The sequence below is a fragment of the Dendropsophus ebraccatus genome, chromosome 13 (assembly GCF_027789765.1).
Source record: "Dendropsophus ebraccatus isolate aDenEbr1 chromosome 13, aDenEbr1.pat, whole genome shotgun sequence".
Classification (NCBI taxonomy): Eukaryota; Metazoa; Chordata; class Amphibia; order Anura; family Hylidae; genus Dendropsophus; species Dendropsophus ebraccatus.
Window position 1 is genome coordinate 3150741 of NC_091466.1, and position 144179 is coordinate 3294919.

The 144179-nt window shown below is 51.6% G+C and overlaps 4 protein-coding genes across 6 annotated transcripts in view; 1 reads left to right on the forward strand and 3 right to left on the reverse strand.

Annotated features, from left to right (window-relative positions):
* Positions 1 to 3121: 3121 nt before the first annotated feature.
* On the reverse strand, positions 3122 to 51604 carry THBS3 (thrombospondin 3). 3 transcript variants are annotated; one of them, XM_069949716.1, is made up of 23 exons: positions 51554 to 51604; positions 31792 to 31998; positions 30153 to 30409; positions 28982 to 29084; positions 28872 to 28898; positions 26278 to 26360; positions 21855 to 21906; positions 19954 to 20102; positions 19739 to 19879; positions 18523 to 18600; positions 18300 to 18452; positions 17367 to 17477; positions 16764 to 16871; positions 16527 to 16686; positions 15337 to 15455; positions 14066 to 14118; positions 13763 to 13956; positions 12992 to 13170; positions 12834 to 12882; positions 12558 to 12754; positions 12217 to 12389; positions 4348 to 4487; positions 3122 to 3497 (listed from the first exon to the last, which is right to left on the reverse strand). In XM_069949716.1, the coding sequence occupies exons 2-23, from the start codon at positions 31985 to 31987 to the stop codon at positions 3439 to 3441; spliced, it is 2781 nt and encodes a 926-aa protein (XP_069805817.1). In that variant the 5' UTR covers positions 31988 to 31998; positions 51554 to 51604; the 3' UTR covers positions 3122 to 3438. The 3 variants fall into 3 exon arrangements, with proteins under 3 accessions (XP_069805817.1, XP_069805816.1, XP_069805819.1); XM_069949715.1 differs by lacking the exon at positions 51554 to 51604 and adding an exon at positions 36277 to 36412; XM_069949718.1 differs by lacking the exons at positions 3122 to 3497; positions 51554 to 51604 and adding an exon at positions 36277 to 36412 and having other exon boundaries at positions 4380 to 4487; positions 12231 to 12389.
* Positions 51605 to 51702: 98 nt separating this feature from the next.
* On the forward strand, positions 51703 to 62012 carry MTX1 (metaxin 1). Its single transcript, XM_069949727.1, has 8 exons — positions 51703 to 51860; positions 56490 to 56559; positions 56638 to 56717; positions 56805 to 56897; positions 56976 to 57158; positions 61201 to 61277; positions 61367 to 61521; positions 61600 to 62012. The coding sequence occupies exons 1-8, from the start codon at positions 51780 to 51782 to the stop codon at positions 61821 to 61823; spliced, it is 963 nt and encodes a 320-aa protein (XP_069805828.1). The 5' UTR covers positions 51703 to 51779; the 3' UTR covers positions 61824 to 62012.
* Positions 62013 to 87969: 25957 nt separating this feature from the next.
* On the reverse strand, positions 87970 to 103225 carry GBA1 (glucosylceramidase beta 1). The gene is made up of 10 exons (XM_069949724.1): positions 103122 to 103225; positions 102843 to 103037; positions 99861 to 100007; positions 99651 to 99784; positions 99413 to 99585; positions 98297 to 98534; positions 89701 to 89925; positions 89430 to 89593; positions 89225 to 89341; positions 87970 to 89116 (listed from the first exon to the last, which is right to left on the reverse strand). The coding sequence occupies exons 1-10, from the start codon at positions 103219 to 103221 to the stop codon at positions 89011 to 89013; spliced, it is 1599 nt and encodes a 532-aa protein (XP_069805825.1). The 5' UTR covers positions 103222 to 103225; the 3' UTR covers positions 87970 to 89010.
* Positions 103226 to 116472: 13247 nt separating this feature from the next.
* ZBTB7B (zinc finger and BTB domain containing 7B) overlaps positions 116473 to 144179 on the reverse strand; it is a 57414-nt gene continuing 29707 nt past the window's right edge. The window contains exons 2-4 of the mRNA XM_069949729.1: positions 142958 to 143017; positions 130653 to 131680; positions 116473 to 119530 (exon numbers count right to left, since the gene is read on the reverse strand). Of these exons, the coding sequence (XP_069805830.1) occupies positions 119131 to 119530; positions 130653 to 131674 (1422 nt within the window). The 5' untranslated portion in view covers positions 131675 to 131680; positions 142958 to 143017 and the 3' untranslated portion in view covers positions 116473 to 119130. The remainder of the gene's footprint in view (positions 119531 to 130652; positions 131681 to 142957; positions 143018 to 144179) is intronic.

A 144179-nucleotide genomic window follows, 5' to 3' on the forward strand; every position in this document is an offset into this window, starting at 1 on the left:
CGGACCCCATAGCCCTGTGATGTCCCCTGCGGTATGGGCGGACCCCATAGCCCTGTGATGTCCCCTGCGGTATGGGCGGACCCCATAGCCCTGTGATGTCCCCTGCGGTATGGGCGGACCCCATAGCCCTGTGATGTCCCCTGCGGTATGGGCGGACCCCATAGCCCTGTGATGTCCCCTGCGGTATGGGCGGACCCCATAGCCCTGTGATGTCCCCTGCGGTATGCGCGGACCCCATAGCCCTGTGATGTCCCCTGCGGTATGGGCGGACCCCATAGCCCTGTGATTGCAGTATGGGCAGATCCCATAGCCCTGTGATGTCCCCTGCGGTATGGGCGGACCCCATAGCTGTGATGGCCCCTGTAGTATGGGCGGACCCCATAGCCCTGTGATGTCCCCTGCGGTATGGGCGGACATGTGTGGTGTGAGGTGCGGCTTTCATGGACCAGACCAGGGGTGGATTAACTTTACCATAGGCCCCGGGCTGTTCACCAGTTCTGGGCCCCCACACCCCACTGTAACTATGGCAGCACTAGCCTGGTGTTGATAGTACAGGATAGATAATGTCATGATGCCTTCATTTGTTCTAAATCGTGTTAAAAAAGCAGCAGTTTTTTGCAAATCATGGCACAACTGTATCCAGGAGACAATACACCACTGAAAGTATGTTTGTTTGGGTGGCCATGGGGCCCCTGGAGCTCAGGGCCCCGGCCTGCCGCCCGAAACTGACCCATTATAATCTGCTATTATAATCCACATGATGCCAGGACTCCAGCAGTACACTGCCCCTGCCATCTTGTCTTCTTCCCATAGTATATCCTGGTGCCATCTCCCCAGGTAAGTGACGCATCCAGTCCCCCACATGATGGTGACCGGGACCTATATACATATACTGATATCCCTGTGTACCTATCCCAGGCCATCCTCTCTCTCTCTATACATACATCCATACTATATATATATATATATATATATATATACATAGACATATATATATACACACACACACACACACACAGCTCTCCCTGTGTACCCACACCAGGCCATGGACTCAGGCTATCCTCCAGTTGCTCACATAGACCAGCAGAATTTTTGCTTTTTTGTGTTTATTTTTCCAGAGAATATGAATGATAACGCAATCTCCCCAACCCCCCCCCCCCCTTCATGGTTAGTGGTCAGGTGACACCAGGTACGCCATGGTTAGTGGTCGGGTGACGCCAGGTACGCCCTGGTTAGTGGTCGGGTGACACCAGGTACGCCATGGTTAGTGGTCGGGTGACGCCAGGTACGCCCTGGTTAGTGGTCGGGTGATGCCAGCTAAGCCCTGGTTAGTGGTCGGGTGACGCCAGCTACACCATGGTTAGTGGTCGGGTGACACCAGCTACGCCATGGTTAGTGGTCAGGTGACACTAGGTACGCCATGGTTAGTGGTCGGGTGATGCCAGCTACGCCCTGGTTAGTGGTCGGGTGATGCCAGCTACGCCCTGGTTAGTGGTCGGGTGACGCCAGGTATGCCCTGGTTAGTGGTCGGGTGATGCCAGCTACGCCCTGGTTAGTGGTCGGGTGATGCCAGCTACGCCCTGGTTAGTGGTCGGGTGACGCCAGGTATGCCCTGGTTAGTGGTCGGGTGATGACAGCTACGCCCTGGTTAGTGGTCGGGTGACACCAGCTACTCCCTGGTTAGTGGTCGGGTGACGCCAGGTACGCCATGGTTAGTGGTCGAGTGACGCCAGGTACGCCCTGGTTAGTGGTCGGCCATTTATTGGCACTGTTTTCTCTTTTTACATCATAATGACAACCAAACCATCCCAATGTCCCTGATCAGTAGTTGTAGTTCCCATCCCCCAGTTCCCGTGTATTTCCCCTGTAACATCAGTAACAGCCTGAAATCTTTTGTGGTAGTTGTGGATGAGGCTCTTTATGTTCCCATTCTTCTTGGTTCCTGTATATTCCTGGCCTGTCCTGCATGAGCTGGGCTGAGATCTCCCCAGAGTGGCTCAATGTCTCTGCCCTCTTTGGGCCGCCCCCCCCCCCTCCCCCCCCCCCCGTCCCTGCCCTCTTTGGCCGCCCCCCCCGTCTCTGCCCTCTTTGGCCGCCGCCCCTCCGTCTCTACCCTCTTTGGCCGCCGCCCCCCGTCTCTGCCCTCTTTGGCCGCCGCCCCTCCGTCTCTACCCTCTTTGGCCGCCGCCCCCCGTCTCTGCCCTCTTTGGCCGCCGCCCCTCCGTCTCTACCCTCTTTGGCCGCCGCCCCCCGTCTCTGCCCTCTTTGGCCGCCGCCCCCCCCCCCCGTCTCTGCCCTCTTTGGCCACCGCCCCTCCGTCTCTACCCTCTTTGGCCGCCCCCCCCCCCCGTCTCTGCCCTCTTTGGCCACCGCCCCTCCGTCTCTACCCTCTTTGGCCGCCCCCCCCCCTCCCGTCTCTACCCTCTTTGGCCGCCGCCCCCCGTCTCTGCCCTCTTTGGCCGCCGCCCCCCCCCCGTCTCTGCCCTCTTTGGCCACCGCCCCTCCGTCTCTACCCTCTTTGCCCCCCCCCCCCCTCCGTCTCTACCCTCTTTGGCCGCCCCCCCCCCCTCCCGTCTCTGCCCTCTTTGGCCGCCGCCCCTCCGTGTCTACCCTCTTTGGCCGCCCGCCCCCCGTCTCTGCCCTCTGTGGCTGCCGCCCCTCCGTCTCTGTGCCTACAACAGAACAAAGTGATGGTTCTGGAGTGGCCATCTCAGTCTCCTGACCTCAGTATCATTGAGCCACTCTGGGGAAATCTCAGCTCATGCAGGACAGACCAGGAATATACAGGAACCAAGAAAAATAGGCGGCTTTATCATCTGAGAACATACAGAGCCTCATCCACAACTACCACAAAAGACTTCAAACTGTCATTATGATGTAAAAAGAGAAGACACAGTAGTGTGACAATAAATAGTGTTACCCGACCACTAATCATGAGGGGGAGAAAGATTGTGTTATCAGTCACATTCACTGAAATATATATATATACATATATATATACATATATATATATATATATTATATATATATATATACACACACACACACACATACACACTCATATTACCGGGCAGCGGCAGCAGGATGGACCTCCAAACACCACACACAAAACCAACACAAAAAAAAAAAAACTCAAAAACTTTATGAGCTGTTGGCTGCGGAGTTGGATGGCGGGAGGTGGCGCCACCTGCAGGCAGGTTCTAGTCTTATGTCCATAGAACGTCTCCCTCCAGCAGGACCGGTCGTTGTGGCACCCGCACTAGCAGCGTGGAGACCACCAGCAATATTGGTCTTCCCATAAAGATGTATAATGAGGTGGTCTCCCCCAAATGGGGGATGGAGGCACCACTTGTCTCCATACATAGAGGGTCCTGAGCCCCCGGGCATTGTCACCACAGACTGTGGCACAGCAGTGGGCTGGAAGAACGGGCGCCAGGGTTATTCCCGCCCCTCCAGGAGAATCCGTCTGTACGGCTCAAAGTCCTCGGGAATGGTGTCTGCCAGGAGAGAAAAGTGCCAGTCCAGTGATTCCACAGCGATCAAAGCATGCCCACACCTATTCCCCAACCAAGGCATGCCCACACCCCTGTCCCCAACCAAGGCGTGCCCACACCCCTGTTCCAACAGCAACCAAGAAATGCCCTTAATACCATCCACACCCAAGGCATGCCCACACCCCTCTCACCAACGAAGGCATGCCCACACCTGTCCCCAACCAAGGCATGCCTGCACCCTTCCCCAACCAAGGCATGCCCACACCCCTCTCACCAACGAAGGCATGTCCACACCAGTCCCCAACCAAATCATGCTCGCACCTGTCCCCAACCAAGGCATGTCCCCAACCAAGGCATGCCCGCACCCGTCCCCAACCAAGGCATGCCGGCACCAGTCCCCAACCAAATCATGCTCGCACCTGTCCCCAACCAAGGCATGTCCCCAACCAAGGCATGCCCGCACCCGTCCCCAACCAAGGCATGCTCGCACCCGTCCCCAACCAAGGCATGCCCGCACCCGTCCCCAACCAAGGCATGCCCGCACCCGTCCCCAACCAAGGCATGCCCGCACCCGTCCCCAACCAAGGCATGCCCGCACCCGTCCCCAACCAAGGCATGCCCACACCCCTGTCCCAAACCAAGGCATGCCCACCCCCTGTCCCAAACCAAGGCATGCCCGCACCCCTCTCCCCAACCAAGGCATGCCCACACCCCTGTCCCAAACCAAGGCATGCCCACACCCCTCTCCCAAACCAAGGCACCCAACACTTACCACTCTCTTACCCCATCTTTACACCCTCATCTGTCACTTGATCAGCTATACCCCCGACTCCCCCCACAGGCTCACACTCACCATTACACCTGTATTGCAGGTTGGACCAGATGATATTTTCTTGAGAGAAGCAGAAGGCTCCGAGTCGTCCTCCGCGCATGGTAGAGTCTATGACCACTCCGGAGTCCGCCACCAGGTCCACCCCCTCATATAGCTTCACCCTACAGGGAGAGGGAGGTATGAGGCACCAGGCAGATCTATTCACACTGACCGCAGCTGTATACCTCTATATATCTCATCTGTATATTATACATCTCCTGTATAGCTGTATATTATACATCAGCTGTATATTATACATCTCGTGTACAGCTGTATATTATACATCTCGTGTACAGCTGTATATTATACATCTCCTGTATAGCTGTATATTATACATCTCCTGTATATTCTATATCTCCTGTATAGCTGTATATTCTATATCTTCTGAATATTCTATATCTCCTGTATAGCTGTATATTCTATATCTCCTGTATAGCTGTATATTATATATCTTCTGAATATTCTATATCTCCTGTATATTCTATATCTCCTGTATAGCTGTATATTATATATATTCTGAATATTCTATATCTCCTGTATATTCTATATCTCCTGTATAGCTGTATATTCTATATCTTCTGTATAGCTGTATATTATATAATATACAGCTATACAGGAGATATAGAATATACAGAAGATATAGAATATACAGGAGATATATAATATACAGCTGTACTGGAGATATAGAATATACAGCTATACAGGAGATATATAATATACACGAGATATACACTCACCGGCCACTTTATTAGGTACACCTGTCCAACTGCACGTTACCACTTAATTTCTAATCAGCCAATCACATGGCGGCAACTCAGTGCATTTAGGCATGTAGACATGGTCAAGACAATCTCCTGCAGTTCAAACCGAGCATCAGTATGGGGAAGAAAGGTGATTTGAGGCCTTTGAACGTGGCATGGTTGTTGGTACCAGAAGGGCTGGTCTGAGTATTTCAGAAACTGCTGATCTACTGGGATTTTCGCGCACAACCATCTCTAGGGTTTACAGAGAATGGTCCGAAAAAGAAAAAACATCCAGTGAGCGGCCGTTCTGTGGGCGGAAATGCCTTGTTGATGCCAGAGGCCAGAGGAGAATGGGCAGACTGGTTCCAGCTGATAGAAAGGCAACAGTGACTCAAATAGCCAACCGTTACAACCAAGGTAGGAGAAGAGCATCTCTGAGCGCACAGTACGGCCAACTCTGAGGCAGATGGGCTACAGCAGCAGAAGACCACACCGGGGGCCACTCCGCTCAGCTAAGAACAGGAAACTGAGGCTACAATTTGCACAAGCTCATCGAAATTGGACAGTAGAAGATTGGAAAAACGTTGCCTGGTCTGATGAGTCTCGATTTGTGCTGCGACATTCGGATGGTAGGGTCAGAATTTGGCGTCAACAACATGAAAGCATGGATCCATCCTGCCTTGTATCAGCGGTTCAGGCTGGTGGTGGTGGTGTCATGGTGTGGGGAATATTTTCTTGGCACTCTTTGGGCCCCTTGGTACCAATTGAGCATCGTTGCAACGCCACAGCCTACCTGAGTATTGTTGCTGACCATGTCCATCCCTTTATGACCACAATGGACCCAACATCTGATGGCGACTTTCAGCAGGATAATGCGCCATGTCATAAAGCTAGAATCGTCTCAGACTGGTTTCTTGAACATGACAATGAGGTCACTGTACTCCAATGGCCTCCACAGTCACCAGATCTCAATCCAATAGAGCATCTTTGGGATGTGGTGGAACGGGAGATTGGCATCATGGATGTGCAGCCGACAAATCTGCGGCAACTGTGTGATGTCATCATGTCACTATGGACCAAAATCTCTGAGGAAGCTTCCAGCATCTTGTTGTATCTATGCCAGGAAGAATTGGGGCAGTTCTGAAGGCAAAAGGGGGTCCAACCCGTTACTAGCATGGTGTACCTAATAAAGTGGCCGCTGAGTGTATAATATACAGCTATACAGGAGATATACAATATACAGCTATACAGGAGATATACAATATACAGCTATACAGGAGATATAGATCTCCTGTATAGCTGTCTATTCTATACGTCTCCTGTATAGCTGTCTATTCTATACGTCTCCTGTATAGCTGTCTATTCTATACGTCTCCTGTATAGCTGTCTATTCTATACGTCTCCTGTATAGCTGTCTATTCTATACGTCTCCTGTATAGCTGTCTATTCTATACGTCTCCTGTATAGCTGTCTATTCTATACGTCTCCTGTATAGCTGTCTATTCTATACGTCTCCTGTACAGCTGTCTATTCTATACGTCTCCTGTACAGCTGTCTATTCTATACGTCTCCTGTACAGCTGTATATTATATATGTCTCCTGTATATTCTATATGTCTCCTGTATATTCTATATGTCTCCTGTATATTACGTGACCTCTCCCATGTGATCTGTCCTACGTGACCTCTCCCATGTGATCTGTCCTACGTGACCTCTGCCGTGTGATCTGTCCTACGTGACCTCTCCCGTGTGATCTGTCCTACGTGACCTCTCCCGTGTGATCTGTCCTACGTGACCTCTCCCGTGTGATCTGTCCTACGTGACCTCTCCCGTGTAATCTGTCCTACGTGACCTCTCCCGTGTAATCTGTCCTACGTGACCTCTCCCGTGTAATCTGTCCTACGTGACCTCTCCCGTGTGATCTGTCCTACGTGACCTCTCCCGTGTGATCTGTCCTACGTGACCTCTCCCATGTGATCTGTCCTACGTGACCTCTCCCGTGTGATCTGTCCTACGTGACCTCTCCCGTGTGATCTGTCCTACGTGACCTCTCCCGTGTGATCTGTCCTACGTGACCTCTGCCGTGTGATCTGTCCTACATGACCTCTGCCGTGTGATCTGTCCTACGTGACCTCTCCCATGTGATCTGTCCTACGTGACCTCTCCCGTGTGATCTGTCCTACGTGACCTCTCCTATGTGATCTGTCCTACGTGACCTCTCCCGTGTGATCTGTCCTACGTGACCTCTCCCGTGTGATCTGTCCTACATGACCTCTGCCGTGTGATCTGTCCTACGTGACCTCTCCCATGTCACGGTAGTGCCGTCTCACAGGCGATGACCTCATAGCTGGCAGGGAGGAGGCGGAGGGGCACGGGGTCACCATCCCGTTCCCAGGGGCGGCCATTGTTGTGCAGTTTTCCATATAAATGGCGGGCGGCCCAGCATTCCTGACAGGGATTGTGTTGCCGCTGTGATGGCCACAATGAGCTGGCGGCTGCTGACATCATCGTTTTAATACACAGGAGGAGGGGGAGTCTGCCCATCGGTGGTCGGAGCCCCTCTCATCCCGGGGCGGGGAGATTAACACTACAATGGCTGAAGAGTGTAAGCTCCATGTGTACAGGGGGGGGGAGACGTCTCCACCTGCAGGGACCCCCACAGTGCTGATGGAGCCACCCCGACATCCCCACAGTGCTGAGAGAGCCCCCCCGACACCCCCACAGTGCTGAGAGAGCCCCCCCGACATCCCCACAGTGCTGAGAGAGCCCCCCCGACATCCCCACAGTGCTGAGAGAGCCCCCCCGACACCCCCACAGTGCTGACGGAGCCACCCCGACATCCCCACAGTGCTGAGAGAGCCCCCCGACACCCCCACAGTGCTGAGAGAGCCCCCCCGACACCCCCACAGTGCTGACAGAGCCCCCCCGACACCCCCACAGTGCTGACAGAGCCCCCCCGACACCCCCACAGTGCTGACGGAGCCACCCCGACATCCCCACAGTGCTGAGAGAGCCCCCCGACACCCCCACAGTGCTGAGAGAGCCCCCCCGACACCCCCACAGTGCTGACAGAGCCCCCCCGACACCCCCACAGTGCTGACAGAGCCCCCCCGACACCCCCACAGTGCTGACAGAGCCCCCCGACACCCCCACAGTGCTGACAGAGCCCCCCCGACACCCCCACAGTGCTGACAGAGCCCCCCCCACACACACACACAGTGCTGAGAGAGCCCCCCCGACACCCCCACAGTGCTGACAGAGCCCCCCCCACACACACACACACACAGTGCTGAGAGAGCCCCCCCGACACCCCCACAGTGCTGACAGAGCCCCCCCGACACCCCCACAGTGCTGACAGAGCCCCCCCGACACCCCCACACTGCTGACAGAGCCCCCCCCACACACACACACAGTGCTGAGAGAGCCCCCCCGACACCCCCACAGTGCTGACAGAGCCCCCCCACACACACACAGTGCTGACAGAGCCCCCCCACACACACACAGTGCTGAGAGAGCCCCCCCGACACCCCCACAGTGCTGACAGAGCCCCCCCACACACACACACAGTGCTGAGAGAGCCCCCCCGACACCCCCACAGTGCTGACAGAGCCCCCCCCCCGACACCCCCACAGTGCTGACAGAGCCCCCCCCCACACACACACACAGTGCTGAGAGAGCCCCCCCCGACACCCCCACAGTGCTGACAGAGCCCCCCCACACACACACACTGCTGACAGAGCCCCCACACACCCCCACAGTGCTGACAGAGCCCCCCACACACACACACAGTGCTGACAGAGCCCCCCCCACACACACACACAGTGCTGAGAGCCCCCCCGACATCCCCACAGTGCTGACAGAGCCCCCACACACACAGTGCTGACAGAGCCCCCACACACACACACTGCTGAGAGAGCCCCCACACACACACACTGCTGACAGAGCCCCCCCACACACACAGTGCTGACAGAGCCCCCACACACACACACTGCTGACAGAGCCCCCCCACACACACACAGTGCTGACAGAGCCCCCACACACACACACTGCTGAGAGAGCCCCCACACACACACAGTGCTGACAGAGCCCCCACACACACAGTGCTGACAGAGCCCCCACACACACACACTGCTGAGAGAGCCCCCACACACACACAGTGCTGACAGAGCCCCCCCACACACACAGTGCTGAGAGCCCCCACACACACACAGTGCTGACAGAGCCCCCCCACACACACAGTGCTGACAGAGCCCCCACACACACACACTGCTGAGAGAGCCCACACACACACACAGTGCTGAGAGAGCCCCCCCGACACCCCCACAGTGCTGACAGAGCCCCCCCACACACACACACTGCTGACAGAGCCCCCCACACACACACAGTGCTGACAGAGCCCCCACACACCCCCACAGTGCTGACAGAGCCCCCCACACACACACAGTGCTGACAGAGCCCCCCCCACACACACACACACAGTGCTGAGAGCCCCCCCGACATCCCCACAGTGCTGACAGAGCCCCCACACACACAGTGCTGACAGAGCCCCCACACACACACACTGCTGAGAGAGCCCCCACACACACAGTGCTGACAGAGCCCCCCCACACACACAGTGCTGACAGAGCCCCCACACACACACACTGCTGACAGAGCCCCCCCACACACACACAGTGCTGACAGAGCCCCCACACACACACACTGCTGACAGAGCCCCCCCACACACACACAGTGCTGACAGAGCCCCCACACACACACACTGCTGAGAGAGCCCCCACACACACACAGTGCTGACAGAGCCCCCACACACACACACTGCTGAGAGAGCCCCCACACACACACAGTGCTGACAGAGCCCCCCCACACACACAGTGCTGACAGAGCCCCCCCCCACACACACACACTGCTGACAGAGCCCCCCCCCACACACACACACTGCTGACAGAGCCCCCCCACACACACACACACACTGCTGACAGAGCCCCCCCGACATCCCCACAGTGCTGAGAGCCCCCCCACACACACACACAGTGCTGACAGAGCCCCCCCACACACACACACACAGTGCTGACAGAGCCCCCCCACACACACACTGCTGACAGAGCCCCCCCCCCCCCCCACACACACACAGTGCTGACAGAGCCCCCCCCCCGCACCCCCACAGTGCTGACAGAGCCCCCCTCCCACAGTGCTGATGGAGCCCCCCCCAGTGCTGTCGGACCCCCAACACCCCCACAGTGCTGACAGAGCCCCCCCCACAGTGCTGACAGACCCCCCCCCGGACACCCACACAGTGCTGATGGACCCCCCCCCCCCAACACCCCCACAGTGCTGACAGAGCCCCCCCACAGTGCCGACAGAGCCCCCCCCCACTGCTGATGGACCCCCCCGACACCCCCACAGTGCTGAGTAAGCAAACCCTCTCCCCGACACCCCCACAGTGCTGATGAAGCCCCCCCGACACCCGCACAGTGCTGTGTGAGCAACCCCTCCCCTCAACACCCCCACAGTGCTGACGAAGCCCCCCCTGACACCCCCACAGTGCTGAGAGAGCCCCCAACACCCCCACAGTGCTGAGTGAGCAAACCCCCCCTCCCCCGACACCCCAAAGTGCCGACGGACCCCCTCCCCTCAACACCCCCACACAGTGCTGACGCCTACCTGACCTGATGTAGCCCACCTGGGGCCGGTGTATAGCCTGACCTGATGTAGCCCACCTGGGGCCGGTGTATAGCCTGACCTGATGTAGCCCACCTGGGGCCGGTGTATAGCCTGACCTGATGTAGCCCACCTGGGGCCGGTGTACAGCCTGACCTGATGTAGCCCACCTGGGGCCGGTGTACAGCCTGACCTGATGTAGCCCACCTGGGGCCGGTGTATAGCCTGACCTGATGTAGCCCACCTGGGGCCGGTGTATAGCCTGACCTGATGTAGCCCACCTGGGGCCGGTGTACAGCCTGACCTGATGTAGCCCCCCTGGGGCCGGTGTACAGCCTGACCTGATGTAGCCCACCTGGGGCCGGTGTACAGCCTGACCTGATGTAGCCCCCCTGGGGCCGGTGTACAGCCTGACCTGATGTAGCCCACCTGGGGCCGGTGTATAGCCTGACCTGATGTAGCCCACCTGGGGCCGGTGTATAGCCTGACCTGATGTAGCCCACCTGGGGCCGGTGTATAGCCTGACCTGATGTAGCCCCCCCTGGGGCCGGTGTATAGCCTGACCTGATGTAGCCCACCTGGGGCCGGTGTATAGCCTGACCTGATGTAGCCCACCTGGGGCCGGTGTATAGCCTGACCTGATGTAGCCCACCTGGGGCCGGTGTATAGCCTGACCTGATGTAGCCCACCTGGGGCCGGTGTATAGCCTGACCTGATGTAGCCCACCTGGGGCCGGTGTATAGCCTGACCTGATGTAGCCCACCTGGGGCCGGTGTATAGCCTGACCTGATGTAGCCCACCTGGGGCCGGTGTATAGCCTGACCTGATGTAGCCCCCCTGGGGCCGGTGTACAGCCTGACCTGATGTAGCCCACCTGGGGCCGGTGTACAGCCTGACCTGATGTAGCCCACCTGGGGCCGGTGTATAGCCTGACCTGATGTAGCCCCCCTGGGGCCGGTGTATAGCCTGACCTGATGTAGCCCACCTGGGCCGGTGTATAGCCTGACCTGATGTAGCCCACCTGGGGCCGGTGTATAGCCTGACCTGATGTAGCCCACCTGGGGCCGGTGTATAGCCTGACCTGATGTAGCCCACCTGGGGCCGGTGTATAGCCTGACCTGATGTAGCCCCCCTGGGGCCGGTGTATAGCCTGACCTGATGTAGCCCACCTGGGGCCGGTGTATAGCCTGACCTGATGTAGCCCCCCTGGGGCCGGTGTATAGCCTGACCTGATGTAGCCCACCTGGGGCCGGTGTATAGCCTGACCTGATGTAGCCCCCCTGGGGCCGGTGTATAGCCTGACCTGATGTAGCCCACCTGGGGCCGGTGTATAGCCTGACCTGATGTAGCCCACCTGGGGCCGGTGTACAGCCTGACCTGATGTAGCCCACCTGGGGCCGGTGTATAGCCTGACCTGATGTAGCCCACCTGGGGCCGGTGTATAGCCTGACCTGATGTAGCCCACCTGGGGCCGGTGCATGAGCTGCCAGCGGTACGAGGTCTTATCCTTCCAGCCGACGTTGCGGGGGTCCTTCCACAGGAGGCGCACCTGGTCTGGCGTGTTCCCCGTGTGCCACAGGGCGTTGCGCATGTATTCCCCGGGTCCGGTCTTTGACTTTACGGCCTGGAGAGGGAGAAGCCAAGAACCAAACCCAGAAAATAAGTAATAAAGTCCCAACCAAAGCCGGCCAGCACGAGTATGGAGCCCACCCCCACTGCCTCGAGCTGTGTGTGGCCCGGGGGGCTATGTCCATGTAGGTGGGGTATGTAGGGACATGAGATACCCCCTCACCTTCAGCTGCAGGCCTGGCTCCGCCACAGCTCGGAACGGTGTCGCCTGCCAGTACGTCTGCTCCGTCTGCTTCCACATGACAACATAGAAACTGGCGCTGTCCTGGTAGCTGAAGATGAAGCCGGCATAGTCGTCATCCGTCACCGTGTTCACATGGAACGTCCCCTCAAAATCCACACCATTGAAGGCCGTGTAGCCTGCAGAAAGCCCCGGAGTAAGGTGGGCGGGATCAGTGCTGTGACTATGGGGGGTGGGTGTATGGCATGTGCCCCTTACCTACTGCCAGGCCCGGATCACTGTTCATGGTCTGCACCACCTCCATGCCCTGCCGCAAAGACACAACAACTCAGCACAGTATTGGCAATGGGGGTCCTGGGATCAGTTCTGGGCCCCCTGGGGGCAGGATGGATGGGGGTAAGGAGGCGGCACATTACCTGGTTGAGCACCACCCAGTTGGGGTCTATTTGGGCGTCTCCCTCTGGGTCCAGGATGACAGTCTGATAGGCCCTGAAGTCGGTGAGGGTCACCTCTGCGCTCTCCGGGCAGACATCATAGGAGTCGGCAACAGAGTCATTATCAAAGTCCACCTCACATACATCTCCGATGCCGTCCCCTGCAGGGACACAGCCATGGTTACCGCCACACCGGGCACACCACCCGCCCTCCTAGCACCGCCCACGCAGGGACACAGCCATGGTTACCGCCACACCGGGCACACCACCCGCCCTCCTAGCACCGCCCACGCAGGGACACAGCCATGGTTACCGCCACACCGGGCACACCACCCGCCCTCCTAGCACCGCCCACGCAGGGACACAGCCATGGTTACCGCCACACCGGGCACACCACCCGCCCTCCTAGCACCGCCCACGCAGGGACACAGCCATGGTTACCGCCACACCGGGCACACCACCCGCCCTCCTAGCACCGCCCACGCAGGGACACAGCCATGGTTACCGCCACACCGGGCACACCACCCGCCCTCCTAGCACCGCCCACGCAGGGACACAGCCATGGTTACCGCCACACCGGGCACACCACCCGCCCTCCTAGCACCGCCCACGCAGGGACACAGCCATGGTTACCGCCACACCGGGCACACCACCCGCCCTCCTAGCACCGCCCACGCAGGGACACAGCCATGGTTACCGCCACACCGGGCACACCACCCGCTCTCCTAGCACCGCCCACGCAGGGACACTCACCGTCCGTGTCCTTCTGGTTGGGGTTATGGATGAGACGGCAGTTGTCCGGTCCTGGGGGAACATAGTCAGGGACCCCATCATTGTCGTCATCCTGGTCGCACTCATCTCCCACTCCATCATTGTCAGAGTCCAGCTGGGAACTGTTGGGGATATCTGGACAATTATCCTTGGTGTCCTGGTGCCCATCTCCATCTCTGAAAAACCAGGAGATCAGACGGTGAAGACAGGAACCAATGTGGTGGCGTTCTATGCTGGGGAGGCAGGAGCGTGGACCCATGCCCACCTGTACAATATGGCACTCACCTGTCCTGGTTGGTGTCACACATGTCGCCCACCAGGTCACTGTCCGCATCCGACTACAGAGAGAAGAGAATCATGGTTACAGGGCTTAGATACACAAGTACATTGTGTACCACATACAACTACAGAGGAGGATACACGGTATATCACATCCCTAAATACACAGGAGGATACACAGTATATCACATCCCAATATACAGAGGAGGATACACAGTATATAACATCCCTATATACACAGGAGGATACACGGTATATCACATAGATAGATAATCTATCTATCTATGTGATATACCGTGTATCCTCCTGTGTATATAGGGATGTTATATACTGTGTATCCTCCTCTGTATATTCGGATGTGATATACTGTGTATCCTCCTGTGTATATAGGGATGTGATATACTGTGTATTCTCCTCTGTATATTGGGATGGGATATACAGTGTATCCTCCTCTGTATATTGGGATGTGATATACCATGTATCCTCCTCTGTATATTGGGATGTGATATACAGTGTATCCTCCTGTGTATATAGGGATGTGTTATACTGTGTATCTGCCTGTGTATATAGGGATGTGTTATACTGTGTATCCTCCTCTGTATATTCGGATGTGATATACTGTGTATCCTCCTCTGTATATTGGGATGGGATATACCGTGTATCCTCCTGTGTATATAGGGATGTGATATACAGTGTATCCTTCTCTGTATATTGGGATGTGATATACCGTGTATCCTCCTGTGTGTGTGTGTATGTGTGTATATATAATATATATATATTATACACACACACACACACACACACACACACATGAGGATACACTGTATATCACATCCCAATATACAGAGGAGGATACACAGTATATAACATCCCTATATACACAGGAGGATACAGGGTATATCCCATCCCAATATACACAGGAGGATATACGTTATATCACATCACAATATACAGAGGACTATACACGGTATATCACATACCTATATACACAGGAGGATACACAGTATATCACATCCATTTATACACAGGAGGATACACAGTATATCACATCCCTATATACAGAAAATAATACACTGTTTATCACATCCCTATATACACAGGAGGATACATGGTATATCACATCCAGCTATATAGGAGGAGGATACACTGTATATCACATTCAGCTATATACACAGGAGGATACACGGTATATCACATTCAGCTATATAGAGGAGGATACACAGTATATCACATAGATATATATACACAAACACACTTATACAGGAGAGCTGTATCACCTGGGTAGGGTTGCTGGTCTCTGGGCAGCTGTCACAGGCGTCACCTACACCATCCAGGTCTCTATCTGTCTGCAGAGGGTTTGGTACTTTGGCGCAATTATCCAGCATATTTGGGATGCCTGTGCGGAGGGATATATACATATGTGTGATATACAGCTCTGTGGATGTCTGTATATATTTCTATATATATTTCACAGTATAAGGAACGGCAGATTCTTCACCTTACTGGCAGGGATCACCTGGGGTCATGGCTCCCTGCACCCTGTATTTACTGACTGCAACCACCTCCCCCGTCAGTAAACTGTGAGATCAGAGGCTGGTGTGAAATATGTGAGAGGAGCAAACATCCCAGGGGCCACCAGCCGGGGGTATACGGGGCCCTATAACATGACCACCAGCCGGGGGGATACGGGGCCCTATAACATAAGCACCAGCCGGGGGATACAGGGCCCTATAACATGACCACCAGCCAGGGGGATACGGGGCCCTATAACATGACCACCAGCCAGGGGGATACGGGGCCCTATAACATGACCACAAGCCGAGGGGATACGGGGCCCTATGACATGACCACCAGCCGGGGGATACAGGGCCCCTATAACATGACCACCAGCCGGGGGATACAGGGCCCCTATAACATGACCACAAGCCGGGGGGATACGGGGCCCTATAACATGACCACAAGCCGGGGGGATACGGGGCCCTATATCCCCCATGACCACCAGCCGGGGGGATACGGGGCCCTATAACATGACCACCAGCCGGGGGATACAGGGCCCTATAACATGACCACAAGCCGAGGGGATACGGGGCCCTATAACATGACCACCAGCCAGGGGGATACGGGGCCCTATAACATGACCACCAGCCAGGGGGATACGGGGCCCTATAACATGACCACTAGCCAGGGGGATACGGGGCCCTATAACATGACCACAAGCCGAGGGGATACGGGGCCCTATAACATGACCACCAGCCGGGGGATACAGGGCCCTATGACATGACCACCAGCCGGGGGATACAGGGCCCCTATGACATGACCACCAGCCGGGGGATACAGGGCCCCTATGACATGACCACCAGCCGGGGGATACAGGGCCCCTATGACATGACCACCAGCCGGGGGATACAGGGCCCCTATGACATGACTGCTATATCTCTGCATCCCCTTCCTGGTCACATGACCTCACCGTCCCCATCAATGTCATTGTCGCACGCATCCCCCTCTCCATTGGCGTCGGTGTCTTTCTGGTCGTTGTTGGGGACGTTGGGGCAGTTGTCGCAGGCGTCGCCGTAGGAGTCGGTGTCAGAGTTCTGCTGATCCTTGTTGGGGACGAGTCTACAGTTATCCTGAAAGACGAGAGCGGGACTGTGGGTGACGCTCCCCACCCGGGGTCCTCAGAGGATGAGGGGCTCCACCACGTTACCTCAACGTTCTTGATGCCATCGCCATCAGCATCTTCATCACACTGGTCCCCGATCCCGTCATTATCCGCGTCCTCCTGACCAGAGTTGGGGGTCAGTCTGCAGTTATCCTACCAAGAGACAACAGAGAAAGAGGCCCTAAAGATCAGGGGGCCAGAGGAACAGAGAGTGCACAGAGAAGGGCCCCCCGGGGAACAGAGTGCACAGAGAAGGGCCCCCCGGGGAACAGAGAGTGCACAGACAAGGGGCCCCCGGGGAACTGAGAGTGCACAGACAAGGGGCCCCCGGGGAACTGAGAGTCAACAGAGAAGGAGCCTCCGAGGAACAGTGTCCGCAGAGAAGGGGCCCCTGGGGAACAGAGAGTCCACAGAGAACGGGCCCCGGGGGAACAGAGTGTCCACAGAGAAGGGGCACCAGGGAACAGAGAGTGCACAGAGAAGGGGCCTTCGTGGGAAAACAGAGAGTCCACAGAGAAACGCCCCCCCGTAAAACAGAGAGTCCACAGAGAAGGGGCCCTGGGGGAACAGAGAGTCCACAGAGAACGTGCCACGGGGAACAGAGAGTGCACAGAGACGGGGACCCTGGCAGGGGAGTTGAGAGGTCACCTGGCGGCAGTGCTTGTTGTTATCGATACATGGCATGGGCTCATCAGGGTATCCATCGATGTCGGTGTCTCTGCCACACGTGTATCCATTTCCTGCCCAGCCAACGTTACACTACAGAGAGAGAGTAAAGGAAGCATCAGACACGACCAGCTGAACACAGAGAGGGGGCAGACACTACCAGCTGAACACAGAGAGGGGGCAGACACTACCAGCTGAACACAGAGAGGGGGCAGACACTACCAGCTGAACACAGAGAGGGGGCAGACACTACCAGCTGAACACAGAGAGGGGGCAGACACTACCAGCTGAACACAGAGAGGGGGCAGACACTACCAGCTGAACACAGAGAGGGGGCAGACACTACCAGCTGAACACAGAGAGGGGGCAGACACTACCAGCTGAACACAGAGAGGGGGCAGACACTACCAGCTGAACACAGAGAGGGGGCAGACACTACCAGCTGAACACAGAGAGGGGGCAGACACTACCAGGGGGACACACAGAGGGGGCAGACACTACCAGCTGAACACAGAGAGGGGGCAGACACTACCAGCTGAACACAGAGAGGGGCAGACACTACCAGCTGGACACAGAGAGGGGGCAGACATGACCAGCGGGACACAGAGAGGGGGCAGACATGACCAGCGGGACACAGAGAGGGGGCAGACATGACCAGCTGAACACAGAGAGGGGCAGACACTACCAGCTGAACACAGAGAGGGGCAGACACTACCAGCTGAACACAGAGAGGGGGCAGACACTACCAGCTGAACACAGAGAGGGGGTAGACACTACCAGCTGAACACAGAGAGGGGGCAGACACTACAAGCTGAACACAGAGAGGGGGCAGACACTACCAGCTGAACACAGAGAGGGGGCAGACACTACCAGCTGAACACAGAGAGGGGGCAGACACGAGCAGGGGCCACTCACCGCACACGTGACATCACCGTTCCTCTCAAACACGCAGTGCGCGTTCACATGGCACGGGTTGAAGGAGGGGCCAGCACAGGATTTCTTTGGCGCACATCCCTGAGACTGGTTCCCAACAAATCCGGGCTTACAGGGGCCACACTTATAGGAGCCCTGGAAGAGCAGAAGGGGGTGAGTACAATGAGATAGATGGGGGAGGGGTGACGGACATGTGACCACTCACCACCGTATTCGTACAGATTGAGTTCGCCGCGCAGCCGCCATTATTCCCATCATTGCATTCATCAATATCTGTGCAAACCTGGAAAGTATGAGGAACAGATCACACAACCTCCAGGACCCTAAGGGCCCCGACACCCCAAACCACCAGGGTCCCGCCCTGGCACCCCAAACCACCAGGGTCCCGCTCTCCCCACACCCCACCAGGGTCCCCCTCTCCCCATACCCCACCAGGGTCCCCCTCTCCCCACACCCCACCAGGGTCCCCCTCTCCCCACACCCCACCAGGGTCCCGCCCTCCCCACACACCACCAGGGTCCCCCTCTCCCCACACCCCACCAGGGTCCCCCTCTCCCCACACACCACCAGGGTCCCCCTCTCCCCACACACCACCAGGGTCCCCCTCTCCCCACACCCCACCAGGGTCCCCCTCTCCCCACACCCCACCAGGGTCCCCCTCTCCCCACACCCCACCAGGGTCCCCCTCTCCCCACACCCCACCAGGGTCCCCCTCTCCCCACACACCACCAGGGTCCCCCTCTCCCCACACACCACAAGGGTCCCCCTCTCCCCACACACCACCAGGGTCCCGCTCTCCCCACACACCACCAGGGTCCCCCTCTCCCCACACACCACCCGGGTCCCGCTCTCCCCACACCCCACCAGGGTCCCCCTCTCCCCACACACCACCAGGGTCCCACTCTCCCCACACATCACCAGGGTCCCGCTCTCCCCACACATCACCAGGGTCCCGCGCTCCCCACACACCACCAGGGTCCCGCTCTCCCCACACACCACCAGGGTCCCCCTCTCCCCACCCCCCCCCCCAGGGTCCCGCTCTCCCCACACACCACCAGGGTCCCCCTCTCCCCACACACCACAAGGGTCCCCCTCTCCCCACACACCACCAGGGTCCCGCTCTCCCCACACACCACCAGGGTCCCCCTCTCCCCACACACCACCAGGGTCCCGCTCTCCCCACACCCCACCAGGGTCCCCCTCTCCCCACACACCACCAGGGTCCCACTCTCCCCACACATCACCAGGGTCCCGCTCTCCCCACACATCACCAGGGTCCCGCGCTCCCCACACACCACCAGGGTCCCCCTCTCCCCACACACCACCAGGGTCCCCCTCTCCCCACCCCCCCCCCCAGGGTCCCGCTCTCCCCACACACCACCAGGGTCCCCCTCCCCACACTGATGGTTGCCTTGGCTCACCTGTTTGCTGGCCTTGGCATAGTCTACTCCCACTCCAGACACAGCGTTGCCCCTGTACCCGCGAGGACAGGACTCACAGCGGAAACCAGGAGACGTGTTGATGCATTTAGAGCCAGAGAAACAAGGGTTGGCATGAGAGCACTGCAAGCAAAGGTGACGGGTCAGGGATGTACCGGCCCCTGTCACCCCACAGCCCCCCGCCCTCCGCTTCATACCTCATCAATGTCTGTGCAGTGAGTGCCATTACCCTGAGATCCTGGGGGGCAGGGGCCACAGCGATAACCGGGGTATTCATACGTCTCCATACAGTCCACACCCTGGAAACATGGGTTGGGATTACAGCGAGAGCGGTGCTCATGGAACCCTATGGAAAGAGACAGACGAGGGGAGTCATCAAATACTGAACCCCAATAACAGCAGTGATCCCCCCCTGAGAGGACCAGAGCAACATCCATAGTCTGTCCTTCTATGGTAGGAAAGATGAATGTGGCCGTGCTGCTGTAGGTATGTGGCCGTGCTGCTGTAGGTATGTGGAGGTGCTGTATGCGGCCGTGCTGCTGTAGGTATGCGGCCGTGCTGCTGTAGGTATGCGGCCGTGCTGCTGTAGGTATGCGGCCGTGCTGCTGTAGGTATGCGGCCGTGCTGCTGTAGGTATGCGGCCGTGCTGCTGTAGGTATGTGGAGGTGCTGTAGGTATGTGGCCGTACTGCTGTAGGTATGGGGCCGTGCTGCTGTAGGTATGAGGCCGTGCTGCTGTAGGTATGCGGCCATGCTGCTGTAGGTATGAGGCCATGCTGCTGTAGGTATGTGGAGGTGCTGCTGTAAGTATGTGGCCGTGCTGCTGTAGGTATGTGGCCGTGCTGCTGTAGGTATGTGGAGGTGCTGCTGTAGGTATGTGGCTGTGCTGCTGTAGGTATGTGGCTGTGCTGCTGTAGGTATGTGGAGGTGCTGTAAGTATGTGGCCGTGCTGCTGTAGGTATGTGGCCGTGCTGCTGTAGGTATGTGGCCGTGCTGCTGTAGGTATGTGGCCGTGCTGCTGTAGGTATGTGGCCGTGCTGCTGTAGGTATGTGGCCGTGCTGCTGTAGGTATGTGGCCGTGCTGCTGTAGGTATGTGGCCGTGCTGCTGTAGGTATGAGGCCGTGCTGCTGTAGGTATGAGGCCGTGCTGCTGTAGGTATGAGGCCGTGCTGCTGTAGGTATGAGGCCGTGCTGCTGTAGGTATGTGGCCGTGCTGCTGTAGGTATGTGGCCGTGCTGCTGTAAGTATGTGGCCGTGCTGCTGTAGGTATGTGGAGGGGCTGTAGGTATGTGGAGGTGCTGCTGTAGGTATGTGGCTGTGCTGCTGTAGGTATGTGGCTGTGCTGCTGTAGGTATGTGGAGGTGCTGTAAGTATGTGGCCGTGCTGCTGTAGGTATGTGGCCGTGCTGCTGTAGGTATGTGGCCGTGCTGCTGTAGGTATGTGGCCGTGCTGCTGTAGGTATGAGGCCGTGCTGCTGTAGGTATGAGGCCGTGCTGCTGTAGGTATGAGGCCGTGCTGCTGTAGGTATGAGGCCGTGCTGCTGTAGGTATGAGGCCGTGCTGCTGTAGGTATGAGGCCGTGCTGCTGTAGGTATGTGGCCGTGCTGCTGTAGGTATGAGGCCGTGCTGCTGTAGGTATGAGGCCGTGCTGCTGTAGGTATGAGGCCGTGCTGCTGTAGGTATGAGGCCGTGCTGCTGTAGGTATGAGGCCGTGCTGCTGTAGGTATGTGGCCGTGCTGCTGTAGGTATGTGGCCGTGCTGCTGTAGGTATGTGGAGGTGCTGCTGTAGGTATGTGGAGGTGCTGCTGTAGGTATGTGGAGGTGCTGCTGTAGGTATGTGGCCGTGCTGCTGTAGGTATGTGGAGGTGCTGCTGTAGGTATGTGGCCGTGCTGCTGTAGGTATGTGGAGGTGCTGTATGCGGCCGTGCTGCTGTAGGTATGCGGCCGTGCTGCTGTAGGTATGCGGCCGTGCTGCTGTAGGTATGCGGCCGTGCTGCTGTAGGTATGCGGCCGTGCTGCTGTAGGTATGCGGCCGTGCTGCTGTAGGTATGTGGCCGTGATGCTGAAGGTATGTGGCCGTGCTAGGGTAGGATCACTTACCACACACTTGACATTCCATGATTGTGTTCCGGATCAGAGACATCTCCTTCACCTGCCACAAACAGAGACAGTAATTACTCACAGCGGTCCTCACTCCTACCAGATTCCTCCCCAGCGGGGGTCCTCTCTCCTCCCCAGCGGGGCTACTCACCCCTCCCAGACTCCTCCCCAGCAGGGGTCCTCTCTCCTCCTTAGCGGGGGTCCTCACTCCTCCCCAGCGGGGGTCCTCACTCCTCCCAAGCGGGGGTCCTCACTCCTCCCAAGCGGGGGTCCTCACTCCTCCCAAGCGGGGGTCCTCACTCCTCCCAAACTCCTCCCCAGCGGAGGTCCTCATCCCTTTCTAGACTCCTCCCCAGCGGGGGTCCTCACCCCTCCCAGACTCCTCCCCAGCGGGGGTCCTCACCCCTCCCAGACTCCTCCCCTAGCAGGGGGTCCTCACCCCTCCCAGACTCCTCCCCAGCGGGGGTCCTCACCCCTCCCAGACTCCTCCCCTAGCAGGGGGTCCTCACCCCTCCCAGACTCCTCCCCTAGCAGGGGGTCCTCACGCCCCTCAGACTCCTCCCCAGCAGGGGTCCTCACCCCTCCCATACTCCTCACCCCTCCCAGACTCCTCCCCTAGCAGGGGTCCTCACCCCTCCCAGACTCCTCCCCTAGGGGGGGGGGTGCTCACGCCCCTCAGACTCCTCACGCCCCTCAGACTCCTCCCCAGCAGGGGTCCTCACCCCACCCAGACTCCTCCCAGCGGGGGTCCTCACTCCTCCCCAGCGGGGGTCCTCACTCCTCCCCAGCAGGAGTCCTCACTCCTCCCTCCTCCACAGCAAGGGTCCTCACACCTCCCAGGCTCCTCCCCAGCAAGGGTCCTCACACCTCCCAGGCTCCTCCCCAGCGGGGGTCCTCACCCCTCCCAGGCTCCTCCCCAGCGGGGGTCCTCACCCCTCCCAGGCTCCTCCCCAGCAAGGGTCCTCACACCTCCCAGGCTCCTCCCCAGCAAGGGTCCTCACACCTCCCAGGCTCCTCCCCAGCCAGGGTCCTCACCTCTCCCAAACTCCTCCACAGCAAGGGTCCTCACCCCTCCCAAACTCCTCACGACTCCTAGACTCCGCCCCCCCCCTCGAGTAGTGGAACTCATGCCTCCCAGACTCCTCCCCAGCAGGGCTCCTAACTCCTCCCCAGCGGGGATCCTCACACCTCCCAGACTCCTCCCCAGCGGGGGTCCTCACCCCTCCCAGACTCCTCCCCAGCAGGGGGTCCTCACACCTCCCAGACTCCTCCCCAGCAGGGGGTCCTCACACCTCCCAGACTCCTCCCCAGCAGGGGGTCCTCACACCTCCCAGACTCCTCCCCAGCAGGGGGTCCTCACACCTCCCAGACTCCTCCCCAGCAGGGGGTCCTCACACCTCCCAGACTCCTCCCCAGCAGGGGGTCCTCACACCTCCCAGACTCCTCCCCAGCAGGGGGTCCTCACACCTCCCAGACTCCTCCCCAGCAGGGGGTCCTCACACCTCCCAGACTCCTCCCCAGCAGGGGGTCCTCACACCTCCCAGACTCCTCCCCAGCAGGGGGTCCTCACACCTCCCAGACTCCTCCCCAGCAGGGGGTCCTCACACCTCCCAGACTCCTCCCCAGCAGGGGGTCCTCACACCTCCCAGACTCCTCCCCAGCAGGGGGTCCTCACACCTCCCAGACTCCTCCCCAGCAGGGGTCCTCACACCTCCCAGACTCCTCCCCAGCAGGGGGTCCTCACACCTCCCAGACTCCTCCCCAGCAGGGGGTCCTCACACCTCCCAGACTCCTCCCCAGCAGGGGGTCCTCACACCTCCCAGACTCCTCCCCAGCAGGGGTCCTCACACCTCCCAGACTCCTCCCCAGCAGGGGGTCCTCACACCTCCCAGACTCCTCCCCAGCAGGGGGTCCTCACACCTCCCAGACTCCTCCCCAGCAGGGGGTCCTCACACCTCCCAGACTCCTCCCCAGCAGGGGGTCCTCACACCTCCCAGACTCCTCCCCAGCAGGGGGTCCTCACACCTCCCAGACTCCTCCCCAGCAGGGGGTCCTCACACCTCCCAGACTCCTCCCCAGCAGGGGGTCCTCACACCTCCCAGACTCCTCCCCAGCAGGGGGTCCTCACACCTCCCAGACTCCTCCCCAGCAGGGGGTCCTCACACCTCCCAGACTCCTCCCCAGCAGGGGGTCCTCACACCTCCCAGACTCCTCCCCAGCAGGGGGTCCTCACACCTCCCAGACTCCTCCCCAGCAGGGGGTCCTCACACCTCCCAGACTCCTCCCCAGCAGGGGGTCCTCACACCTCCCAGACTCCTCCCCAGCAGGGGGTCCTCACACCTCCCAGACTCCTCCCCAGCAGGGGGTCCTCACACCTCCCAGACTCCTCCCCAGCAGGGGGTCCTCACACCTCCCAGACTCCTCCCCAGCAGGGGGTCCTCACACCTCCCAGACTCCTCCCCAGCAGGGGGTCCTCACACCTCCCAGACTCCTCCCCAGCAGGGGGTCCTCACACCTCCCAGACTCCTCCCCAGCAGGGGGTCCTCACACCTCCCAGACTCCTCCCCAGCAGGGGGTCCTCACACCTCCCAGACTCCTCCCCAGCAGGGGGTCCTCACACCTCCCAGACTCCTCCCCAGCAGGGGGTCCTCACACCTCCCAGACTCCTCCCCAGCAGGGGGTCCTCACACCTCCCAGACTCCTCCCCAGCAGGGGGTCCTCACACCTCCCAGACTCCTCCCCAGCAGGGGGTCCTCACACCTCCCAGACTCCTCCCCAGCAGGGGGTCCTCACACCTCCCAGACTCCTCCCCAGCAGGGGGTCCTCACACCTCCCAGACTCCTCCCCAGCAGGGGGTCCTCACACCTCCCAGACTCCTCCCCAGCAGGGGGTCCTCACACCTCCCAGACTCCTCCCCAGCAGGGGGTCCTCACACCTCCCAGACTCCTCCCCAGCAGGGGGTCCTCACACCTCCCAGACTCCTCCCCAGCAGGGGGTCCTCACACCTCCCAGACTCCTCCCCAGCAGGGGGTCCTCACACCTCCCAGACTCCTCCCCAGCAGGGGGTCCTCACACCTCCCAGACTCCTCCCCAGCAGGGGGTCCTCACACCTCCCAGACTCCTCCCCAGCAGGGGGTCCTCACACCTCCCAGACTCCTCCCCAGCAGGGGGTCCTCACACCTCCCAGACTCCTCCCCAGCAGGGGGTCCTCACACCTCCCAGACTCCTCCCCAGCAGGGGTCCTCACACCTCCCAGACTCCTCCCCAGCAGGGGGTCCTCACACCTCCCAGACTCCTCCCCAGCAGGGGGTCCTCACACCTCCCAGACTCCTCCCCAGCAGGGGGTCCTCACACCTCCCAGACTCCTCCCCAGCAGGGGGTCCTCACACCTCCCAGACTCCTCCCCAGCAGGGGGTCCTCACACCTCCCAGACTCCTCCCCAGCAGGGGGTCCTCACACCTCCCAGACTCCTCCCCAGCAGGGGGTCCTCACACCTCCCAGACTCCTCCCCAGCAGGGGGTCCTCACACCTCCCAGACTCCTCCCAGCAGGGGGTCCTCACACCTCCCAGACTCCTCCCCAGCAGGGGGTCCTCACACCTCCCAGACTCCTCCCCAGCAGGGGGTCCTCACACCTCCCAGACTCCTCCCCAGCAGGGGGTCCTCACACCTCCCAGACTCCTCCCCAGCAGGGGGTCCTCACACCTCCCAGACTCCTCCCCAGCAGGGGGTCCTCACACCTCCCAGACTCCTCCCCAGCAGGGGGTCCTCACACCTCCCAGACTCCTCCCCAGCAGGGGGTCCTCACACCTCCCAGACTCCTCCCCAGCAGGGGGTCCTCACACCTCCCAGACTCCTCCCCAGCAGGGGGTCCTCACACCTCCCAGACTCCTCCCCAGCAGGGGGTCCTCACACCTCCCAGACTCCTCCCCAGCAGGGGGTCCTCACACCTCCCAGACTCCTCCCCAGCAGGGGGTCCTCACACCTCCCAGACTCCTCCCCAGCAGGGGGTCCTCACACCTCCCAGACTCCTCCCCAGCAGGGGGTCCTCACACCTCCCAGACTCCTCCCCAGCAGGGGGTCCTCACACCTCCCAGACTCCTCCCCAGCAGGGGGTCCTCACACCTCCCAGACTCCTCCCCAGCAGGGGGTCCTCACACCTCCCAGACTCCTCCCCAGCAGGGGGTCCTCACACCTCCCAGACTCCTCCCCAGCAGGGGCTCCTCAACCCTCCTAGAATCCTCCCAAGCGGGGGTCCTCACCCCTCCCAGACTCTTCCCCAGCGGGGATACTTACTCCTCCCCAGCGGGGTCCTCACCCCTCCCAGACTCCTTCGCAGCCGGGGTCCTCCCTGACCTGCTCTGAGGTGTGACAGTGGTCTGGAGGCTCCACCCTGGACCCCGCCATACAATGCCGCTCCCTCACCTGCTCCCGGATATCTTCTCTGAGCTCCGCCAGGACCTTATTGAACAGCGTCATCTGTGTGATCAGAGCCTTGGTGTGCTCCCCTGAGAATAGACCATTATACCAGGACTATTATAGCAGTATAATACACAGGAGGACTATTATACCAGTATAATATACATGGGGACTATGATATCAGTATAATATACATGGGGACTACTATACCACTATAATACACAGGAGGACTATTATAGCAGTATAATACACAGGAGGACTAATATACCAGTATAATACACAGGAGGACTAATATACCAGTATAATACACAGGAGGACTATTATACCAGTATAATAGCAGTATAATACACGGGACTATTATAAGAGTATAATACACAGCAGGACTATTATACCAGTATAATACACAGGAGGACTATTATACCAGTATAATACACAGGAGGACTAATATACCAGTATAATACACAGGAGGACTATTATACCAGTATAATACACAGGAGGACTATTATACCAGTATAATACACAGGAGGACTATTATACCAGTATAATACACAGGAGGACTATTATACCAGTATAATACACATGGGGACTATGATATCAGTATAATATACATGGGGACTATTATACCAGTATAATACACATGGGGACTATGATATCAGTATAATACCAGTATAATACACATGGGGATTATGATATCAGTATAATATCAGTATAATATACATGGGGACTATTATACCAGTATAATACACAGGAGGACTATTATAGCAGTATAACACACATGGGGAGTATTATACCAGTATATTTCACAGGGGCACTATTATACCAGTATATTTCACAGGGGCACTATTATACCAGTATAATACACATGGGCACTATTATACCAGTATAATTTACAGCAGGACTCATACAGCAGTATAATACGCAGGACGACTATTATATCAGTATAATACACAGGGGGACTATTATACCAGTATACTATCAGTATAATATACATGGGGACTATTATACCAGTATAATACACAGGAGGACTATTATAGCAGTATAATACACAGGAGGACTGTTATACCAGTATAATACACAGGAGGACTGTTATACCAGTATAATACACAGGAGGACTGTTATACCAGTATAATACACAGGAGGACTATTATAGCAGTATAATACACATGGGCACTATTATACCAGTATAATACACATGGGCACTATTATACCAGTATAATTTACAGCAGGACTCATACAGCAGTATAATACGCAGGACGACTATTATATCAGTATAATACACAGGGGGACTATTATACCAGTATACTATCAGTATAATATACATGGGGACTATTATACCAGTATAATACACAGGAGGACTATTATAGCAGTATAATACACAGGAGGACTGTTATACCAGTATAATACACAGGAGGACTGTTATACCAGTATAATACACAGGAGGACTATGATATCAGTATAATACACAGGAGGACTATTATACCAGTATACTATCAGTATAATATACATGGGGACTATTATACCAGTATAATACACAGGAGGACTATTATAGCAGTATAATACACAGGAGGACTATTATAGCAGTATAATACACATGGGCACTATTATACCAGTATAATACACATGGGCACTATTATACCAGTATAATTTACAGCAGGACTATTACAGCAGTATAATACGCAGGACGACTATTATATCAGTATAATATACATGGGGACTATTATACCAGTATAATACACAGGAGGACTATTATAGCAGTATAATACACAGGAGGACTATTATAGCAGTATAATACACAGGAGGACTAATATACCAGTATAATACACAGGAGGACTATTATACCAGTATAATACACAGGAGGACTATTATAGCAGTATAATACACAGGAGGACTAATATACCAGTATAATACACAGGAGGACTATTATACCAGTATAATACACAGGAGGACTATTATAGCAGTATAATACACAGGAGGACTATTATAGCAGTATAATACACAGGAGGACTATTATACCAGTATAATACACAGGAGGACTATTATAGCAGTATAATACACAGGGGGACTATTATACCAGTATAATATCAGTATAATATACATGGGGACTATTATACCAGTATAATACACAGGAGGACTATTATAGCAGTATAACACACATGGGGACTATTATACCAGTATAATACACAGGAGGACTAATATACCAGTATAATACACAGGATGACTATTATACCAGTATAATATACATGGGGACTATGATATCAGTATAATATACATGGGGACTACTATACCACTATAATACACAGGAGGACTATTATAGCAGTATAATACACATGGGCACTATTATACCAGTATAATACACATGGGCACTATTATACCAGTATAATACACATGGGCACTATTATACCAGTATAATACACATGGGCACTATTATACCAGTATAATACACATGGGCACTATTATACCAGTATAATACACATGGGCACTATTATACCAGTATAATTTACAGCAGGACTCATACAGCAGTATAATACGCAGGACGACTATTATATCAGTATAATATACATGGGGACTATTATACAAGTATAATTTACTGCAGGACTCACCCAGGATGGAGTTGACAACGCCGTTCACTGTGAGGACGGGAGACAGAGAGATGAGTGAGGGGCATCATACGTAACCAGACCCCTCAGTCCCGCACCCACCCCCCACCTACCTGTATTGTGGATGGACTCATCATCCTGGAAGGGACACTCACTGAGGGCCCCCACTCTGCTCAAAGAGCCCCCCAGAACCAACTTCATGGACTCCACAGAGCCCTAAACCAGAAGGAAAAGAAGAAATCTGAGGTGAATGAATGGCCCCTCCTTACCCAGGGTGTACCCCCAACTGATAACAGACAATGGTGGGCACCCGGGAGGTCACACATACTACACTCTATTGTATATTGTGCACACCAGTGGCAGCCCCATATACACAGGAGTGTCATATATACAGGTGTGGCAGCCCCATATATACAGACGTGGCAGCCCTACATACACAGGAGTGGCAGCCCCACATACACAGGCGTGGCAGCCCCATATACACAGGCATTGCAGCCGCATATATACAGAAGTGGCAGCACTATATACCCAGGAGTGGCAGTCCCATATACACAGGAGTGTCATATATACAGGTGTGGCAGCCCCACATACAGAGGAGAGGCAGCCTAATATTCACAAGTGTGCACAGGACTGGCAGCCCCATATATATGTATACAGACGTGGCAGCCCTACATACACAGGCGTGGCAGCCCCATATACACAGGCGTGGCAGCCTCATATACCCAGGAGAGGCACCCCATATACACAGTCGTAGCAGCCCCATATACACAGGCGTGGCACCCTCATATACACAGGTGTAGCACCCCATATACACAGGCGTGGCACCCCATATACACAGGAGAGGCACCCTCATATACACAGGAGAGGCACCCCATATACACAGGCGTGCAGCCGCATATACACAGACGTGGCAACCCATATACATAGGCGTGGCACCCCCTATACACAGGCGTGGCACCCTCATATACACAGGCGTGGCACCCTCATATACACAGGCGTGGCAGCCCCATATACCCAGGAGAGGCACCCCATATACACAGGTGTGGCACCCTCACATACACAGGCGTGGCACCCCATATACACAGGCGTGGCAGCCCCATATACACAGGTGTGGCACCCCCATATACACAGGTGTGGCACCCCCATATACACAGGTGTGGCACCCTCATATACACAGGCGTGGCAGCCCCATATACACAGGCGTGGCACCCTCATATACACAGACATGGCAGCCCCACATGGATGGGGAGCAAAGTGATGCTTAAGGCCGCCCCTCCCCCGTACCTGCATCCTCTGGTAAGCCTTGTGGCCGGAGCGGATTTCCCCAGACTCCACCTCAAACTGCGGGATGATCATCATTTCCGGAAGGCCCAGGCTGGTGTCCACCTGCTTACAGTCCACGTAGAGCTCTAGGGTCAGCGTGTCCCCCCGCAGGCCGCTCAGCCGCAGGATCACCGTGTGGGGGTTCCCATCCGACAGGTTGGCGTTCTGTAGGCTCACCGAGTGCAGCTTCGAGTCCTCCCGCATGTAGCGCACCAGCACTGCAAGAAGATGGCCGACATGAGTGATCTCCACCCCTGCTCAGCAGGATACCAGAGGTTCTAGGGGATCTCCTGCCCCGCTCAGAAGGATACCAGAGGTTCTAGGGGATCTCCTGCCCCGCTCAGAAGGATACCAGAGGTTCTAGGTGTGATCTCCTCCCCCGCTCAGCAGGATACCAGAGGTTCTAGGTGTGATCTCCTGCCCCGCTCAGAAGGATACCAGAGGTTCTAGGTGTGATCTCCTCCCCCGCTCAGCAGGATACCAGAGGTTCTAGGTGTGATCTCCTCCCCCGCTCAGCAGGATACCAGAGGTTCTAGGGGATCTCCTGCCCCGCTCAGCAGGATACCAGAGGTTCTAGGTGTGATCTCCTCCCCCGCTCAGAAGGATACCAGAGGTTCTAGGTGTGATCTCCTCCCCCGCTCAGAAGGATACCAGAGGTTCTAGGTGTGATCTCCTCCCCCGCTCAGCAGGATACCAGAGGTTCTAGGTGTGATCTCCTCCCCCGCTCAGCAGGATACCAGAGGTTCTAGGTGTGATCTCCTCCCCCGCTTAGCAGGATACCAGAGGTTCTAGGTGTGATCTCCTCCCCCGCTCAGCAGGATACCAGAGGTTCTAGGTGTGATCTCCTGCCCCGCTCAGAAGGATACCAGGTTCTAGGTGTGATCTCCTCCCCCGCTCAGCAGGAAACCAGAGGTTCTAGGTGTGATCTCCTCCCCCGCTCAGAAGGATACCAGAGGTTCTAGGTGTGATCTCCTCCCCCGCTCAGAAGGATACCAGAGGTTCTAGGTGTGATCTCCTCCCCCGCTCAGCAGGATACCAGAGGTTCTAGGTGTGATCTCCTCCCCCGCTCAGCAGGATACCAGAGGTTCTAGGTGTGATCTCCTCCCCCGCTCAGAAGGATACCAGAGGTTCTAGGTGTGATCTCCTCCCCCGCTCAGCAGGATACCAGAGGTTCTAGGTGTGATCTCCTCCCCCGCTCAGCAGGATACCAGAGGTTCTAGGTGTGATCTCCTCCCCCGCTCAGCAGGATACCAGAGGTTCTAGGTGTGATCTCCTCCCCCGCTCAGAAGGATACCAGAGGTTCTAGGTGTGATCTCCTCCCCCGCTCAGCAGGATACCAGAGGTTCTAGGTGTGATCTCCTGCCCCGCTCAGAAGGATACCAGAGGTTCTAGGTGTGATCTCCTGCCCCGCTCAGCAGGAAACCAGAGGTTCTAGGTGTGATCTCCTCCCCCGCTCAGCAGGATAACCGAGGTTCTAGGTGTGATCTCCTCCCCCGCTCAGAAGGATACTAGAGGTTCTAGGTGTGATCTCCTCCCCCGCTCAGCAGGATAACCGAGGTTCTAGGTGTAATCTCCTCCCCCTCTTTGCGCCTCCGCTCACCTTTGTTGACCTTGCCCACAATGGACGCCTCCAGCCACTTGGTGTTGTCTTTCTTGGAGTAGAAACCAAAGAGGACGCCGCCGCTCTTAGCGGGAAGCCGGAGCGTGGCCAAGAAATAAACGTCATTCACCAGCAGCATCTCCGAGCGCACCTTCTCCACCGCACTGGTCATGTGACGAGACTCGCTGACCGTCATCAGATCCAGCACTGCAGAGGAGACAGACCGAGTCACAGCCCCGCCCCCAATACTGATACACGGACATCACAGCCCCGCCCCCAATACTGATACACGGACATCACAGCCCCGCCCCCAATACACGGACATCACAGCCCCGCCCCCAATACTGATACATGGACATCACAGCCCCGCCCCCAATACACGGACATCACAGCCCCGCCCCCAATACTGATACACGGACATCACAGCCCCGCCCCCAATACTGATACACGGACATCACAGCCCCGCCCCCAATACTGATACACGGACATCACAGCCCCGCCCCCAATACACGGACATCACAGCCCCTCCCCCAATACTGATACATGGACATCACAGCCCCGCCCCCAATACACGGACATCACAGCCCCGCCCCCAATACTGATACACGGACATCATAGCCCCCCCCAATACTGATACACAGACCCCCCCCCGTATACCCCGGGGGTCTCTCTCTCTCTCCCCTCTATATACCCCGGGGGTCTCTCTCTCCCCTCTATATACCCCGGGGGTCTCTCTCTCCCCTCTATATACCCCGGGGGTCTCTCTCTCCCCCTCTATATACCCCGGGGGTCTCTCTCTCCCCCTCTATATACCCCGGGGGTCTCTCTCTCCCCCTCTATATACCCCGGGGGTCTCTCTCTCCCCTCTATATACCCCGGGGGTCTCTCTCTCTCCCCTCTATATACCCCGGGGGTCTCTCTCTCTCCCCTCTATATACCCCGCGGGTCTCTCTCTCTCTCCCCTCTATATACCCCGGGGGTCTCTCTCTCTCTCCCCTCTATATACCCCGGGGGTCTCTCTCTCTCTCCCCTCTATATACCCCGGGGGTCTCTCTCTCTCTCCCCTCTATATACCCCAGGGTTCTCTCTCTCTCTCTCTCTCCCCCTCTATATACCCCGGGGGTCTCTCTCCCCTCTATATACCCCGGGGGTCTCTCTCTCTCTCTCTCTCTCTCCCCCTCTATATACCCCGGGGGTCTCTCTCTCCCCCCCTCTATATACCCCGGGGGTCTCTCTCCCCTCTATATACCCCGGGGGTCTCTCTCCCCCCCCCTCTATATACCCCGGGGGTCTCTCTCTCCCCTCTATATACCCCGGGGGTCTCTCTCTCTCTCCCCTCTATATACCCCGGGGGTCTCTCTCTCCCCTCTATATACCCAGGGGTCTCTCTCTCTCTCCCCTCTATATACCCCGGGGGTCTCTCTCTCTCTCTCTCTCCCCCTCTATATACCCCGGGGGTCTCTCTCTCCCCTCTATATACCCCGGGGGTCTCTCTCTCCCCCTCTATATACCCCGGGGGTCTCTCTCTCTCCCCCTCTATATACCCCGGGGGTCTCTCTCTCTCCCCCTCTATATACCCCGGGGGTCTCTCTCTCTCCCCCTCTATATACCCCGGGGGTCTCTCTCTCCCCCTCTATATACCCCGGGGGTCTCTCTCCCCCCCTCTATATACCCCGGGGGTCTCTCTCCCCCCCTCTATATACCCCGGGGGTCTCTCTCTCTCCCCTCTATATACCCCGGGGGTCTCTCTCTCTCCCCTCTATATACCCCGCGGGTCTCTCTCTCTCTCCCCTCTATATACCCCGGGGGTCTCTCTCTCTCTCCCCTCTATATACCCCGGGGGTCTCTCTCTCTCTCCCCTCTATATACCCCGGGGGTCTCTCTCTCTCTCCCCTCTATATACCCCAGGGTTCTCTCTCTCTCTCTCTCTCCCCCTCTATATACCCCGGGGGTCTCTCTCCCCTCTATATACCCCGGGGGTCTCTCTCTCTCTCTCTCTCTCTCCCCCTCTATATACCCCGGGGGTCTCTCTCTCCCCCCCTCTATATACCCCGGGGGTCTCTCTCCCCTCTATATACCCCGGGGGTCTCTCTCCCCCCCCCTCTATATACCCCGGGGGTCTCTCTCTCTCTCCCCTCTATATACCCCGGGGGTCTCTCTCTCTCCCCTCTATATACCCCGGGGGTCTCTCTCTCTCTCCCCTTTATATACCCCGGGGGTCTCTCTCTCTCTCCCCTCTATATACCCCGGGGGTCTCTCTCTCTCTCCCCTCTATATACCCCGGGGGTCTCTCTCTCCCCTTTATATACCCCGGGGGTCTCTCTCTCCCCTCTATATACCCCGGGGGTCTCTCTCTCTCTCTCCCCTCTATATACCCCGGGGGTCTCTCTCTCCCCTCTATATACCCCGGGGGTCTCTCTCTCCCCTCTATATACCCCGGGGGTCTCTCCCCCCCTCTATATACCCCGGGGGTCTCTCTCTCTCTCCCCTCTATATACCCCGGGGGTCTCTCTCTCCCCTCTATATACCCCGGGGGTCTCTCTCTCTCCCCTCTATATACCCCGGGGGTCTCTCTCTCTCTCCCCTCTATATACCCCGGGGGTCTCTCTCTCCCCTCTATATACCCCGGGGGTCTCTCTCTCTCTCCCCTCTATATACCCTGGGGGTCTCTCTCTCCCCTCTATATACCCCGGGGGTCTCTCTCTCTCTCCCCTCTATATACCCCGGGGGTCTCTCTCTCTCTCTCCCCTCTATATACCCTGGGGGTCTCTCTCTCCCCTCTATATACCCGGGGGTCTCTCTCTCTCTCCCCTCTATATACCCCGGGGGTCTCTCTCTCTCTCTCTCCCCTCTATATACCCCGGGGGTCTCTCTCTCCCCTCTATATACCCCGGGGGTCTCTCTCTCTCCCCTCTATATACCCCGGGGGACTCTCTCTCTCCCCTCTATATACCCCGGGGGTCTCTCTCTCTCCCCTCTATATACCCCGGGGGTCTCTCTCTCTCTCTCCCCTCTATATACCCCGGGGGTCTCTCTCTCTCCCCTCTATATACCCCGGGGGTCTCTCCCCCCCTCTATATACCCCGGGGGTCTCTCTCTCTCCCCTCTATATACCCCGGGGGTCTCTCTCTCTCTCCCCTCTATATACCCCGGGGGTCTCTCTCTCCCCTCTATATACCCCGGGGGTCTCTCTCTCTCTCCCCTCTATATACCCCGGGGGTCTCTCTCTCTCTCTCCCCTCTATATACCCCGGGGGTCTCTCTCTCCCCTCTATATACCCCGGGGGTCTCTCTCTCCCCTCTATATACCCCGGGGGTCTCTCTCTCCCCTCTATATACCCCGGGGGTCTCTCTCTCCCCTCTATATACCCCGGGGGTCTCTCTCTCCCCCTCTATATACCCCGGGGGTCTCTCTCTCCCCTCTATATACCCCGGGGGTCTCTCTCTCTCTCCCCTCTATATACCCCGGGGGTCTCTCTCTCCCCTCTATATACCCCGGGGGTCTCTCTCTCCCCCTCTATATACCCCGGGGGTCTCTCTCTCCCCCTCTATATACCCCGGGGGTCTCTCTCTCCCCTCTATATACCCCGGGGGTCTCTCTCTCTCTCCCCTCTATATACCCCGGGGGTCTCTCTCTCTCTCCCCTCTATATACCCCGGGGGTCTCTCTCTCTCTCCCCTCTATATACCCCGGGGGTCTCTCTCTCTCTCCCCTCTATATACCCCGGGGGTCTCTCTCTCTCTCTCCCCTCTATATACCCCGGGGGTCTCTCTCTCTCTCCCCTCTATATACCCCGGGGGTCTCTCTCTCTCTCCCCTCTATATACCCCGGGGGTCTCTCTCTCTCTCCCCTCTATATACCCCGGGGGTCTCTCTCTCTCTCCCCTCTATATACCCCGGGGGTCTCTCTCCCCCCCTCTATATACCCCGGGGGTCTCTCTCTCTCCCCTCTATATACCCCGGGGGTCTCTCTCTCTCTCCCCTCTATATACCCCGGGGGTCTCTCTCTCTCTCCCCTCTATATACCCCGGGGGTCTCTCTCTCCCCTCTATATACCCCGGGGGTCTCTCTCCCCCCCTCTATATACCCCGGGGGTCTCTCTCTCTCTCCCCTCTATATACCCCGGGGGTCTCTCTCCCCTCTATATACCCCGGGGGTCTCTCTCTCTCCCCTCTATATACCCCGGGGGTCTCTCTCTCTCCCCTCTATATACCCCGGGGGTCTCTCTCTCTCCCCTCTATATACCCCGGGGGTCTCTCTCTCTCCCCTCTATATACCCCGGGGGTCTCTCTCTCTCTCCCCTCTATATACCCCGGGGGTCTCTCTCTCCCCTCTATATACCCCGGGGGTCTCTCTCTCTCTCCCCTCTATATACCCCGGGGGTCTCTCTCTCTCTCCCCTCTATATACCCCGGGGGTCTCTCTCTCTCTCCCCTCTATATACCCCGGGGGTCTCTCTCTCCCCTCTATATACCCCGGGGGTCTCACCTTGCAGCTCGGTCCGGCCGGAGCCCCCCGGGAGGCTGAGGCACAGGAGCAGCAGGGCGGCGGCTGTGGTTCCCGGCTGCGGCTCCATCAGGTCGGGTCTCGGGACTCTCCGCGCTCGGGGATCCGTGTATCCGCAGCCGCCGCCCCTCACACCTCCCCCGGCCCCGCCCGCATTCCGCCGCTTAACCCTGCCGCTGCCGGGGGGGGGGGGGGGGAAGAGAACACGTGACCTGCACCCCCTCACCTGTACCCCCCAAGTGACCTGCACCCCCTCACCTGTATCATCCATGTGACCTGTACCCTCTCACCTGTTTCCCCATGTGACCTGCACCCCCTCACCTGTTCCCCCATGTGACCTGCACCCCCTCACCTGTTCCCCCATGTGACCTGCACCCCCTCACCTGTACCCCCCATGTGACCTGTACCCCCTCACCTATACCCCCATGTGACCTGCACCCCCTCACCTGTACCCCCCATGTGACCTGTACCCCCTCACCTGTACCCCCCATGTGACCTGCACCCCCTCACCTGTACCCCCCATGTGACCTGTACCCCCTCACCTGTACCCCCCATGTGACCTGCACCCCCTCACCTGTATCATCCATGTGACCTGCACCCCCTCACCTGTTCCCCCATGTGACCTGCACCCCCTCACCTGTACCCCCCATGTGACCTGTACCCCCTCACCTGTACCCCCCATGTGACCTGCACCCCCTCACCTGTTCCCCCATGTGACCTGCACCCCCTCACCTGTTCCCCCATGTGACCTGCACCCCCTCACCTGTACCCTCATGTGACCTGCACCCCCTCACCTGTACCCCCCATGTGACCTGCACCCCCTCACCTGTATCCTCCATGTGACCTGCAACCCCTCACCTATACCCCCATGTGAACTGCACCCCCTCACCTGTATTCTCCATGTGACCTGCACCCCCTCACCTATCCCCCCATGTGACCTGCACCCCCTCACCTGTATCATCAATGTGACCTGCACCCCCTCACCTATCCCCCCATGTGACCTGTACCCCCTCACCTATCCCCCCATGTGACCTGCACCCCCTTACCTGTACTCCCATGTGACCTGCACCCCCTCACCTGTACCCCCATGTGACCTGTACCCTCTCACCTGTCCCCCCCATGTGTCCTGCACCCCCTCACCTGTCCCCCCCATGAGACCTGCACCCCCTCACCTGTATCCTCCATGTGTCCTGCACCCCCTCACCTATCTCTTCCATGTGACTGGCAACTCCTTACCTGTCCTCTCCCTCTCACATGTCCCCCAAGTGATCCTCACCCCTTCACCTGTCCTCCATGTGACCTGCACCCCCTCACCCATCACACACAGGAGACATCACACATCACACACAGGAGACATCACCCATCACACACACACAGGAGACATCACCCATCACACACAGGAGACATCACCCATCACACACAGGAGACATCACACATCACACACAGGAGACATCACCCATCACACACACACAGGAGACATCACCCATCACACACACAGGAGACATCACCCATCACACACAGGAGACATCACCCATCACATAAACACAGGAGACATCACCCATCACACACAGGAGACATCACCCATCACACACACACAGGAGACATCACCCATCACACACAGGAGACATCACCCATCACACACAGGAGACATCACCCATCACATATACACAGGAGACATCACCCATCACACACAGGAGACATCACCCATCACACACATGAGACATCACCCATCACACACACACAGGAGACATCACCCATCACACACAGGAGACATCACCCATCACACACAGGAGACATCACCCATCACACACAGGAGACATCACCCATCACATATACACAGGAGACATCACCCATCACACACAGGAGACATCACCCATCACACACAGGAGACATCACCCATCACACACAGGAGATATCACCCATCACACACAGGAGACATCACCCATCACACACAGGAGACATCACCCATCACACACACACAGGAGACATCACCCATCACACACAGGAGACATCACCCATCACACACAGGAGACATCACCCATCACATATACACAGGAGACATCATCCATCACACACAGGAGACATCACCCATCACACACAGGAGACATCACCCATCACACACAGGAGACATCACACACACACACAGGAGACATCACCCATCACACACAGGAGACATCACCCATCACACACACACAGGAGACATCACCCATCACACACAGGAGACATCACCCATCACACACACATGAGACATCACCCATCACATATACACAGGAGACATCACCCATCACACACACACGGGAGACATCACCCATCACACACAGGAGACATCACCCATCACACACAGGAGACATCACCCATCACTCACAGGAGACATCACCCATCACATATACACAGGAGACATCACCCATCACACACACACGGGAGACATCACCCATCACACACAGGAGACATCACCCATCACTCACAGGAAACATCACCCATCACACACAGGAAACATCACCCATCACTCATCACACACAGGAGACATCAACCATCACACAGGAGACATCACCCATCACACACAGGAGACATCACTCATCACACACAGGAGACATCACCCATCACACACACACAGGAGACATCACCCATCACACACACACAGGAGACATCACCCATCACACAGGAGACATCACCCATCACATATACACAGGAGACATCACCCATCACACACACAGGAGACATCACCCAACACACACACAGGAGACATCACCCATCACACACACAGGAGACATGACCCATCACACACACAGGAGACATGACCCATCACACACACATGAGACATCACCCATCACACACACACAGGAGACATCACCCATCACACACACACACAGGAGACATCACCCATCACACACAGGAGACATCACCCATCACATATACACAGGAGACATCACCCATCACACACACAGGAGACATCACCCATCACACACACAGGAGACATGACCCATCACACACACATGAGACATCACCCATCACACACACACAGGAGACATCACCCATCACACACACACACAGGAGACATCACCCATCACACACACACAGGAGACATCACCCATCACACACAGGAGACATCACCCATCACATATACACAGGAGACATCATCCATCACACACAGGAGACATCACCCATCACACACAGGAGACATCACCCATCACATATACACAGGAGACATCACCCATCACACACAGGAGACATCACCCATCACACACAGGAGACATCACCCATCACACACAGGAGACATCACCCATCACATATACACAGGAGACATCACTCATTACACACACACAGGAGACATCACCCATCACACACACAGGAGACATCACCCATCACACACAGGAGACATCACCCATCACACACACACAGGAGACATCACCCATCACACACACACAGGAGACATCACCCATCACACACACACAGGAGACATCACCCATCACACACACACAGGAGACATCACCCATCACATACACACAGGAGACATCACCCATCACATATACACAGGAGACATCACCCATCACATAAACACAGGAGACATCACCCATCACACACAGGAGACATCACCCATCACACACACACAGGAGACATCACCCATCACACACAGGAGACATCACCCATCACACACACATGAGACATCACCCATCACATATACACAGGAGACATCACCCATCACACACACACGGGAGACATCACCCATCACACACAGGAGACATCACCCATCACACACAGGAGACATCACCCATCACACACAGGAGACATCACCCATCACTCACAGGAGACATCACCCATCACATATACACAGGAGACATCACCCATCACACACACACAGGAGACATCACCCATCACACAAACACAGGAGACATCACCCATCACATATACACAGGAGACATCACCCATCACACACACAGGAGACATCACCCATCACACACAGGAGACATCACCCATCACACACACACAGGAGACATCACCCATCACACACACGGGAGACATCACCCATCACACACAGGAGACATCACCCATCACACACACATGAGACATCACCCATCACACACACAGGAGACATCACCCATCACACACAGGAGACATCACCCATCACACACAGGAGACATCACCCATCACACACAGGAAACATCACCCATCACACACAGGAAACATCACTCATCACACACAGGAAACATCACCCATCACACACAGGAGACATCACTCATCACACACAGGAGACATCAACCATCACACAGGAGACATCACCCATCACACACAGGAGACATCACCCATCACACACAGGAGACATCACCCATCACACACACACAGGAGACATCACCCATCACACACACACAGGAGACATCACCCATCACACAGGAGACATCACCCATCACATATACACAGGAGACATCACCCATCACACACACAGGAGACATCACCCAACACACACACACAGGAGACATCACCCATCACTCACACAGGAGACATCACCCATCACACACACAGGAGACATCACCCATCACACACACACAGGAGACATCACCCATCACACACAGGAGACATCACCCATCACACACAGGAGACATCACCCATCACATATACACAGGAGACATCACCCATCACACACAGGAGACATCACCCATCACACACAGGAGACATCACCCATCACACACAGGAGACATCACCCATCACACACACACAGGAGACATCACCCATCACACACAGGAGACATCACCCATCACACACAGGAGGCATCACCCATCACACACACACAGGAGACATCACCCATCACACACAGGAGACATCACCCATCACACACAGGAGACATCACCCATCACATAAACACAGGAGACATCACCCATCACACACAGGAGACATCACCCATCACACACACACAGGAGACATCACCCATCACACACACACAGGAGACATCACCCATCACACAAACACAGGAGACATCACCCATCACATATACACAGGAGACATCACCCATCACATAAACACAGGAGACATCACCCATCACACACAGGAGACATCACCCATCACATATACACAGGAGACATCACCCATCACACACACACAGGAGACATCACCCATCACACACACACAGGAGACATCACCCATCACACAAACACAGGAGACATCACCCATCACATATACACAGGAGACATCACCCATCACACACACACAGGAGACATCACCCATCACACACAGGAGACATCACCCATCACACACAGGAGGCATCACCCATCACACACACAGGAGACATCACCCATCACACACAGGAGACATCACCCATCACACACAGGAGAATCACCCATCACACACACACAGGAGACATCACCCATCACACACGCACAGGAGACATCACCCAACACACACACAGGAGACATCACCCATCACACACGCACAGGAGACATCACCCATCACACACAGGAGACATCACCCATCATGCACAGGAGACATCACCCTGAGGATACCAGATTATACACAGTGTAAGAGGAGCAGGGGCCCCTGAGGATACCAGATTATACACAGTGTAAGAGGAGCAGGGGCCCCTGAGGATACCAGATTATACACAGTGTAAGAGGAGCAGGGGCCCCTGAGGATACCAGATCATACACAGTGTAAGAGGAGCAGGGGCCCCTGAGGATACCAGATTATACACAGTGTAAGAGGAGCAGGGGCCCCTGAGGATACCAGATTATACACAGTGTAAGAGGAGCAGGGGCCCCTGAGGATACCAGATCATACACAGTGTAAGAGGAGCAGGGGCCCCTGAGGATACCAGATCATACACAGTGTAAGAGGAGCAGGGGCCCCTGAGGATACCAGATCATACACAGTGTAAGAGGAGCAGGGGCCCCTGAGGATACCAGATTATACACAGTGTAAGAGGAGCAGGGGCCCCTGAGGATACCAGATCATACACAGTGTAAGAGGAGCAGGGGCCCCTGAGGATACCAGATTATACACAGTGTAAGAGGAGCAGGGGTCCCTGAGGATACCAGATCATACACAGTGTAAGAGGAGCAGGGGTCCCTGAGGATACCAGATCATACACAGTGTAAGAGGAGCAGGGGCCCCTGAGGATACCAGATTATACACAGTGTAAGAGGAGCAGGGGTCCCTGAGGATACCAGATCATACACAGTGTAAGAGGAGCAGGGGCCCCTGAGGATACCAGATCATACACAGTGTAAGAGGAGCAGGGGCCCCTAAGGATACCAGATCATACACAGTGTAAGAGGAGCAGGGGCCCCTGAGGATACCAGATCATACACAGTGTAAGAGGAGCAGGGGCCCCTAAGGATACCAGATCATACACAGTGTAAGAGGAGCAGGGGCCCCTGAGGATACCAGATCATACACAGTGTAAGAGGAGCAGGGGCCCCTGATGGTGATGGTGATGCTGGCGGCCATGACAGGTGCTGGTGCAGCCGTCCCTTCTTTGACATTTATGTGTATCTAAGCTTCTCACATGTGATACTGCCTGCTAAACTGTGTATTTAAGCCTCTCATGTGTGATATAGCCTGCCGAGCTGTGTATCTAAGCCTGCCACAAGTGGTACTTGTCGCTGAGCTTTGTATCCAAGCCTGACCCCTGTGATACTGCCCACTGAGATGTGTATCTCAGCCTCTCACACAAGATACTGTGAACAGCTGTGCATCAAAACCTCCAAAATGTGAAACTGTCTGCTGAGCTGCGTATCTAGGTGTGTCATGTGTGATACCATTTCCTGCCCTAATGTATCTGACCCTTTCATATTTGGTACTGGCTGCTGAGCTGTGTATCTAAGCTCGCCATGTGTGGTACTGGCCACTGAACTGTGTATCTAAGCTTGTCATGTGTGGTACTGGCTGCTGAGCTGTGTATCTAAGCCTGTCATGTGTGGTACTAGCTGCTGTGTATCTAAGCCTGTCATGTGTGGTACCATCTGTATGTAAGCCTGTCATGTGTGGTACTGGCTGCTGTGTATCTTAGCCTGTCATGTGTGGTACTGGCTGCTGAGCTGTGTATCTAAGCCTGTCATGTGTGGTACCATCTGTACGTAAGCCTGTCATGTGTGATACTGGCTGCTGTGTATCTAAGCTTGCCATGTGTAGTACTGACTGCTCTGCTTTGTATCTAAGCCTGTCATGTGTGGTACCATCTGTATGTAACCCTGTCATGTGTGGTACTGGCTGCTGTGTATCTAAGCTTGCCATGTGTGGTACTGACTGCTCTGCTTTGTATCTAAGCCTGTCATGTGTGGTACTGGCTGCTGAGCTGTGTATCGAAGCTCAACATGTGTGGTACTGGCTGCTGTGTATCTAAGCCTGTCATGTGTGGTACTGGCTGCTGAGCTGTGTATCTAAGCCTGTCATGTGTGGTACTGGCTGCTGTGTATCTAAGCCTGTCATGTGTGGTACTGTCTGCTGAGCTGTGTATCTAGGTGTGTCATGTGTGATACCATTTCCTGCCATAATGTATCTGACCCTTTCATATTTGGTACTGGCTGCTGACCTGTGTATCTAAGCTAGCCATGTGTGGTACTGGCTTCTGAGCTGTGTATCTAAGCCCGCCATGTGTGGTACTGGCCACTGAACTGTGTATCTAAGCTTGTCATGTGTGGTACTGGCTGCTGAGCTGTGTATCTAAGCCTGTCATGTGTGGTACTGGCTGCTGTGTATCTAAGCCTGTCATGTGTGGTACCATCTGTATGTAAGCCTGTCATGTGTGGTACTGGCTGCTGTGTATCTTAGCCTGTCATGTGTGGTACTGGCTGCTGAGCTGTGTATCTAAGCCTGTCATGTGTGGTACCATCTGTACGTAAGCCTGTCATGTGTGATACTGGCTGCTGTGTATCTAAGCTTGCCATGTGTGGTACTGACTGCTCTGCTTTGTATCTAAGCCTGTCATGTGTGGTACCATCTGTATGTAAGCCTGTCATGTGTGGTACTGGCTGCTGTGTATCTAAGCTTGCCATGTGTGGTACTGACTGCTCTGCTTTGTATCTAAGCCTGTCATGTGTGGTACCATCTGTATGTAAGCCTGTCATGTGTGGTACTGGCTGCTGAGCTGTGTATCTAAGCTCAACATGTGTGGTACTGGCTGCTGTGTATCTAAGCCTGTCATGTGTGGTACTGGCTGCTGAGCTGTGTATCTAAGCCTGTCATGTGTGGTACTGGCTGCTGTGTATCTAAGCCTGTCATGTGTGGTACTGTCTGCTGAGCTGTGTATCTAAGCCTGTCATGTGTAGTACTGGCTGCTGTGTATCTAAGCCTGTCATGTGTGGTACTGTCTGCTGAGCTGTGTATCTAAGCCTGTCATGTGTGGTACTGGCTGCTGAGCTGTGTATCTAAGCCTGTCATGTGTGGTACTGGCTGCTGTGTATCTAAGCCTGTCATGTGTGGTACTGTCTGCTGAGCTGTGTATCTAAGCCTGTCATGTGTAGTACTGGCTGCTGTGTATCTAAGCCTGTCATGTGTGGTACTGTCTGCTGAGCTGTGTATCTAAGCCTGTCATGTGTGGTACTGGCTGCTGAGCTGTGTATCTAAGCCTGTCATGTGTAGTACTGGCTGCTGTGTATCTAAGCCTGTCATGTGTGGTACTGGCTGCTGTGTTTCTAAGCTTGTCATGTGTGGTACTGGCTGCTGAGCTGTGTATCTAAGCCTGTCATGTGTGGTACTGGCTGCTGTGTATCTAAGCCTGTCATGTGTGGTACCATCTGTATGTAAGCCTGTCATGTGTGGTACTGGCTGCTGAGCTGTGTATCTAAGCCTGTCATGTGTGGTACTGGCTGCTGAGCTGTGTATCTAAGCTAGCCATGTGTGGTACTGGCCGCTGAGCTGTGTATCTAAGCTCGCCATGTGTGGTACTGGCCGCTGAACTGTGTATCTAAGCTTGTCATGTGTGGTACTGGCTGCTGAGCTGTGTATCTTAGCCTGTCATGTGTGGTACTGGCTGCTGAGCTGTGTATCTAAGCCTGTCATGTGTGGTACCATCTGTATGTAAGCCTGTCATGTGTGATACTGGCTGCTGCGTATCTAAGCTTGCCATGTGTGGTACTGACTGCTCTGCTGTGTATCTAAGCCTGTCATGTGTGGTACCATCTGTATGTAAGCCTGTCATGTGTGGTACTGGCTGCTGAGCTGTGTATCTAAGCTCAACATTTGTGGTACTGGCTGCTGTGTATCTAAGCCTGTCATGTGTGGTACTGGCTGCTGAGCTGTGTATCTAAGCCTGTCATGTGTGGTACTGGCTGCTGTGTATCTAAGTCTGTCATGTGTGGTACTGGCTGCTGAGCTGTGTATCTAAGCCTGTCATGTGTGGTACCATCTGTATGTAAGCCTGTCATGTGTGGTACTGGCTGCTGAGCTGTGTATCTAAGCATGTCATGTGTGGTACTGGCTGCTGTGTATCTAAGCCTGTCATGTGTGGTACTGGCTGCTGTGTATCTAAGCCTGTCATGTGTGGTACCATCTTTATGTAAGCCTGTCATGTGTGGTACTGGCTGCTGAGCTGTGTATCTAAGCCTGTCATGTGTGGTACCATCTGTATGTAAGCCTGTCATGTGTGGTACCATCTGTAGGTAAACCTGTCATGTGTGGTACTGGCTGCCATGTATCTAAGCCTGTCATGTGTGGTACTGGCCGCTGAGCTGTGTATCTAAGCTCGCCATGTGTGGTACCATCTGTAGGTAAGCCTGTCATGTGTGGTACTGGCTGCTGAGCTGTGTATCTAAGCCTGTCATGTGTGGTACCATCTGTATGTAAGCCTGTCATGTGTGATATTAGCTGCTGTGTATCTAAGCCTGTCATGTGTGGTACTGGCCGCTGTGTATCTAAGCCTGTCATGTGTGATACTGGTTGCTGTGTATCTAAGCCTGTCATGTGTGGTACCATCTGTATGTGAGCCTGTCATGTGTGGTACTGGCTGCTGAGCTGTGTATCTAAGTTCGCCATGTGTGGTACTGGCTGCTGAGCTGTGTATCTAAGCCTGTCATGTGTGGTACCATCTGTATGTAAGCCTGTCATGTGTGGTACCATCTGTAGGTAAACCTGTCATGTGTGGTACTGGCTGCCATGTATCTAAGCCTGTCATGTGTGGTACTGGCCGCTGAGCTGTGTATCTAAGCTCGCCATGTGTGGTACCATCTGTAGGTAAGCCTGTCATGTGTGGTACTGGCTGCTGAGCTGTGTATCTAAGCCTGTCATGTGTGGTACCATCTGTATGTAAGCCTGTCATGTGTGATATTAGCTGCTGTGTATCTAAGCCTGTCATGTGTGGTACTGGCCGCTGTGTATCTAAGCCTGTCATGTGTGATACTGGTTGCTGTGTATCTAAGCCTGTCATGTGTGGTACCATCTGTATGTGAGCCTGTCATGTGTGGTACTGGCTGCTGAGCTGTGTATCTAAGTTCGCCATGTGTGGTACTGGCTGCTGAGCTGTGTATCTAAGCCTGTCATGTGTGGTACCATCTGTACGTAAGCCTGTCATGTGTGATACTGGCTGCTGTGTATCTAAGCTTGCCATGTGTGGTACTGACTGCTGAGCTGTGTATCTAAGCTTGCCATGTGTGGTACTGACTGCTCTGCTTTGTATCTAAGCCTGTCATGTGTGGTACCATCTGTATGTAAGCCTGTCATGTGTGGTACTGGCTGCTGAGCTGTGTATCTAAGCTCAACATGTGTGGTACTGGCTGCTATGTATCTAAGCCTGTCATGTGTGGTACCATCTGTATTTAAGCCTGTCATGTGTGGTACTGGCTGCTGTGTATCTAAGCCTGTCATGTGTGGTACTGGCTGCTGTGTATCTAAGCCTGTCATGTGTGGTACTGGCTGCTGAGCTGTGTATCTAAGCCTGTCATGTGTTGTACTGGCTGCTGTGTATCTAAGCCTGTCATGTGTGATACTGGCTGTTGTGTATCTAAGCCTGTCATGTGTGGTACCACCTGTATGTAAGCCTGTCATGTGTGGTACTGGCTGCTGTGTATCTAAGCTTGTCATGTGTGGTACTGGCTGCTGAGCTGTGTATCTAAGCCTGTCATGTGTGGTACTGGCTGCTGTGTATCTAAGCCTGTCATGTGTGGTACCATCTGTATGTAAGCCTGTCATGTGTGGTACTGGCTGCTGTGTATCTAAGCCTGTCATGTGTGGTACTGGCTGCTGTGTAACTAAGTCTGTCATGTGTGGTACTGGCTGCTGAGCTGTGTATCTAAGCCTGTCATGTGTGGTACTGGCTGCTGAGCTGTGTATCTAAGCCTGTCATGTGTGGGACTGGCTGCTGTGTATCTAAGCCTGTCATGTGTGGTACCATCTGTATGTAAGCCTGTCATGTGTGGTACTGGCTGCTGAGCTGTGTATCTAAGCCTGTCATGTGTGGGACTGGCTGCTGTGTATCTAAGCCTGTCATGTGTGGTACTGGCTGCTGAGTTGTGTATCTAAGCCTGTCATCTGTGGTACCATCTGTATGTAAGCCTGTCATGTGTGATACTAGCTGCTGTGTACCTAAGCCTGTCATGTGTGGTACCATCTGTATGTAAGCTTGCCATGTGTGGTACTGGCTGCTGTGTATCTAAGCCTGTCATGTGTGATACCATCTGTATGTAAGCCTGTCATGTGTGGTACTGGCGGCTTAGCTGTGTATCTAAGTTTGCCATGTGTGGTACTGGCTGCTGAGCTGTGTATCTAAGCTCGCCATGTGTGGTACCATCTGTATGTAAGCCTGTCATGTGTGGTACTGGCTGCTGAGCTGTGTATCTAAGCTCGCCATGTGTGGTACCATCTGTATGTAAGCCTGTCATGTGTGGTACTGGCTGCTGAGCTGTGTATCTAAGCTCGCCATGTGTGGTACCATCTGTATCTAAGCCTGTCATGTGTGATACTGGCTGCTGTGTATCTAAGCCTGTCATGTGTGGTACCATCTGTATGTAAGCCTGTAATGTGTGGTACTGGCTGCTGTGTATCTAAGCCTGTCATGTGTGGTACCATCTGTATGTAAGCCTGCCATGTGTGGTACTGGCTGCTGTGTATCTAAGCTCGCCATGTGTGATACTGGCTGTTGAGCTTTGTATCTAAGCTCGCCATGTGTGGTACCATCTATATGTAAGCCTGTCATGTGTGGTACTGGTGGCTTAGCTCTGTATCTAAGCTCGCCATGTGTGGTACTGGCTGCTGAGCTTTGTATCTAAGCTCGCCATGTGTGGTACCATCTTTATGTAAGCCTGTCATGTGTGGTACTGGCTGCTGAGCTGTGTATCTAAGCTCAACATGTGTGGTACTGGCCGCTGAGCTGTGTATCTAAGCTCGCCATGTGTGGTACCATCTGTATGTAAGCCTGTCATGTGTGGTACTGGCTGCTGAGCTGTGTATCTAAGCTCGCCATGTGTGGTACCATCTGTATGTAAGCCTGTCATGTGTGGTTCTAGCTGCTGAGCTGTGTATCTAAGCCTGTCATGTGTGGTACTGGCTGCTGAGCTGTGTATCTAAGCCTGTCATGTGTGGTACTGGCTGCTAAGCTTTATATCTAAGCTCGCCATGTGTGGTACTGGCTGCTGAGCTTTGTATCTAAGCTCGTCATGTGTGGTACCATCTGTATGTAAGCCTGTTATGTGTGGTACTGGCCGCTGAGCTGTGTATCTAAGCTCGCCATGTGTGGTACCATCTGTATGTAAGCCTGTCATGTGTGGTACTGGCTGCTGCGGGGTATCTAAGCTCAACATGTGTGGTACTGGCCGCTGAGCTGTGTATCTAAGCTCAACATGTGTGCTACCATCTGTATGTAAGCCTGTCATGTGTGGTACTGGCCGCTGAGCTGTGTATCTAAGCTCAACATGTGTGCTACCATCTGTATGTAAGCCTGTCATGTGTGGTACTGGCTGCTGTGTATCTAAGCTTGTCATGTGTGGTACTGGCTGCTGAGCTGTGTATCTAAGCCTGTCATGTGTGGTACTGGCTGCTGTGTATCTAAGCCTGTCATGTGTGGTACCATCTGTATGTAAGCCTGTCATGTGTGGTACTGGCTGCTGTGTATCTAAGCCTGTCATGTGTGGTACCATCTGTATGTAAGCCTGTCATGTGTGGTACTGGCTGCTGTGTATCTAAGCCTGCCATGTGTGGTACTGGCTGCTGTGTAACTAAGTCTGTCATGTGTGGTACTGGCTGCTGAGCTGTGTATCTAAGCCTGTCATGTGTGGTACTGCCTGCTGAGCTGTGTATCTAAGCCTGTCATGTGTGGGACTGGCTGCTGTGTATCTAAGCCTGTCATGTGTGGTACCATCTGTATGTAAGCCTGTCATGTGTGGTACTGGCTGCTGAGCTGTGTATCTAAGCCTGTCATGTGTGGGACTGGCTGCTGTGTATCTAAGCCTGTCATGTGTGGTACTGGCTGCTGAGATGTGTATCTAAGCCTGTCATGTGTGGTACCATCTGTATGTAAGCCTGTCATGTGTGATACTAGCTGCTGTGTACCTAAGCTTGCCATGTGTGGTACTGGCTGCTGTGTATCTAAGCCTGTCATGTGTGATACCATCTGTATGTAAGCCTGTCATGTGTGGTACTGGCGGCTTAGCTGTGTATCTAAGTTTGCCATGTGTGGTACTGGCTGCTGAGCTGTGTATCTAAGCTCGCCATGTGTGGTACCATCTGTATGTAAGCCTGTCATGTGTGGTACTGGCTGCTGAGCTGTGTATCTAAGCTCGCCATGTGTGGTACCATCTGTATGTAAGCCTGTCATGTGTGGTACTGGCTGCTAAGCTGTGTATCTAAGCTCGCCATGTGTGGTACCATCTGTATCTAAGCCTGTCATGTGTGATACTGGCTGCTGTGTATCTAAGCCTGTCATGTGTGGTACCATCTGTATGTAAGCCTGTAATGTGTGGTACTGGCTGCTGTGTATCTAAGCCTGTCATGTGTGGTACCATCTGTATGTAAGCCTGCCATGTGTGGTACTGGCTGCTGTGTATCTAAGGTCGCCATGTGTGATACTGGCTGTTGAGCTTTGTATCTAAGCTCGCCATGTGTGGTACCATCTATATGTAAGCCTGTCATGTGTGGTACTGGCTGCTAAGCTGTGTATCTAAGCTCGCCATGTGTGGTACCATCTGTATCTAAGCCTGTCATGTGTGATACTGGCTGCTGTGTATCTAAGCCTGTCATGTGTGGTACCATCTGTATGTAAGCCTGTAATGTGTGGTACTGGCTGCTGTGTATCTAAGCCTGTCATGTGTGGTACCATCTGTATGTAAGCCTGCCATGTGTGGTACTGGCTGCTGTGTATCTAAGGTCGCCATGTGTGATACTGGCTGTTGAGCTTTGTATCTAAGCTCGCCATGTGTGGTACCATCTATATGTAAGCCTGTCATGTGTGGTACTGGCTGCTGAGCTGTGTATCTAAGTTTGCCATGTGTGGTACTGGCTGCTGTGCATCTAAGCCTGTCATGTGTGGTACTGGCTGCTGAGCTGTGTATCTAAGTTTGCCATGTGTGGTACTGGCTGCTGAGCTGTGTATCTAAGCTCACCATGTGTGGTACTGGCTGCTAAGCTTTGTATCTAAGCTCGCCATGTGTGGTACCATCTTTATGTAAGCCTGTCATGTGTGGTACTGGCTGCTGAGCTGTGTATCTAAGCTCAACATGTGTGGTACTGGCCGCTGAGCTGTGTATCTAAGCTCGCCATGTGTGGTACCATCTGTATGTAAGCCTGTCAAGTGTGGTACTGGCTGCTCAGCTGTGTATCTAAGCTCGCCATGTGTGGTACCATCTGTATGTAATCCTGTCATGTGTGGTACTGGCTGCTGAGCTGTGTATCTAAGCTCGCCATGTGTGGTACCATCTGTATGTAAGCCTGTCATGTGTGGTTCTAGCTGCTGAGCTGTGTATCTAAGCCTGTAATGTGTGGTACTGGCTGCTGAGCTTTATATCTAAGCTCGCCATGTGTGGTACTGGCTGCTGAGCTTTGTATCTAAGCTCGTCATGTGTGGTACCATCTGTATGTAAGCCTGTTATGTGTGGTACTGGCCGCTGAGCTGTGTATCTAAGCTCGCCATGTGTGCTACCATCTGTATGTAAGCCTGTCATGTGTGGTACTGGCTGCTGCGGGGTATCTAAGCTCAACATGTGTGGTACTGGCCGCTGAGCTGTGTATCTAAGCTCAACATGTGTGCTACCATCTGTATGTAAGCCTGTCACCTGTGATACTGTGTTGAGCCCTACAGCTTATCTTATCGGTATATGGTATGGTATCTAATCCTTTCGTGTGATACCTCGCTGCGGTGGCTACACGACGGGAGAGGGGGCACACAGCTGTTGTCATGGAGACCACATCAACCAATCATCTCGCGGCATTCACTAAATAACCTGCCACTGGAATGTGAAAGGGGACACTTCATTGGTCGCCATGACAGACCCCCCCCCCCATCTACACAACTACCTAAAGCCCCAGAGCATGGGGCGGTCACGTGGGTGTGGGCGGGGCCACAGTATAACAAGATGGCGGCGCCCATGGAGCTGTACTGCTGGAAAGGAGACTGGGGGCTGCCTAGTGTGGACCTGGACTGTCTGACTGTGCTGGTAAGAGGAGACGGGGAGAGAGGGACATGAAGAGAACGGGAGGGAGGACATGAGGAGAGAGGGAGATGGGGAGGGAGGACAGGAGAGAGGGAGATGGGTAGGGAGGACAGGAGAGAGAGGGAGGGAGGACAGGAGAGAGAGGGAGGGAGGACAGGAGAGAGAGAGGGAGGACAGGAGAGAGAGGGAGGGAGGACAGGAGAGAGAGGGAGGGAGGACAGGAGAGAGAGAGGGAGGGAGGACAGGGGAGAGAGGGAGGGAGGACAGGGGAGAGAGGGAGGGAGGGAGGACAGGAGAGGGAGGGAGGACAGGAGAGAGAGGGAGGGAGGACAGGAGAGAGAGGGAGGGAGGACAGGGGAGAGAGGGAGGGAGGGAGGACAGGGGAGAGAGAGAGACATGAGAGAGAGAGAGACACACGTTTGGATGGGTGTATTATCTGTATATTACAGGCAGATGGATGGGTATATTATTTGTATATTACAGGTGGATGGATGGGTGTTGATGTATATTACATGCGGATGGATGGTTGTATTATATGTATTACAGGCGCATTGATGGGTATATGATCTGTATATTACTGGTGAATGGCTCAGTGTATGATATGTATATTACAGGTATATGATCTGTGTATTACAGGCGGATGGATAGGTGTATTATCTGTATTACAGGCAGATGGATGGGTGTATGATATGTATATTACAGGCAGATGGATGGGTGTATGATATGTATATTACAGGTATATGATCTGTATATTACAGGCGAATGGATCAGTGTATGATATGCATATTACAGGTATATGATCTGTGTATTACAGGCAGATGGATGGGTGTATGATATGTATATTACAGGTATATGATCTGTGTATTACAGGCAGATGGATGGGTGTATTATCTGTATATTACAGGCAGATGGATGGGTGTATGATATGTATATTACAGGTATATGATCTGTGTATTACAGGCGGATGGATGGGTGTATTATCTGTATTACAGGCAGATGGATGGGTGTATTATCTGTATTACAGGCTGATGGATGGGTGTATGATATGTATATTACAGGTATATGATCTGTGTATTACAGGCAGATGGATGGGTGTATGATATGTATATTACAGGTATATGATCTGTGTATTACAGGCGGATGGATGGGTGTATGATATGTATATTACAGGCAGATGGATGGGTGTATGATATGTATATTACAGGTATATGATCTGTGTATTACAGGCAGATGGATGGGTGTATGATATGTATATTACAGGCAGATGGATGGGTGTATGATATGTATATTACAGGTATATGATCTGTATATTACAGGCAGATGGATGGGTGTATGATATGTATATTACAGGTATATGATCTGTATATTACAGGCAGATGGATGGGTGTATGATATGTATATTACAGGTATATGATCTGTATTTTACAGGCGGATGGATGGGTGTATGATATGTATATTACAGGTATATGATCTGTATTTTACAGGCGGATGGATGGGTGTATGATATGTATATTACAGGTATATGATCTGTATATTACAGGCAGATGGATGGGTGTATGATATGTATATTACAGGTATATGATCTGTATTTTACAGGCGGATGGATGGGTGTATGATATGTATATTACAGGTATATGATCTGTATATTACAGGCAGATGGATGGGTGTATGATATGTATATTACAGGCGGATGGATGGGTGTATGATATGTATATTACAGGTATATGATCTGTGTATTACAGGCAGATGGATGGGTGTATGATATGTATATTACAGGCAGATGGATGGGTGTATGATATGTATATTACAGGTATATGATCTGTGTATTACAGGCAGATGGATGGGTGTATGATATGTATATTACAGGCAGATGGATGGGTGTATGATATGTATATTACAGGTATATGATCTGTATATTACAGGCAGATGGATGGGTGTATGATATGTATATTACAGGCAGATGGATGGGTGTATGATATGTATATTACAGGTATATGATCTGTATATTACAGGCGGATGGATGGGTGTATGATATGTATATTACAGGCGGATGGATGGGTGTATGATATGTATATTACAGGTGTATGATCTGTGTATTACAGGTAGATGGATGGGTGTATTATCTGTGTATTACAGGCAGATGGACAGATGGATGGGTGTATGATATGTATATTACAGGTATATGATCTGTGTATTACAGGTAGATGGATGGGTGTATTATCTGTGTATTACAGGCAGATGGATGGGTGTATGATATGTATATTACAGGTATATGATCTGTGTATTACAGGCAGATAGATGGGTGTATGATATGTATATTACAGGTATATGATCTGTGTATTACAGATGGATGGGTGTATTATCTGTATTACAGGCAGATGGATGGGTGTATGATATGTATATTACAGGCAGATGGATGGGTGTATGATATGTATATTACAGGTATATGATCTGTATATTACAGGCGGATGGATGGGTGTATGATATGTATATTACAGGTATATGATCTGTGTATTACAGGCAGATGGATGGGTGTATGATATGTATATTACAGGCGGATGGATGGGTGTATGATATGTATATTACAGGTATATGATCTGTATATTACAGGCAGATGGATGGGTGTATGATATGTATATTACAGGTATATGATCTGTATATTACAGGCAGATGGATGGGTGTATGATATGTATATTACATGTATATGATCTGTGTATTACAGGCAGATGGATGGGTGTATGATATGTATATTACAGGCGGATGGATGGGTGTATGATATGTATATTACAGGTATATGATCTGTATATTACAGGCGGATGGATGGGTGTATGATATGTATATTACAGGTATATGATCTGTATATTACAGGCAGATGGATGGGTGTATGATATGTATATTACAGGTATATGATCTGTATATTACAGGCAGATGGATGGGTGTATTATCTGTATATTACAGGCAGATGGATAGGTGTATGATATGTATATTACAGGTATATGATCTGTGTATTACAGGCAGATGGATGGGTGTATTATCTTTATTACAGGCAGATGGATGGGTATATGATATGTATATTACAGGTATATGATCTGTGTATTACAGGCGGATGGATGGGTGTATTATCTGTATTACAGGCAGATGGATGGGTGTATGATATGTATATTACAGGTATATGATCTGTGTATTACAGGCGGATGGATGGGTGTATTATCTGTATTACAGGCAGATGGATGGGTGTATGATATGTATATTACAGGTATATGATCTGTATATTACAGGCAGATGGATGGGTGTATTATCTGTATATTACAGGCAGATGGATGGGTGTATGATATGTATATTACAGGTATATGATCTGTGTATTACAGGCAGATGGATGGGTGTATTATCTGTATATTACAGGCAGATGGATGGGTGTATTATCTGTATATTACAGGCAGATGGATGTGTGTATGATATGTATATTACAGGTATATGATCTGTGTATTACAGGCAGATGGATAGGTGTATGATATGTATATTACAGGTATATGATCTGTGTATTACAGGCGGATGGATGGGTGTATGATATGTATATTACAGGTATATGATCTGTATATTACAGGCAGATGGATGGGTGTATGATATGTATATTACAGGCGGATGGATGGGTGTATGATATGTATATTACAGGTATATGATCTGTATATTACAGGCAGATGGATGGGTGTATTATCTGTATATTACAGGCAGATGGATGGGTGTATGATATGTATATTACAGGTATATGATCTGTGTATTACAGGCAGATGGATGGGTGTATTATCTGTATATTACAGGCAGATGGATGGGTGTATTATCTGTATATTACAGGCAGATGGATGTGTGTATGATATGTATATTACAGGTATATGATCTGTGTATTACAGGCAGATGGATGTGTTTGCTCAGGGAGGCTCGCTCTAGATGAATGGCGTGGTTGTGCAGTGATGGACAGGCAGCGCTCGTCTCCTCTGTCTCCTGCGGGTAGAATGTGGCCGTTGTCCGCCGCGGCTGTGGGATGTTTGCAGAGACTGAGCCTGTGTGGAAACGCTGCCGGATCTGCCCGTATTTTCCAGAGTGGAAAGTCTGCTGCCGGCTGGGACTATTAGAGCGCGGTCAGCCAGGAATTCCTCTCCTCGGCTTCCTCAGCCTCTGGAGCCGGGGGTCACCTTCCCCTGGGGAGCGAGGGGTTAACAGGGTGGCTGCGGAGGGTGGAATGATCCCCCTTGCTGAGGGCCCCTCTCACCCAGCTTTCCCAGTATCCTGAAGGGTAGAGTCCTTTGTGATTTTTGAGGTGCCCACTCCCCAATGTTTCACTGTGGTAGAAACTGGCAGGAACCTCGGTGTTAACCCTGTAATTATGGCACGTGTGCGCTGACTGTCGAGGCCGTGGGCTCTGGTGTACATTCCCACCTTGGCACCAGACGATAGGGGTGACCTTTTTATAAGACGGTGTTACCACGGGGGCAGGAAATTTCCCCTCCAGACTGGGCCGCTGAGCTGGCAGTAAAGGCTTCTGGTGGAGCCCTGTGTTATCAGCCCCTGCAGGAGGCTGCCGGGGGACCCCGTTCATTGTCTTTGCTCCCCTATAACTTTTTTTTTTTTCCCTAGACCTATGCCAAGTTTTCGGGAGCTCCACTGAAAGTGCATAAGCTGTCGAACCCCTGGCGGAGCCCCTCAGGTACATGTCGCCATCACACACCTATGTAACACATGGCCCCCCGTGTGCCCGCTGACTCTGACGTGCTTGTAATTCCAGGTCAGCTCCCTGCCCTGAGGACTCCAGATGAAGGGGTTGTCTTCCACACCAATAACATTATCACCCATCTCAAGAAGCAGGTGAGTGGCAACACAGAGAGGGGTCCTCCTGCCCTGGATGTGTGGCATCAGACCCCTCTACATGTTACCTGTTTGTTGTGTCTCCAGAAATATAACGCAGATTATGACCTGTCTGCCAAGCAAGGAGCGGACACCATGGCCTTCATCTCTCTGCTGGAGGAGAAGCTGCTGCCCGCCCTGGTGAGTCCCACAGACCCCTTTAGCATTACACCATAGCGTCATGTTATTGAACAAGGGATGTTTCATCTTCTCCATCAGATTCACACCTTCTGGGTAGATGCCAAGAACTACGTGGACCATACCCGCAAGTGGTACGCCGAGACCATTCCTTTCCCACTCAACTTCTTTATCCCAAACCAGATGCACAAGAGGCACTTGGAGCGTCTGCAGCTCATTCGGGGGGAGAGCTGGCGGGAGGACGATGAGGTGTTGGAGAAGCAGGTGGGGAGCTCTGTGGTGGGAGGTCAAGTCCCTACAGAAGTAAGGGGGTAGTGGAATAGAGGTGGGTGGGGGTACAGAAAACCAGGTTAGAGGTGGGCAGGAGGACAATAGGGGCCCTGGAAGATGATGATCCTGAAGAAAAGGCCGTGGAGGACAGGGGCCCTGAAGAAGTTGGAGTCAGGTTGGTGAATGGTTGGGTTGGGGGTGGGGTCAGGGTGGTGGGTAGTTGTGGTAGTTGTGGCAGGGTCGGGCGGTGGATGGTTGTGGTAGTTGTGGCGTGGTCGGGCAGTGGATGGTTAGGGTGGGGTCTGGGCGGTGGATGATTGGGGTAGTTGTGGCAGGGTTGGGGCGGTGGATGGTTGTGGTAGTTGTGGCCGGGTCAGGGCGGTGGATGATTGTGGTAGTCGTGGCGGGGTCAGGGCGGTGGATGGTTGGGGCGGTGGATGGTTAGGGTGGGGTCAGAGCGATAGATGATAGTGTTAGTTGTGGTGGGGTCAGGGTGGTAGATGATTGTGGTACTTGTGGGGTCGTGGATGGTTGTGGTGGGGATGGGGTGGTGAATGGTTGTGGTAGTTGTGGTTGGGGCGGTGGATGGTTGTGGTGGGGGCGGTGGATGGTTGTGGTGGGGTCGGGGTGTTGGATGATTGTGGTAGTCATGGCGGGGTTGGGGCGGTGGATGGTTGTGGCAGGGTTGGGGTGGTGGATGGTTGTGGCAGAGTTGGGGTGGTGGATGGGTGAGGTGGAGTCGGGGCGGTGGATGGTTGTGGTGGGGTTGGGGCGGTGGATGGTTGTGGAGGTCATAGCGGGGTTGGGGTGGTGGATGGTTGTGGTAGTTGTGGTTGGGGTGGTGGATGGTTGTGGTGAGGTGGGGTCGGGGCGGTGGATGGTTGTGGTGGGGTGGGGGCGGTGGATGGTTGTGGTGGGGGCAGTAGATGATTGTGGTGGGGTCAGGGCGGTGGATGGTTGTGGTACAGTCAGGGAGGTGGATGGTTGTGGTGGGGTGGGGGCAGTGGATGATTGTGGTGGGGTCGAGGCGGTGGATGGTTGTGGTGGGGTGGGGTCGGGGCGGTGGATGATTGTGGTAGGGTTGGGGCGGTGGATGGTTGTGGTAGAGCCAGGGAGGTGGGTGGTTGTGGTGGGGTGGGGGCAGTGGATGATTGTGGTGGAGTTGGGGCGGTGGATGGTTGTGCTGGGGTGGGGGCAGTGGATGATTGTGGTGGGGTGGGGGCAGTGGATGATTGTGGTAGTCATGGCAGGGTTGGGGCGGTGGATGGTTGTGGTTGGGGTGGTGGATGGTTGTGGTGAGGTGGGGTCGGGGCGGTGGATGGTTATGGTGGGGTGGGGGCAGTGGATGATTGTGGTGGGGTCAGGGCGGTGGATGGTTGTGGTGGGGTGGGGTCGGGGCGGTGGATGATTGTGGTAGGGTTGGGGCGGTGGATGGTTGTGGTAGAGCCAGGGAGGTGGATGGTTGTGGTGGGGTGGGGGCAGTGGATGATTGTGGTGGGGTGGGAGCAGTGGATGATTGTGGTAGTCATGGCAGGGTTGGGGCGGTGGATGGTTGTGGTTGGGGTGGGGTCGGGGCGGTGGATGGTTGTGGTGAGGTCGGGGCGGTGGATGGTTGTGGTGGGGGTGGTGGATGGTTGTGGTGGGGTGGGGGCAGTGGATGATTGTGGTGGGGTCAGGGCGGTGGATGGTTGTGGTGGGGTCGGGGCAGTGGATGATTGTGGTGGGGTCAGGGCGGTGGATGGTTGTGGTGGGTGGGGTCGGGGCAGTGGATGATTGTGGTAGGGTTGGGGCGGTGGATGGTTGTGGTAGAGCCAGGGAGGTGGATGGTTGTGGTACAGTCAGGGAGGTGGATGGTGGGGTGGGGGCAGTGGATGATTGTGGTGGGGTCGAGGCGGTGGATGGTCGTGGTGGGGTCGGGGCGGTGGATGATTGTGGTAGGGTTGGGGCGGTGGATGGTTGTGGTAGAGCCAGGGAGGTGGATGGTTGTGGTGGGGTGGGGGAAGTGGATGATTGTGGTGGAGTCGGGGCGGTGGATGGTTGTGCTGGGGTGGGGGCAGTAGATGATTGTGGTAGTCATGGCAGGGTTGGGGCGGTGGATGGTTGTGGTTGGGGTGGTGGATGGTTGTGGTGGGGTCGGGGCGGTGGATGGTTGTGGTGGGGGTGGGGGCAGTGGATGATTGTGGTGGGGTCAGGGCGGTGGATGGTTGTGGTGGGGTGGGGTCGGGGCAGTGGATGATTGTGGTGGGGTCAGGGCGGTGGATGGTTGTGGTGGGGTGGGGTCGGGGCTGTGGATGATTGTGGTGGGGTCAGGGCGGTGGATGGTTGTGGTGGGGTGGGGGCAGTGGATGATTGTGGTAGTCATGGCAGGGTTGGGGTGGTGGATGGTTGTGGTTGGGGGCGGTGGATGGTTGTGGTGGGGTCGGGGCGGTGGATGGTTGTGGTGGGGTGGGGGCAGTGGATGATTGTGGTGGGGTCAGGGCGGTGGATGGTTGTGGTGGGGTGGGGTCGGGGCAGTGGATGATTGTGGTGGGGTCAGGGCGGTGGATGGTTGTGGTGGGGTGTGGTCGGGGCTGTGGATGATTGTGGTGGGGTCAGGGCGGTGGATGGTTGTGGTGGGGTGGGGGCAGTGGATGATTGTGGTAGTCATGGCAGGGTTGGGGTGGTTGATGGTTGTGGTTGGGGTGGTGGATGGTTGTGGTGAGGTGGGGTCGGGGCAGTGGATGATTGTGGTGGGGTCAGGGCGGTGGATGGTTGTGGTGGGGTGGGTGCGGTGGATGGTTGTGGTGGGGTGGGTGCGGTGGATGGTTGTGGTGGGGTCGGGGCAGTGGATGATTGTGGTGGGGTCGGGGCAGTGGATGATTGTGGTAGGGTTGGGGCGGTGGATGGTTGTGGTAGAGCTAGGGAGGTGGATGGTTGTGGTAGAGCTAGGGAGGTGGATGGTTGTGGTGGGGTCGGGGCAGTGGATGGTTGTGGTGGGGTGGGGTCGGGGCAGTGGATGATTGTGGTGGGGTCAGGGCGGTGGATGGTTGTGGTAGAGCTAGGGAGGTGGATGGTTGTGGTAGGGTTGGGGCGGTGGATGGTTATGGTGGGGTGGGGGCAGTGGATGATTGTGGTGGGGTCAGGGCGGTGGATGGTTGTGGTGGGGTGTGGTCGGGGCTGTGGATGATTGTGGTGGGGTCAGGGCGGTGGATGGTTGTGGTGGGGTGGGGGCGGTGGATGATTGTGGTGGGGTCAGGGCGGTGGATGATTGTGGTGGGGTCAGGGCGGTGGATGGTTGTGGTGGGGTCAGGGCGGTGGATGGTTGTGGTGGGGTGGGGTCGGGGCAGTGGATGATGGTGGTAGAGCTAGGGAGGTGGATGGTTGTGGTGGGGTCGGGGCAGTGGATGATTGTGGTGGGGTCAGGGCGGTGGATGGTTGTGGTGGGGTGTGGTCGGGGCTGTGGATGATTGTGGTGGGGTCAGGGCGGTGGATGGTTGTGGTGGGGTCAGGGCGGTGGATGATTGTGGTGGGGTCAGGGCGGTGGATGGTTGTGGTGGGGTCAGGGCGGTGGATGGTTGTGGTGGGGTGGGGTCGGGGCAGTGGATGATGGTGGTAGAGCTAGGGAGGTGGATGGTTGTGGTGGGGTCGGGGCAGTGGATGATTGTGGTGGGGTCAGGGCGGTGGATGGTTGTGGTGGGGTGGGGTCGGGGCAGTGGATGATTGTGGTGGGGTCAGGGCGGTGGATGGTTGTGGTAGAGCTAGGGAGGTGGATGGTTGTGGTAGGGTTGGGGCGGTGGATGGTTGTGGTGGGGTGGGGGCAGTGGATGCTTGTGGTGGGGTCAGGGCGGTGGATGGTTGTGGTGGGGTGGGGTCGGGGCAGTGGATGATTGTGGTAGGGTTGGGGCGGTGGATGGTTGTGGTAGAGCCAGGGAGGTGGATGGTTGTGGTGTGATTGGGGCTGAGGATAGCTGTGTTATGGCGGTGTGTAGTTTTTGTGGGATCAGGGCAGTGGATGGGTATGGCTCCAGAGCAGTAATCCAGACTCTCTCCCCCACAGCTGTACATGGACGCCCAGGAGTGTCTGACCCTCCTCTCACAGCGACTAGGAGCGCACAGATTCTTCTTTGGAGACTCGTAAGTGGTCCTGTGGTGTGGGATGACCCCCTCAGGCCACTCTAGGGTGGGTTCTCTTGTCTGATGACCTGACTCCTGTCTCCTTGCAGGCCGGCCTCTCTTGACGCCCACATTTTTAGTCATTTGGCCCTTATCCTCTACATAAAACTGCCCAGTGGGCGACTGCAGCAACACCTGAAATCCCTCCCTAACCTGTGCCAGTATTGTGACTCCATCGTCAGCATTTACTTCACTCGGGATGGAGGTGACTATGAGCTGCTTTGGCCCTGAGCCGCTCCCGTGCCCAGGGGCCCCTGATAACCTTGTGCTTGTGTCCCTGCAGAGACCTTCCCTCGCATCTCCCCAAAGAGCCCGACGGCCGAGTCTCCAGATTGTGAGGAGGAGCCCAACAAAAGGCGCAACCAGATCCTGTCTGTGGCGGTGGGTCTGCTGGCCATGATCAGCTACGCTCTGCTGAGTGGGATTGTCTCCATACAGCGGGTGTCGGGGGATCGGGCAGTGGACCGCAGGATGACTCTAGAGGAGAACGAGGATGAAGAAGACTAATGGTGGACAGATGACAGGACTGCCTCTTATCATTCCTTTCCTGTATAGTGAGCGCTGCGCCCCATGAGTCTGCTCCCTGCGGGGGGGGGGCTGCCCTACAAGTGCCTTCATCTGCTGTATGATGTGAGGGTCAGTTACTGTGTATCAGATAAAATGACTGGGGCCACACACACACTTTCCCATCCTTAAGTTAAATGGTCGCTTATTTCAGACAATTTCACCAGTATGATTTCTGATCTATCTGTAAATCACTTTATTAGACCCAGAAGAGCAGCTCTCAAGGCTTGGCCAGTTGGTGTTTCTTTTCTCTGCTGTCCACTTCCTGTCGGCAGGGGAAATCTGTCTCTAGTAACAGCTTGATCAGGATGGAACATAGGAGCCAGGGAGTCTGTGAGGTCCTGGGCTGTGTACCTGCAAGCTGCAGTCTGCCTGCCAAAGATGGTCCAAGCTGTTCCTCAAAGGTAAATCAATGCTTCCTTCTCATGCCTGACCACCCATAAAGCTCTGGTCAGCATGTAGATCACGGAGGAGTCGGGCTTGGTGGTGTGATAGTCTGCACACATTTTTCATTGCTGTCACGGGTAATAGGGGCTATGGGTGGTTGTATTTCTGACCCTGCGCCCTGAGAACTGTTCTTCTCCGCTGTGGTGACAGCAGGCCCGGACTGACATCTGGCCGATCTGGCAAATGCCCGCTGGGCTGCCCTGATTGTCAGTCTGTGGGCCGCCAGGCTGAAAATGTAATTTGGCACTATTACCAGTGTGTGGCAGTTTAGTGTCCGGCAGCGGCCCTGACTCCAGCAGCGGCCCGGAGCAGTCCTGCTGCTTAATAAGCTGCTTCAGGCCGCTGCCGGACACTAAACTGTCACACACTTATTGCACACTGTGCATTAATGCAGGAGGAGGAGAAGCTCACTGTCCAGTAGGTGGCGCTGTCTGCTGGGCCTCGGTGTGGTGCTGTCTGCAGCCTCGCTCTGGGAATACACACAGGGCCCCCTGGGAGCTGTGCTGAGAGAGAAGTAGCTCCAGGCACAGGCCAGTGACGTCATGCACCGGCGCGTCCTATAGCCGCAGGAGAGCCACAGCCTGGGAGCCATGTCCCCTCTCTATAGTTGTCAATAGTCCCGGGTATGTCCCGGTAAGCCCCGCCCCCTTCACAACAAGCCCCGCCCTCTGCCCCCACCGCGAGGCTAACTAACCAGCAAAGTACACAGGGCCAGAGGAGGAGAGAAGCCATGGACAACTGGAAGGATGGTAAGTATATTGGGGGTCACACAGCTTCCCTGGCATCCTGTATAATGGGGTCACACAGCTTCCCTGGCATCCTGTATAATGGGGTCACCAGCTTCCCGGCATCCTGTATAATGGGGGTCACTCAGCTTCCCTGGCATCCTGTATAATGGGGTCACTCAGCTTCCCTGGCATCCTGTATAATGGGGTCACTCAGCTTCCCTGGCATCCTGTATAATGGGGTCACTCAGCTTCCCGGCATCCTGTATAATGGGGTCACTCAGCTTCCCTGGCATCCTGTATAATGGGGGTCACACAGCTTCCCTGGCATCCTGTATAATGGGGGTCACACAGCTTCCCTGCATCCTGTATATTGGGGGTCACACAGCTTCCCTGGCATCCTGTATAATGGGGTCACACAGCTTCCCCGGCATCCTGTATAATGGGGTCACATAGCTTTCCCAGCATCCTGTATAATGGGGTCACTCAGCTTTCCCAGCATCCTGTATAATGGGGTCACTCAGCCTCCCTGGCATCCTGTATAATGGGGTCACTCAGCTTCCCTGGCATCCTGTATAATGGGGGTCACACAGCTTCCCTGCATCCTGTATAATGGGGGTCACACAGCTTTCCCAACATCCTGTATAATGGGGGTCACACAGCTTCCCTGGCATCCTGTATAATGGGGTCACACAGCTTTCCCAGCATCCTGTATAGTGGGGTCACTCAGCTTTCCCAGCATCCTGTATAATGGGGTCACTCAGCTTCCCTGGCATCCTGTATAATGGGGTCACTCAGCTTCCCGGCATCCTGTATAATGGGGTCACTCAGCTTCCCTGGCATCCTGAATAATGGGGTCACTCAGCTTCCCTGGCATCCTGAATAATGGGGTCACTCAGCTTCCCTGGCATCCTGTATAATGGGGTCACTCAGCTTTCCTGGCATCCTGTATAATGGGGTCACCAGCTTCCCTGGCATCCTGTATAATGGGGTCACTCAGCTTCCCTGGCATCCTGTATAATGGGGTCACTCAGCTTCCCTGGCATCCTGTATAATGGGGGTCACACAGCTTTCCCGGCTTCCTGTATACTGGGGTCACTCAGCTTCCCTGGCATCCTGTATAATGGGGTCACTCAGCCTCCCTGGCATCCTGTATAATGGGGTCACTCAGCTTCCCTGGCATCCTGTATAATGGGGTCACTCAGCTTCCCTGGTATCCTGTATAATGGGGGTCACTCAGCTTCCCTGGCATCCTGTATAATGGGGGTCACTCAGCTTCCCTGGCATCCTGTATAATGGGGTCACTCAGCTTCCCTGGCATCCTGTATAATGGGGTCACTCAGCTTCCCTGGCATCCTGTATAATGGGGTCACACAGCTTTCCCAGCATCCTGTATAATGGGGTCACTCAGCTTCCCTGGCATCCTGTATAATGGGGTCACTCAGCTTCCCTGGCATCCTGTATAATGGGGTCACACAGCCTTCCTGGCATCCTGTATAATGGGGTCACACAGCTTCCCAGCATCCTGTATAATGGGGTCACACAGCTTTCCCAGCATCCTGTATATTGGGGTCACACAGCTTTCCCAGCATCCTGTATAATGGGGTCACTCAGCTTCCCTAGCTTCCTGTATAATGGGGTCACTCATCCTCCCTGGCATCCTGTGTAATGGGGTCACTCAGCTTCCCTGGCATCCTGTGTAATGGGGTCACTCATCCTCCCTGGCATCCTGTATAATGGGGTCACCAGCTTCCCTGGCATCCTGTATAATGGGGTCACTCAGCTTTCCCAGCATCCTGTATAATGGGGGTCACTCAGCTTCCCGGCATCCTGTATAATGGGGTCACTCAGCTTCCCTGGCATCCTGTATAATGGGGTCACACAGCTTCCCTGGGATCCTGTATAATGGGGTCACTCAGCTTCCCTGGCATCCTGTATAATGGGGTCACTCAGCTTCCCTGGCATCCTGTATAATGGGGTCACTCAGCTTCCCTAGCATCCTGTATAATGGGGTCACTCAGCTTCCCTGGTATCCTGTATAATGGGGGTCACTCAGCTTCCCTGGCATCCTGTATAATGGGGTCACTCAGCTTCCCTGGCATCCTGTATAATGGGGTCACTCAGCTTTCCCAGCATCCTGTATAATGGGGTCACTCAGCTTTCCCAGCATCCTGTATAATGGGGTCACTCAGCTTCCCTGGCATCCTGTATAATGGGGTCACTCAGCTTCCCTGGCATCCTGTATAATGGGGTCACCCAGCCTCCCTAGCATCCTGTATAATGGGGTCACTCAGCTTCCCTGGGATCCTGTATAATGGGGTCACTCAGCCTCCCTGGCATCCTGTATAATGGGGGTCACTCAGCTTTCCCAGCATCCTGTATAATGGAAATATTATAAGATGCCCAGTTGGAATTAAAGGAAAACTGCTGTAATTGAAGCTGCTGATGGCTCCTGGTAGCCCCTTACCTCCTCTTCCCAGCGTCCCTCCTCCGATGCTTGTAAATCACAATGTTTTTTTTTACTTTAATCCTAAAAAATCTGTAAATTAGTCTTAAGTGCGCATGAGTGTAGGAGGCAACATGCAGGGGCAAATGGTGCAGTGGGGGCCCAGGAACGGCCACAGGGCCCCTAACATTAGCAATGTGATGTACAAGCAGCAGTGGAGCGACGCTGGGAAGAGGCGGTAAGGGGCTATAACTAGTATATGGGAGGGATAACCTACTATAGGGGGCACTACTGGGGGAGTATATAGTATATCTGGCAGTACAAGGAGGAGTTACCTACTATAGGGGGCACTATTGGGGGAGTATATAGTATATCTGGCTGTACAAGGAGGAGTTACCTACTATAGGGGGCACTATTGGGGGATATACTATTTGGGACACTATTATAGTAGCGCTCTGGAATTAAGGTTGATTTAATACTGCATGGGCTACAGAAGGGGGCGTTATAACCATTTGGGGCACTATGGATGGGCAGCTTGTATAGAGGTGGGCAGGTGGTGTTATGTACAGAGCCTAAGATGTGTGTCTGACAGATCCGGTGGAGATGAGCGGTGACCAGAAGACGTCATCATGACAGCCGGGGCCAAGTGGGGAAAACAACCAAAGAGGAAGACGCCAATCAGAGAAGAGGTCCCCTGTGAGTCACTGAGTGTACTGTAACTGTGCCGTAATATGCTGACTGTATGGAGGTATACATGGTCTGCATATATGTACTGTAACTGTGCTGTAATATGCTGACTGTATGGAGGTATACATGGTCTGCATATAGTGTACTGTAACTGTGCCGTAATATGCTGACTGTATGGAGGTATACATGGTCTGCATATAGTGTACTGTAACTGTGCCGTAATATGCTGACTGTATGGCGGTATACATGGTCTGCATATATGTACTGTAACTGTGCCGTAATATGCTGACTGTATGGCGGTATACATGGTCTGTATATATGTACTGTAACTGTGCTGTAATATGCTGACTGTATGGCGGTATACATGGTCTGCATATATGTACTGTAACTGTGCTGTAATATGCTGACTGTATGGAGGTATACATGGTCTGTATATATGTACTGTAACTGTGCCGTAATACGCTGACTGTATGGAGGTATACATGGTCTGCATACAGTGTACTGTAACTGTGCTGTAATATGCTGACTGTATGGAGGTATACATGATCTGCATATAGTGTACTGTAACTGTGCTGTAATATGCTGACTGTATGGAGGTATACATGGTCTGCATATATGTACTGTAACTGTGCTGTAATATGCTGACTGTATGGAGGTATACATGGTCTGCATATAGTGTACTGTAACTGTGCCGTAATATGCTGACTGTATGGAGGTATACATGGTCTGCATATATGTACTGTAACTGTGCCGTAATACGCTGACTGTATGGAGGTATACATGGTCTGCATATATGTACTGTAACTGTGCTGTAATATGCTGACTGTATGGAGGTATACATGGTCTGCATACAGTGTACTGTAACTGTGCTGTAATATGCTGACTGTATGGAGGTATACATGGTCTGCATATAGTGTACTGTAACTGTGCTGTAATACGCTGACTGTATGGAGGTATACATGGTCTGCATACAGTGTACTGTAACTGTGCTGTAATATGCTGACTGTATGGAGGTATACATGGTCTGCATATATGTACTGTAACTGTGCTGTAATATGCTGACTGTATGGAGGTATACATGGTCTGCATATATGTACTGTAACTGTGCTGTAATATGCTGACTGTATGGCTGTATACATGATCTGCATATAGTGTACTGTAACTGTGCTGTAATATGCTGACTGTATGGAGGTATACATGGTCTGCATATAGTGTACTGTAACTGTGCTGTAATATGCTGACTGTATGGAGGTATACATGGTCTGCATATAGTGTACTGTAACTGTGCCGTAATATGCTGACTGTATGGAGGTATACATGGTCTGTATATAGTGTACTGTAACTGTGCTGTAATATGCTGACTGTATGGAGGTATACATGGTCTGCATATAGTGTACTGTAACTGTGCTGTAATATGCTGACTGTATGGAGGTATACATGGTCTGTATATAGTGTACTGTAACTGTGCTGTAATATGCTGACTGTATGGAGGTATACATGGTCTGCATACAGTGTACTGTAACTGTGCTGTAATATGCTGACTGTATGGAGGTATACATGGTCTGTATATATGTACTGTAACTGTGCTGTAATATGCTGACTGTATGGAGGTATACATGGTCTGCATATATGTACTGTAACTGCTGTAATATGCTGACTGTATGGAGGTATACATGGTCTGCATATATGTACTGTAACTGTGCCGTAATACGCTGACTGTATGGAGGTATACATGGTCTGCATATATGTACTGTAACTGTGCTGTAATATGCTGACTGTATGGAGGTATACATGATCTGCATATAGTGTACTGTAACTGTGCTGTAATATGCTGACTGTATGGAGGTATACATGGTCTGCATATATGTACTGTAACTGTGCTGTAATACGCTGACTGTATGGAGGTATACATGATCTGCATATAGTGTACTGTACTGTAACTGTGCTGTAATATGCTGACTGTATGGAGGTATACATGGTCTGCATACAGTGTACTGTATCTGTGCTGTAATATGCTGACTGTATGGCGGTATACATGGTCTGCATACAGTGTACTGTAACTGTGCCGTAATATGCTGACTGTATGGAGGTATACATGGTCTGCATACAGTGTACTGTAACTGTGCTGTAATATGCTGACTGTATGGAGGTATACATGGTCTGCATATATGTACTGTAACTGTGCTGTAATATGCTGACTGTATGGAGGTATACATGGTCTGCATATAGTGTACTGTAACTGTGCTGTAATATGCTGACTGTATGGAGGTATACATGGTCTGCATATATGTACTGTAACTGTGCTGTAATATGCTGACTGTATGGAGGTATACATGGTCTGCATATAGTGTACTGTAACTGTGCTGTAATATGCTGACTGTATGGAGGTATACATGGTCTGCATACAGTGTACTGTAACTGTGCCGTAATATGCTGACTGTATGGCGGTATACATGGTCTGCATATAGTGTACTGTAACTGTGCTGTAATATGCTGACTGTATGGAGGTATACATGGTCTGCATATATGTACTGTAACTGTGCTGTAATATGCTGACTGTATGGCTGTATACATGATCTGCATATAGTGTACTGTAACTGTGCTGTAATATGCTGACTGTATGGAGGTATACATGGTCTGCATACAGTGTACTGTAACTGTGCTGTAATATGCTGACTGTATGGAGGTATACATGGTCTGCATATATGTACTGTAACTGTGCTGTAATATGCTGACTGTATGGCGGTATACATGGTCTGTATATATGTACTGTAACTGTGCCGTAATATGCTGACTGTATGGAGGTATACATGGTCTGCATATATGTACTGTAACTGTGCCGTAATATGCTGACTGTATGGAGGTATACATGGTCTGCATATAGTGTACTGTAACTGTGCTGTAATATGCTGACTGTATGGAGGTATACATGGTCTGCATATAGTGTACTGTAACTGTGCCGTAATATGCTGACTGTATGGAGGTATACATGGTCTGCATATATGTACTGTAACTGTGCTGTAATATGCTGACTGTATGGAGGTATACATGGTCTGTATATAGTGTACTGTAACTGTGCTGTAATATGCTGACTGTATGGAGGTATACATGGTCTGCATATAGTGTACTGTAACTGTGCTGTAATATGCTGACTGTATGGCGGTATACATGGTCTGCATATAGTGTACTGTAACTGTGCTGTAATATGCTGACTGTATGGAGGTATACATGGTCTGCATATAGTGTACTGTAACTGTGCCGTAATATGCTGACTGTATGGCGGTATACATGGTCTGCATATAGTGTACTGTAACTGTGCTGTAATATGCTGACTGTATGGAGGTATACATGGTCTGCATATATGTACTGTAACTGTGCTGTAATATGCTGACTGTATGGCGGTATACATGGTCTGCATACAGTGTACTGTAACTGTGCTGTAATATGCTGACTGTATGGAGGTATACATGGTCTGCATATAGTGTACTGTAACTGTGCTGTAATATGCTGACTGTATGGAGGTATACATGGTCTGCATATATGTACTGTAACTGTGCTGTAATATGCTGACTGTATGGAGGTATACATGGTCTGCATATATGTACTGTAACTGTGCCGTAATACGCTGACTGTATGGAGGTATACATGGTCTGCATACAGTGTACTGTAACTGTGCCGTAATATGCTGACTGTATGGAGGTATACATGGTCTGCATATATGTACTGTAACTGTGCTGTAATATGCTGACTGTATGGAGGTATACATGGTCTGCATATATGTACTGTAACTGTGCTGTAATATGCTGACTGTATGGAGGTATACATGGTCTGCATATATGTACTGTAACTGTGCCGTAATATGCTGACTGTATGGAGGTATACATGGTCTGTATATAGTGTACTGTAACTGCTGTAATATGCTGACTGTATGGAGGTACACATGGTCTGCATATAGTGTACTGTAACTGCTGTAATATGCTGACTGTATGGAGGTATACATGGTCTGTATATAGTGTACTGTAACTGTGCCGTAATATGCTGACTGTATGGAGGTATACATGGTCTGCATATAGTGTACTGTAACTGTGCTGTAATATGCTGACTGTATGGCGGTATACATGATCTGCATATAGTGTAGTGTACTGTAACTGTGCTGTAATATGCTGACTGTATGGCGGTATACATGGTCTGTATATAGTGTACTGTAACTGTGCCGTAATATGCTGACTGTATGGCGGTATACATGGTCTGCATACAGTGTACTGTAACTGTGCTGTAATATGCTGACTGTATGGAGGTATACATGGTCTGTATATAGTGTACTGTAACTGTGCCGTAATATGCTGACTGTATGGAGGTATACATGGGTCTGTATATATGTACTGTAACTGTGCTGTAATATGCTGACTGTATGGCGGTATACATGGTCTGCATACAGTGTACTGTACTGTGCTGTATATGCTGACTGTATGGAGGTATACATGGTTCTGCATATAGTGTACTGTAACTGTGCCTGTAATATGCTGATGTATGGAGGTATACATGGTCTGCATATAGGTACTGTAACTGTGCGTAATATGCTGACTGTATGGAGGTATACATGGGTCTGCATATATGTCTGTAACTGTGCTGTAATATGCTGACTGTATGGAGGTATACATGGTCTGCATATATGTACTGTAACTGTGCTGTAATATGCTGACTGTATGGAGGTATACATGGTCTGCATATATGTACTTGTAACTGTGCTGTAATATGCTGACTGTATGGAGGTATACATGGTCTGCATATAGTGTACTGTAACTGTGCTGTAATATGCTGACTGTATGGAGGTATACATGGTCTGCATACAGTGTACTGTAACTGTGCTGTAATATGCTGACTGTATGGAGGTATACATGGTCTGCATATATGTACTGTAACTGTGCTGTAATATCGCTGACTGTATGGAGGTATACATGGTCTGCATATATGTACTGTAACTGTGCGTAATATGCTGACTGTATGGAGGTATACATGGTCTGCATATAGTGTACTGTAACTGTGCTGTAATATGCTGACTGTATGGAGGTATACATGGTCTGCATATAGTGTACTGTAACTGTGCCGTAATATGCTGACTGTATGGAGGTATACATGGTCTGCATATAGTGTACTGTAACTGTGCCGTAATATGCTGGCTGTATGGAGGTATACATGGTTTGCATATATGTACTGTAACTGTGCTGTAATATGCTGACTGTATGGAGGTATACATGGTTTGCATATATGTACTGTAACTGTGCTGTAATATGCTGACTGTATGGAGGTATACATGGTCTGCATATATGTACTGTAACTGTGCTGTAATATGCTGACTGTATGGAGGTATACATGGTCTGCATATATGTACTGTAAACTGTGCTGTAATATGCTGACTGTATGGAGGTATACATGGTCTGCATACAGTGTACTGTAACTGTGCTGTAATATGCTGACTGTATGGAGGTATACATGGTCTGCATATAGTGTACTGTAACTGTGCTGTAATATGCTGACTGTATGGAGGTATACATGGTCTGCATACAGTGTACTGTAACTGTGCTGTAATATGCTGACTGTATGGAGGTATACATGGTCTGCATATATGTACTGTAACTGTGCTGTAATACGCTGACTGTATGGAGGTATACATGGTCTGCATATATGTACTGTAACTGTGCCGTAATATGCTGACTGTATGGCGGTATACATGGTCTGCATATATGTACTGTAACTGGCTGTAATATGCTGACTGTATGGAGGTATACATGGTCTGCATATATGTACTGTAACTGTGCTGTAATATGCTGACTGTATGGCGGTATACATGGTCTGCATACAGTGTACTGTAACTGTGCCGTAATACGCTGACTGTATGGAGGTATACATGGTCTGCATATAGTGTACTGTAACTGTGCTGTAATATGCTGACTGTATGGCGGTATACATGGTCTGCATATATGTACTGTAACTGTGCTGTAATATGCTGACTGTATGGAGGTATACATGGTCTGTATATAGTGTACTGTAACTGTGCTGTAATATGCTGACTGTATGGAGGTATACATGGTCTGCATATATGTACTGTAACTGTGCTGTAATATGCTGACTGTATGGCGGTATACATGGTCTGCATACAGTGTACTGTAACTGTGCCGTAATATGCTGACTGTATGGAGGTATACATGGTCTGCATATATGTACTGTAACTGTGCTGTAATACGCTGACTGTATGGAGGTATACATGGTCTGCATATATGTACTGTAACTGTGCTGTAATATGATGACTGTATGGAGGTATACATGGTCTGCATATATGTACTGTAACTGTGCCGTAATATGCTGACTGTATGGAGGTATACATGGTCTGCATATATGTACTGTAACTGCTGTAATATGCTGACTGTATGGAGGTATACATATGGTCGGTATATGTGTACTGTAACTGTGCTGTAATATGCTGACTGTATGGAGGTATACATGGTCCTGCATATAGTGTACTGTAACTGTGCCTGTAATATGCTGACTGTATGGAGGTATACATGGTCTGCATATATGTACTGTAACTGTGCTGTAATATGCTGACTGTATGGCGTTACATGATCTGGCATATAGTGTACTGTAACTGTGCCGTATATGCTGACTGTATGGAGGTATACATGGTCTGTATATATGTACTGTAACGTGCCGTAATATGCTGACTGTATGGAGGTATACATGGTCTGCATATATGTACTGTAACTGGCTGTAATATGCTGACTGTATGGAGGTATACATGGTCTGCATATATGTACTGTAACTGTGCTGTAATATGCTGACTGTATGGCTGTATACATGGTCTGCATATAGTGTACTGTAACTGTGCCGTAATATGCTGACTGTATGGAGGTATACATGGTCTGCATATATGTACTGTAACTGTGCTGTAATATGCTGACTGTATGGCGGTATACATGGTCTGTATATAGTGTACTGTAACTGTGCCGTAATATGCTGACTGTATGGCGGTATACATGGTCTGCATACAGTGTACTGTAACTGTGCTGTAATATGCTGACTGTATGGAGGTATACATGGTCTGTATATAGTGTACTGTAACTGTGCCGTAATATGCTGACTGTATGGAGGTATACATGGTCTGTATATATGTACTGTAACTGTGCTGTAATATGCTGACTGTATGGCGGTATACATGGTCTGCATACAGTGTACTGTAACTGTGCTGTAATATGCTGACTGTATGGAGGTATACATGGTCTGTATATATGTACTGTAACTGTGCTGTAATATGCTGACTGTATGGCGGTATACATGGTCTGCATATATGTACTGTAACTGCTGTAATATGCTGACTGTATGGAGGTATACATGGTCTGCATATATGTACTGTAACTGTGCTGTAATATGCTGACTGTATGGAGGTATACATGGTCTGCATACAGTGTACTGTAACTGTGCTGTAATATGCTGACTGTATGGAGGTATACATGGTCTGCATATATGTACTGTAACTGTGCTGTAATACGCTGACTGTATGGAGGTATACATGGTCTGCATATATGTACTGTAACTGTGCCGTAATATGCTGACTGTATGGAGGTATACATGGTCTGCATATAGTGTACTGTAACTGTGCTGTAATATGCTGACTGTATGGAGGTATACATGGTCTGCATATATGTACTGTAACTGTGCTGTAATACGCTGACTGTATGGAGGTATACATGGTCTGCATATATGTACTGTAACTGTGCCGTAATATGCTGACTGTATGGAGGTATACATGGTCTGTATATATGTACTGTAACTGTGCTGTAATATGCTGACTGTATGGCGGTATACATGGTCTGCATACAGTGTACTGTAACTGTGCTGTAATATGCTGACTGTATGGAGGTATACATGGTCTGTATATATGTACTGTAACTGTGCTGTAATATGCTGACTGTATGGCGGTATACATGGTCTGCATATATGTACTGTAACTGTGCCGTAATATGCTGACTGTATGGAGGTATACATGGTCTGCATATATGTACTGTAACTGTGCTGTAATATGCTGACTGTATGGAGGTATACATGGTCTGCATACAGTGTACTGTAACTGTGCTGTAATATGCTGACTGTATGGAGGTATACATGGTCTGCATATATGTACTGTAACTGTGCTGTAATACGCTGACTGTATGGAGGTATACATGGTCTGCATATATGTACTGTAACTGTGCCGTAATATGCTGACTGTATGGAGGTATACATGGTCTGCATATAGTGTACTGTAACTGTGCTGTAATATGCTGACTGTATGGAGGTATACATGGTCTGCATACAGTGTACTGTAACTGTGCCGTAATATGCTGACTGTATGGAGGTATACATGGTCTGCATATAGTGTACTGTAACTGTGCTGTAATATGCTGACTGTATGGAGGTATACATGGTCTGCATACAGTGTACTGTAACTGTGCTGTAATATGCTGACTGTATGGAGGTATACATGGTCTGCATATAGTGTACTGTAACTGTGCCGTAATATGCTGACTGTATGGAGGTATACATGGTCTGCATATATGTACTGTAACTGTGCTGTAATACGCTGACTGTATGGAGGTATACATGATCTGCATATAGTGTACTGTAACTGTGCTGTAATATGCTGACTGTATGGAGGTATACATGGTCTGCATATAGTGTACTGTAACTGTGCTGTAATATGCTGACTGTATGGAGGTATACATGGTCTGTATATAGTGTACTGTAACTGTGCTGTAATATGCTGACTGTATGGAGGTATACATGGTCTGCATATATGTACTGTAACTGTGCTGTAATATGCTGACTGTATGGCGGTATACATGGTCTGCATACAGTGTACTGTAACTGTGCCGTAATATGCTGACTGTATGGAGGTATACATGGTCTGCATATATGTACTGTAACTGTGCTGTAATACGCTGACTGTATGGAGGTATACATGATCTGCATATAGTGTACTGTAACTGTGCTGTAATATGCTGACTGTATGGAGGTATACATGGTCTGCATATATGTACTGTAACTGTGCTGTAATATGATGACTGTATGGAGGTATACATGGTCTGCATATATGTACTGTAACTGTGCCGTAATATGCTGACTGTATGGAGGTATACATGGTCTGCATATATGTACTGTAACTGTGCTGTAATATGCTGACTGTATGGCTGTATACATGATCTGCATATAGTGTACTGTAACTGTGCCGTAATATGCTGACTGTATGGAGGTATACATGGTCTGTATATATGTACTGTAACTGTGCCGTAATATGCTGACTGTATGGAGGTATACATGGTCTGCATATATGTACTGTAACTGCTGTAATATGCTGACTGTATGGAGGTATACATGGTCTGTATACAGTGTACTGTAACTGTGCTGTAATATGCTGACTGTATGGAGGTATACATGGTCTGTATATATGTACTGTAACTGTGCTGTAATATGCTGACTGTATGGAGGTATACATGGTCTGCATACAGTGTACTGTAACTGTGCTGTAATATGCTGACTGTATGGAGGTATACATGGTCTGCATATATGTACTGTAACTGTGCTGTAATATGCTGACTGTATGGAGGTATACATGGTCTGCATATATGTACTGTAACTGTGCTGTAATATGCTGACTGTATGGAGGTATACATGGTCTGCATATATGTACTGTAACTGTGCTGTAATATGCTGACTGTATGGAGGTATACATGGTCTGTATATAGTGTACTGTAACTGTGCCGTAATATGCTGACTGTATGGAGGTATACATGGTCTGTATACAGTGTACTGTAACTGTGCTGTAATATGCTGACTGTATGGAGGTATACATGGTCTGTATATATGTACTGTAACGTGCTGTAATATGCTGACTGTATGGAGGTATACATGGTCTGCATATATGTACTGTAACTGTGCTGTAATATGCTGACTGTATGGAGGTATACATGGTCTGCATACAGTGTACTGTAACTGTGCTGTAATATGCTGACTGTATGGAGGTATACATGGTCTGCATATATGTACTGTAACTGTGCTGTAATATGCTGACTGTATGGAGGTATACATGGTCTGCATACAGTGTACTGTAACTGTGCCGTAATATGCTGACTGTATGGAGGTATACATGGTCTGCATATATGTACTGTAACTGTGCTGTAATACGCTGACTGTATGGAGGTATACATGATCTGCATATAGTGTACTGTAACTGTGCTGTAATATGCTGACTGTATGGAGGTATACATGGTCTGCATATAGTGTACTGTAACTGTGCTGTAATATGCTGACTGTATGGAGGTATACATGGTCTGTATATAGTGTACTGTAACTGTGCTGTAATATGCTGACTGTATGGAGGTATACATGGTCTGCATATATGTACTGTAACTGTGCTGTAATATGCTGACTGTATGGCGGTATACATGGTCTGCATACAGTGTACTGTAACTGTGCCGTAATATGCTGACTGTATGGAGGTATACATGGTCTGCATATATGTACTGTAACTGTGCTGTAATACGCTGACTGTATGGAGGTATACATGATCTGCATATAGTGTACTGTAACTGTGCTGTAATATGCTGACTGTATGGAGGTATACATGGTCTGCATATATGTACTGTAACTGTGCTGTAATATGCTGACTGTATGGAGGTATACATGGTCTGCATATATGTACTGTAACTGTGCTGTAATATGATGACTGTATGGAGGTATACATGGTCTGCATATATGTACTGTAACTGTGCCGTAATATGCTGACTGTATGGAGGTATACATGGTCTGCATATAGTGTACTGTAACTGTGCCGTAATATGCTGACTGTATGGAGGTATACATGGTCTGCATATATGTACTGTAACTGTGCTGTAATATGCTGACTGTATGGCTGTATACATGATCTGCATATAGTGTACTGTAACTGTGCCGTAATATGCTGACTGTATGGAGGTATACATGGTCTGTATATATGTACTGTAACTGTGCCGTAATATGCTGACTGTATGGAGGTATACATGGTCTGCATATATGTACTGTAACTGCTGTAATATGCTGACTGTATGGAGGTATACATGGTCTGTATACAGTGTACTGTAACTGTGCTGTAATATGCTGACTGTATGGAGGTATACATGGTCTGTATATATGTACTGTAACTGTGCTGTAATATGCTGACTGTATGGAGGTATACATGGTCTGCATATATGTACTGTAACTGTGCTGTAATATGCTGACTGTATGGAGGTATACATGGTCTGCATATATGTACTGTAACTGTGCTGTAATATGCTGACTGTATGGCTGTATACATGGTCTGCATACAGTGTACTGTAACTGTGCCGTAATATGCTGACTGTATGGCGGTATACATGGTCTGCATATATGTACTGTAACTGTGCTGTAATATGCTGACTGTATGGAGGTATACATGGTCTGTATATAGTGTACTGTAACTGTGCCGTAATATGCTGACTGTATGGAGGTATACATGGTCTGTATACAGTGTACTGTAACTGTGCTGTAATATGCTGACTGTATGGAGGTATACATGGTCTGTATATATGTACTGTAACTGTGCTGTAATATGCTGACTGTATGGAGGTATACATGGTCTGCATATATGTACTGTAACTGTGCTGTAATATGCTGACTGTATGGAGGTATACATGGTCTGCATACAGTGTACTGTAACTGTGCTGTAATATGCTGACTGTATGGAGGTATACATGGTCTGCATATATGTACTGTAACTGTGCTGTAATATGCTGACTGTATGGAGGTATACATGGTCTGCATACAGTGTACTGTAACTGTGCTGTAATATGCTGACTGTATGGAGGTATACATGGTCTGCATACAGTGTACTGTAACTGTGCTGTAATATGCTGACTGTATGGAGGTATACATGGTCTGCATATATGTACTGTAACTGTGCTGTAATATGCTGACTGTATGGAGGTATACATGGTCTGCATACAGTGTACTGTAACTGTGCCGTAATATGCTGACTGTATGGCGGTATACATGGTCTGCATACAGTGTACTGTAACTGTGCTGTAATATGCTGACTGTATGGCGGTATACATGGTCTGCATACAGTGTACTGTATACAGTATGATGGTGTTAGTCATTAGGTGGTGGTAATATGTGGTCATGGTATGGCGGTGTTATTTGCTCCCCCCCATCCTTTATAGTGCATCACATCCTCAGGTAGGGAGTTGGTGCACTATAAATAATAGGGTTTAGAGATGTTAAGCTGAGTAGTTATTGTGTTTGGGGGATGTTAACACGGGGGTCTGAGTATTAATTTTGTAGGGGTCTGGGGTCATTCCTTAGTGATCTGGGATAGGAGAATGACTGGGATCAGAGAAGACGTCCCCTGTGAGTCCCCGGCCGTCACTATCCTCTCTCCTGACCTCTGTTATAGGGAATATCTGTGCCCCCCATGAGGTAACAATTCTGGAGAGTCCTACATTAGAGCTTGGTGTTGTTCTCTCAGGCCGGGTCTACATGGAGAGTGACACAGGAATAGAACATTCTAGAACACTCTATGTATCCCAGGCCTGACTGACATCCTCTGCTTAATAAGATGTGTCCCCACAGTCTGATTCTGTCAGTGATGATTGGATGGGTCAGTGTATTGGGGACCAGGGAACCATTTCCAGGAAGAATAACAGGGGACCTGCACAATACAAAGGTAGGGAGGAAAGATGCCCCTGAATTATTTCAGTAGTGTAACTTTAGGCCATGTTCACACATGGTATAACACCGGCCATTCTGTGATCTGGGCGGGTCACAGAACGGCATGTGTTACTGATGATCTTCATTTCTGGTGAATTCAGATGCAGGGCACCCGTGTGCGCCCGAATCTCAATTCACTGCTGCACACAATGGAGCGTGCAGCCAGAGCCACATGCTCCATTGTGTGAACTGACATGTCTGTGCGGCCACTATTCAATGTGTGTATACGCTCTGGCCGGCATTCCATTATTTCCAATATAACGTATGTTTTTGCATAAATCACGGCTGTGATTTATCCTAAACATACGTTGTGTGAACATTGCCTTAAGATGAAGCTCTCCTGGGGCTTTTCCTGAAGAATAGTTTACAGGGCAGAATACTTTTACCTTTTATTAGTATGAATCATGTGACAGGAGAGCAAACAGATCATCTATAATAGTTCAGTATTTCGTGTCTGATCACAGCTGTATACTCCTATATAGTCTGCAGGGTGATAATACTTTTCAGCACTTGGTTACACCTGGTATCTGATCATATCTGAATTTTTTTCTGCGTGGCACAGTTGGCGCAATGGGTGCAGGGAGACTTGTATGTGGGCTGGTGGGGTGTTTGCCAGGGCTGCTTTTCAGTCCCAGTCCGGCCCTGGGTGACAGTGTATGATGAGGGGACCATTGTGATAAGAGGGAGGGTGACAGACAGACCACCATAATGACATAAAGCAGAACAGGCTTTAGTATTCCCAGCAGTATCTGGATGTGATCTCTGCTGGCCGGCAGGGGGTCGCCACGTCCGCAGGCCGGCAAGGGATCGCCCGCCAGATATGTCTCTGGGGAGAACAAACCTGCAGCCATTTCTGGCAGACTCAATCCCTCTACAGAACATACAACCCTACATGCTGATTGTCTCCCTGGGGCAGATGAGATCTTCCAGTAAGACAATGCAATGTAGACAATGTAGGACCACCTGGATGGTGATGTGGACTCTGTGGACCTCCAGCAGCCGTCACTATGGCTCCACGTACTTGTGACACCTACCACATTGTCCCTGGTGTCCTTAGACAGCTCTGAGGTCTTGGCCATGGTGGAGAGGTTGGAGTGTGAGGACAGGTGATGAGGGCGGAGGGGGGGGAGCTTCTTCTAGGGACACTGACTGCTCTGTGAGGGACCGAATTCCTGCTGGTCGGTCGGTGATCACATCCTTATTTCCTGGGATAAAATGATGACTAATTCTTTATGAATCCTACAATGTGATTATCTGGAAGGTTCTATAGATTCTCACAGGTGACGTTACCGACCAGAAATATTACACAGTGCTCCATTCTGTGTAGGTGGTCGGCAGGGGGTCGGATGCTTACTATCCTCCTGGTAGACAGGGCGCAGCAGATGGGGCCGTTTTTGTGGCAGGTGGCTGAAGTCACACGTTTGGTGTTTTTAGTTAATAGAAAATAACTAAATTTAGCCTTTAACATAAAAAATCAAAAACAAACAACAAGGCAAATAGCCGTTCTCTGTAGCCGAGAGCCGTGGAGCAGACAGAAGAGGGGATGACAGGTCAATGGTGGATGCGTGGCAGTCTCTCTGAGACCAAGTCCTGTGACGTACGCTGAGGGGACATACTGCCTGATGCCCAGAGCCACCATTCAGGGTCCAAGGTCGGCCACACACAGATCAGTCAGACACCGCCTCACCACACACACAGATCAGTCAGACACCGCCTCACCACACACACAGATCAGTCAGACACCGCCTCACCACACACACAGATCAGACACCGCCTCACCACACACACAGATCAGTCAGACACCGCCTCACCACACACACAGATCAGACAGACACCGCCTCACCACACACACAGATCAGTCAGACACCGCCTCACCACTCACTCACAGATCAGTCAGACACCGCCTCACCACACACACAGATCAGACAGACACCGCCTCACCACACACACAGATCAGACAGACACCGCCTCACCACACACACAGATCAGACACCGCCTCACCACACACACAGATCAGACACCGCCTCACCACACACACAGATCAGTCAGACACCGCCTCACCACACACACAGATCAGTCAGACACCGCCTCACCACACACACAGATCAGACAGACACCGCCTCACCACACACACAGATCAGACATGGCCTCACCACACACACAGATCAGACAGACACCGCCTCACCACACACACAGATCAGACAGACACCGCCTCACCACACACACAGATCAGTCAGACACCGCCTCACCACACACACAGATCAGACACCGCCTCACCACACACACAGATCAGACACCGCCTCACCACACACACAGATCAGACACCGCCTCACCACACACACAGATCAGACAGACACCGCCTCACCACACACACAGATCAGTCAGACACCGCCTCACCACACACACAGATCAGTCAGACACCGCCTCACCACACACACAGATCAGTCAGACACCGCCTCACCACACAGATCAGTCAGACACCGCCTCACCACACACACACAGATCAGTCAGACACCGCCTCACCACACAGATCAGACACCGCCTCACCACACACACACAGATCAGTCAGACACCGCCTCACCACACACACACAGATCAGTCAGACACCGCCTCACCACACACACAGATCAGTCAGACACCGCCTCACCACACACACACAGATCAGTCAGACACCGCCTCACCACACAGATCAGTCAGACACCGCCTCACCACACACACACAGATCAGTCAGACACCGCCTCACCACACAGATCAGACACCGCCTCACCACACACACAGATCAGTCAGACACCGCCTCACCACACACACACAGATCAGTCAGACACCGCCTCACCACACACACAGATCAGTCAGACACCGCCTCACCACACACACAGATCAGTCAGACACCGCCTCACCACACACACAGATCAGTCAGACACCGCCTCACCACACACACAGATCAGACACCGCCTCACCACACACACAGATCAGACACCGCCTCACCACACACACAGATCAGACACCGCCTCACCACACACACAGATCAGACACCGCCTCACCACACACACAGATCAGTCAGACACCGCCTCACCACACACACAGATCAGTCAGACACCGCCTCACCACACACACAGATCAGTCAGACACCGCCTCACCACACACACAGATCAGACACCGCCTCACCACACACACAGATCAGACACCGCCTCACCACACACACAGATCAGACAGACACCGCCTCACCACACACACAGATCAGACACCACCTCATCACACACACAGATCAGTCAGACACCGCCTCACCACACACACAGATCAGACACCGCCTCACCACACACACAGATCAGTCAGACACCGCCTCACCACACACACAGATCAGACAGACACCGCCTCACCACACACACAGATCAGACAGACACCGCCTCACCACACACACAGATCAGTCAGACACCGCCTCACCACACACACAGATCAGACAGACACCGCCTCACCACACACACAGATCAGACAGACACCGCCTCACCACACAGATCAGACACCACCTCACCACACAGATCAGTCAGACACCGCCTTACCACACACACAGATCAGACATGGCCTCACCACACACACAGATCAGTCAGACACCGCCTCACCACACACACAGATCAGTCAGACACCGCCTCACCACACACACAGATCAGACACCGCCTCACCACACACACAGATCAGTCAGACACCGCCTCACCACACACACAGATCAGTCAGACACCGCCTCACCACACACACAGATCAGACACCGCCTCACCACACAGATCAGACACCGCCTCACCACACACACAGATCAGTCAGACACCGCCTCACCACACACACAGATCAGACACCACCTCATCACACACACAGATCAGTCAGACACCGCCTCACCACACACACAGATCAGTCAGACACCGCCTCACCACACACACAGATCAGACACCGCCTCACCACACAGATCAGACACCGCCTCACCACACACACAGATCAGTCAGACACCGCCTCACCACACACACAGATCAGTCAGACACCGCCTCACCACACAGATCAGTCAGACACCGCCTCACCACACAGATCAGTCAGACACCGCCTCACCACACACACAGATCAGACACCGCCTCACCACACAGATCAGACACCGCCTCACCACACACACAGATCAGTCAGACACCGCCTCACCACTCACTCACAGATCAGTCAGACACCGCCTCACCACTCACTCACAGATCAGTCAGACACCGCCTCACCACACACACAGATCAGACACCGCCTCACCACACACACAGATCAGTCAGACACTGCCTCACCACACACACAGATCAGACACAGCCTCACCACACACACAGATCAGACACCGCCTCACCACACACACAGATCAGTCAGACACCGCCTCACCACACACACAGATCAGTCAGACACCGCCTCACCACACACACAGATCAGACACCGCCTCACCACACTCACAGATCAGTCAGACACCGCCTCACCACACACACAGATCAGACACCGCCTCACCACACACACAGATCAGACACCGCCTCACCACACACACAGATCAGTCAGACACCGCCTCACCACACAGATCAGACACCGCCTCACCACACACTCACAGATCAGTCAGACACCGCCTCACCACACACTCACAGATCAGTCAGACACCGCCTCACCACACACACAGATCAGTCAGACACCGCCTCACCACACACACAGATCAGACACCGCCTCACCACACACACAGATCAGTCACACACCGCCTCACCACACAGATCAGTCATACACCGCCTCACCACACACACAGATCAGTCAGACACCGCCTCACCACACACGCAGATCAGTCAGACACCGCCTCACCACACACGCAGATCAGTCAGACACCGCCTCACCACACATGCAGATCAGTCACACACCGCCTCACCACACACGTAGATCAGTCAGACACCGCCTCACCATACACACGCAGATCAGTCGCACACCGCCTCACCACACAGATCAGTCAGACACCGCCTTACCACACACACACAGATCAGTCGTACACCGCCTCACCACACACAGATCAGTCAGACACCGCCTCACCACACACAGATCAGTCAGACACCGCCTCACCACACACACACACAGATCAGTGGCACACCGCCTCGCCACACGCAGATCAGTCAGACCGCCTCACCACGCACACACACAGACCACACACCACACACACGCAGATCAGTCGCACACCGCCTCACCACACACGCAGATCAGTCGCACAACGCTTGACCACACAGATCAGTTGCACACCGCCTCACCACACATACACACGTGCAGATCAGTCAGACACCGCCTCACCACACACACAGATCAGTTGCACACTGCCTCACCACACACACACACACACAGATCAGTCAGACACGCGCAGATCAGTCGCACACCGCCTCACCACACACACACGCAGATCAGTTAGACACCGCCTCACCACACACATGCGCGCGCAGATCAGTCGCACACCGCCTCACTACACACACACGTGCAGATCAGTCGCACACTGCCTCACTACACACAGACTAGAGCAACCAGAGCAGAAAGCTATAAACTTGCGGGGACGTAGCAGTGTCAGGCACCTCAATCCATTGGGATCAGATTTTGTCAGACTTCTGGGGGCAGAAGACACCTTATACAAAGGGAGATATGAGTTGACCAGAGGTTTCATTGCGTAGGATATCATTATAAAGAAGAACAGGCGTTTGTAAAAGCCGAACACAACCGTATCCTAGACACCAAGTAAACCTGTGGAGAGAGAGTTCTTAAAAAATCAAAATGCTTGTGTGTGGATAATAACACTGACGACCAGAAGGGGAGCCCCTGAGAAGACGGAGTATACCCGTGCCGCCTTAATAGAAACTAGTATCCTCAGGGGACATCACAAGTAACTAAACTAGCTGGTGTGAAATGGACCTGGTGTAGAAATAGGAACTGAATGAGGAGGCCCCCGCGCACTCAAAGAAGACGATATGAAGTAGTCGGCTCAGGAGTATCACCCAGCCATTTAGTATGTGCCTTATCGAAGTGCTTGGGTCACGCAGAATGAAGGAGGCCCTAAATGTTAGTTAATGGCTTCTCCAAGTCTTCAGTAGGTAACAGTGATTCCAGACTAGAGGTTGAAAAATCTACCGTCCACGATCCGACTTAACAAGGGGAATTGTAAAAGTGATTTCATCGCCGTGAAGGTGGAGGAGTCTGGGAATATCTGGTGCAGATATTTTAGCCCCCCTAAAAGGAGGAGCAACCCCGCCACCACCTGTGCCGGGAGGAGCAACCCCGCCACCACCTGTGCCGGGAGGAGAGGAGCATCCCCGCCACCACCTGTGTCGGGAGGAGCAACCCCGCCACCACCTGTGCCGGGAGGAGAGGAGCATCCCCGCCACCACCTGTGCCGGGAGGAGAGGAGCATCCCCGACACCACCTGTGCTGGGAGGAGCAACCCCGCCACCACCTGTGCCGGGAGGAGAGGAGCATCCCGCCACCACCTGTGCCGGGAGGAGAGGAGCATCCCCGCCACCACCTGTGCCGGGAGGAGAGGAGCATCCCCGCCACCACCTGTGTCGGGAGGAGCAACCCCGCCACCACCTGTGCCGGGAGGAGAGGAGCATCCCCGCCACCACCTGTGCCGGGAGGAGAGGAGCATCCCCGCCACCACCTGTGCTGGGAGGAGCAACCCCGCCACCACCTGTGCCGGGAGGAGAGGAGCATCCCGCCACCACCTGTGCCGGGAGGAGAGGAGCATCCCCGCCACCACCTGTTCCGGGAGGAGAGGAGCATCCCCGCCACCACCTGTGCCGGGAGGAGAGGAGCATCCCCGATACCACCTGTGCCGGGAGGAGAGGAGCATCCCCGACCCGCTTGAACCTAAAAAGAGTATTGGCTAAGCCCTCGTAGGAACCAAATGGGGAAGCAGATAGAGAAGAGGCTGCATTTCTATAGTCCACACCAAGCCACCAGTGAGCATAAGCCAGCTGGGAAGTTAGGTAGTATGCATGTAGGTTGGGGGCTACCCAAATCCTTAGGTGCTTGTAGCGTGGCCAAACTATATCTGGGAGGTTTCCTGTGCCAGTAGATAGCCCAAATACCGAATCTACCTGGCTAAAGTATGAAAGGGGAGAGGAGAAGGACAGTTGTGTAGAATGTGGGTGAACCTGAGAAGGTAGATCATCTTTACTATAAGTATCTGCCCAGAGACGGGGAGGGAGGCCCAGGGTTTAAGCTTGGATTCTGTGACCGACAGCAGAGGGTCCTAGAGAAGACAGACCCCCAAATATTTCACCTGCGTAACCACAGACATGGGGACCAGAGACCGCTGGGGGGGACAGGAGGGATTTGTACCAGTTAATGCACAGCCCTGAAGAGGCCCCAAACCTATTAATGGAATCTAGAAGGGAGACTAAGGATGAACCGCCATCAGCAGGGTAACCGTAAGCCCAGTAACAGCCTCAGTCTGACTGACGGCCAAGGGTTCTGCAACGGACCTCCCCGACGTACGGCCACTCAACAAAGGCTTTTCTGGAATCTAGAGAGGACAAGCCCAGATAGGAAACCAAGCCTGGAGGCCGCTGTGCTGAGAAACCTCTCCTGACCTTAATATCCGCGGCGTTGCCAGCCATGAAACCAATTCCGTCCCGGTGGAAGTCACAAGTTTTTACTTGAATTGCAGTCAGTAAAACTTCAGATTGTCCCCAATTTATTGTATAGTCTCTAGTTTACCAGGTTCTGTCACATTCTGCTCCGTATACGACACATAAGTCTCTAGTTTATTAGGTTCTGTCACATTCTGCTCCGTATACATAACAGTCTAGTTTATTAGGTTCTGTCACATTCTGCTCCGTACACATAACAGTCTCTTGTTTTCTTAGGTTCTGTCACATTCTGCTCCGTATACATAACAGTCTCTAGTTTATTAGGCTCTGTCACATTCTGCTCCGTATACATAACAGTCTCTAGTTTATTAGGTTCTGTCACATTCTGCTCCGTATACATAACAGTCTCTAGTTTATTAGGCTCTGTCACATTCTGCTCCGTATACATAACAGTCTCTAGTTTATTAGGCTCTGTCACATTCTGCTCCGTATACATAACAGTCTCTAGTTTATTAGGTTCTGTCACATTCTGCTCCGTATACATAACAGTCTCTAGTTTATTAGGTTCTGTCACATTCTGCTCTGTACACATAACAGTCTCTAGTTTATTAGGTTCTGTCACATTCTGCTCCGTATACATAACAGTCTCTAGTTTATTAGGTTCTGTCACATTCTGCTCTGTATACAACACATAACAGTCTCTAGTTTATTAGGTTCTGTCACATTCTGCTCCGTATACATAACAGTCTCTAGTTTATTAGGCTCTGTCACATTCTGCTCTGTATACATAACAGTCTCTAGTTTATTAGGTTCTGTCACATTCTGCTCCGTATACATAACAGTCTCTAGTTTATTAGGTTCTGTCACATTCTGCTCTGTATACATAACAGTCTCTAGTTTATTAGGCTCTGTCACATTCTGCTCTGTATACAACACATAACAGTCTCTAGTTTATCAGGCTCTCTCGCATTCTAGGCGGATGGGACATTATGTGGACATCTGCAGGGAGCAGCTGGGAGCCCAGTGTGAATGGTGTCGGCCACCAGTTTGCCCCGTCCTTGGGGTCGCCAAGGTTACACGGCCATCCTGGCAGGAGGGGCCCAGCGCACGAGGGGTTAACCCGGCCGTCCAGGAATCTCACACGTCTCCCTGCAGCATTCGGCTCCTTCCAAGCTGTGAGGTAATGGCTGAGGCCCCGGCCTGTAAGCAGCAGACGTCACTGTCCAGCAATGCTGCCGGCTGCCAGGGTGGAGGCCCCTGCTACAATGACTAGTGCAGCCGTATACTGCTGCTGTACACAGCTAGAACACACAGTACCCTGGCAGCGCCGCCGCCTGCTCTCACCAGGTACAGCAGTGCCAGGAAAGACACAACACACCTGCAGCTTCCAGCACGGACCCAGGGCGCCACCAGGTGGCTGCAAGGGTTTATTACATGAGAGGTTACACTGATGATGTGATCAGAAGCTGTAATCATAGGAGATCAGGATCAGGAGCTGTAATCATAGGAGGCCACGCTGATCAGAAGCTGTAATCATAGGAGCTCAGGAGCTGTAATCATAGGAGGCCACGCTGATCAGAAGCTGTAATCATAGGAGATCAGGAGCTGTAATCATAGGAGATCAGGAGCTGTAATCATAGGAGATCAGGAGCTGTAATCATAGGAGGCCACGCTGATCAGGAGCTGTAATCATAGGAGATCAGGAGCTGTAATCATAGGAGATCAGAAGCTGTAATCATAGGAGATCAGGAGCTGTAATCATAGGAGATCAGGAGCTGTAATCATAGGAGATCAGGAGCTGTAATCATAGGAGATCAGGAGCTGTAATCATAAGAGATCAGGATCTGTAATCATAGGAGATCAGGAGCTGTAATCATAGGAGATCACACTGATCAGGAGCTGTAATCATAGGAGATCAGGAGCTGTAATCATAGGAGGCCACGCTGATCAGGAGCTGTAATCATAGGAGATCAGGATCAGGGGCTGTAATCATAGGAGGCCACACTGATCAGGAGCTGTAATCATAGGAGATCAGGAGCTGTAATCATAGGAGATCACACTGATCAGGAGCTGTAATCATAGGAGGCCGTGCTGATCAGTAGTCAGGATGTTGTGGTCAGGAGGCCACTCTGATCAGGAGCTGGGGTGTTATGTGGTTAGGGGCCACGCTGATCAGGAGCTGGGGTGTTATGTGGTTAGGGGCCACGCTGATCAGGAGCTGGGGTGTTATGTGGTTAGGGGCCACGCTGATCAGGAGCTGGGGTGTTATGTGGTTAGGGGCCACTCTGATCAGGAGCTGGGGTGTTATGTGGTCAGGGGCCACGCTGATCAGTAGTTGGGATGTTTCTTATCCGTATTATATGGTCAGGTGATGAAGCATCTGCCGCTTCCAGGGTGATGAATGATTGGTGGCAGACACACGGTGCTCAGTGGCGCCTCCACATGTACGTCTGGATGGAGTTTCCAGGTGAGACGGCTTCTATCATCCCCAGAGAAGGGTCAGAGATGGAGAATGTGACATCCTGGGAATCCCTGGAAGAAGAGCAGAATAGTGTGTAACATCTGACAGGTGACCGGGCCCCTGAGGAAGACGCCGGCCCCACAGCTCCTCACAATACGGCCGACGCTCCACACACTTACCGGTTGAGGATGACCACAACAGCCGATCCATCTGGGCAGAGGAATGCCACGCTCTCCAGGGACGATTCCTGGCTGGCATCCAAGCCAACGCGCTGGGCCCCCGGGGGGATAAACTTACTGTAAGGGGCAGATGAGCAGGGGGTCAGTGACGGCCGGGGGCACTATATATATATATATATATACATATATATATATATCATCTCACCTGAAGTGCGCCATGTGATAGAAGGTGGGCTGCTTATAGAAGACGTCCTTTCCCACATCCACAATGATAGGGCTGTCTACATTGTTACCCACCCATGTGGGACCCCCGCTCACGTCCAGGGCCAGGTTCCAGTCCGTCCAGCCCGTCACATAGTGGTTAAGATCCTGTAGACAACAGTGACCTTATCACATGGCCATGTCTGCTGTACAGCGCCACCAGAGGGCGCTCTCCAGAGACAGGAGACATGGCCAGCATTGGCCTGGGAGCTGACCTCTACTATCCGCTGGCTGTACGCTTCTCCCCTCTCCCAGCAGCCCAGACGCACCCCCTTATCCCAGGGGGCAAAGCCGGCAGAGGCCTCCGTGGCAAACAGGAAGTAATCTGGGTACAGGCGATGCGTGCTGCCCAGACTGATCTCTGCTGGGACCACCGCATCCAGGTACCAGTGCACCGCAATCCCATGGACATGGCGGGCGGCCCGCAGATCAGACAGGATCTGGAAGAGGAGCTCACAATCAGTAATGTACACAGTGACCTGCTGAATAGTGAGTGCAGCTCTGGGGTATAATAATCAGTAATGTAATGTATGTACACAGTGACCCCACAAGCAGAATAGTGAGTGCAGCTCTGGGGTATAATAATCAGTAATGTAATGTATGTACACAGTGACCCCACAAGCAGAATAGTGAGTGCAGCTCTGGGGTATAATAATCAGTAATGTAATGTATGTACACAGTGACCCCACAAGCAGAATAGTGAGTGCAGCTCTGGGGTATAATAAAGGATGTAATGTATGTACACAGTGACCCCACCAGCAGAATAGTGAGTGCAGCTCTGGAGTGGTGATTGCAGCTCCAATTAGTTTTGGGTATGGTCCTGCTCTGAGAGGCTGTGCGAGTCTGCTGCTCCTGAGCTCCAAGCAAGAAAGATCTGCCCCTGGGCCTGCTCTCTCCTCCCCAGGGAGGGAGCAGGTTTCCAGGCATGAGCGAGGGAGGCGAGGTCCAGGCTTCTGTTTCCCGTGGTAGGCCGCCGAGGAGCAGGAGAGGCCAGCAAGCGGCCTGTACACCTGAGGTAATTCCATTCCTACTCTCCCCACTGAGGCTGTGGACAACCGAAGAAGCCGAAAGGTTTCCAAAAAGGAAGAATCCACTTTAGGAAAGCAGAGTGCCACCAGCAGAAAGCCAGGTACTTCTGGGAGAAAGCTGAGTGCTCACGGGGGTGAAGCCGACCTCGGTGAGGAAGGCTGGGGAGTGCAGAGGGCCCGGGAGTCTCTCTCCACCTATGGCTCCCGGGTCATGAGCCACCTCCGTGAGTATGAAGAAGCCAGCAAGTCTCTGAGGAGGCTCCGGGAGGAACTGCGCTACGCCCGTGCCAGGGCCAACCAGGCTACAAAGAGGAAGAAGTCTGAGATCCAGGCGGAGGTAAAGAGACTTAAAAAGGAAATAAAAGATTTGGAGGAGAGGAAAGCGGAGATACGGGAGATGAGTGGTGGATTTAAAGAAAAACTTATAAATGATGACCGTTTCCGGGAGATGGCTGATAACAGAGAGAGAAGGTTGATGGGGCTGCAACCTGAAAGCCAGGTGGATGATGATGATGATGACGACGACAACAACAATGAGATGGATGAAGATCAACAGCCAGACCCACCTGGCAGCCTGCAGCAACACCAGCAGGCTCCGTACAGTGGGCCCCCTGCACAGCAGCCGGTGGTGACACCTGCCGACTCAGGGGAGGACAGTGACCGCAGCGGCCAGGGAGGGGCGCTCATGGCCCAGATTAGGATGATCGAGTCCCCAGTGTGCCCTCAGAACTTTGTGTTTGGAGATGAACTCCCAGAGGAGGCACCTGGGGGCAAGAAGGGAAAGACCAAGGCAAAGCAGCAAGAAGTGGTGAGTTATATCTACACCCCCCTCCCTGAGACGGCCGCAGGGTCCGTTCATTGTGCGAGCCCCGTTACCCAGCCCAGCCCGTGTTCTGTAGTGGACTCGGTGCAAAGGTGCGGGGAGAATACAGATACTAAAAGGGCGCTGAGCTCCAGCCTTGTTTGTAGTAGCAGGGATGGAGCAGAGAAGGCATCGGCCAAATGGCCGGACAGTGAGGGTGGCCCAGCGGTGGGCAAAAAGGCAGACTCCGGTGCTGTTGTTCGCTCCCCTGTGGGAGGGGGGGTGACTCAGTGCCGGAGGTAGTTGCGGTGGCTCCAGACGCTCCCAATAAGACAGGCCGAATAAAAACTGTAAAAAGGGAAATTTTGTTTTGTATTGGCGCCGCTGATCCCACTGATCAGCGGCATGTGGACAATGCTAAAGACACTGCTGATGAGGCGGAGGGCACTAAAAAGAACAGAGTTGGGATGGTCTCTAGACCGGGCAAGCAGGCTGTCCGGTCCCTTAAAGGGCCAGCGGAGGCTGTCCCAGCTCTAGTGCCCCGGGATGCTGAGGCAAAAAGGATAGCAAGAACAAAAGACTCATCATTATCATCCTGTGCTGCATCTGCTGCTGGTCCAGTCAGTGTGAATGAGGGAGGGGATGGGGGTGCGGGGTGTATGAATGATGAAGTGATGGAGTGTGGCGTGACCAGGGACAGTGTTATTGGGGGTGGTAGTGATGTTGTTATGGGGGGTGGTGATGTTGTTATTGGGGGTGGGAATGATGTGATCGGGGAAAATGTTATTGCAGGTGGTGGTAATGTTACTGGGGACAATGTCATTGAAGATGGTGATGCTTTTATGGGGGGTGGCGGTGATGTTATGGGGAGGATTGGGGAAGTTACTAGAGACAATGTTATTGGGGGAGGTGGTGATGGTGGTGTAGGGGCAAGGACTGGTCCGGTTGCACCCCCAGCAGTGACGGCCCCTAGGAAAAGTTATGCGGGGGCCGCTGCTGCTGGGGGAGGTAGAATGCCCTCCTCGTCTCCAGGCTCTGGGGACGGCATGTTGCGACGGCGTTTCCTTGAGGCTCTTAAGAAGGGGGAAAGATCGATCAATGTAGAGGGAAGAGAGGTTGATCTATCCTACTGGATAGAAAGGCATGGCCTTGCTGCCTTCCGAGAACAAAGAGGAGGGGAAACCACTTCCCTTCCAACAGCCGGGCAGGGTGGTTTCTGTAGGAATGTGGTTCGTCTTCGGTGGCGGGGCAGTGATACATGTCCTTCAAGGACCAAGGTGGTTGAGCTCCTGCTGAAGATGAGCTTCAAGGCAACTGACATCTATGCTTTGATACATCCTCATGGTACACCCGAGTTCGATATCAGTTTTGTTCGGCCGGAGGGGCTTGAGCTTTTCTGGTCGAATTATGAACTGATAAAGAACGAGCCCGGCTGGCGGGACTCTGCCGTGCAGGCATTGTCCCGCCAAAATGAAGTCAAGAGAGTGACCGTCTTGACCTGTAATGAGTCACTCTCTTGTGTGGATATCATGACATGGTTAGGGCGGTACGGTGAGGTCATTGGTATTCCACAAAAAAATAGGGATGAGTTTGGCATCTGGTCAGGGGCCTGGACTTTTGTGGTAAAACTCAGACGTTCAGGAAATACGTTTACCCATATTCCATCTTCTGCCTTCCTCGGGAGAGATCGTATCCAGATCTTCTACCAGGGTCAGCCGAAGCTCTGTCACAGGTGCGGCGACCCCACACACTTCAGTGCCAACTGTACGGTACAGAAATGTTCCTTGTGTGGGGGTGTAGGCCATCATGCTGCATCTTGTGCGGAGATTAGGTGTCACCTGTGTGGTGACTTAGGTCACCCTTTCAGTCGTTGTCCTCGTTCCTTTGCCAATGCGGTCTTGGCCCCGGCGGGTGAAGGCCATGAGCTGGAATCTGCTGGGGAGGGGACTAGCAGAGGTGGAGGAGCTGAGGGGCCAGTGAGGAATAGCAAGAAGATGACACCAGCCAGACTGAGGCGTCTTGATAAGCGCCAAAAGGAGAGGGCCATGGGGGAATCCCGAGTCACTGGGAGAACCTCTGGTCCTGTCCCAGAGGCCAGTCATGCTGCTGAGGCCCTGAGGGATGATGAACTGAATGAGGAGGTCAGGAGATTGCGTAGAGAGGAAGGTGCTGTCACCCCTGAGTCGTCCCATTGTGAGAGCGCGAATGAGGATGACGGGGAGGGATGGCAGGAGAAGAAACGTAAGCGGGGTACAAGTAGCAAAAAGGGAGATTTGAGATCTTCTCCTACCCTGGTCCAGGTGCCAAAGGAAGGTGAGACTTGCTCCCTCTGATCGGTCTTTCTAATCAGTTCCAAGCCCTCGACAACATCTCTTCCTCTCCAGAGGAGGAAGCTGAGGGTGAGGTTCTGAAGGTGGCGGCAAAGCCTCCAGGGGGTGCTGAGTCTTTTTCTCCTGGGGAGGTTGTGTCCTCAGGTGAGGGGACTGGCCCGGAGTCTGGGGACGAGGACGGTAATATTGATAGGCCTGGTGATATGGACACTTCAGTATCACTAAAAAGGGTTATGAGTTCTTCTGACGTGGAGTGTGAGGAGGGTAAGAAGGGGGGTGGGAAGAAGAAAGCCATCGAACTCAATCACCCATGATGGCGGCACCCTCTCCGTTGACGCTGGCTTCCATTAATGTAGCCAGCATTAAGTGAGATACGGCTAGATTTGCGGCCTATGATTATTTTGCCCACGTTAATGCTGATATTTTCTTTTTGCAGGAGGCCAGGCTAACAGACGTGTCATCTATATTTAAAGCCAGAAGGGAATGGAGGAATGGGCCCTCCTACTGGTCTCTTGCGGCCGAGCCGTATAGCGGGGTGGCGGTCCTTTTTGCCGCACCGGTAGAATGCCGACGGGTTATTGAGTTAGAAATGGGGAGGTGCCTGATTCTAGATGTCCTCATGAAGGGACAAGAACTTTGCCTTATTAACATCTATGGTCCACAGTCCAAGTGGGATCGGAAGTGTCTCTTTATGAGGATCAAGCCCTATCTTTTTACAAGTCGGCAGGTGGTCTTTGGAGGGGACTTCAATGCTGTCACGAGGCCCCAGGATAGGGGAGGTTCCAGAGACAAGCTGACTTATGATGGCGTCGCCCTGAATAGTATAGCTAGTGAGGCTCGCCTGGTGGATGTTCACATCCGGCATACACCAGGCCACGCGGGATTCACCTATCATAGGGGTAGTTGTAGGTCCAGGATAGACAGGTTTTATTTAAAGGAGGAAGCCGTCTCTTCAGCGGTGTCCGTTGTTGAGGTGGAGTTCTCCGACCACTGTTTAATTTTGTTTTCTCTGAATGTTACAGAGACCCCCCGGATGGGTAGAGGCTACTGGAAGCTCAATTCGTCTCTCTTGGAAGAAGTGGAAATAAGACAGTCCTTTGAGGATTTTCTTCAGAGCCAGGTACCATTGCTGGGCCTTTGTAGCAGTAAGTCATAGTGGTGGGAGATGTTCAAAAAAAGGGTTGCGAGATTCTTCCGCCAGCTCTCGAGCCTCAGGAGTCTGGACAGGTATCGCTTGTACCAGGGCCTGAGGAAGAAACTTGAACGTCTTGTCTCGACTGGAGATAGTCGTGATGATGTCTCCAGAGTGAAAGCCTTGCTAATGAAGTGCCAGTATGATAGACATGCATCTTTGGTTTTTGAGAGGGATTACGGGAAGTACCGCTCACCCGACCCTTACAGAAACTGCAAGATGTCAGTGAATAGTAAAATCGTCTCAGGACTGATTGATAGTACAGGATCCCTGAAAAGGTCCAGATCAGGGATCCTGGAGGTCGTCAGATCCTTTTACTCGCACCTCTTGGGGAGGAAGGATCTAGATCGGGATAAGGCCTCAGCTTTCTTGACTGAAACCGTCCCTGAACCAGGGGTAGACCCCTCTCTTGATGTTTTGACAGAGATGATCCAAGAAGAGGAAGTCAGGGTGGCTATTGATAGCCTTGCCCTCAAGAAGTCACCCGGTCCAGATGGCTTAACATCTGAGTTCTATAAGACCTTTAAGGACACTTTGGTTCCCCTCTTGACTGAGGTATTCAATGAGTGTCTCTCCTCGGGCACTCTGCCGAGGTCAATGAGGAGGTCAGCCTTGATCATCTTGTCAAAGGGTAAAGACCCGTCCCGCATTGAGAATTGGCGTCCCATAGCGCTTCTCAGTGTGGACAGAAAGATTCTGGCAAAAGTGCTGTTTAATCGGCTGGTGAAGTTTGCACCCCGGCTCCTTTCGGGGGCCCAGCATTGCTCTGTTCCAGGCCGCAGTACCTTTAGTGCTGTGCTCGGTGTCCGGGAGGCTGTGGAGCAGGGTAGGGCAGGTCACTGGAAGGGGTACTTGCTGTCCTTGGATCAGGCAAAAGCGTTTGATCGGGTTAACCATGAGTACCTCTGGTCTGTTCTTCTGAGATATGGCCTGCCGGGGGGTTTGTTGATTGGCTTAAGACCTTGTATACAGGGGCAGAGAGTTTCCCGCTTGTGAATGGTTGGATTGGCCGCTCTTTTGAGGTTGGGTCTGGTGTCCGTCAGGGTTGCCCTTTGAGCCCACTGTTGTACGTGTTTGCAATTGATCCATTCCTTAGGAGGATTGATTGTGGACCGTTGGCAGGGGTGAGAATGGACCCAGCGGTGCCAGATTCCACTCTGAGGGTGGTAGCGTACGCCGGTGATGTCACCATATTCGTCTCCTCGCAAGAGGAGGTGCAGTGTGTGATGTCAGAGGTGGAGCGCTACTCAGAGGCATCTGGGTCCCAGATCAACCAGGATAAGTGTGAGAGTCTCTGGCTGGGAGGTGGAGATCCTGGATTTGATCTCCTGGACACCCTTCCAGAGCCCCAGGAGTCCTTGGCATCGAATTCGGCCAAGGGGATTACCCCAAACAAAACTGGGACAGAAGGCTTAGGATCGCCGCTCAGAAGTTGGATCAGTGGAAGGGTTGGTCTTTGACCCTCAGGGAAAGGGTTAACCTGATCAAAACATTCCTGCTCCCTTTGCTGATATATCTGGGCAGTGTTTGCATTTTGCCAGAACCTCTCTGGACTCGGGTCTATAGTGTGTTCTTCCAGGGGGAATAGACTGAACCTAGACAAGAGGGAGGTTACTTACCATACAAGGAGACAAGGGGGGTTGTGTATGGTCAACCCCGTGGTGTTCCTGGTGAATACCTTTCTTAAGACCAACATTACAAACCTCTGGAAAGAGAGGGCTCCTCCGTGGGTATTCTCCTGTAGGGGATGGTTTCGGCCTTTCTTCCAGGAATGGGAGACAGGAGGGCAAGTGAAGGATCTCCGCACACCACACGGGCATCTTCCGGCTTATGCTACCCTGGTTCTGAAGGTCATTCGTCGGTGGGGTTTGGGGATGTGGGAGATTAGGACTCTGTCGAGGAAATTCCTTGACAATAGGGTCCTGTCATCCCATTTCTGAAAACCGCTGGCGCTCAAGGATTGCCCAAGCAGGGATCTGGATGTTGGTTTGGGCCTATTGAATTCCATCAGGATCCCCTTGAAGTTTTGGGACTTGGCTTGGCGCTGCTTCCATGGGAAACTGTATGTGAGGGACAATCTGAAGTGCAGGAGCTCTGAGGATCGGGGATGTCCGCGGGAGGAGTGTGGAGGCATGCTGGAAAGCATGGAGCATTTTCTGCTTCATTGTCCCTTTAATACAGAGGTTTACAACAGGGTGGGCGCTTCCATCGGGTGGCCCAGGTTGGCCCGCCTCTCCTATGCGGAATGGGCCTATGGAGCATTCAGAAACCTTGGTGGCTGGGACCGGAGCACTTTATTCCTAGTCAGCATAGTGGTCAGGTACCACATGTGGAGTGCACGGTGTTTAGTATCGACGCAGCGTAAAATCCTCCCTGTGGATGAGGTGGTTAGGGGCACAGCGCCCCCTGTGGATGAGGTGGTTAGGGGCACACTCAGTGACCTGGTGAAGGTGCGCTCTCTGGAGTACGAGAGGCTGGGGGCTGGTAGGGGCTCTTGTCTTTGGAGGGGCTCTGCCTTTAAGGTTCCTTAGCCTGCGTCTCCTGTCCTGGTGGTGGGCTGATGCTGGCACCTTAGTCTTTTGTTTTGTGCTGTAGCTGTATAGGAGGATAGGGCTTGCAGGTACTGAACTTGGGCTTTCGGGCTGTGTGTGGGGCTGAACCATAGCCCCACTATGGTTTGCTGTGTATGTTTGTGTATATTATTAGTGTGTTTAATTGTGTATTTAGTTTGCATATTTTTGTGTTGGGTCTCCACCTGGGGTTCGGGTTTAGTGTTAGGTTCGGTGGTGGGTTATATGGGGAGAGGGGGTTTCTGGGGACTTTGGTATAAACAGAAAATCCTGGTCTGGTTCATGGACGTCTGTTATCATGTACTGGGGGCATGGGATGCGGGACCAGCTCAGGGCCCAAAAAAAAAATAAAAAAAATTATAAAAATGTTTTGGTGTTTGGTGTAGGGCTCTATGTATATATTCATTTATGTATTTATTTGTGCATTTATTTAATTTTGTGGAACGCAACCGGACCAGGTGGTTAGTGTAGAGTATAGTTATGTTAGTTAAGTTAAGTTTTATAGTGTTATTATTGTGGTGTTTGTGGGAAAATCTAGTTTGCACGTGTGGGGGATAATACAGCGGTGCGTTTGGTGAGTGTGAGGCTGGACCAGCCAGTACGTTTATGCACTTTTATGGACTTATGTATATATATACGTATATATTGTACAGTTATGTTATTTATATTATTGGTTTGTTGTTATGTTTTATATTTTTAAATAAATAAAAGATCTACAGGATGTAATGTATGTACACAGTGACCCCACCAGCAGAATAGTGAGTGCAGCTCTGGTGTATAATAATCAGTAATGTCATGTATGTACACAGTGACCTCACCAGCAGAATAGTGAGTGCAGCTCTGGAGTATGTAGCTCAGGATCAGTAATGGATCGCTGGTGGGTTCTTACCACTTTGGCCCAGTAAGGAAGCAGGATGCGGTTGTCGTCTACAATCATGATCTGGACGTCTTTGTATGAGCTGTTAGCCAACGCTGGCCCTAGATCCAAGGCAATGAAGTCTCTCATGAGTTCGGGGGTGAACCCTAAGCTCTGGAACGGGTAGTCGGTCAGCATCCCAGCTGTCGGCTCATTCTCAACAGTCAGCGCCCAGAACGTCACATTGTGCTTGGCGTATGTGTCCAAAAACCTAGATGAGGACAGGAGACAGTCAGGAAGTGGAGAGTGATCAGGAGGAGGAGCTAGCAGCAATCAGGTGGAAGAGCGGCAGCGATCAAAGGGAGGAGGAGCTAGCAGCAATCAGGGGGAGGAGCGGGCAGTGATCAGGGGGAGGAGCGGGCAGTGATCAGGGGGAGGAGCGGGCAGTGATCAGGGGGAGGAGCGGGCAGTGATCAGGGGGAGGAGCGGGCAGTGATCAGGGGGAGGAGCAGCAGCGATCAAAGGGAGGAGGAGCGGGCAGCGATTAAGTGGAGGAGCGGCAGCGATCAGGTAGAGGAGCGGGCAGCAATTAGGTGGAGGAGCAGGCAGCAATCAGGAGGAGGAGCCGGCAGCAATCAGGTGGAGGAGTGGGCAGCAATCAAGTGGAGGAACGGGCAGCGATCAGGGGGAGGAGTGGGCAGCAATCAGGTGGAGGAGTGGGCAGCAATCAGGTGGAGGAGCGGGCAGCGATCAGGGGGAGGAGCGGGCAGCGATCAGGGGGAGGAGCCGGCAGCGATCAGGAGGAGGAGCCGGCAGCGATCAGGTGGAGGAGCGGGCAGCGATCAGGGGGAGGAGCGGGCAGCGATCAGGTGGAGGAGCGGGCAGCAATCAGGTGGAGGAGCGGGCAGCAATCAGGTGGAGGAGCGGGCAGCAATCAGGTGGAGGAGCGGGCAGCGATCAGGGGGAGGAGTGGGCAGCAATCAGGGGGAGGAGTGGGCAGCAATCAGGGGGAGGAGCGGCAGCGATCAAAGGGAGGAGGAGCGGGCAGCAATCAGGTGGATGAGCGGGCAGCGATCAGGGGGAGGAACGGGCAGTGATCAGGGGGAGGAGCGGCAGCGATCAAAGGGAGGAGGAGCGGGCAGCACGCACCTGATGAAGTATTGTGCCCACGTTTTGTAGTAGCGCCCTCCCGGAGATCCTTTCAGGGTGCCTTTCCCAGTGATCTTCCCGTTGGTCTTCATCCACGGTGGAGCCGTCCAGGGACTGGCGAACAGGGATATGGGCCGGCTGGACAAGGCCTTGGCTTTCTGAATGACAGGGATCTACAGGAAGAAGTCTGAGGTGAGTGTGAAGCTGGGGAGTGGCGCCCCCTGCCTGCTCCTCTCACCTTCAGCTTCTCATCCTCCTCCTGTAGGCTGAACGTCTCCAGGGTAAAGTCACCATCGCCATCCAGGTAAGTGTAGATGCGTACGGAGAAGTCGCAGCTGGCCATGGGGACGCGCAGGACGTTGTATCCGATACCTGTGGAGCAAAGTGATTAGAAAGTTCTGACAAACTGTAACGCTGCAGACTCCATCCAGCACTGAACATCCATCACCTTCCTCCGAGAAGTATGACCGCAGCAGATTGTCCTGGGAGCCGGCGCTGAGGGCTAGGATGTTCATGGCCGCTGAGTCCGTCACCGCCCCGCCAAAGCCCTTCATGACCTGGAAGCGCTTCTTGTCATCCAAGGTCAAGGTCAGACCTGGGGGGCAAAGTCAGCGATCAGTCACTATAGAGGTCTGTAATGGCAGACTTACCTGCGGGCCCCGGAGGTCTCGGGATGATGGGGCCCCTGACCTGCTGTGGGCTGTAATGGCAGACTTACCTGTGGGCCCTGGAGGTCTCGGGATGATGGGGCCCCTGCTCCCCTCTCTGACCTGCTGCGGGCTGTAATGGCAGGCTTACCTGCGGGCCCCGGAGGTCTCGGGATGATGGGGCCCCTGACCTGCTGCGGGCTGTAATGGCAGGCTTACCTGCGGGCCCCGGAGGTCTGGGGATGATGGGGCCCCTGACCTGCTGCAGGCTGTAATGTCAGGCTTACCTGTGGGCCCCGGAGGTCTCGGGATGATGGGGCCCCTGACCTGCTGCGGGCTGTAATGTCAGGCTTACCTGTGGGCCCCGGAGGTCTGGGGATGATGGGGCCCCTGACCTGCTGCGGGCTGTAATGGCAGGCTTACCTGCGGGCCCCGGAGGTCTGGGGATGATGGGGCCCCTGACCTGCTGCGGGCTGTAATGGCAGGCTTACCTGCGGGCCCCGGAGGTCTGGGGATGATGGGGCCCCTGACCTGCTGCGGGCTGTAATGGCAGGCTTACCTGCGGGCCCCGGAGGTCTGGGGATGATGAGGCCCCTGACCTGCTGCGGGCTGTAATGGCAGGCCTACCTGCGGGCCCCGGAGGTCTCAGGATGATGGGGCCCCTGACCTGCTGCGGGCTGTAATGTCAGGCTTACCTGCGGGCCCCGGAGGTCTGGGGATGATGGGGCCCCCGCTCTCCTCCTGTACCTGCTGCGGGCTGTAATGGCAGGCTTACCTGCGGGCCCCAGAGGTCTGGGGATGATGGGGCCCCTGACCTGCTGCGGGCTGTAATGGCAGGCTTACCTGCGGGCCCCGGAGGTCTGGGGATGATGGGGCCCCTGACCTGCTGCGGGCTGTAATGGCAGGCTTACCTGTGGGCCCCGGAGGTCTGGGGATGATGGGGCCCCTGACCTGCTGCGGGCTGTAATGGCAGGCTTACCTGCGGGCCCCGGAGGTCTCGGGATGATGGGGCCCCTGCTCCCCTCTCTGACCTGCTGCGGGCTGTAATGGCAGGCTTACCTGCGGGCCCCGGAGGTCTCGGGATGATGGGGCCCCTGACCTGCTGCGGGCTGTAATGGCAGGCCTACCTGCGGGCCCCGGAGGTCTGGGGATGATGGGGCCCCTGACCTGCTACGGGCTGTAATAGCAGGCTTACCTGCGGGCCCCGGAGGTCTGGGGATGATGGGGCCCCTGACCTGCTGCGGGCTGTAATGGCAGGCTTACCTGCGGGCCCCGGAGGTCTGGGGATGATGGGGCCCCTGACCTGCTGCGGGCTGTAATGGCAGGCTTACCTGCGGGCCCCGGAGGTCTCGGGATGATGGGGCCCCTGACCTGCTGCGGGCTGTAATGGCAGGCTTACCTGCGGGCCCCGGAGGTCTCGGGATGATGGGGCCCCTGCTCCCCTCTCTGACCTGCTGCGAGCTGTAATGGCAGGCTTACCTGCGGGCCCCGGAGGTCTCGGGATGATGGGGCCCCTGACCTGCTGCGGGCTGTAATGGCAGGCTTACCTGTGGGCCCCGGAGGTCTGGGGATGATGGGGCCCCTGACCTGCTGCGGGCTGTAATGGCAGGCTTACCTGCGGGCCCCGGAGGTCTCAGGATGATGGGGCCCCTGACCTGCTGCGGGCTGTAATGGCAGGCTTACCTGCGGGCCCCGGAGGTGTGGGGATGATGGGGCCCCTGACCTGCTGCGGGCTGTAATGTCAGGCTTACCTGCGGGCCCCGGAGGTCTCGGGATGATGGGGCCCCTGACCTGCTGCGGGCTGTAATGGCAGGCTTACCTGTGGGCCCCGGAGGTCTGGGGATGATGGGGCCCCTGACCTGCTGCGGGCTGTAATGGCAGGCTTACCTGCGGGCCCCGGAGGTGTGGGGATGATGGGGCCCCTGACCTGCTGCGGGCTGTAATGTCAGGCTTACCTGCGGGCCCCGGAGGTGTGGGGATGATGGGGCCCCTGACCTGCTGCGGGCTGTAATGGCAGGCTTACCTGCGGGCCCCGGAGGTCTCGGGATGATGCGGCCCCTGACCTGCTGCGGGCTGTAATGGCAGGCTTACCTGCGGGCCCCGGAGGTCTCGGGATGATGGGGCCCCTGCTCCCCTCTCTGACCTGCTGCGGGCTGTAATGTCAGGCTTACCTGCGGGCCCCGGAGGTGTGGGGATGATGGGGCCCCTGACCTGCTGCGGGCTGTAATGGCAGGCTTACCTGCGGGCCCCGGAGGTCTCGGGATGATGGGGCCCCTGACCTGCTGCGGGCTGTATTGGCAGGCTTACCTGCGGGCCCCGGAGGTCTCGGGATGATGGGGCCCCTGACCTGCTGCGGGCTGTAATGGCAGGCTTACCTGCGGGCCCCGGAGGTCTGGGGATGATGGGGCCCCTGACCTGCTGCGGGCTGTAATGGCAGGCTTACCTGCGGGCCCCGGAGGTCTCGGGATGATGGGGCCCCTGACCTGCTGCGGGCTGTAATGTCAGGCTTACCTGTGGGCCCCGGAGGTCTCGGGATGATGGGGCCCCTGACCTGCTGCGGGCTGTAATGGCAGGCTTACCTGCGGGCCCCGGAGGTCTCGGGATGATGGGGCCCCTGACCTGCTGCGGGCTGTAATGGCAGGCTTACCTGCGGGCCCCGGAGGTCTCGGGATGATGGGGCCCCTGACCTGCTGCGGGCTGTAATGGCAGGCTTACCTGTGGGCCCCGGAGGTCTGGGGATGATGGGGCCCCTGACCTGCTGCGGGCTGTAATGGCAGGCTTACCTGCGGGCCCCGGAGGTCTCGGGATGATGGGGCCCCCGCTCTCCTCCAGACGCCTCCCGGATCGGCTGCTCTCATAGACGGTGAAGTTCCCCAGGGCCGGCAGGGTAACGGGCTCCAGGCTGTCGCAGTAGGTGGAGTTACACGTACAGACTACAGAGCTCTGCCCAAAGCTCTGGCGCACACACGGCCGGTAACCTGAGGAGAGGAAGAGGTCACACTGATACACAGGAACGACACTGCCCCTCCAGCACACAATAACTACCCCAGGGGCCCCCTCACCTAGGGCCCCGGACAGGGCGCTCAGTACCACCAGCACCACAACGTCCAGCATGGCCGACCCCTCCAGGAGCTTCAATGGAGACAAACACTTCCTGGTCATGTGACAAGGCTGAAAATGTCATATGACCAGGAGGTGTGTCCTCCAGCTGCTCAGGAAGTATGGGTGATGCCATGAGCATGTGATCACTCATGTGGGAGGAGTCTACAACACTCAACCCCAGTGCAGTGGCTGCCGCAATATGATGGGGGAGTAGTACAGGCCTGGCAGCAGATGATGGGAGAGTAGTACAGGCCTGGCAGCAGATGATGGGAGAGTAGTACAGGCCTGGCCGCAATATGATGGGAGAGTAGTACGGGCCTGGCAGCAGATGATGGGAGAGTAGTACGGGCCTGGCCGCAATATGATGGGAGAGTAGTACAGGCCTGGCCGCAGATGATGGGAGAGTAGTACAGGCCTGGCAGCAGTATGATGGGAGAGTAGTACAGGCCTGGCAGCAGATGATGGGAGAGTAGTACGGGCCTGGCAGCAGATGATGGGAGAGTAGTACAGGCCTGGCAGCAGATGATGGGAGAGTAGTACAGGCCTGGCAGCAGATGATGGGAGAGTAGTACGGGCCTGGCAGCAGATGATGGGAGAGTAGTACAGGCCTGGCAGCAGATGATGGGAGTGTAGTACAGGCCTGGCGGCAGATGATGGGAGTGTAGTACAGGCCTGGCCGCAATATGACGGGAGAGTAGTACAGGCCTGGCGGCAGATGACGGGAGTGTAGTACAGGCCTGGCGGCAGATGACGGGAGAGTAGTACAGGCCTGGCGGCAGATGATGGGAGAGTAGTACAGGCCTGGCGGCAGATGATGGGAGAGTAGTACAGGCCTGGCGGCAGATGATGGGAGAGTAGTACAGGCCTGGCGGCAGATCATGGGAGAGAAGTACAGGCCTGGCGGCAGATTGGGTAAAGTGATGTGACAGCTGTCCGTTAGGATCAACCAAGACACGTGAAAGTGTCAGGGCTGTGGCGGCGTCCCGCGCTCCGGACCGCCGCCGTACCCTCTCACCTTGTTCTGCAGCTGCCGGTGTCCACATGCAGGGACCCGGCACTGCTGCCACTTCGGCCCCTGGGGGCGCCTCACCTCGCCCCGCTCCTGTCGCTGTGCTGGCCGGCGCGCGCGTCCCCGCCTCCTAGGGCGCGCGCATCGGCTGTCTCAGAGTTAAAGGGGCAGTCCGCCCCTAATTGGTTCTTGCACATCACACTATACTATAAATTCCAGCCTGCCCCACCACAGGTGTTGGAGCCTCTACATGCTTCCCATATCGTTTGGCCCAGCCCCCTGTAGTTCCTGTCCGCTTACCCGGTCCCTAGCCCCTGTCCGCTGCTTAACCCATTGTTCCTGAGTACTGCTTGCCACCTGCGGTTACGCCTACAGACCTCTGCCTGCACTATCTTCTGCCTACTGCTCCTGCCTCACCTGCTGTCACTAGCAACCAAGCCAGGGATAGCGACCTGGGGGTCGCCTGCCGCAGCAAGTCCATCCCGCCTTGCGGTGGGCTCTGGTGAAAACCATCGGCCCCTTAGACTCCGCTCCCTGGTGCGGTTAGTGCCGTCGCTAGTGACGGTTCAGTGGATCCACTACTCCAGGCGTTACAGAAAGCTCCTTCAGTGTTCAAGCTGATCTACTTTATTAAGTGAACATCTCTTAGGTTATAACTAACAGGAGAACTTAGAAAAAAAGGTCGGAGGAGCCATGTTGTTTCCATATCCTGCATGAGCAGCCATGATGATTGTCCCCAGCTGTCCCCGACGCTATCTATAGTCAAGGATTCTCAGACCCTAAAGTAAAGAGCAGGAAAAAACAAATTCTCCTAGTAATAAAACATAGTAAATAGACAGAGCGGGGGAGACATGTCACTTTTTTTGGCGGTTAGCAATATACGCCAGCCCATAGAATGGTGTCTATGGAGCTGGCGGAAAGGCGCACAGACAGACAGCGGAATTCCCCGATAATTCCTCAGTATGAACCCACCCTTAGGCTATAGGATGGACGAACAGAGACAAGATGGCCTCTCACAGCCTGTACACACTGTAAGACTATAGGATGGAGGAACAGAGACAAGATGGCCTCTCACAGCCTGTACACACTGTAAGACTATAGGATGCAGGAACAGAGAGACAAGATGGCCTCTCACAGCCTGTACACACTGTAGGACTATAGGATGGAGGAACAGAGACAAGATGGCCTCTCACAGCCTGTACACACTGTAAGACTATAGGATGGAGGAACAGAGACAAGATGGCCTCTCACAGCCTGTACACACTGTAAGACTATAGGATGGAGGAACAGAGACAAGATGGCCTCTCACAGCCTGTACACACTGTAGGACTATAGGATGGAGGAACAGAGACAAGATGGCCTCTCACAGCACGTACACACTGTAAGACTATAGGATGGAGGAACAGAGACAAGATGGCCTCTCACAGCACGTACACACTGTAAGACTATAGGATGGAGGAACAGAGACAAGATGGCCTCTCACAGCCTGTACACACTGTAGGACTATAGGATGGAGGAACAGAGACAAGATGGCCTCTCACAGCACGTACACACTGTAAGACTATAGGATGGAGGAACAGAGACAAGATGGCCTCTCACAGCACGTACACACTGTAAGACTATAGGATGGAGGAACAGAGACAAGATGGCCTCTCACAGCCTGTACACACTGTAAGACTATAGGATGGAGGAACAGAGACAAGATGGCCTCTCACAGCACGTACACACTGTAAGACTATAGGATGGAGGAACAGAGACAAGATGGCCTCTCACAGCCTGTACACACTGTAGGACTATAGGATGGAGGAACAGAGACAAGATGGCCTCTCACAGCACGTACACACTGTAAGACTATAGGATGGAGGAACAGAGACAAGATGGCCTCTCACAGACTGTACACACTGTAAGACTATAGGATGGAGGAACAGAGACAAGATGGCCTCTCACAGCCTGTACACACTGTAAGACTATAGGATGCAGGAACAGAGACAAGATGGCCTCTCACAGCCTGTACACACTGTAAGACTATAGGATGGAGGAACAGAGACAAGATGGCCTCTCACAGCCTGTACACACTGTAGGACTATAGGATGGAGGAACAGAGACAAGATGGCCTTTCACAGCCTGTACACACTGTAAGACTATAGGATGGAGGAACAGAGACAAGATGGCCTCTCACAGCACGTACACACTGTAAGACTATAGGATGGAGGAACAGAGACAAGATGGCCTCTCACAGCCTGTACACACTGTAAGACTATAGGATGGAGGAACAGAGACAAGATGGCCTCTCACAGCCTGTACACACTGTAAGACTATAGGATGGAGGAACAGAGACAAGATGGCCTCTCACAGCCTGTACACACTGTAAGACTATAGGATGGAGGAACCGAGACAAGATGGCCTCTCACAGCCTGTACACACTGTAAGACTATAGGATGGAGGAACAGAGACAAGATGGCCTCTCACAGCCTGTACACACTGTAAGACTATAGGATGGAGGAACAGAGACAAGATGGCCTCTCACAGCACGTACACACTGTAAGACTATAGGATGGAGGAACAGAGACAAGATGGCCTCTCACAGCCTGTACACACTGTAAGACTATAGGATGGAGGAACAGAGACAAGATGGCCTCTCACAGCCTGTACACACTGTAAGACTATAGGATGGAGGAACAGAGACAAGATGGCCTCTCACAGCCTGTACACACTGTAAGACTATAGGATGGAGGAACAGAGACAAGATGGCCTCTCACAGCCTGTACACACTGTAAGACTATAGGATGGAGGAACAGAGACAAGATGGCCTCCCACAGCCTGTACACACTGTAAGACTATAGGATGGAGGAACAGAGACAAAATGGTCTGGCAGCAGACCATGAGAGGGTAGTACAGGCCTGGCGGCAGATAATGGGAGAGTAGTACAGGCCTGGCGGCAGATGATGGGACAGTAGTACAGGCCTGGCGGCAGATGATGGGAGAGTAGTAAAGGCCTGGCGGCAGATGATGGGAGAGTAGTGCAGGCCCAACATACCTAATTCACAAGCCACTGGTGCCAGGACAAGGTATGGGCTGGGGTTCTGGCCCCTGAGACTTCAGGCCCTCCTCTCATTGTAGGACCTGGTGAGGTGACACCAGCCACGGTGGGAATGGTTTCTGCTTTTATGAGGCGGCTTCTATACACTGGTGTCAGGCTCAGGCCCTCACGCATGTCACCCAAGGCTTTACATGGGTTCTGGGCATATTATTCTTCAGTGGGACTGGCGCATGTTCAGGAAAGCCGGACGGCCACAGTGGGACTGCTATATACTCATAGACTCATAGAAGCTGGATGTCCTCAGTGGGACTGCTATATACTCAGGGAAGCTGGATGTCCTCAGTGGGACTGCTATATACTCAGGGAAACTGAATGTCCTCAGTGGGACTGCTATATACTCAGGGAAGCTGGATGTCCTCAGTGGGACTGCTATATACTCAGGGAAGCTGGATGTCCTCAGTGAGACTGCTATATACTCAGGGAAGCTGGATGTCCTCAGTGAGACTGCTATATACTCAGGGAAGCTGGATGTCCTCAGTGAGACTGCTATATACTCAGGGAAGCTGGATGTCCTCAGTGAGACTGCTATATACTCAGGGAAGCTGGATGTCCTCAGTGAGACTGCTATATACTCAGGGAAGCTGGATGTCCTCAGTGAGACTGCTATATAATCAGGGAAGCTGGATGTCCTCAGTGAGACTGCTATATACTCAGGGAAGCTGGATGTCCTCAGTGAGACTGCTATATACTCAGGGAAGCTGGATGTCCTCAATGAGACTGCTATATACTCAGGGAAGCTGGATGTCCTCAGCGGGACTGCAGACAGAGATCTGGTAACCTGTCTGTAGCCAGTACAGTGTAATATGGGATCTGGTAACCTGTCTGTAGTCAGTAGAGTGTAATATGGGATCCGGTAATTTGTCTGCGGTCAGTACAGTGAAATATGGGATCTGGTAACCTGTCTGCACTCAGTGCAGTGTAATATGGGATCCGGTAACCTGTCTGCAGTCAGCACAGTGTAATATGGAATCAAGTAACCTGTCTGCGGTCAGTAGAGTGTAATATGGGACCCGGTAACCTGTCTGCAGTCAGTACAGTGTAAAATATGTGATCCGGTAACCTGGCTGTAGTCGGTACAGTGTAATACGGGATCCGGTAACCTGTCTGTAGTCAGTACAGTGTAATATGGGATCAGTGCAGTGTATTATGGGATCTGGTAACCTGTCTGCAGCCAAAACAGTGTAATATGGGATCCAGTAACCTGTATGCGGTCAGTACAGTGTAATATGGGATCCATTAACCTGTCTGCAGTCAGTGCAGTGTAATATGGGATCCGGTAACCTGTCTGCTGTCAGCACAGTGTAATATGGAATCAAGTAACCTGTCTGTAGTCAGTGCAGTGTAATATGGGATCCAGTAACCTGTATGCGGTCAGTACAGTGTAATATGGGATCCGGTAACCTGTCTGTAGTCAGTACAGTGTAATATGGGATCCAGTAACCTGTATGCGGTCAGTACAGTGTAATATGGGATCCATATTAAAGTGAAGAAACAGTAGTGGCACTCATTGATGAAGATGCTGGTGCAAATTTCTCTTTATTAAAAACGCAGGGACATACACTGGGTGGACGCCAGGTAGATGCAGGTTACAAGCTTGTTTCGCGCGACTGCGCTTCAACAGAACCCCCCTCCCGCCAGTCCTTTGTTTGTGTTCCCTTTTTTGTAATGATTTTAAAGTGTTTGTCTTGCATTTGTAGCTTTATGCACTAATAAAGTTATTTTGTTCACACTCATGAGGATACAGGATATGCCACCCATTTGTATATGACATACTTCTTTCTTGTTGTTGTAGCTTTATAGGTTTGTCTATGTCATATTGGGTTGAACACCCTCTATTTATTATTAAGTTTACTTACTGTACTCAAGTAGTGCCTTGTCTTTACTTTGTATGAAGTACAATGTAATATGGGATCCGGAAACCTGTCTGTGATCAGTACAGTGTAATATGGGATCCAGTAACCTGACTGTGATCAGTACAGTGTAATATGGGATCTAGTAACCTCTCTGTAGTCAGTACAGTGTAATATGGGATACGGTAACCTCTCTGTAGTCATTATAATGTAATATGGGATCCGGTAACCTGTTTGCAGTCAGTACAGAGTAATATGGGATCCGGTAACCTGTCTGCAGTGAGCACAGTGTAATATGGGATCCGGTAACCTGTCTGCAGTCAGTACAGTGTAATATGGGATCCGGTAACCCGTCTGCGGTCAGTACAGTGACAAATGGGATCCGGTAACCTGTCTGTAGTCAGTACAGTGTAATATGGGATCCATTAACCTGTCTGCAGTCAGTACAGTGTAATATGGGATCCGGGGACCCGGTAACCTGTCTGTACTCGGTACAGTGTAATATGGGATCCGGTAACCTGCATGTAGTCAGTACAGTGTAATATGGGATCCAGGAATCTGCGTGTAGTCAGTACAGTGTAATATAGGATCCGGTAACCTGCATGTAGTCAGTACAGTGTAATATGGGATCCAGGAATCTGCATGTAGTCAGTACAGTGTAATATTGGATCCGGTAACCTGTCTGCAGTCAGTACAGTGTAATATTGGATCCAGTAACCTGTCTGCTGTCAGTACAGTGTAATATGAGATCCAGTAACCTGTCTGCAGTCAGTACAGTGTAATATGGAATCCGGGAACCCGGTAACCTGTCTGTACTCGGTACAGTGTAATATGGGATCCGGTAACCTGCATGTAGTCAGTACAGTGTAATATGGGATCCGGTAACCTGTCTGCTGTCAGTACAGTGTAATATGAGATCCAGTAACCTGTCTGCAGTCAGAACAGTGTAATATAGGATCCATTAACCTGTCTGCTGTCAGTACAGTGTAATATGGGATCCGGTAACCTGCATGTAGTCAGTACAGTGTAATATGGGATCCGGAAACCTACATGTAGTCAGTACAGTGTAATATGGGATCCGGTAACCTGTCTGCAGTCAGTACAGTGTAATATGGGATCCGGTAACCCGTCTGCGGTCAGTACAGTGTAAAAGGGGATCCGGTAACCTGTCTGTAGTCAGTACAATGTAATATGGGATCCAGTAACCTGTCTGCAGTCAGTACAGTGTAATATGAGATTCAGTAACCTGTCTGCAGTCAGTACGGTGTAATATGGGATCCAGTAACCTGTCTGCTGTCAGTACAGTGTAATATGAGATCCAGTAACCTGTCTGCAGTCAGTACAGTGTAATATGGAATCCGGGAACCCGGTAACCTGTCTGTACTCGGTACAGTGTAATATGGGATCCGGTAACCTGCATGTAGTCAGTACAGTGTAATATGAGATCCGGTAACCTGTCTGCAGTCAGTACAGTGTAATATTGGATCCGGTAACCTGTCTGCTGTCAGTACAGTGTAATATGAGATTCAGTAACCTGTCTGCAGTCAGTACAGTGTAATATAGGATCCATTAACCTGTCTGCTGTCAGTACAGTGTAATATGAGATCCGGAAACCTACATGTAGTCAGTACAGTGTAATATGGGATCCGGTAACCCGTCTGCGGTCAGTACAATGTAAAAGGGGATCCGGTAACCTGTCTGTAGTCAGTACAATGTAATATGGGATCCAGTAACCTGTCTGCAGTCAGTACAGTGTAATATGAGATCCAGTAACCTGTCTGCAGTCAGTACGGTGTAATATGGGATCCAGTAACCTGTCTGCAGTCAGAACAGTGTAATATAGGATCCATTAACCTGTCTGCTGTCAGTACAGTGTAATATGGGATCCGGTAACCTACATGTAGTCAGTACAGTGTAATATGGGATCCGGAAACCTACATGTAGTCAGTACAGTGTAATATGGGATCCGGTAACCTGTCTGCAGTCAGTACAGTGTAATATGGGATCCGGTAACCCGTCTGCGGTCAGTACAGTGTAAAAGGGGATCCGGTAACCTGTCTGTAGTCAGTACAATGTAATATGGGATCCAGTAACCTGTCTGCAGTCAGTACAGTGTAATATGAGATTCAGTAACCTGTCTGCAGTCAGTACGGTGTAATATGGGATCCAGTAACCTGTCTGCTGTCAGTACAGTGTAATATGAGATCCAGTAACCTGTCTGCAGTCAGTACAGTGTAATATGGAATCCGGGAACCCGGTAACCTGTCTGTACTCGGTACAGTGTAATATGGGATCCGGTAACCTGCATGTAATCAGTATAGTGTAAAATGGGATGCAGTAACCTGTCTTTAGTCTGTACAGTGTAATATGGGATCAAGTAACCTGTATGTACTCAGGTTACTGGATCCCATTTTAAAATGTACTGAGTACATACAGGTTACTTGATCCCATATTACATTGTACTGACTACAGACAGGTTACCGCATCCCATATTACACTGTACTGTCTGTAGTCAGTACCGTAACCTGTGTGCTGTCAATACAATGTAATATGGGATCTGGTAATCGGTCTGCAGCCAGTACAGTGTAATATGGTACCCATTAACCTGTATGTAGTCAGGACAGTGTAAAATGGGATCCGGTAACCTGTCTGCAGTCAGTAGAGTGTAATATGGGATCCGATAACCGGTATGTATTCAGTAAAGTGTAATATGGGATCTGGTAACCTGTCTGTAGTCGGTACAGTGTAATATGGGATCCAGTAACCTGACTGTGATCAATACAGTGTAATATGGGATCTGGTAACCTCTCTGTAGTCAGTACAGTGTAATATGGAATCCAGGAAACCTCTCTGTAGTCATTGCAATGTAATATTGGATCCGGTAACCTGTATGTAGTCAGTACAGTGTAATATGGGATCAAGTAACCTGTATGTACTCAGTACATTTTAAAATGGGATCCAGTAACCTGTCTGTAGTTAGGTTACCGGATCCCATATTACACTTTCCTGTCTGTATTCAGTACAATGTAATATGGGATCCGGTGACCTGTCTGCAGACAGATTACTAGATCCCATATTACACCGTACTGACTGTAAACAGGTTACTGAATCTCATATTACACTGTACTGACTGCAGACAGGTCACCGGATCCCACATTACACTGTACTGACCACAGACGGGTTACCGGATCCCATATTACACTTTACTGACTGCAGACCGGTTACTGGATCCTATATTACACTGTACTAACTGCAGTTAGTACAGTGTAATATGGGATCCAGTAACCGGTCTGCCGACAGTACAGTGTAATATGGGATCCGGTAACCGTCTGCGGTCAGTACAGTGTAATATGGGATCCGGGGACCCGGTAACCTGTCTGTACTTGGTACAGTGCATAATGAGATGCGGTAACCTTCATATAGTCAGTACAGTGCAATATGGGATCCGGTAACCTGTCTGTAGTCGGTACAGTGTAATATGGGATCCAGTAACCTGTCTGCAGACAGGTTACTGGATCCTATATTACACTGTACTGACTGCAGACAGGTTACTGGATCCCATATTACACTGTACCGACTACAGACAGGTTACCGGATCCCATATTGCACTGTACTGACTATATGAAGGTTACCGCATCTCATTATGCACTGTACCAAGTACAGACAGGTTACCGGGTCCCCGGATCCCATATTACACTGTACTGACCGCAGACGGTTACCGGATCCCATATTACACTGTACTGTCGGCTAACTGCAGTTAGTACAGTGTAATATAGGATCCAGTAACCGGTCTGCAGTCAGTAAAGTGTAATATGGGATCCGGTAACCCATCTGTGGTCAGTACAGTGTAATGTGGGATCCGGTTACCTGTCTGTAGTCAGTACAGTGTAATATGATATCCCGTAACCTGTCTGTAGTCGGTACAGTGTAATATGGGATCCCCTAACCTGTGTGCGGTCAGTACAATGTAATATGGGATCTGGTAATCGGTCTGCAGCCAGTACAGTGTAATATGGTACCCATTAACCTCTATGTAGTCAGGACAGTGTAAAATGAGATCCGGTAACCTGTCTGCGGTCTGTAGAGTGTAATATGGGATCCGGTAACCTGTATGTAGTCAGTACATTTTAAAATAGGATCCAGTGACCTGTATATAGTCAGTTCAGTGTAATATGGGATCCAGCAACCTGTCTGCGGTCAGTAAAGTGTAATATGCGATCCGGTTACCTGTCTGTAGTCGGTACAGTGTAATATGCGATCCGGTTACCTGTCTGTAGTCGGTACAGTGTAATATGTGATCCGATAACATGTCTGTAGTCGGTACAGTGTAATATGGGATCCTGTAACCTGTCTGTAGTGGGTACAGTGTAATATGGGATCCGGTAACCTGTCTGTACTCAGTACAGTGTAATATGGGATCCCGTAACCTGTCTGTAGTCAGTACAGTGTAATATGGGATCCGGTAACCTGTCTGTAGTCGGTACAGTGTAATATGGAATCCGGTAACCTGTCTATAGTCGGCACAGTGTAATATGGGATCCAGTAACTTGTCTACAGTCAGTATAGTGTAATATGGGATCCGGTTACCTGTCTGTAGTCAGTACAGTGTAATATGATATCCCGTAACCTGTCTGTAGTCGGTACAGTGTAATATGGGATCTGGTAACCTGTCTGCCGTCAGTACAATGCAATATGGGATCTGGTAAGCGGTCTGCAGCCAGTACAATGCAATATGGGATCTGGTAACCTGTCTGTAGTCCGTACAGTGTAATATGGGATTAGTGCACAATAATATGGAATCCGGTAACCTGTCTGCAGTCAGTACAGTGTAATATGGGATACCGTAACCGGTGTGCGGTCAGTACAATGAAATATGGGATCTGGTAACCGGTCTGCAGCCAGTACAGTGTAATATGGTACCCATTAACCTGTATGTAGGCAGGACAGTGTAATATGGGATCCGGTAACCTTGTCTGCGGTCAGTAGAGTGTAATATGGGATGCGGTAACCTGTATGTAGTCAGTAAAGTGTAATATGGGATCTGGTAACCTGTCTGTAGTCAGTACCGTGTAATATGCGATCCAGTATCCTGTCTGTGATCAGTACAGTGTAATATGGGATCCGGTAACCTGTCTGTAGTTGGTGCAGTGTAATATGTGATCCGATAACATGTCTGTAGTCGGTACAGTGTAATATGGGATCCTGTAACCTGTCTGTAGTGGGTACAGTGTAATATGGGATCCGGTAACCTGTCTGTAGTCAGTACAGTGTAATATGGGATCCGGTAACCTGTCTGTACTCAGTACAGTGTAATATGGGATCGGGTAACCTGTCTGTAGTCGGTACAATGTAATATGGGAGCCGATAACCTGTCTGTAGTCGGTAGAATGTAAAATGGGCTCAAGTAACCTTTATGTATTCAGAAAAAAACCTTCTCATATGGGTACTCAGGTGGGTAATCAGACTGACACGTCTTGAAGCTTAGGGTAAAATGTCTCGCCCACGGGGTGCTCCCCTTTAGAAAATAGACGGTACTTCAACAAATCTATATTAGCGGAGAAGAAAGATGCGGGGGCACTCACCGTTTTGATGCGTAGACTTTATTTCATGTGTGCTTTAAAATACAGCAGGTAACATCTGAAGCAGGTTCAGATGTTACCTGCTGTATTTTAAAGCACACATGAAATAAAGTCTACGCATCAAAACGGTGAGTGCCCCCGCATCTTTCTTCTCCGCTTTATGTATTCAGTACATTTTAAAAATAGGATCCAGTAACCTGTATGTAGTCAGTACAGTGTAATATGGGATCCAGTAACCTGTCCGTAGTGGGTACAGTGTAATATGCGATCCGGTTACCTGTCTGTAGTCGGTACAGTGTAATATGGGATCCTGTAACCTGTCTGCGGTCAGTAGAGAATATGGGATCCAGTAACCTGTCTACAGTCAGTATAGTGTAATATGGGATCCAGTAACCGGTCTGCAGCCAGTACAGTGTAATATGGTACCCATTAACCTGTATGTAGTCAGTACCGTGTAATATGGGATCCGGTAATCAATCTGTAGTCTGTACAGTGTAATATAGGATCCGATAACTTGTCTGTAGTCGGTAGAGAATATGGGATCCAGTAACCTGTCTGCAGTCAGTACAGTGTAATATGGGATCAGATAACCTGTCTGTAGTGGGTACAGTGTAATATGGGATCCGGTAACCTGGCTGTAGTCGGTACAGTGTAATATGGGATCCAGTAACCTGGCTGTAGTCGGTACACTGTAATATGGGATCCAATAACCTGTATGTAGTCAGTACATTTTAAAATACGATCCAGTAACCTGTATATAGTCAGTTCAGTGTAATATGGGATCCAGTAACCTGTCCGCGGTCAGTAGAGTGTAATATGCGATCCGGTTACCTGTCTGTAGTCGATACAGTGTAATATGAGATCAAGTAAGCTGTATGTAGTCAGTACATTTTAAAATGGGATTCAGTAACCTGTCTGTAGTCGGTACAGTGTAATATGGGATCCAGTAACCTGTCTGCAGTCAGTACAGTGTAATATAGGATCTGGTAACCTGTCTGTAGTCGGTACATTGTAATATGGGATCCGGTAACCTGTCTGCAGTCAGTACGGAGTAATATGGGATCCAGTAACCTGTCTGCAGTCAGTACAGTGTCATATGGGACCCAGTTAGCTGTCTGCAGTTAGTACGGTGTAATATGGGATCCAGTAACCTGTCTGCAGTCAGTACAGTGTCATATGGGATCCAGTTAGCTGTCTGCAGTTAGTACAGTGTAATATGGGATCCAGTAACCTGTCTGCAGTCAGTACAGTGTCATATGGGATCCAGTTAGCTGTCTGCAGTTAGTACAGGAGCACTCAGCTTACATCAGGTATTGTCATTTAGTTTCTATGGACTGAACTTTCAATGCAACTTTAATCTGTCCTTTATATTGACTGTAGCACTTTGTTCATCCGGCAATAGCAGGCATATAGCGACTACTGTGCATGAGCACTGGAGCCAGTGCAGCTTTGCAGGGATTGATTGGGGCTCCATTGTGGTATTCCTATATAGGCAGCCAGTGCATTGTATCATTATACACAGGCAGACTCCTCCCCCAGTAATAGCCCCCCTCTCCCCCCTCCCCCAGTAATAGCCCCCCTCCCCCAGTAATAGCCCCCCTCCCCCAGTAATAGCCCCCCTCTCCCCCCTCCCCCAGTAATAGCCCCCCTCCCCCAGTAATAGCCCCCCTCTCCCAGTAATAGCCCCCCTCCCCCAGTAATAGCCCCCCTCTCCCAGTAATAGCCCCCCTCTCCCAGTAATAGCCCCCCTCTCCCCCAGTAAAAAGACGAGGCTCAGGTTCTCTGTAGTTTATTTCTCCATTAGCCTTCATTAAAAAAGCAAAAATAATTAAATAATGGGATTTCCCTTCACACCAGTGTACGAGTTCAAGTAAAAGTGTTGTCACTACGGGAAGGCACGCCCCTGCCCCACTCCCTCCCGCAGCCCGCAGGGGGGGGTCATCTGATTAGTGCAAGGACAGAAACCCCCCTGGAATGTGGGCTGTGCCCCCCCGGCGGGGGAGGGTGGAGGGGGTCACACTGGTCCCCGCTGCAGAGACATCAATCACACACCTGTCAATCATCCACAGTGCACTATACTGGATGTAAACCGAGGGTCTGTGTACGAGGGCCCCAGGGGCCCCATCTCAGGGGAGGGGGGGATAAGATGGTGGAATGCTGCAGTGTACAGTGGTACTGTGTATCGTCATGCGTGCAGCCAGCTGCAGCGAGGGAAGCCGCGGAGGGCGGGGAACAGCCGCGGTTATGGCTTTGGAATTTGCAGTTAATTTAATTCAGACCCAAAAACCTGCGCAAAAAAAAAAAAAAAACACACCAAAACACGCGCCTAAGTACAGAATGCAGCGACCTCGAATCCGCCCCCCAGCAGCAGTGACACACCTAGCTCCGCCCCTGAGCAACAGCAGCGGCACACCTAGCTCCACCTCCTGCACAGTAGCAGCACACCTAACTCCGCCCCTGAGCAGCGGCAGCACACCTAACTCCACCCCAGAGCAGCGGCAGCACACCTAACTCCACCCCAGAGCAGCGGCAGCACACCTAACTCCACCCCAGAGCAGCGGCAGCACACCTAACTCCACCCCAGAGCAGCGGCAGCACACCTAACTCCACCCCAGAGCAGCGGCAGCACACCTAACTCCACCCCAGAGCAGCGGCCGCACTTCTAACACTGTCCCCGAGCAGCAGCGGTACACTCAACCCGACCTCAAAGCATTAGCAAACGCAAGATCAGCACCCTCGGCCCCCACCCCCGACTATAGGCTTCCTTAACTCCGCCCCCAAAATCGGATGAAACATGAGCAGGGGCGGCCCCTAACACTTGAGGTGCCGATATAGCAAGGTACTACATATAACAGCGGTAAACACACTGTCTATTCCAGTGGAATATTGGTCCAGAACATAAAGTACTCCCCCGACTACACACAGTGGAATGACTGAGGAGTGAGGCTCCGCCTCTCCCGGCCGCCATCACTGGACACTAGCTTTTACTACAAAACTATTTCACCAGATGCCCCAGAACAAGGATGGGGCGGGCGCAGCAGGAACGGACAGCAGGCGTACCACCCCGCCCCTCCCCCGAGCACAATCACTTTATAATAATAATAATTTAAATATACTGTACATACAGAAAATCCAGCTCCTGTGTCCTGCACTGGGGCCCCCGACACCCCCAATCCTTCCCTGGGGTCCCCACCCCTTCCCCAGTCTCTGGTTCTTCTAGCATCTAGAATGAGCGTTTAACGCAGAAAGCAGCAGTGTGATTGGTCACCTTAAACCAATCCTAAGTTATCTCTGCACTTAACCCCGCCCCCGAGGAGCAAAGTCACCATTACCACTAAAATGTCAGATGAAGCTTCAGGACTACAAGCCCCAGCAAGCATTACCAGAAGGGCCTGACTTTCCCTACAGTGCCACCACAGGCCAGGTGAGGGTACTGCAGGTCAGATTAGGCTTCAGGACTACAAGCCCCAGCAAGCATTGCCAGAAGGGCCTGACTTTCCTTACAGTGCCACCATAGGCCAGGTGAGTCTTCAGGACTACAAGCCCCAGCAAGCAGAAGGGCCTGACTTTCCTTACAGTGCCACCATAGGCCAGGTGAGTCTTCAGGACTACAAGCCCCAGCAAGCATTGCCAGAAGGGCCTGACTTTCCCTACAGTGCCACCACAGGCCAGGTGAGGGTACTGCAGGTCAGATTAGGCTTCAGGACTACAAGCCCCAGCAAGCATTGCCAGAAGGGCCTGACTTTCCTTACAGTGCCACCATAGGCCAGGTGAGTCTTCAGGACTACAAGCCCCAGCAAGCATTGCCAGAAGGGCCTGACTCTCCCTACAGTGCCACCATAGGCCAGGTGAGGTTTTAGTGCCAATGGCGCCATACAAGATGGAAGATCACCACAGACTAATGGCAGCTTCCACCAGGGCCCCGGGGGGCACACACACAAGGGTTGAGGGGGTGAGAAGACACTCACACATTCTCAGAAGGCACAGCACCATAAAGCGAGCAGAAAGTGGGGTCCACAGCGCTCCCCCTAAACCCCAATATTGCAGAGCCCCCAACACATTGAGTTATTGCTTTTCAGGGTGGTAGATCTCTCTATATAGATATAGATATATATATATATACTCGGTAATATACATCTCCTTCTAGAAGCCTTGTCATCTCTATATACAGACAGTATATATTATAGATCTCACACAATACAAAATCTCTCCGACAGTCCCGGACAGCGGCCTGGTGTGGGCGAGGCCGCCAGTGAATGATCCCTGAGGGTGTGGAGCAGCGCCCCCTGCTGTCCCCGACACAGTCTCTCAGCCCCCCCCCCCCTCCCCCGCTCTGACCAGGGCTGAAAGTGCAGGAGGGAGATCACAGGGCTCTGCAATGGACACCCCAATCTCTTGTGGGGGACGGAGGGGGTCACTGCCTGTGAGCTGCTAAGAGTTGTCTATCACCAGGGGTCCCTCAGGGCTGCCCCCTCCAGACGGTGGGTGGGGAAGCGGCCAGTACCGCAGCATGGACAGGTGCAGCTCATCCATCTTCCCATTGGTCAGATCCAGGCCGGGGGTAGGGATGATGCGCGGCACAGGGGGGTCCTCCTTGCGTCGTCTCCGGGTGCGAACCTCCAGGCAGTTCTGCCCCTTCATGTGGCGCTGCAGGTGGTCTTCCTTGGCGAAGGCCTTGTGGCACAGGGAGCACTCATAGGGGCGGTCGCCGGTGTGCAGGTGCATGTGATTCTTTAGGTCGTAGCTGTGCAGGAAGCGGGCGCTGCAGTGCTCGCAGCAGTACGGGCGCTCCCCGGTGTGCTTCCTCATGTGGATCTTCAGCTTATCATTCCTAGAGAGAAGAGAGGACGGTGAGATACAGGGGTCAGCCACCAGAGGGCGTCATAGTACAGTGCTATACACAGGATACACAGCTACCGTATACAGCCACCAGAGGGCACCATAGTACAGAGCTATACACAGGATACAGCTACCGTATACAGCCACCAGAGGGCACCATAGTACAGTGCTATACACAGGATATACAGCTACCGTATACAGCCACCAGAGGGCGCCATAGTACAGTGCTATACACAGGATACACAGCTACCGTATACAGCCTCCAGAGGGCGTCATAGTACAGTGCTATACACAGGATACACAGCTACCGTATACAGCCACCAGAGGGCGCCATAGTACAGTGCTATACACAGGGGACACAGCTACCGTATACAGCCACCAGAGGGCGCCATAGTACAGTGCTATACACAGGATACAGCTACCGTATACAGCCACCAGAGGGCGCCATAGTACAGTGCTATACACAGGGTACACAGCTAACGTATACAGCCACCAGAGGGCACCATAGTACAGAGCTATACACAGGACACAGCTACCATATACAGCCACCAGAGGGCGCCATAGTACAGTGCTATACACAGGACACAGCTACCGTATACAGCCACCAGAGGGCGCCATAGTACAGTGCTATACACAGGATACACAGCTACCGTATACAGCCACCAGAGGGCGCCATAGTACAGTGCTATACACAGGGGACACAGCTACCGTATACAGCCACAAGAGGGCGCCATAGTACAGTGCTATACACAGGATACACAGCTACCGTATACAGCCACCAGAGGGCGCCATAGTACAGAGCTATATACAGGACACAGCTACCGTATACAGCCACCAGAGGGCGCCATAGTACAGAGCTATACACAGGATACAGCTACCGTATACAGCCACCAGAGGGCACCATAGTACAGTGCTATACACAGGATACAGCTACCGTATACAGCCACCAGAGGGCGCCATAGTACAGAGCTATATACAGGATACACAGCTACCGTATACAGCCACCAGAGGGCGCCATAGTACAGTGCTATACACAGGATACACAGCTACCGTATACAGCCACCAGAGGGCGCCATAGTACAGAGCTATACACAGGATACAGCTACCGTATACAGCCACCAGAGGGCGCCATAGTACAGTGCTATACACAGGGGACACAGCTACCGTATACAGCCACCAGAGGGCGCCATAGTACAGTGCTATACACAGGATACAGCTACCGTATACAGCCACCAGAGGGCGCCATAGTACAGAGCTATATACAGGGGACACAGCTACCGTATACAGCCACCAGAGGGCGCCATAGTACAGAGCTATACACAGCTAACGTATACAGCCACCAGAGGGCGCCATAGTACAGAGCTATACACAGGATACAGCTACCGTATACAGCCACCAGAGGGCGCCATAGTACAGAGCTATACACAGGATACAGCTACCGTATACAGCCACCAGAGGGCGCCATAGTACAGAGCTATACACAGGATACAGCTACCGTATACAGCCACCAGAGGGCGCCATAGTACAGTGCTATACACAGGATACAGCTACCGTATACAGCCACCAGAGGGCGTCATAGTACAGTGCTATACACAGGATACACAGCTACCGTATACAGCCACCAGAGGGCGCCATAGTAAAGTGCTATACACAGGGGACACAGCTACAGTATACAGCCACCAGAGGGCGCCATAGTACAGTGCTATATACAGGATACACAGCTACCGTATACAGCCACCAGAGGGCACCATAGTACAGAGCTATACACAGGACACAGCTACCATATACAGCCACCAGAGGGCGCCATAGTACAGTACTATATACAGGGGACACAGCTACAGTATACAGCCACCAGAGGGCGCCATAGTACAGAGCTATACACAGGATACACAGCTACCGTATACAGCCACCAGAGGGCGCCATAGTACAGTGCTATACACAGGACACAGCTACCGTATACAGCCACCAGAGGGCGCCATAGTACAGTGCTATACACAGGATACACAGCTACCCTATACAGCCACCAGAGGGCGCCATAGTACAGTGCTATACACAGGGGACACAGCTACAGTATACAGCCACCAGAAGGCGCCATAGTACAGTGCTATACACAGGGGACACAGCTACCGTATACAGCCACCAGAGGGCGCCATAGTACAGTGCTATACACAGGGGACACAGCTACTGTATACAGCCACTAGAGGGCGCCATAGTACAGTGCTATACACAGGATACAGCTACCGTATACAGCCACCAGAGGGCGCCATAGTACAGTGCTATACACAGGATACAGCTACCGTATACAGCCACCAGAGGGCGCCATAGTACAATGCTATACACAGGGGACACAGCTACCGTATACAGCCACCAGAGGGCGCCATAGTACAGAGCTATACACAGGATACAGCTACCGTATACAGCCACCAGAGGGCGCCATAGTACAGAGCTATACACAGGATACACAGCTACCGTATACAGCCACCAGAGGGCGCCATAGTACAGTGCTATACACAGGATACACAGCTACTGTATACAGCCACCAGAGGGCGCCATAGTACAGAGCTATACACAGGGTACACAGCTACCGTATACAGCCACCAGAGGGCGCCATAGTACAGTGCTATACACAGGACACACAGCTACTGTATACAGCCACCAGAGGGCGCCATAGTACAGTGCTATACACAGGAAACAGCTACTGTATACAGCCACCAGAGGGCGCCATAGTACAGAGCTATACACAGGACACAGCTACCGTATACAGCCACTAGAGGGCGCCATAGTACAGAGCTATACACAGGGGACACAGCTACCGTATACAGCCACCAGAGGGCGTCATAGTACAGTGCTATACACAGGATACAGCTACCGTATACAGCCACCTGAGGGCGCCATAGTACAGAGCTATACACAGGATACACAGCTACCGTATACAGCCACCAGAGGGCGCCATAGTACAGAGATATACACAGGATACAGCTATCGTATACAGCCACCAGAGGGCGCCATAGTACAGTGCTATACACAGGATACACAGCTACCGTATACAGCCACCAGAGGGCGCCATAGTACAGTGCTATACACAGGATACACAGCTACCGTATACAGCCACCAGAGGGCGCCATAGTACAGAGCTATACACAGGATACACAGCTACTGTATACAGCCACCAGAGGGCGCCATAGTACAGTGCTATACACAGGGGACACAGCTACCGTATACAGCCACCAGAGGGCGCCATAGTACAGTGCTATACACAGGATACACAGCTACCGTATACAGCCACCAGAGGGCGTCATAGTACAGAGCTATACACAGGACACAGCTACAGTATACAGCCACCAGAGGGCGTCATAGTACAGAGCTATACACAGTGGACACAGCTACCGTATACAGCCACCAGAGGGCGCCATAGTACAGTGCTATATACAGGATACACAGCTACCGTGTACAGCCACCAGAGGGCGCCATAGTACAGTGCTATACACAGGATACAGCTATCGTATACAGCCACCAGAGGGCGCCATAGTACAGTGCTATACACAGGATACAGCTATCGTATACAGCCACCAGAGGGCGCCATAGTACAGTGCTATACACAGGATACAGCTATCGTATACAGCCACCAGAGGGCACCATAGTACAGTGCTATACACAGGGGACACAGCTACCGTATACAGCCACCAGAGGGCGCCATAGTACAGTGCTATACACAGGATACACAGCTACCGTATACAGCGCTATACACAGCTACCGTATACAGCCACCAGAGGGCGCCATAGTACAGTGCTATACACAGGGGACACAGCTACCGTATACAGCCACCAGAGGGCGCCATAGTACAGTGCTATACACAGGGGACACAGCTACTGTATACAGCCACCAGAGGGCGCCATAGTACAGAGCTATACACAGGATACACAGCTACCATATACAGCCACCAGAGGGCGCCATAGTACAGTGCTATACACAGGGGACACAGCTACCGTATACAGCCACCAGAGAGCGCCATAGTACAGTGCTATACAAAGGATACACAGCTACCGTATACAGCCACCAGAAGGCGCCATAGTACAGTGCTATACACAGGATACACAGCTACCGTATACAGCCACCAGAGGGCGCCATTGTACAGAGCTATACACAGGATACAGCTATCGTATACAGCCACCAGAGGGCGCCATAGTACAGAGCTATACACAGGATACAGCTACCGTATACAGCCACCAGAGGGCGCCATAGTACAGTGCTATACACAGGACACAGCTACCGTATACAGCCACCAGAGGGCGCCATAGTACAGAGCTATACACAGGATACACAGCTACCGTATACAGCCACCAGAGGGCGCCATAGTACAGTGCTATACACAGGTTACAGCTACCGTATACAGCCACCAGAGGGCGCCATAGTACAGTACTATATACAGGGGACACAGCTACAGTATACAGCCACCAGAGGGCGCCATAGTACAGTGCTATACACAGGATACAGCTATCGTATACAGCCACCAGAGGGCGCCATAGTACAGTGCTATACACAGGATACACAGCTACCGTATACAGCCACCAGAGGGCGCCATAGTACAGAGCTATACACAGGATACACAGCTACCGTATACAGCCACCAGAGGGCGCCAGAGTACAGTGCTATACACAGGGGACACAGCTACCGTATACAGCCACCAGAGGGCGCCATAGTACAGTGCTATACACAGGGGACACAGCTACCGTATACAGCCACCAGTGGGCACCATAGTAAAGAGCTATACAAAGGATACACAGCTACCGTATACAGCAACCAGAGGGCGCCATAGTACAGTGCTATATACAGGACACAGCTACCGTATACAGCCACCAGAGGGCGCCATAGTACAGTGCTATATACAGGGGACACAGCTACCGTATACAGCCAACAGAGGGCGCCATAATACAGAGCTATACACAGGATACACAGCTACCGTATACAGCCACCAGAGGGCGCCATAGTACAGAGCTATACACAGGGGACACAGCTACCGTATACAGCCACCAGAGGGCGCCATAGTACAGAGATATACACAGGATACAGCTATCGTATACAGCCACCAGAGGGCTCCATAGTACAGAGCTATACACAGGATACACAGCTACCGTATACAGCCACCAGAGGGCGCCATAGTACAGTGCTATACACAGGGGACACAGCTACCGTATACAGCCACCAGAGGGCGCCATAGTACAGTGCTATACACAGGATACAGCTACCGTATACAGCCACCAGAGGGCGCCATAGTACAGAGCTATACACAGGATACAGCTACCGTATACAGCCACCAGAGGGCGCCATAGTACAGTGCTATACACAGGATACACAGCTACCGTATACAGCCACCAGAGGGCGTCATAGTACAGTGCTATACACAGGATATACAGCTACCGTATACAGCCACCCGAGGGCGCCATAGTACAGAGCTATACACACGATACACAGCTACCGTATACAGCCACCAGAGGGCGCCATAGTACAGAGCTATACACAGGATACAGCTACCGTATACAGCCACCAGAGGGCGCCATAGTACAGTGCTATATACAGGACACAGCTACTGTATACAGCCACCAGAGGGCGCCATAGTACACTGCTATATACAGGGGACACAGCTACCGTATACAGCCACCAGAGGGCGCCATAGTACAGTGCTATACACAGGATACAGCTACCGTATACAGCCATCAGAGGGCGCCATAGTACAGTGCTATACACAGGGGACACAGCTACAGTATACAGCCACCAGAGGGCGCCATAGTACAGTGCTATACACAGGATACACAGCTACCGTATACAGCCACTAGAGGGCGTCATAGTACAGAGCTATACACAGGGGACACAGCTACCGTATACAGCCACCAGAGGGCGCCATAATACAGAGCTATACACAGGGGACACAGCTACCGTATACAGCCACCAGAGGGCGCCATAGTACAGTGCTATACACAGGATACAGCTACTGTATACAGCCACCAGAGGGCGCCATAGTACAGTGCTATATACAGGGGACACAGCTACCGTATACAGCCACCAGAGGGCGCCATAGTACAGTGCTATATACAGGACACAGCTACTGTATACAGCCACCAGAGGGCGCCATAGTACAGAGCTATACACAGGATACAGCTACCGTATACAGCCACCAGAGGGCGCCATAGTACAGTGCTATACACAGGATACAGCTACCGTATACAGCCACCAGAGGGCGCCATAGTACAGTGCTATATACAGGACACAGCTACTGTATACAGCCACCAGAGGGCGCCATAGTACAGTGCTATACACAGGATACAGCTACTGTATACAGCCACCAGAGGGCGCCATAGTACAGTGCTATACACAGGGGACACAGCTACTGCATACAGCCACTAGAGGGCGTCATAGTACAGTGCTATACACAGGACACAGCTACCGTATACAGCCACCAGAGGGCGCCATAGTACAGTGCTATATACAGGACACAGCTACGCCATAGTACAGTGCTATACACAGGATACACAGCTACCGTATACAGCCACCAGAGGGCGCCATAGTACAGAGCTATACACAGGATACAGCTACCGTATACAGCCACCAGAGGGCGCCATAGTACAGTGCTATACACAGGATACAGCTACCGTATACAGCCACCAGAGGGCACCATAATACAGAGCTATACACAGGGGACACAGCTACCGTATACAGCCACCAGAGGGCGCCATAGTACAGAGCTATACACAGGATACACAGCTACCGTATACAGCCACTAGAGGGCGTCATAGTACAGAGCTATACACAGGGGACACAGCTACCGTATACAGCCACCAGAGGGCGCCATAGTACAGTGCTATACACAGGATACACAGCTACCGTATACAGCCACCAGAGGGCGCCATAGTACAGTGCTATACACAGGATACACAGCTACCGTATACAGCCACCAGAGGGCGCCATAGTACAGAGCTATACACAGGATACAGCTACCGTATACAGCCACCAGAGGGCGCCATAGTACAGTGCTATACACAGGATACAGCTACCGTATACAGCCACCAGAGGGCGCCATAGTACAGTGCTATACACAGGGGACACAGCTACCGTATACAGCCACCAGAGGGCGCCATAGTACACTGCTATATACAGGGGACACAGCTACCGTATACAGCCACCAGAGGGCGCCATAATACAGTGCTATACACAGGATACAGCTACCGTATACAGCCACCATAGGGCGCCATAGTACAGTGCTATACACAGGGGACACAGCTACCGTATACAGCCACCAGAGGGCGCCATAGTACAGTGCTATACACAGGATACAGCTACCGTATACAGCCACCAGAGGGCGCCATAGTACAGTGCTATACACAGGGTACACAGCTAACGTATACAGCCACCAGAGGGCCCCATAGTACAGTGCTATACACAGGATACAGCTACCGTATACAGCCACCAGAGGGCGCCATAGTACAGTGCTATATACAGGACACAGCTACTGTATACAGCCACCAGAGGGCGCCATAGTACAGAGCTATACACAGGATACAGCTACCGTATACAGCCACCAGAGGGCGCCATAGTACAGTGCTATACACAGCTACCGTATACAGCCACCAGAGGGCGCCATAGTACAGTGCTATACACAGGACACAGCTACCGTATACAGCCACCAGAGGGCGCCATAGTACAGAGCTATATACAGGGGACACAGCTACCGTATACAGCCACCAGAGGGCGCCAGAGTACAGTGCTATACACAGGATACACAGCTACCGTATACAGCCACTAGAGGGCGTCATAGTACAGAGCTATACACAGGATACAGCTACCGTATACAGCCACCAGAGGGCGCCATAGTACAGTGCTATACACAGGATACAGCTACCGTATACAGCCACCAGAGGGCGCCATAGTACAGTGCTATACACAGGATACAGCTACCGTATACAGCCACCAGAGGGCGCCATAGTACAGAGCTATACACAGGATACAGCTACTGTATACAGCCACCAGAGGGCGCCATAGTACAGAGCTATACACAGGATACACAGCTACCGTATACAGCCACCAGAGGGCGCCATAGTACAGAGCTATACACAGGATACAGCTACCGTATACAGCCACCAGAGGGCGCCATAGTACAGAGCTATACACAGGATACACAGCTACCGTATACAGCCACCAGAGGGCGCCAGAGTACAGTGCTATACACAGGATACACAGCTACCGTATACAGCCACCAGAGGGCGCCATAGTACAGAGCTATACACAGGATACAGCTACCGTATACAGCCACCAGAGGGCGCTATACTACAGAGGTGTACACAGGATACAGCTACCGTATACAGCCACCAGAGGGCGCCATAGTACAGTGCTATACACAGGGGACACAGCTACTGCATACAGCCACTAGAGGGCGCCATAGTACAGTGCTATACACAGGGGACACAGCTACCGTATACAGCCACCAGAGGGCGCCATAGTACAGAGCTATACACAGAGGACACAGCTACCGTATACAGCCACCAGAGGGCGCCATAGTACAGTGCTATACACAGGGGACACAGCTACCGTATACAGCCACCAGAGGGCGCCATAGTACAGAGCTATACACAGAGGACACAGCTACCGTATACAGCCACCAGAGGGCGCCATAGTACAGAGCTATACACAGGATACACAGCTACCGTATACAGCCACCAGAGGGCGCCATAGTACAGAGCTATACACAGAGGACACAGCTACCGTATACAGCCACCAGAGGGCGCCATAGTACAGTGCTATACACAGGGGACACAGCTACCGTATACAGCCACCAGAGGGTGCCATAGTACAGTGCTATACACAGGACACAGCTACCGTATACAGCCACCAGAGGGCGCCATAGTACAGTGCTATATACAGGACACAGCTACCGTATACAGCCACCAGAGGGCGCCATAGTACAGTGCTATACACAGGGGACACAGCTACCGTATACAGCCACCAGAGGGCGCCATAGTACAGTGCTATACACAGGATACAGCTACAGTATACAGCCACCAGAGGGCGCCATAGTACAGTGCTATATACAGGACACAGCTACCGTATACAGCCACCAGAGGGCGCCATAGTACAGTGCTATACACAGGATACACAGCTACCGTATACAGCCACCAGAGGGCGCCATAATACAGTGCTATACACAGGACACAGCTACCGTATACAGCCACCAGAGGGCGCCATAGTACAGAGCTATACACAGGGGACACAGCTATCGTATACAGCCACCAGAGGGCGCCATAGTACAGTGCTATACACAGGATACAGCTACCGTATACAGCCACCAGAGGGCGCCATAATACAGTGCTATACACAGGATACACAGATACCGTATACAGCCACCAGAGGGCACCATATTACAGTGCTATATACAGGGGACACAGCTACCGTATACAGCCACCAGAGGGCGCCATAGTACAGTGCTATATACAGGATACACAGCTACCGTATACAGCCACCAGAGGGCGTCATAGTACAGTGCTATATACAGGATACACAGCTACCGTATACAGCCACCAGAGGGCGCCATAGTACAGTGCTATACACAGGACACAGCTACCGTATACAGCCACCAGAGGGCACCATAGTACAGTGCTATACACAGGATACAGCTACCGTATACAGCCACCAGAGGGCGCCATAGTACAGAGCTATACACAGGATACAGCTACCGTATACAGCCACCAGAGGGCGCCATAGTACAGTGCTATACACAGGATACAGCTACCGTATACAGCCACCAGAGGGCGCCATAGTACAGAGCTATACACAGGATACACAGCTACCGTATACAGCCACCAGAGGGCGCCATAGTACAGAGCTATATACAGGATACACAGCTACCGTATACAGCCACCAGAGGGCGCCATAGTACAGAGCTATATACAGGACACAGCTACCGTATACAGCCACCAGAGGGCGCCATAGTACAGAGCTATACACAGGATACAGCTATCGTATACAGCCACCAGAGGGCGCCATAGTACAGAGCTATACACAGGATACAGCTACTGTATACAGCCACCAGAGGGCACCATAGTACAGTGCTATACACAGGTTACAGCTACCGTATACAGCCACCAGAGGGCGCCATAGTACAGTGCTATACACAGGATACAGCTACCGTATACAGCCACCAGAGGGCGCCATAGTACAGAGCTATATACAGGGGACACAGCTACCGTATACAGCCACCAGAGGGCGCCATAGTACAGAGCTATACACAGGATACACAGCTACCGTATACAGCCACCAGAGGGCACCATAGTACAGTGCTATACACAGGTTACAGCTACCGTATACAGCCACCAGAGGGCACCATAGTACAGTGCTATACACAGGGGACACAGCTACAGTATACAGCCACCAGAGGGCGCCATATATAGCTGTATATATACGGGGGGGGGGGGGGTGACACGGCAGTATAGCAGTATATATACAGGGGGGGGGGGCATCTGCTGTATACAGGCAGTATATATACACACACAGGAGTCTCTTACCTGGTGAAGCGGACGCCGCACACCTGGCACACGAAGGGTTTCTCCCCGGTGTGGGTCCGCATGTGGCGGGGCAGTATATATACAGGGGGGGGGGGGGCATCTGCTGTATACAGGCAGTATATATATATATATATATATATATATATATATATATATATATATATATATATATATACACAGGAGTCTCTTACCTGGTGAAGCGGACGCCGCACACCTGGCACACGAAGGGTTTCTCCCCGGTGTGGGTCCGCATGTGGCGGGGCAGTATATATACAGGGGGGGGGGGGGCATCTGCTGTATACAGGCAGTATATATATATATATATATATATATATATATATATATATATATATATATATACACAGGAGTCTCTTACCTGGTGAAGCGGACGCCGCACACCTGGCACACGAAGGGTTTCTCCCCGGTGTGGGTCCGCATGTGGCGGGGCAGTATATATACAGGGGGGGGGGGGCATCTGCTGTATACAGGCAGTATATATATATATATATATATATATATATATATATATATATATATATATATATACACACAGGAGTCTCTTACCTGGTGAAGCGGACGCCGCACACCTGGCACACGAAGGGTTTCTCCCCGGTGTGGGTCCGCATGTGGCGGGGCAGCTTGCCGGCGCCGTGGATGATCTTGTGGCAGACGGGACACTCCTGGGGCATCTGCGACCGCCGCTTCCTCACCAGCTTGTCACCACCGTCCGGGGAGACGGACACAGACTCGGGGTGCTCGGCATCCAGCGGGGCGGGGTACATTAATTCAGGGTTCTCCTCATCAGATAAGATGTCGTCAGGGGGTGAAGGGGGGACGAAGATGTGCTGCTCCCGGTGGGGGAGGTGCTCGCTGGGCGCTACCTCCTCGGCGGGGCTCTCTGCCCGCTCTTCCTCCTCCAGCAGGTAGTGGGCGCCGTTCTTCTCCCTCTGGCTGGGGTTGACTTGCAGGAACTTCCTCCTGTGCTTGCGGGGGATGAGCTGCACCGGCTTCTGTGGCAGCGGCATGGGCTGGATGGGCGGCAGCGCTGGCGGAGGGCTGTCGGCCTCGGCCGGCGGGGGGCTGGCCTCCTGGCCGTTCTCCTGGGTGATGAAGCACTCCAGATACTGGCGGGCGCGGATGAAGCACTCCAGGTCCTCGGCGTCTCCGCTCATCTCCTCCCAGCTGCAGCCGTTACAGCGCAGGATCTCCACACAGGCCTCCACCACGCAGGGGATCTCCAGGAGCCGCGCCGTCCGCAGAACGTCCCGCATGTTGGCGTTACTGATAGTCAGCGTGGCCGTATAGGCAAAGTCCAGCAGTGCCCCCAGCGCGTCCGGCTTCAGGAAGTCCAGCTCACACACGTCCCGGCCCGCCGCACCCGCCACCCGGGGCCCAGTGAAGAGCTTGCGGAAGTAGTGGCTGCAGGCGGCCAGCACGGCCCGGTGGGTGCGGTACTCCAGCCCTTGCGTCTTGATGGTGATGTCACACAGGACCCCGCGGTGCCGCTGCTCATTCAGGCTGCTCAGGAGGTCGCTGCTGTGCTCCGGGAAGGGGATCCCAATCAGCTCATCCTCAGAGCTCGCCATCACCACCTGCCGGGAAACAAGGCGGCCGTCACCACAGGGCAAGAAGGAGCATCACATATCCTATACCATACATGTCATATATCACATATCCTATACCATACATGTCATATCACATATCCTATACTATACATGTCATATCACATATCCTATACCATACATGTCATATCACATATCCTATACTATACATGTCATATCACATATCCTATACTATACATGTCATATCACATATCCTATACTATACATGTCATATCACATATCCTATACTATACATGTCAAATATCATATTTTATACCATACATGTCACATATCACATATCCTATACCATACATGTCACATATCCTATACCATACATGTCACATATCCTATACCATACATGTCACATATCCTATACCATACATGTCACATATCACATATCCTATACCATACATGTCACATATCACATATCCTATACCATACATGTCACATATCCTATACCATACATGTCACATATCACATATCCTATACCATACATGTCACATATCACATATCCTATACCATACATGTCACATATCCTATACCATACATGTCACATATCCTATACCATACATGTCACATATCCTATACCATACATGTCACATATCCTATACCATACATGTCACATATCCTATACCATACATGTCACATATCACATATCCTATACCATACATGTCACATATCACATATCCTATACCATACATGTCACATATCCTATACCATACATGTCACATATCCTATACCATACATGTCACATATCACATATCCTATACCATACATGTCACATATCCTATACCATACATGTCACATATCACATATCCTATACCATACATGTCATATATCACATATCCTATACCATACATGTCATATATCACATATCTTATACCATACATGTCACATATCCTATACCATACATGTCACATATCACATATCCTATACCATACATGTCATATATCACATATCCTATACCATACATGTCATATCACATATCCTATACCATACATGTCACATATCACATATCCTATATCACATATCCTATACCATACATGTCATATATCCTATACCATACATGTCATATATCCTATACCATACATGTCACATATCCTATATCACATATCCTATACCATACATGTCATATATAACATATCCTATACCATACATGTCACATATCACATATCCTATATCACATATCCTATACCATACATGTCATATATCACATATCCTATACCATACATGTCATATATCACATATCCTATACCATACATGTCATATCACATATCCTATACCATACATGTCATATATCCTATACCATACATGTCATATATCCTATACCATACATGTCATATATCACATATCCTATACCATACATGTCACATATCCTATATCACATATCCTATACCATACATGTCATATATCACATATCCTATACCATACATGTCACATATCACATATCCTATATCACATATCCTATACCATACATGTCATATATCACATATCCTATACCATACATGTCATATATCACATATCCTATACCATACATGTCATATCACATATCCTATACCATACATGTCATATCACATATCCTATACCATACATGTCATATATCCTATACCATACACATCATTTATCACATATCCTATACCATACATGTCACATATCCTATACCATACATGTCACATATCACATATCCTATACCATACATGTCACATATCACATATCCTATACCATACATGTCACATATCCTATACCATACATGTCACATATCACATATCCTATACCATATATTAAATATCCTATACCATATTTCACATATCCAATACCATACATGTCATATATCACATATCCTATACCATATATCACATATCCTATACCATACACATCATTTATCACATATCCTATACCATACATGTCACATATCCTATACCATACATGTCACATATCACATATCCTATACCATACATGTCACATATCACATATCCTATACCATACATGTCACATATCCTATACCATACATGTCACATATCACATATCCTATACCATACATGTCATATATCACATATCCTATACCATACATGTCATATATCACATATCCTATACCATACATGTCATATCACATATCCTATACCATACATGTCATATCACATATCCTATACCATACATGTCATATATCCTATACCATACATGTCACATATCACATATCCTATACCATACATGTCACATATCCTACACCATACATCACATATCCTACACCATACATCACATATCCTATACCATACATCACATATCCTATACCATACATGTCACATATCCTATACCATATATCACATATCCTACACCATATATCACATATCCTACACCATACATCACATATCCTATACCATACATCACATATCCTATATCATACATGTCATATCACATATCCTATACCATACATGTCACATTTCACATATCCCATACCATACATGTCACATAACATATATCTTATACCATACATGTCATATATCACATATCCTATACCATGTCACATATCCTATACCATACATGTCACATATCACATATCCTATACCATACATGTCACATATCCTACACCATACATCACATATCCTACACCATACATCACATATCCTATACGATACATCACATATCCTATACCATACATGTCATATCACATATCCGATACCATACATGTCATATTACATATCCTATACCATACATGTCATATATCACATATCCTATACCATACATGTCACATATCCTATACTACACATGTCACATATCACCTATCCTATACCATACATGTCACATATCCTATATCATACATGTCACATATCCTATACCATACATGTCACATATCACATATCTTATACCATACATATCCCATACCATACATATCACATATCCTATACCATACATATCACATATCCTATACCATACATGTCACATATCACATATCCTATACCATACATGTCATTTATCACATATCCTATACCATATATGTCACACATCACATATCCTATACCATATATCACATATCCTATACCATACATGTCACATATCACATATCCTATACCATATATCAAATATCCTATATCATATGTCACATATCCAATACCATACATGTCATATATCACATATCCTATACCATACATGTCACATATTACATATCCTATACCATACATATCCCGTACCAAACATGTTCCATATCACAAATCCTATACCATACATGTTGCATATCACATATCCTATACCATATATCACATATCCTACACCATATATCACATATCCTACACCATACATCACATATCCTATACCATACATCACATATCCTATATCATACATGTCATATCACATATCCTATACCATACATGTCACATTTCACATATCCCATACCATACATGTCACATAACATATATCTTATACCATACATGTCATATATCATATATCCTATACCATACATGTCATATATCACATATCCTATACCATACATGTCATGTATCATATATCCTATACATGTCACATATCACATATCCTATACCATACCATACAGTCACATATCCTATACCATACATGTCACATATCACATATGCTATACCATATATGTCATATATCACACATCCTATACCACATATCACATTTCCTATACCACATATCACATATCCTATACCATATATGTCACATATCCTATACCATACATGTCATATCACATATCCTATACCATACATGTCACATATCCTATACCATACATGTCACATATTACATATCCTATACCATACATATCCCGTACCTAACATGTTCCATATCACAAATCCTATACCTACATGTCATATCACATATCCTATACCATATATCACATATCCTATACCATACATGTCACATATCACATATCCTATACCATACATGTCATACATCACATATCCTATACCATATATCAAATATCCTATACTATATGTTACATATCACATATCCCATACAATACGTGTCACATATCCTATACCATACATGTCACATATCACATATCCTATACCATACATGTCACATATAACATATCCTATACCATACATGTCACATATCCTTTACCATAAAGGTCACATATCACATATCCTATACCATATATCACATATCCTATACCATACATATCACATATCCCATACCATACATGTCACATATCGCATATACTATACCATACATGTCATATTTCACATAACCTATGTCATATCATATACCATACTTGTCATATATACTATACCATACATCACATATCCTATACCATACATGTCACATATCACTTATCCTATACCATACATGTCACATATCACATACCATACATGTCACATATCCTATACCATACATGTCACATATCGTATCACATACAAGTCACATCACACATGTCACATATCCTACACCATACATGTCACATATCCTATACATGTCACATATTCTGTACCATACATGTCACATCACATATCATATACCATTCATGTCACTTATAACATATCCTATACAATACATGTCCCATATGACATATCCTATACCATATATCACATATCCTATACCATACACATAATTTATCACATATCCTATACCATACATGTCATACATCACAAATCCTATACCATACATGTCACATATCACATATCCTATACCATACATGTCACATATCCTATACCATACATGTCACATATCACATATCCTATACCATATATTAAATATCCTATACCATATTTCACATATCCAATACCATACATGTCATATATCACATATCCTATACCATATATCACATATCCTATACCATACACATCATTTATCACATATCCTATACCATACATGTCATATATCACATATCCTATACCATACATGTCACATATCCTATACCATACATGTCACATATCACATATCCTATACCATATATTAAATATCCTATACCATATATCACATATCACATATCATATACCATACACATCATTTATCACATATCCTATACCATACATGCCATATATCACATATCCTATACCATACATGTCACATATCCAATACCATACATGTCATATATCACATATCCTATACCATACATGTCACATATTACATATCCTATACCATACATATCCCGTACCAAACATGTTCCATATCACAAATCCTATACCTACATGTCAAATCACATATCCTATACCATACATGTCACATATCACATATCCTATACCATACATGTCACATATCCTATACCATACATATCACATATCCTATACCTTACATGTCACATCACATATCCTATACCATACATGTCATATCACATATCCTATACCATATATCAAATATCCTATACCATATGTCACATATCACATATCCCATACAATACATGTCACATATCCTATACCATACATGTCACATATCACATATCCTATACCATACATGTCACATATAACATATCCTATACCATACATGTCACATATCCTTTCCCATAAAGGTCACATATCACATAATCTATACCATATATCACATATCCTATACCATACATGTCACATATCCCATACCATACATGTCACATCGCATATACTATACCATACATGTCATATTTCACATAACCTATGTCATATCATATACCATACTTGTCATATATCCTATACCATACATGTCACATATTCTATACCATACATGTCATATGTCACATATCCTATACCATACATGTCATATGTCACATATCCTATACCATACATGTCATATCATATATCCTATAGCATACATGTCATATATCACATATCCTATACCATACATGTCATATATCCTTTTCCCTTACATGTCATATGGCAGAACAGTCAATGACTCGTAAACACACTCGTAAGTGAGGGACAGTACAATGAAACAGTAACACTCTGAGGGGAAAGGTGGCACTGGAGCTCTGGCAGGGTCCGTACATTATAGCTATATTATAGAACATTTTCTATATCTGATGTCACTATGGAAATTCACCTCTAACCAGATAAAAGACGCACTTCCTCTCAATGACTGCAAACTATGGGTGCAGGGAGAGCGGATATGGGTGACAAAGGGTTAACAAGAAGCCATCTACACTCTGCATAGCACCATGTAATACCCGGGATTATCACACCATATATACTACATACACCATACATATATACTACATACACCATACATATATATACTACATACACCATACATATATATACACACACACTACATACACCATACATATATATACTACATACACCATACCTATATACTACATACACCATACATATATACACACACACTACATACACCATACATATATATACTACATACACCATACATATATATATACACACACTACATACACCATACATATATATATACACACACAAACTACATACACCATACATATATATACTACATACACCATACCTATATACTACATACACTATACCATATATACTACATACACCATGTAATACCCGGGATTATCACACCATGCATCATTTAATAAACAGAAGTATTAGACTGCACTGATACTACTACAACTCAAATGTCTAACTATAAAACACAAAAATTTCCATAATAAAAATATACCACTAACACTACAAACCCCAGCTACAACACACCACACAACAAAATCCACTACAACACAGAGACACCATAACCAAACAACCTCCACTACAACACTGAGACACCACAACCAAACAGCAACCTCAAGACACTACAACCACCTCCACTACAACAGAGACACCATAACCAAACAACCTCCACTACAAGACACTACAACCACCTACACTACAACAGACACCATAACCAAACAACCTCCACTACAAGACACTACAACCACCTACACTACAACAGAGACACCATAACCAAACAACCTCCACTACAAGACACTACAACCACCTACACTACAACAGAGACACCATAACCAAACAACCTCCACTACAAGACACTACAACCACCTACACTACAACAGAGACACCATAACCAAACAACCTCCACTACAAGACACTACAACCCCCTACACTACAACAGAGACACCATAACCAAACAACCTCCACTACAAGACACTACAACCACCTACACTACAACAGAGACACCATAACCAAACAACCTCCACTACAAGACACTACAACCACCTACACTACAACAGAGACACCATAACCAAACAACCTCCAGTACAAGACACTATAACCACCTACACTACAACAGACACCATAACCAAACAACCTCCAGTACAAGACACTACAACCACCTACACTACAACAGAGACACCATAACCAAACAACCTCCACTACAAGACACTACAACCCCCTACACTACAACAGACACCATAACCAAACAACCTCCAGTACAAGACACTACAACCACCTACACTACAACAGACACCATAACCAAACAACCTCCACTACAAGACACTACAACCACCTACACTACAACAGAGACACCATAACCAAACAACCTCCACTACAAGACACTACAACCCCCTACACTACAACAGACACCATAACCAAACAACCTCCAGTACAAGACACTACAACCACCTACACTACAACAGAGACACCATAACCAAACAACCTCCACTACAAGACACTACAACCCCCTACACTACAACAGACACCATAACCAAACAACCTCCAGTACAAGACACTACAACCCCCTACACTACAACAGAGACACCATAACCAAACAACCTCCACTACAAGACACTACAACCACCTACACTACAACAGACACCATAACCAAACAACCTCCAGTACAAGACACTACAACCACCTACACTACAACAGACACCATAACCAAACAACCTCCACTACAAGACACTACAACCACCTACACTACAACAGACACCATAACCAAACAACCTCCACTACAAGACACTACAACCACGTTGTGGTGACATTTTAGTGTGTTTAATGTAAAGCAGTATTTGGGGTGTTGTCTCCCTCATTGTACTCCTCCTGTACATTCATATATGTATGTGGTATTTTTGTATTTATGTCAGTGTTCTAATAAAGATTTTTGTGCATATGCTATTTTTCTTTGAGAGGTTGATGCCCTATTAGTAGCACATCACACACAGTATAATATATATATATATACACACACACACAAAGAGCAGTGACCACCCTCACACAGTCCTTACACACACAGAGCAGTGATCACCCTCACACACAGTCCTTACACACACACACAGAGCAGTGACCACCCTCACACACAGTCCTTACACACACAGAGCAGTGATCACCCTCACACAGTCCTTACACACACACAGAGCAGTGATCACCCTCACACACAGTCCTTACACACACAGAGCAGTGATCACCCTCACACAGTCCTTACACACACACAGCAGTGATCACCCTCACACACAATCCTTACACACACAGAGCAGTGACCACCCTCACACACAGAGCAGTGATCACCCTCACACACAGTCCTTACACACACAGAGCAGTGATCACCCTCACACACACACACAGAGCAGTGACCACCCTCACACACAGTCCTTACACACACAGCAGTGATCACCCTCACACACACACACAGTCCTTACACACACACAGCAGTGACCACCCTCACACACAGTCCTTACACACACACAGCAGTGACCACCCTCACACACAGTCCTTACACACACAGAGCAGTGACCACCCTCACACAGTCCTTACACACACAGAGCAGTGATCACCCTCACATAGAGCAGTGATCACCCTCACACAGTCCTTACACACACACACAGAGCAGTGACCACCCTCACACAGTCCTTACACACACAGAGCAGTGATCACCCTCACACAGTCCTTACACACACACAGCAGTGATCACCCTCACACACAATCCTTACACACACAGAGCAGTGACCACCCTCACACACAGAGCAGTGATCACCCTCATACAGTCCTTACACACACAGAGCAGTGATCACCCTCACACACAGAGCAGTGATCACCCTCACACACAGTCCTTACACACACAGAGCAGTGATCACCCTCACACACAGAGCAGTGATCACCCTCACACACAGTCCTTACACACACAGAGCAGTGATCACCCTCACACACACACACACACACACACACACACACACACACAGCAGTGACCACCCTCACACACAGTCCTTACACACACAGCAGTGATCACCCTCACACACACACACAGTCCTTACACACACACAGCAGTGACCACCCTCACACACAGTCCTTACACACACAGAGCAGTGACCACCCTCACACAGTCCTTACACACACAGAGCAGTGATCACCCTCACACACAGTCCTTACACACACACAGCAGTGACCACCCTCACACACAGTCCTTACACACACAGAGCAGTGACCACGCTCACACAGTCCTTACACACAGAGCAGTGATCACCCTCACACACAGTCCTTACACACAGAGCAGTGATCACCCTCACACAGTCCTTACACATACAGAGCAGTGACCACCCTCACACACAGTCCTTACACACACAGAGCAGTGACCACGCTCACACAGTCCTTACACACAGAGCAGTGATCACCCTCACACACAGTCCTTACACATACAGAGCAGTGATCACCCTCATACAAAGTCCTTACACACACAGCAGTGACCACCCTCATACACAGTCCTTACACACACACACACACACAGAGCAGTGATCACCCTCATACAAATTCCTTACACACACAGCAGTGACCACCCTCACACACAGTCCTTACACACACACACACACACACACACACAGCAGTGATCACCCTCACACACAGTCCTTACACACACAGAGCAGTGATCACCCTCACACACAGTCCTTACACACACAGAGCAGTCACCACCCTCACACACAGTCCTTACACACACAGAGCAGTGACCACCCTCACACACAGTCCTTACACACACAGAGCAGTGACCACCCTCACACAGTCCTTACACACAAAGCAGTGATCACCCTCACACACAGTCCTTACACACACAGAGCAGTGATCACCCTCACACACAGTCCTTACACACACAGAGCAGTGACCACCCTCACACACAGTCCTTACACACACAGAGCAGTGATCACCCTCACACACAGTCCTTACACACACAGAGCAGTGATCACCCTCACACACAGTCCTTACACATACAGAGCAGTGATCACCCTCATACAGTCCTTACACACACAGCAGTGATCACCCTCATACAGTCCTTACACACACAGCAGTGATCACCCTCATACAGTCCTTACACACACAGAGCAGTGATCACCCTCACACAGTCCTTACACACACAGAGCAGTGATCACCCTCACACAGTCCTTACACACACAGAGCAGTGATCACCCTCACACACAGTCCTTACACATACAGAGCAGTGATCACCCTCATACAGTCCTTACACACAGAGCAGTGACCACCCTCACACACACACACAGCAGTGATCACCCTCACACAGTCCTTACACACACAGAGCAGTGATCACCCTCACACACAGTCCTTACACACACAGAGCAGTGATCACCCTCACACACAGTCCTTACACACACAGAGCAGTGATCACCCTCACACACAGTCCTTACACATACAGAGCAGTGATCACCCTCATACAGTCCTTACACACAGAGCAGTGACCACCCTCACACACACACACACAGCAGTGATCACCCTCACACACGCACATCACACACAGTCCTTACACACACACACACACACACAGCAGTGATCACCCTCATACAGTCCTTACACACACAGAGCAGTGATCACCCTCACACACAGTCCTTACACACAGAGCAGTGACCACCCTCACACACAGTCCTTACACACACAGAGCAGTGACCACCCTCACACACACACAGAGCAGTGACCACCCTCACACACGCACATCACACACAGTCCTTACACACACAGAGCAGTGACCACCCTCACACACAGAGCAGTGATCACCCTCACACACACTCACACACACACATACACAGAGCAGTGACCACCCACACACACACACAGAGCAGTGACCACCCTCACACACACACAGAGCAGTGACCACCCTCACACACACACAGAGCAGTGACCACCCTCACACACGCACATCACACACAGTCCTTACACACACACACACACAGAGCAGTGACCACCCTCACACACGCACATCACACACAGAGCGGTGATCATCCCCGCACACACATCTCACACAGTCCTTACACACAGAGTGTTGATCACCCTTGCACACACAGTCCCAGTAAGACGAGGGCCCCAGCACCAGGAGCGCTGTAGTATGAAGAACGCACCAGCCGCCTACAACATGGCGTCCTGACACATGACGGCCCGGGCCTCGTACCTGTGGGGTGCTCCTCGTCCACACGTCCTGGCAGCAGCGAGCTCCTCACCTCCCCGATCACTGCCAAGAAACAAAAAGAGAGACGCGTCACCCCAAAAATCCAGCGAACACACAGACTGAGGTAAGAAGGTCGCCCACGTATGAACTTCCCAGAAGTGTGAAGGGAAGACAGAGCTGCGCCCCCTTTGAAGTTGGGGTGAGTGGGGGTGGAGGGGAAGGAGATGGAAGAAGGGGCGGAGCCTGCTGTGTGCAGAGAGTGAGTGTGAGGAGAGTGCCGCCACAACCCCCCAGGGGGGAGACATGGCCGACCTGGTAACTGGCACTGCCGCCTCACACCCCTCCACAGCCACCTGGGGGGGGGGGGGGACACACCATGGCCGACACCTGGTAACTGGCACTGCCACCTCACACCTCTTCACAGCCACCTGGGGGGGGGGGGACACAACATGGCCGACACCTGGTAACTGGCACTGCCGCCTCCCACCCCTCCACAGCCACCTGGGGGGGGGGGAACAACATGGCCGACACCTGGTAACTGGCACTGCCACCTCACACCTCTTCACAGCCACCTGGGGGGGGGGACACCATGGCCGACACCTGGTGATTGGCACTGCTGCCACACACCTCTCCACAGCCACCTGGTGGGGGGGGACACCATGGCCGACACCTGGTAACTGGCACTGCCGCCTCCCACCCCTCCACAGCCACCTGGGGGGGGGGGAACAACATGGCCGACACCTGGTAACTGGCACTGCCACCTCCCACCCCTCCACAGCCACCTGGGGGGGGGGGGGGCACAACATGGCCGACACCTGGTAACTGCCATCTCACACCTCTTCACAGCCACCTGGGAGGGGGGGGGGGGGACACCATGGCCGACACCTGGTGATTGGCACTGCCGCCTCACACCCCTCCACAGCCACCTGGGGGGGGGGGGGGGACAACATGGCCGACACCTGGTAACTGGCACTGCCGCCTCCCACCCCTCCACAGCCACCTGGGGGGGGGGGGGGGGAACAACATGGCCGACACCTGGTAACTGGCACTGCCACCTCCCACACCTCCACAGCCACCTGGGGGGGGGGGGCACAACATGGCCGACACCTGGTAACTGGCACTGCTGCCACACACCTCCCCACAGCCACCTGGGGGGGGGGGGCACAACATGGCCGACACCTGGTAACTGCCATCTCACACCTCTTCACAGCCACCTGGGGGGGGG

Bases quoted from the DNA above. Each gene is read 5' to 3' on its own strand.
- THBS3 (XM_069949715.1), bottom strand. From the start codon at position 36,364: ATGGAGCCGCAGCCGGGAACCACAGCCGCCGCCCTGCTGCTCCTGTGC. The intron at 19,880-19,953 runs GTATGAAGCGGA...CTTTGCTTGCAG, and splicing joins ACTGCACAGACATTGATGAG to TGCTCTCATGCCAACCCTTG. The intron at 14,119-15,336 runs GTGATACAGCTC...TTCTCTCTGTAG, and splicing joins AGACCAGCAACCCTACCCAG to TCGGATGCGGACAGTGACCT.
- GBA1 (XM_069949724.1), bottom strand. From the start codon at position 103,221: ATGACCAGGAAGTGTTTGTCTCCATTGAAGCTCCTGGAGGGGTCGGCC. The intron at 103,038-103,121 runs GTGAGGGGGCCC...TCCTCTCCTCAG, and splicing joins CGCCCTGTCCGGGGCCCTAG to GTTACCGGCCGTGTGTGCGC. The intron at 89,117-89,224 runs GTAAGTGTGTGG...CTCTTCTTCCAG, and splicing joins GTTGTGGTCATCCTCAACCG to GGATTCCCAGGATGTCACAT.
- MTX1 (XM_069949727.1), top strand. From the start codon at position 51,780: ATGGCGGCGCCCATGGAGCTGTACTGCTGGAAAGGAGACTGGGGGCTG. The intron at 57,159-61,200 runs GTGGGGAGCTCT...TCTCCCCCACAG, and splicing joins ATGAGGTGTTGGAGAAGCAG to CTGTACATGGACGCCCAGGA. The intron at 61,522-61,599 runs GTGACTATGAGC...GTGTCCCTGCAG, and splicing joins TTACTTCACTCGGGATGGAG to AGACCTTCCCTCGCATCTCC.